This window comes from Lytechinus pictus, chromosome 3 (assembly GCF_037042905.1).
Source record: "Lytechinus pictus isolate F3 Inbred chromosome 3, Lp3.0, whole genome shotgun sequence".
Lineage (NCBI taxonomy): Eukaryota > Metazoa > Echinodermata > Echinoidea > Temnopleuroida > Toxopneustidae > Lytechinus > Lytechinus pictus.
The window spans coordinates 81,509,828-81,631,032 of record NC_087247.1 but is presented as its reverse complement, the minus strand read 5'-3'; the positions used below and the strand labels follow the sequence as shown (position 1 = coordinate 81,631,032).

The 121,205-nt window shown below is 36.3% G+C and overlaps 3 protein-coding genes across 4 annotated transcripts; all 3 read right to left on the bottom strand.

Moving 5' to 3' along the window:
* Positions 1 to 6,779: 6,779 nt before the first annotated feature.
* LOC135153479 (uncharacterized) lies at positions 6,780 to 8,216 on the bottom strand. The gene has a single exon (XM_064096116.1). It carries the CDS (start codon positions 8,214 to 8,216, stop codon positions 6,780 to 6,782), a length of 1,437 nt encoding a protein of 478 aa, XP_063952186.1.
* Positions 8,217 to 16,383: 8,167 nt separating this feature from the next.
* LOC129256612 (protein Wnt-7b-like) lies at positions 16,384 to 36,008 on the bottom strand. Its single transcript, XM_054894772.2, has 4 exons — positions 35,608 to 36,008; positions 25,883 to 26,030; positions 24,805 to 24,961; positions 16,384 to 16,846 (listed from the first exon to the last, which is right to left on the bottom strand). The coding sequence occupies exons 1-4, from the start codon at positions 35,736 to 35,738 to the stop codon at positions 16,416 to 16,418; spliced, it is 867 nt and encodes a 288-aa protein (XP_054750747.2). The 5' UTR covers positions 35,739 to 36,008; the 3' UTR covers positions 16,384 to 16,415.
* Positions 36,009 to 50,468: 14,460 nt separating this feature from the next.
* LOC129257319 (cadherin-like and PC-esterase domain-containing protein 1) lies at positions 50,469 to 103,722 on the bottom strand. Of its 2 annotated transcripts, XM_064097806.1 has the most exons (20): positions 103,199 to 103,722; positions 99,070 to 99,253; positions 91,698 to 91,819; positions 91,267 to 91,299; positions 85,802 to 85,886; positions 84,452 to 84,626; positions 82,998 to 83,175; positions 82,059 to 82,243; positions 81,029 to 81,101; positions 80,453 to 80,617; positions 78,990 to 79,091; positions 75,541 to 75,820; positions 72,094 to 72,277; positions 71,192 to 71,372; positions 61,474 to 61,597; positions 60,231 to 60,367; positions 59,485 to 59,807; positions 58,052 to 58,139; positions 54,989 to 55,135; positions 50,469 to 53,018 (listed from the first exon to the last, which is right to left on the bottom strand). In XM_064097806.1, the coding sequence occupies exons 1-20, from the start codon at positions 103,556 to 103,558 to the stop codon at positions 52,869 to 52,871; spliced, it is 3,276 nt and encodes a 1,091-aa protein (XP_063953876.1). In that variant the 5' UTR covers positions 103,559 to 103,722; the 3' UTR covers positions 50,469 to 52,868. The 2 variants fall into 2 exon arrangements, with proteins under 2 accessions (XP_063953876.1, XP_063953877.1); XM_064097807.1 differs by lacking the exon at positions 91,267 to 91,299.
* Positions 103,723 to 121,205: the final 17,483 nt, after the last annotated feature.

Below are 121,205 nucleotides of genomic sequence, written 5' to 3'. Positions count from 1 at the left end.
CCCCTCCTTTCCCTATTTCTATCTTTTTCTATATTCTTTCTTCCTTTTCCTTCCCTCCTTTCATTTTTCCCTTTCTTTCATTTCTTTTCTCTTTCCTTTTCACTTCGTTTTCTCTTTCTCTCCCTTTTCTCCTTTCCTTACTTTCCCCCTCTCTTGTCCTTCTTTCTTTTCTCCTTTTTTCCCTTTAACATTCCTTTTCCCCCTTTTCATTTTCTTTTTTCCCCTTCTTTTTCTTTCCCTCCCACTACCTTTCTTTTCCTCTACCTTTTTACTTCTTTTCCCTTTACCTTTCTTTCTTTCTTTCTTTCTTTCTTTCTTTCTTTCTTTCTTTCTTTCTTTCTTTCTTTCTTTCTTTCTTTCTTTCTTTCTTTCTTTCTTTCTTTCTTTCTTTCTTTCTTTCTTTCTTTCTTTCTTTCTTTCTTTCTCTCTTTCTTTCTTTCTTTCTTTCTTTCTTTCTTTCTTTCTTTCTTTCTTTTCTCTCTTTCTTTCTCTTTCCGATTTCCATTTCTTTTCTTCCACTTATCTTTCTTCCCCCCCCTCTCTCTCTCTTTGGGGGGCAAGACTCCTTCGGCCCCCATAGATCAACGCCTGGGGTGATCTTCCCCTATATCACTTTAACTCCATGATCGTACTCCCCCTTAACCCTAATAAAGCGAAAAGCTGGCGTTGCGTCTTCCAAGTGCATGTCTAACCAAAATTTGTTCAAAGAATTGTTTACAAAACTTTTAGCCTGAACTTTACTAATTCTACTTTTACTAATTATAGTCAATTATTTTGACTCTTTTTGTTAGAATAAAGTTGTCGACGATTTCCATGAAAAACAATAAAACAAAAGTTCGCCGAAGTTTTCTCTTTCTTAAGATTACTTATTAGAAATAAAATGCACAAGAATTTTCGAAAATGACAAAATAAGTAGGAAATAAATTGGGAGATCGATTACAAATAGTCTGTGAACAAAAAATAGCAGTTTAGGGGCCTTATTTATTTTCACGCATAAATTAGTTTATTTTTAGTTATGAGATTTTTCGGAGATTTCGATAATGCATGCCATAAGTAGCGTGCATGCCAATTCTCGTCTAGCCTCTTGTCGAGGCCCTGGCGGCTGCTCCCCGAGCGAAGCGAGGGATATCCTATTTCGCGAATAAGTTCGCACAGCGAATTATAGGATATCCCTCGCTTCGCTCGGGAAGCAGCCGCCAGGGCCTCGACAAGAGGCTAATTCTCGTCATGATAAAAGGCCAAGATTAGCCACCAACCTCTGTCTTCTTGTTCGTCAATAAAGCCCAATCTTGTCTGCAGGCAAAAATATATAGACCCCATCAGAGTAACCGGCTGATGCGGCACAGTTGCACATGCACCCAACGCGACACAGTGCAGATTTATGTACAGCGCCATCATTAATAATATATATATATATATATATATATATATATATATATATATATATATATATACCTGGGGAGTGTTTCATCAACATTTTCATCCGACAAGTTGTCAGATCTGACATCTTTCCCTGCATGTTGATTGGCTGAAAGGCACTGTTTCTATGGTAACTGTCGGATAAAATGGGACTTGTCGGATAAAACGTCCGACAAGTCCTTTCGTGAAACGCTCCCCTGTTCTTGATCTGTTCGCTGTTCGCAACCGGCGGGAGAGGAGCCTAAATGGCCCGAAAGAGTATCTGCTCCCAAATAATTTGATACCATATATAGGTCCTATAAATGTATGATAAGTCGTTAGGCTGGGATAATAAAGTAGGTATTCTATGCAGTTATGTAAATTTTGACTTGCGCCAAAGTAATAAGGCAAGACTCCAATGTATCCAGATATCAATGATGTAATAAATCCTATGAGAGTTCCACTAAATTCCATTGCAAAACACCGTTTCAATAGGCATAATAGTATCATTCTCGAATTAATTTCTTTGATAAGGGATTTGCAAATTCATGCAGGATTATGACACAATTGGCATCTGGATTCATTCACTGCAGCCATGCTTTACTTTGGTGCAAATCGAACTTAACATCACAATCATGACTTTGTCAAAAATACCTCCTGATTATCCAAGCGTTAACACATAACAATATTTTCATCAAATTATTTGTGGAAAGCTACTATTTCAGGCCATATAATAATAACTATGTGTTCATGAAATATTTTTCCTGAAATTAAGGATTTTTGAGGTGTCAATTTCACTTTAAATCTTTGTCATTTCCAGTAGTTCTTCTGTCGATAAATCAAAAGTTCTCACAGATGTGTCGCTATTATGCTCCCGACCCATGCAGATTCAGGTTATCAAAAAGTGTTTATGAGTGATTTGAACCTATTCTGAACAATACCACATTGTCATGATGGCCGTGTATAGGCTATATGTTATGCAGCGGAAGTATATATGCAGGGCGGTTAACCCTAGGTCTTGTTCCTATTCACGTTTTATTTTTCCCTTTCTTTCATTTCTTTTCTTTCCTTTTAACTTCGTTTTCTCTTTCTCTCCGTTTTCTTACTTTCCCCTCTCTTGCCCTTCTTTCTTTTCTCTTTTTTCCTTTAACCTTCCTTTCCCCTTTTCATTTTCTTTCTTTTCCCCTTCATTTTCTTTCCCGCACTACCTTTCTTTTCCTTTATCTTTTTTTTTTCTTCTTTTCCTTTATCTTTTTTTGCTTCTTTTCCCTTTATCTTTTTTTTTTTCTTTTCTCTCTTTCTCTTTCCAATTTCCATTCCTTTCTTTCTCTCCCCCCCCTCTCTCTCTCTCACTTTGGGGGGCAAGACTCCCCATAGATCAACGCCTGGGGTGATCTTCCCCTATATCACTTTAACTCCGTGATCGTACTCCCCCATAACCCTAATAAAGCGAAAAGCTGGCGTTGCGTCTTCCAAGTGTATGTCTAACCAAAATTTGTTCAAAGAATTGTTTACAAAACTTTTAGCCTGAATTTTACTAATTCTACTTTAACTAATTATAGTCAATTGTTTTGACTCTTTTTGTTAGAATAAAGTTGTCGACGATTTCCATGAAAAACAATAAAATATGATAAATATGATTTATTAAACAAACTATAACCTGTTTGTCACAATTTGTTGCCCTCCCGTCTAATCACCAACGCCATTACACAGTGCTTAAAATCAACACATGAAGACACAATGTTTGTTATAAAAAATTATTTACATTTAATCTACAATGTAAATATTATTTAAACTTTTTGTTCAAAGGAGATACAAGTCAGTTAAACAGATAACAATACCCACATGAGTTACAAATGAAATTGAATAAATATAAAAACTCATAGATATGTCTCTCCACGACAGCCGAAAGCGTTTTTTGATGAGATTTGTAAGTGATTTTAACGATAGATTTTATAAAATTGTTTTAAATTTTTTTCCTGTATGTCCCTTTTTTTTCTTCTTAGTAGTCAGAATTTTGTGGGTCCATATTGCCCAAGCCCCCACCATCAGTGATGCAAATCACCTACAAAACTCTTCATGAAATGCTTCGCTGGAAAATATATGCGACAAAAAGACAGAAGAAAGCCAACTCTGGAATAGTTAATTGACTGATAAGTTCTACGTATACAAAGTACATGTATTGAATACTTTCTTCCTACATTATTCGAGTACTAGTATTACTGGATTTTTTTAGTAATATAAATCTAATTCATTGTCCACTTTTACATACATTATATCATCTCCCAATGGATATATCGGAATATATGTTTCAAATATAATGAGTAACTTGTATCGTCAAGTCATGTAATCAATATAATACATATCAAATTTTATGACCAGGATACGAGGAAATTATAAAATGATGAACAAACTTCCATAATATCATGGTAGCCTGTTTCCCGTAACGTACTCCCAAATAAAATAAGATAATGCAGCAGATCCATATGAGGCAGTTTCGTCGGATATGTTCACCGGCTTGGGGGGGGGGGGGGGGAGGGGGGGGGGCGGAGGAGACGACGATCCTCTCCCATCATGCCCATAGGCTGCTGCAAAATTTCGAAATTCCAAGATTGGGTCGACGCGGAATGCGGCCCATGATTCTATGATATAGTAGAGATGTAATACAAGAGAACGAGTGGAACGCCTCAGGCAGACTCGACTCCATTACACGATTCAATATAGCAGTAGTGCTGACTTTGAAACAACTCAGATGAATAATTTTTCAAAAAAAGTGTTCATTTGATAATAAAATATGGTAAGTTCGTTGACCTCACTTGACCTTTGGCCATCGCCTGTTGACCTGAAATTGTATTCCTCTGTTTGCCGGTGCTTGGTAAATGTAAATTTGAAGAGACAGAGACTCAACATTATCTTGAAAATTTTAAATCATAAACTTGGCTTAATTTATACCACATGGTCAAAGTTCATTGGTCCTAAATGACCTTTAACCTTGATCATCATAATGTGACCTGAAACTCGTACCAATTGATCAGTGACACTTCATTACCCTTACGTCCATTTAAAAAAAAATAATTCCTTACACTGATATACATTCAAAGTTATGGTGATATTTCAAAAACTTTACATAGATCCCACTGTTGACGACGCAGCCGCCGCCGTCGGAAAAACGGTGACTATGTCCCGCTTCTGCTGCGCAGTGCGCAGGCGTATAGGAGAGAAAATCTATATGCAATTAACAGTTTATTAATTGATGTCTAACATAATTCACACAACATGCACAGTGTGTGAATTGTGTTAGACATCAATTAAACTGTTATCAGATGGTATGTCATCATCAGCGCTATGAAAGGTTTTTTTTATTTTTTTATATTTTCCAATCGACTGATAATTGTTTTTTCTATGAAAAAAGTCCCAAGCTGATAGTCTATCTGACTCTGAACAAGCCGAGGGCAAGTATTTGGAGAATAAAAAAAAAAAAAACCGTACACTTTCAAAATCTTGAACAAGGTGCTAATCGATCATCACTGGACAGAAATTGATTCAGAATATGACACTTTTCTAACTTACTGTTACACTCTTAAAGAGCATTGGTAACAATAACCAATTTGATGTGTCCGACCGATAAAAATGGTCAAGATCTATTCTAACCAATATATTGATTTATTTTAAACATTTTATTGATGAGATGCACGTTCATCAACACATTGGTTATTTCGACTAATCCTTTAAAAAAAGTGTATTTATGAGAATGGAAATTATCACATTTTCTCAGGAAGATATATATATTTTGATTCTTTATTTGTGTTGTGTATAATTTTTTTTAAAGATTTGATTGTTCATTAGTCAATAATAGTGATACTTTAGCATGGTTAGTAGCCTTACTAAAAGTCATTTTTGAATGACTTTCATCTAAGCAATACGCGCTTACAAGAAGTAATCATGACAGACTTCTAAGTTTCGTTTTTATTTCATTGTATGTCCATTTTCCAAGCAGATGGTGCTATATGGAATATTTCATGTTCCGTCCACCGATTCCATTTGGTTTTCTAACATGTCCTTTTCTCGAGATAGTCGATTCTAATGCAGAGTCTGTCATCTTCAGTGTACACGAGTCAGAACACAAACTGACTAAGCTAAGGATTTTGTGTTATTCATTTACAAGTGTAGACATCAGTGACAGTTTCACAGACTCGACACTTAACTTTGCAACACCAGATAAATTTACAATCGCACCTTTCGACTCTTCTGATAACTTGAGTGTTATAACCCCGTCCACAGCACAAAAGATCACAACTATCAGATCCAGTAGATGTTCGATTACATTCTCGTCCTGTTGTTCCTACGATACCAAGATCACGATTAGTACGACAGTAGTTTGGTGATCTCTGCATAAAGACTAGTTCATCTGATCCAATCTCTTCGCGTCTCATTCGTTTGTCTTTACGACGAAGTCGAGTATGCTTCTTTGTTCTGATGATGACTTCGACACCTTCACGATAACGACTCTTAGCGAGATCACCGATCTCCTTGAAGCTTGGCATCGCCCTCCAACATGTCTTTAATGAACAAGATGCTGAAACACCATGGCATCGACAAAGAGTCTTCATTCCTGACTTGATAAGCTGTAAGAAAAACAAATAAATATCAACTGTCTTTCTTTTTTCTTCATTTTACCCAAAGAGGAAAATCAAAGAGTTGATAAAATCATCTTTAATAAATTTACAGAATAACCCTTAAATACATATCAACAAACTATTTCTAATTGAAAATATAGCCGTATAAACATGAAATAACAGTAGTCAAAGTAGTAGGTTTGAAAAAAAGAAAATCCATGCTTTTTAATCCTACATAATTGCATAATAAGCTGGTATTCCCTCAATTATGGATTGGTGGATTAGTCTTCGGACTTTGAAACAGAGGGTCGTGGGTTCGAATCCCAGCCATGGCGTAATTTCCTTCAGCAAGAAACTGATCCACAATGTGCTGCACTCAACCCAGGTGATGTAAATGGGTACCGGTAGGAAGTAATTCCTCAAGAAGCTGTGTGCGCTGTGAACGCCTAGCTTATAGCCAGGTAATATAGGAGCGCCTTGAGCACCTAACAAGGTGGATATATGCGCAATATAAATACATGTACCCTATATTATTATTATTATAATTATAATTATAATTATTATTATTATTATTATTAATTATAATTATAATAATAATAATAATAATAATAATTATTATTATTATTATTATTATTATTATTTCCATCGTCCACAACTTGATGTTCTGTTGGTATATTAAACAGCAACCGGACTTCTTCCAGAAATCTAGGGTTATTGTTCTATATTCTATCAAATGGGTCCTCTTCTCATTGTTCACTTCTCTTTCTAATTCAAGACATTCCGTAAGATATGAGCTGTTCCAAGCAAGCTTGCCTTCTGTATCGTTTCAAAGGACACCTCGACTCTTAGAACAGCAAGAAAGCTTCTGTGTCTTGTTGTCACTGTTCCTAAGGCTCCGATGACTATTGGTACCACCTTCGTCTTCACCTTCCATATCCTTCTCAGCTCCCATGCCAGATCGTTATACTTCTGTATCTTTTCCTCCTCTTTACGCCAAGCTCTGCAGTCTCCCGGAATCGCAATATCTATGATGAGACATTCCTTTTCCTTCTTCTTTAAGAGAACGATGTCTGGTCGTCTAGCTTCAATGACCTTGTCTGTCTGGATATTAAAATCCCATAAAAGTTTTACATCGTCGTTCTCTACTACAGGCTCTGCCCGATGTTCGTATACCATTTTTCCGCATGGGGTAAATGGTACTTCTTGGCCAGACCCCAATGAACTGCAGCTGCTACTCTGTCGTGCCTTCCTTTGTACTCTGTCTGTGCTGCATTCACTCACCAGATGAGACACCGTTTCGTCTTTGTCATGACACATTCTACATGAGGGAGATGTATGCTCCTTTTCAACTTTGGCTCTTCGGTAATTTGTTCTAATTGCTTGGTCCTGAGCAGCAACTAGCATACTTTCCGTCTCCTTCTTTAAACGTCCTCGTTTCAGCCACTGCCAACTCTCTGGTCCAGCAAACTCCTCTGTCTGTCTTAAATGCTGCCCGTGCATCACCTTCTCTTTCCATTCTTCCAGTCTCATTTTCCTTTGATCAGCCTTCAGCTGTTTCGCTATCACATCCTTTCCTTTCCTCATCGACTCTTTGACTGCCGTCATGATGCTATCCATCTGGCCTTCAATATAGCAGTATAGGCTTTGTTCCTCATATCTTACAGTCTCCTCTATTCCAGCCAGACCACGTCCTCCCTTCTCTCTTGACACATAAAGTCTATCTACATCAGACTTTGGGTGAAACATCCCATGCATAGTTAGCAACTTCCTTGTCTTCCTGTCCAGGGTTTCGAGTTCAAGCTTGTTCCATTCAACTATGCCAGCAGCATATCTCACTAGGGCTACTGCCCAAGTGTTAACAGCCTTCACCATGTTTCCAGCATTTAGTTTGGATTTGAGCACCTTCCGAATTCTCCTGATATACTCTGCCTCAATCTTCTTCTTCATTTCTTGATGTTTCAACTGATCTGCCTCTAATATTCCGAGATATTTATAGCTACCACCGCTTTCGATTGATCTGATCTCTTCTCCGTTCGGCATCTGGAAGTTGTTGTCATTGGCTGGCTTACCTCTCATGAGAGTAATCATTGCACATTTATCCAACCCAAACTGCATACCGATGTCTTCGCTGAAGATCCACACAGTGTTGATGAGAGACTCCAAGTCACTTTGTGTCTTACCAAACAGCTTCAAATCGTCCATGTATAATAGATGGTTGATTTTTGCCTTGCTCTTGAACTCATATCCTAGCATGGATCTTCTGAGTACCTTAGTTAATGGTGTCATTGCCATCACAAACAGCAATGGAGATAGACTATCTCCCTGAAAGATTCCTCTCTTGATACGGAGATAGACTATCTCCCTGAAAGATTCCTCTCTTGATACCAACCTCTCCAAGCACTTCACCATTACTTTCCAACTTAGTTCTCCATCTCGTCATACTTGTAATGAGGAACCTTCTGATATTGTCTGCTACCCCTAACATTTCCATAGACTCGATGATCCAAGAGTGTGGAACCATGTCGTATGCTTTCTTGTAGTCAATCCATGCCATTGCGAGGTTCGTTTTTCTTTTCTTGCTGTCTTTCATAATTCCTTTGTCGATGCATAGTTGTTCTTTTGTTCCTCTACTTCCTTTTCTACATCCCTTCTGTTCCCATGGTAGTATGTCTTGATCGTCCAGGTGTTGATATATTTCTTCTGATATTATGCCAGTCAGTAACTTCCAGAGAATCGGCAAGCAGGTAATTGGACGGTAGTTTGACGGAATGTTGCCTTTGGTAGGATCCTTTGGGATGAGAACCGTTCTTCCTTTTGTCATCCAATCAGGGGGGTTACCATTCACGACAATCTCGTTCATTTGCATGCTCAGCCTTTCATGAAGATTTGTGAACCTTTTAACCCAGAAAGCTTGCACACCGTCTGGACCGGCAGCTTTCCATGGCGCCATTTTCCGAATGATCTTTTCTAGCTTGCTTTTGTTGATCGTCAGATCATCCTGTGCAACTATAGTTGCACATTCCTCTTTCGTTGTTTTCAACCACATAGCTTCGTGGTTGTGATTGTGTGGTTGGCTCCAAATGTTGCTCCAGAAGGCAATTGCTTCAGCTGGATCTGGTGGTGGAACTTCGTCTTTCCATTTATTTCTTGGTAGAACCTCTTCTGGTTGTTCTCAAACAAGGAATTCTGTCTATACTGTGACACTCGATCGGTGTACCTCTTTACTTTTGCTGTAGTGCTTGTTATTCTTTGTTTTAGTTCCTCCACGACGATCTTCCTTCCTTTCCTTCTAATACTGTACTTCTCCTCAAGGTACTTAAAATCATTGATATCTGCTTTGCCAAGGTTTATCTCTGTCAGTTTTGATAGGTCTGTCCTCCATCCCTTTATCTGATTATCAAGTCTCCTTTTCCATGGTGGTAGGCAGTGCTTCCTTGTGTTCTCTTGTTTTCTTACATTTAACCTCTCTGTTACCAGAACTGCTCCAGCATATATGAGATCATTGGTATCCTCAATACTGTCTGAGCTGATAAACTTCATAACATCGTTGACTTTCTGAATTTCTATCAGCAGTTTCTCTCTTGGTATTCTCTTCAGATTAGGAGAGGTGGGGCGCTCTCCTTGTGTTAACCCCTCTTTTATCTCCAATAATATAATCTTTATCTCTTCCTGCTCTTCATCCAATCTGTTAGTGGTTGGATCCAATTCTGTTTGAAATTGAGCTGTTGCTTCTGTCTGCTCTTCTCTTCCCGGTCTGAGTACTTCCTCCTGCTCATCTCTCACAGGTTCATACACATTTCGTCTGATCCCTTCCCTCTCAACTTCGGTCAGTAACTCATTCCTTTTGATCACACGTACCTGATCATGCTGATCTACAAGTCTTTGCTCTGATGTTGGGAAAAGACCCTTCTCTTCTCTTCTATTATTATTATTATTATTCCTCTAAACAGGATCAAGTCCGTATTTTTTTCTTGAATAACTTTGCTCTAACAAAAAGCACCAAGTAATTTCAAGTGCAACTAGGAACTTTACACTACTAATGTCCGAGAGTCTTTCTTATCAATCTGGTAGTACCCAAGATAGCTGCCTTCTGAATGTCGTACATCCGAAGGTGAGGAGAGATCTTGGTTATGCAGGCTTCCATTCCCTTCTTCACCATTCCTGAGTGACCAATGATGACTGGTGTGACCTCTGCTTTCACGTTCCACATCCTCTCGATCTCAATCCTTAGGTCTTGATACTTGAGCCGTTTGTCTCTTTCCTTTACAGCAATGTTGATATCATGGGGAACAGAGACCTCAATGATATTTACTACGTTGTTGTCTCTGACGATGATGTCCGGCTTGTTGCAGTTGATGGTTCTATCCGTTAGTATGCCACAGTTCCAATATATGGTGCTGTTATTGATCGTGGTGATCGTTTGTGGCTGATGTTCCCAAGCGTGATCACAAGTCATTTTACCGCGATCCTTCAGTAGTTGCCAATGGATAACTTTGGCAATATTGTCATGTCTTGTGATGTACTCAGTTCCAGCAAGAGTCGAACATGCTGATACCAAATGCATGATTGTTTCGGTCTCTTTTCCACACATCCTGCAAGTGTCGTCTGTGTCTCTTCTGAGGATAGATTTTTCGTAGGCACGGGTCCTCACCACCTGGTCCTGAATAGCATAGACGAACCCTTCAGTTTCACCTCTTAGTCCCGCCGACTTAAGCCATTGATGTGTGTCTTTCTGGTCTACGAACTCCCGATGCGTCTGTTTTTCATGGTGGCCATGAAGTCGCTTGGATTTAAGTTGCTCTTGAAGTTTCTTGTGAAAGGAGCATTTAAGTCTTGCCTTCTCTTTTTCACCGTAGGGTAGTGTCAGTCGATGTTGTGCCAATAAGATGGATGCTTGCTTGTTAATGGAGTATATTGCTTGACATTTATCATAATCGAGGGATATACTCGTCAGTATATCAGGTGGATTGGATAGGTAGTTGGCGAGGTTCGTTGCTTCCATATTCCAGACCATCTCAATTTGTTGTAGACCTCTTCCTCCAAGATCACGGGGAAGGTACAACCTTTCGATTGCGGCCTTTGGGTGATGTAATCTGTGCATCGTTAATTGCTTTCTGGTCATAACATCTAGGCCACATATATCAGCTAGTCTCCAGTTAACAATACCAAAACTGTATCTAAGCACAGGAATGGCTAGAGTGTTGATCGCTTCAATCTTATTTTTGGCATTCAGTTCGGATTTGAGGATCAGCCTGAGTCTTCTTTTGTATTCTGATGTTGCCTTCTCCTTCATTGTGTTATGGCTAATGACATCGTTCTCAGCTATGCCTAGATATTTATATGTCGAATCATTAGTCAGTTCCTTGATTGATGTTTCCTCATCTTGCACAAACATGTCGCCTGTATTTACCCTCCTTCCTCGTACAAGTGTAACTTTGGCACACTTGTCTATACCAAACGACATCTTGATGTCATCGCTGAAATGTTTAACTACTGCTATCATCTTGTGAAGTTCATCGTCATTTTTTGCAAAGAGTTTGATATCATCCATATATATCAGATGGTTTATTGTCGTAGATACATCTTGCCCTTTGTATCTGTAGCCATAACTCGTAGCGTGTAAGAGAGAGCATACTGGATTGAGAGCTAAGCAGAATAAAAGAGGAGATAAGGAATCTCCTTGAAATATTCCTCTCTTGATTCGGACCCCCTCCACTGTCATCGAACGGGTGCCTATTGTAAGCGAAAGAGTAGTGCTCCATTGTTTCATACCTGCTGATATGCACTTGACTATTTGTGGATTGATGTGATACATCTCTAGAACTTTGATGATCCAACTATGTGGTACGCTGTCAAATGCCTTCCTGTAGTCTATCCAAGCCATGGATAGATTGGTCTGTCTTTGGCGAGCATTACCGATTATTGCTTTGTTTGTCATTAGGTGATCTTTACAACCCTTCTTTCCTTTCCGACAACCTTTCTGAGTGACCTCCATTATGTCATGATCATCGATGTGTCGTTCGATGTGCATGGCAAGCGTTGATGTCAGCAGCTTATACATAGTATTAAGGCAAGTGATTGGACGATAGTTCTTAGGTTGTTTTGGGTCTTTGCCTTTGTACAGTAGATATGTCCTTCCAATTGGCAGCCATTTCTCAATAGTCCTGTTCCCTTTGATAATGTCATTGATGATTTTCAGTAGACTAGTATGGGTGCTACCAAACCTCTTTATCCAGAAGTTTTGTACACCATCTGGTCCAGGGCTTTTCCAGTTCTGAGTGTTCCTTATGATATTGTGTAGTTCAGGTAAGGTCAGGTCTACTAGCTGCTGCGCTGGCACATTGGACCATTTGTCTGCTTCCGACTGAATCCAGGGAGTTTCTTCGTGAGTGATATCATTATCCCAAAGTTCTTTCCAGTAGTTCTTCATATCATCTGCCGATGGAACATCTTTCGTCTCAGTCATCTTTGAATCCAGCTCACGAAAGAATTTCTTTCTGTTTCCATGGAAGAGTTTATTCTGCCGTTTGAAATTGTTACTCTTTGTGTATCTCTTAACACGGTGTTTGAGAGCATTTATCTTCATTTTGAGCGTTTCTATAACAGTTGTCCTAGTACGGGTCTTATCGTCAATGCGATATTTCTTCTGAAGTCTTTTGGTATTGCTCTTCATCCGATTGGATTTGATGTTTCCCTTATCTACTTCTCCGAGTTGAGCCACGTCTTTATGTAGTTCTGCTATCCTAGTTTGTAGCCTTTTCTTCCATTCAGGAGCCTTCTTCTTATGATTGGTAGAGTGGTTTGATGAATGAAGCTTGAGTCCCATATGTTCTGTTACAGTTTTTGCTCCTGCCCAGATAAGACAGTTTATCTCCAACAAACTGGAAGGACTAGATTGCACCTTTTCAAGCATTTTATCTACTTTGTCGATCACGCTCCTAGTAGTACAGCACCTTGTGTCGATCTTGGGAATTTGTGGTCTATCTGATATTGATATTCCCTTCACATATTCAAAGTTGCTCCTCAGTGCTGATAACAGCCGTTGATTATTATTATTATTATTATTATTATTATTATTATTATTATTATTATTATTATTATTATTATATTATTATTATTATTATTATTATTATTATTATTATTATTATTATAATAATAATAATAATAATAATAATAATAATAATAATAATAATTATTATTATTATTATTATTCCTCTAAACAGGATCAAGTCCGTATTTTTTTCTTGAATAACTTTGCTCTAACAAAAAGCACCAAGTAATTTCAAGTGCAACTAGGAACTTTACACTACTAATGTCCGAGAGTCTTTCTTATCAATCTGGTTGTACCCAAGATAGCTGCCTTCTGAATGTCGTACATCCGAAGGTGAGGAGAGATCTTGGTTATGCAGGCTTCCATTCCCTTCTTCACCATTCCTGAGTGACCAATGATGACTGGTGTGACCTCTGCTTTCACGTTCCACATCCTCTCGATCTCAATCCTTAGGTCTTGATACTTGAGCCGTTTGTCTCTTTCCTTTACAGCAATGTTGATATCATGGGGAACAGAGACCTCAATGATATTTACTACGTTGTTGTCTCTGACGATGATGTCCGGCTTGTTGCAGTTGATGGTTCTATCCGTTAGTATGCCACAGTTCCAATATATGGTGCTGTTATTGATCGTGGTGATCGTTTGTGGCTGATGTTCCCAAGCGTGATCACAAGTCATTTTACCGCGATCCTTCAGTAGTTGCCAATGGATAAGTTTGGCAATATTGTCATGTCTTGTGATGTACTCAGTTCCAGCAAGAGTCGAACATGCTGATACCAAATGCATGATTGTTTCGGTCTCTTTTCCACACATCCTGCAAGTGTCGTCTGTGTCTGTTCTGAGGATAGATTTTTCGTAGGCACGGGTCCTCACCACCTGGTCCTGAATAGCATAGACGAACCCTTCAGTTTCACCTCTTAGTCCCGCCGACTTAAGCTATTGATGTGTGTCTTTCTGGTCTACGAACTCCCGATGCATCTGTTTTTCATGGTGGCCATGAAGTCGCTTGGATTTAAGTTGCTCTTGAAGTTTCTTGTGAAAGGAGCATTTAAGTCTTGCCTTCTCTTTTTCACCGTAGGGTAGTGTCAGTCGATGTTGTGCCAATAAGATAGATGCTTGCTTGTTAATGGAGTATATTGCTTGACATTTATCATAATCGAGGGATATACTCGTCAGTATATCAGGTGGATTGGATAGGTAGTTGGCGAGGTTCGTTGCTTCCATATTCCAGACCATCTCAATTTGTTGTAGACCTCTTCCTCCAAGATCACGGGGAAGGTACAACCTTTCGATTGCGGCCTTTGGGTGATGTAATCTGTGCATCGTTAATTGCTTTCTGGTCATAATATCTAGGCCACATATATCAGCTAGTCTCCAGTTAACAATACCAAAACTGTATCTAAGCACAGGAATGGCTAGAGTGTTGATCGCTTCAATCTTATTTTTGGCATTCAGTTCGGATTTAAGGATCAGCCTGAGTCTTCTTTTGTATTCTGATGTTGCCTTCTCCTTCATTGTGTTATGGCTAATGACATCATTCTCAGCTATGCCTAGATATTTATATGTCGAATCATTAGTCAGTTCCTTTATTGATATTTCCTCATCTTGCACAAACATGTCGCCTGTATTTACCCTCCTTCCTCGTACAAGTGTAACTTTGGCACACTTGTCTATACCAAACGACATCTTGATGTCATCGCTGAAATGTTTAACTACTGCTATCATCTTGTGAAGTTCATCGTCATTTTTTGCAAAGAGTTTGATATCATCCATATATATCAGATGGTTTATTGTCGTAGATACATCTTGCCCTTTGTATCTGTAGCCATAACTCGTAGCGTGTAAGAGAGAGCATACTGGATTGAGAGCTAAGAGGAGATAAGGAATCTCCTTGAAATATTCCTCTCTTGATTCGGACCCCCTCCACTGTCATCGAACGGGTGCCTATCGTAAGCGAAAGAGTAGTGCTCCATTGTTTCATGCCTGCTGATATGCACTTGACTATTTGTGGATTGATGTGATACATCTCTAGAACTTTGATGATCCAACTATGTGGTACGCTGTCAAATGCCTTCCTGTAGTCTATCCAAGCCATGGATAGATTGGTCTGTCTTTGGCGAGCATTACCGATTATTGCTTTGTTTGTCATTAGGTGATCTTTACAACCCTTCTTTCCTTTCCGACAACCTTTCTGAGTGACCTCCATTATGTCATGATCATCGATGTGTCGTTCGATGTGCATGGCAAGCGTTGATGTCAGCAGCTTATACATAGTATTAAGGCAAGTGATTGGACGATAGTTCTTAGGTTGTTTTGGGTCTTTGCCTTTGTACAGTAGATATGTCCTTCCAATTGGCAGCCATTTCTCAATAGTCCTGTTCCCTTTGATAATGTCATTGATGATTTTCAGTAGACTAGTATGGGTGCTACCAAACCTCTTTATCCAGAAGTTTTGTACACCATCTGGTCCAGGGCTTTTCCAGTTCTGAGTGTTCCTTATGATATTGTGTAGTTCAGGTAAGGTCAGGTCTACTAGCTGCTGCGCTGGCACATTGGACCATTTGTCTGCTTCCGACTGAATCCAGGGAGTTTCTTCGTGAGTGATATCATTATCCCAAAGTTCTTTCCAGTAGTTCTTCATATCATCTGCCGATGGAACATCTTTCGTCTCAGTCAACTTTGAATCCAGCTCACGAAAGAATTTCTTTCTGTTTCTATGGAAGAGTTTATTCTGCCGTTTGAAATTGTTACTCTTTGTGTATTATTATTATTATTGTTACTCTTTGTGTATTATTATTATTATTATTATTATTATTATTATTATTATTATTATTATTATTATTATTATATTATTATTATTATTATTATTATTATTATTATTATTATTATTATTAATCATAGCTAGAGAGATAAATAACTGGCTGAATAAAACACACGTTTCTCAGTTTAAAAACGTCAAAACCCACAATGGCGATAGCAATGATGAAAACTCGTCGAAAATCAAGTATAACCTTTGTACATGAGGATATACTTGAGGATGATGTGATACCAAATAGCTTGGATAAAGTAGTACCTCGTTGGCGATACCAGGGAACTGTGTCCTTGGACAGTATTTTACAATCTTAAGGAGGCTTTCTAAGGAGTTGTCGGCATTCCTTTTGATCTTGAAACAAGACATCTCTTCTTACCAATCACAAAACGCACGGGTGGGCTACCAAGGACCATTGTGACCAGGGCGTTACTGTAACTTATTTCATTGTGACAAAGCAGTATGGTGTAAATTAGTTGTATATAAAGTTCTGTCCCCGGTTTTGTCATGAACTTGCGTTACGTCATCCACTCAACATTTGCTATTTTGAAAATAAAAATGTATGAATATAGTTCCTTTTTATTTTTATCAGTGCTATCACTGTTAATAATAAGAAATAATTTCTACTGACCTGTCTGCCTGCTTCGTTGTTATGTAGATTCATTTCATGTACACCAGGCTTGATAGTCAATGTACGACCCTTAGCTAAAGACGGCGGGGGCGAAGGCGACGATGATGAGTCTTCATCGGCAGCGTCAACAAACTTCCTGGCTAACTTTATTCCATAATCGACGTCATCTGTACATCCTCCCCATTTCCATTCCTCATCTTCACCCACGACACCATCACTCGGACGACCGTGAGGTGATGCACATCCACACTCTGTAAGATTACCAACACTACACGATCTTGTTACAGAGTATACCACTCCTGCTGATGTGATAGCGTAGATAAATGCAGTCTCTTTGTTGCCTGTCAAAAGATTTTGTTTTTAAAAGATATTAAACACTTCCATTAGAATGCGAACAAGTATAATTCCAATATTTTTTAGGCCTATATCAGTGACACGATTCATTGGTACCGTGGATTGCACACTCACATAAACAAAAGTTATACGAACCCATCAAATTTTGGTATTTAGATAAAAGGTATTGCTAAAAATGTATTCTGTTGTATTACTATTAGTAGGCATTTGTATTTTACAGGTTTGATACTGAATATTTAAAAATGTGTTGTTGGAGGTTCTTTTCACCTACAGTTCACAATTTTTTTTTATTTAAGGATGGAATGCTGTAGACCATTTTATCAAAGTGACAATGATCGATCATTTATCACTCTTACAGTACTGATAAACACCCCAGTTATTTCTTCTTAACAAACTTGAGATCTGTCACCGTATTCCTTTATTAGCCAAGAGATAAAGAAAGTTTCAATCCTTTAAATGTTGTGAAGCCCTTATTACCAGTCAAATAGTGAATGAAATAATTCACATTTCATATTGTCAATGTGGTGTCTATCATGATGAAAGTACATGTGAACTGTCAGTGAGATTTATGAAAACATGTCTAGTAATACCACTTCATCTTTGCTTTATCCTACACAGATTTCACGAGACGGGAGAGTGTTTAAAGGTACACTTCCATATTACTCGGTGTATCCACGCTGTATGACGAATATTCATAATCGAATTCATTATCGAGATTAAATAGGGCTCTCTAGTATTCAAGTATTTTAAAAGCAAAAAGTGATAAGATTACCACACAAGGTGTTATTGATATAATAACGATTATAGATGAAGCATAATTTTTTTTTAATGTCAGTCCAGTATGCTTCCTTATCTTGCCAAGTATATTTACGGCTTTTTGATGTTTTTTTTTCAATTTTTTCTCAATATTCCATTAGAAAAACATTATTAAAAACAAACCATTACAAATAAAAAACTAAGTCGGTGGAGAAATGGGAAATAGACACGAAAATAAAAGAAAGAGCCCTACGAGTCCTAAGAAGTAAGGCTATCTACACATTCTCACTCATCTAGAAAAAAAAGGGGAACGAAATATAGAGCAACAATACACCGATGTAAACTAAATTCATCATTACGTTCTGAGAAAAACGAAAGTAATAATTATCTTCAGTATAGAGTTTCCATTCAATAAAAGCATATAAATGCACGGATAGTGTAATTCATGTCTTCAATATGAATTTTATTATATGTACAAACATATTACTGTTTCATAAATTATGTTTTAGTTAGGTATGAATTTCATAGTTTTTACAAGCATAATACAGTTTCATAATAATGCTCCCAATAACGCGCTTCTAGAGCACTTGTCTTTCCGCGTGGTTTGGGTACAAAGAAAGAAAATTGGTCCTTCTAAGTTCAAGAAAGTTCTGCTTCACTTTCGGGTCCTCTTGCCGCCCAAACAATACTTACCACAAATTGTTCTCTTTATGCAAACATGATTATAATAGAATAGGGGTATGCAATCCCCTCACATTTAAATACAAACAACCGTATGAATAGAAATCCGATTTCTGATATCACAAACAAATCTCTTTTTAATCTGCAGCCCCAGGCCATTTTCTCTTTTCTCTTTTTTTTTTGTCATGGACTTGGCAACAACCTCCATGATAAGGTGTATCAAAAGTATAGTTCAATAGAATCAAACTTTATATCAACGTACATATCAAACATAGAGAGAGAGAGAGAGAGAGGGGGGGGATTCCTACCAATTCACATTTCATTCGGAGGGGGGGGGGGTCGTAAAAATTCTTTATGAGGTATCGAGATTTTTTAAATAGTAAATTAAACAAGTTAACTATCCTATATGGCAACAATTCTCAGAAATTGATATAAAAACGATGTAAGTGATCACACTCGGTTTGTGCCACTTTGAAGCTGAAATGAACTATCATGGTACTGCCATCTACCTACATGTATACCACTCAATATTGAAATTCCTATACTTTCATATTAATTAACATGAATAAATGAATCATAAATTTAAAGATTCGATGTTTGATTTGTTATTTTGTTAACATGACTGATGGTTATCGGTGAGGACTGAGAGTACCAATCGCCTCGAGTTGTTTTCTCTATTAAAGGAAATAAACCTAATAAATACCGTGTTTACACTTAATCGGCAATTGGTTCTGAACCAAATGCCGATTAAGTGTAAACACGGTAATTGAGCCAAGATATCTCCTTTGCTAAAAAAAAATTACATCGGTCCGAAAGGGGGATTCCAGAGGTGACGGCTGTTCATTGTGTAGGCCTAAGTTTGAATTAAGTAAATAAACATTGATGATCGAAATCTATAGAACCACTATAACTAAGTTATCATTAAATCGTTTTCAAAACTAACTAAGATTTATAACAGATATAATATTTATGATGTGAATATGAATTCCAATCAAATAATCCAGGGGATTTTTAATTTTCATAAAAAAAAAAGAAATCATCATAATGTTTCTATGAAGAAGAAAAATATGAAATACATAATTGGCATTGACTCATTTCTTATTTTAATTAAGAACGATAAATTTACAAAACAAAACAATGCCACACAGACCATTACATAACATTAAACTTATTACACATGTAATACATGTGAAATGGAATTGCTGCAACAAGTAAATGTAACAACACACAATCAGTGAGGGTAGGACCATACAATTTTTCACCACGAAGATGCTAATTTCATAATAGGCCTACATTCCTTCAACTAACAAAGAAATTTGTAACACAAAATAGGAATGAAAGTGGCTAAGATTAATTTTGTGAAAGTGTGTTATCCTTAAACAAAAAAGATTTATGAAGATGAAGATTTAAAGAAAGGGGTGAGGGACAATGGCGTGATGAACCCAAATTTTATGCACATCATGGCATCATAATAATAATAATTAGACTTATATCGCGCCAAATCCACTCTGTAGAGTGCTCAAGGTGCTTTTTGGGAAATTATAAAATAAACTAGATTTTAATTCGTCATGCGGACGAATTAGGTGGTCTGTCATGATTTTTCATTCAGTGTCGGCTAATGTTGTATGGAATGAATCATTTAGATATGATTGATAATCTTCATCATAGACATCATAGGAATAAATTTTGACCATTGCTAAATGTGATTATTAATGTGGTGATGACAATCGCGGATGATTATAATGATGGTGGTAATAATGCAAAACGGTAAATACGAAATGAAGTTTGGAGCACGTAAAACGCCTTAAAAACTCCTCACAATTTTCAGACGATTTTACCCAAATTAGTTTTTCAAAATAACGTATTGAAAGGCGCCTTAATTTTCACAGCAGCTAATTTTAATCGACAGTACTTTAATGTTTTTATGCAAAATCTTTTTTTTTAATTCTTTGTACTGTCAGCAATTTTTTTTAATGATTTCAAGCAAGAATTTTTACAACATCATTGGGAATGAATTTTACAGAAGTAAAAGAAGTTTAACAATGTAACAATTTTACAGCATTCACTTTAATACTCATCAGTGATGTATTTGATAAAAGAATTAAGTATATTTTTTGGGGGTAAATGTTTGCAAAATCTCTGCAAATTTCTAGACATTTCACATAATATTTTCCGTCAAGAATTTTCAATATCCATATATTAATTGTGTAAGACTTCGAAATTTACCTAAAAAATTCTTTCTTGATGGTTTTTGCTGAAAAACGTCAGGTAAAATATTCAAATACTCGCAATATTCCTGCAAAAGTTCGGGAAAATGTGTAATTAACTAAATTGCACAATTTTTCATTTGACAGAAGGTACCTGAAAACTTGTTATACGTTATTTAGTAAAAATGACCAAATAGAAGAAATCCAGGAATTTCCGCAAAAAGTCCAGAATGAAATTTTTCAACCCAATAGCGTCTCAATATTGAAGCGTTTCCTAAAAAAAATGTGTAAATGATGTTTTACAATGTTAAAATTACCCCTTATAAAGTTCCGGCAAAATTACAAAAAATGTCCTACATAAAAAATCGCAATGCAAGGGGGCTTGAAATTTTCAGCAAGACCGTACAATTGATTAATAAAAAATGTCCTTTAAAAATTTCTAAAAAATTAGGTCCAGAAAAAAATTGAAAAAACTTAAACAAGTCATAACACATTGATGCTGTGGTCAAAATTGAAAATTAGTCGCACGTTATTTGCAGAGAATTGTCTTAACTACATCGTATCAAAATTTGGGAGAAAACTGACCAGTAATAACAAAGATACGGTCAAATACGTTGATGTATGTTGCGAATATATGTAATTTTCACTAATAACTTAATCTTGACATAATTACGAAATCTCCAAATGAGATATTGACTATATCCAAGAGTGAGAAAAAATTTGGGGTCAACGGACTCCCTGAAGAGCTACAGTGAATTTTATATAGGCATATTTTTGCCCATTTATGACTTATTTTGCAAGTTTGCACGCGCGAGTAATGCAAATTTGAATGGACGCGCATTCCCGTATTATTGGTCGTAAGAGGCTGAATGAGGTATCAAATTAATCCGAAGATAATGGACAATGGAAAGACATGAAACAAATGATGACTCGAAGATGCATACCGATGTCAGGTGCAAGAACGCGCACGCATACCTGTGCGCGCGCAAATTCTTGACATGCTCAAAATGACCAGAAACGTACCCAAACTTGACCACGGTCGATTTGGGGAAATTTAAAATTTTGACGCGCGCGTACGTGCGCGTCGTGACCTTTGCATGACCTCTGATGATATGTCCTGATGACCTGTTACCTGAACTTGATATGATGCAAATATGGATGATTTTTTATGATTAGTTGCGATGATATGATCAATCATTTAATTTTACAAAATGGCGCCTAGATGACGTCATCATGATTTGATAACCTTGAAAAGTTTCGTTTCCCATGTCCATAATGATGTCCATACATGACATGAAAATCAAGGAAATTGACATGCCCGATTTTGAGATTAAGTGGGACAAAGATTTGGCAATAAAAATAAAGAAGATTCTGACGAATATAATAGGTGATCTGTCATTTTCATGACAGACCACCTAATAAAGAAGAATTGAAGAGAAATGTTTTAAGGTATTATTTGAAAGTGCAGAGGTCAAGCACTGTTTGATTCTTTCAGGGTGGCTATCCCATAACTTGGAGGATGAGTGAACAAATGATATTTCCCCCCAGGTTTTGGAAACTTTGGGGGTAAAGAGAGAATTGGAAGAGGAGAAATGTAAGGATCTTGAAGGGGTATAACTTTTGATCAGTGAAATGAGGTACTGGGGAGAAGAGCCATGGACACAGTGGAAAGTTATTATGTTGGCAAAATATCTTTTAAAAGGAGCGACCGAAAATTCAGACCTTTTTAAAATAAATTTGTTGTTTTGCGACAGGATTCGACATAATCATTCAGAAGATGATTTCATATTGCACTTTTTTTAATTCATTTTCTTTATTTTTTTCTCCTTTATTTGTTTTCCCCTGTCTTTCGGATGGTCTTATGCCCCCAAGTCCCATACACGCCAAAGGTGAGAGAAAGAGAGTGAGAAGAAAAAAAGACGAAGGCAGGAAAAAAAAATGTCGAAACCTGGATGTACGAGTATGATGAGAGGCCAATCACGTCCTATAGTCAAATAGTATCAGAGTTCAGTAGGTCACTTACATTATACAGAAGCCAATTGATTAAACTAAAATCTCATAAAAAGGTATCGACTTTATAGTCCACACCCAGTGCAATACGTGTAGGCCCTACTTGTGAAACAAGTCGGGTCGGCTCTACATGCAGGGACATTTCTTTTTAAAGTAGCGAAACAAAATTGAAGGGGGGGGGGTAAAGAAAAAGGCAGAAAGAAAAGAGATATAAGTTGTGCAACCTTATCACCCCAGTTATTCCATTGATAAAGAGAGAAATTGGCCGCGCCATTGGAACAAGTAACTGACAAGCAAGTATATTCTCGTCATATACTAACTAGCAGGTAAAATATTCTAGTCAAATCGAAGTAACCGACAAGCAGATATGTTGTTGTTCATAACAGATTTATTTCACTCGCAACCACCCCTACTGCCGCATCTCACTAGCGTACCTACGGGAGGGGCAGGGGGGGGGCACTCTGCCCCCCTGACGAGCCACAACCCATGCAAAGGACGTATACCTGCCCCCCCCCCCCCTGACGAGCTTGAAAGACCTTTTTTGCCCCCCCCCCTGACGAGCTTAAAGACCTTTTTTTTGGGGGGGGGCGGACGGTTTTGCCCCCCCTGTGGAAAATCCTAGGTACGCCACTGCCGCATCGATTATAAACTCTAAAACAATCTTCCTAATTCTTTGTAGGACCTGAATTTTTATATGCTTTTATTGTCTGCAAAGGTATGTTTAAACCCCGAAGAGTTCATGAAGTGTGTCCATTGTATTATTTACATTATTTCTCATTAGAAGTCTATCTCCTTAGACCTAATTAAATTAATGAGATGATACAATGATAACTTCAAGAGAACAAACGATCTACAATCTGGTCAAGTAAAGGTACCACATAGTAGACTGAACTAACATTTGTTCTTATATACCATGTGTGGGTTCCTACTATAGTTTTTATGGATTGATATATTTCATATCTGCTTTCATACTAAGCTTACAGCGTTTACATGTAGTATAACCTTCTTTTGAAATAATTATGCAAGAAGGATATTTTTTAAAGCAAACTCTCCGCATTCCTATTTCACATAGAGTTGTACAGTGCGTATCAAAAAAAAGTTTACACTTTGAAAAAGCCCTGGGAATTAAAAAATATAGAACATGTGGGTAATTTTTCACATATAATCTTGGGTTTGGGTCTCATCTATCTATTGACAGTAAAAGTTTTGACAGAATGTTACACTTGAGTGAGCACTGTCCATTTTTGTAAAGCTCGCAGAAATCTGTTTGCGCAGAAATGCTCGTTTTCACGCTGTGTAAAGGGGAAAGGGCAAAATCAAACTTACCCTGCAAAACATTTTTCATCCATTTCCCTTGCACTTTTAGTCAATTGAAATAAAATGGATACATTTAAGCATTTTGTAACAATTTTGCCACCCAAATTGATATTTCAACACTTAGTAATCACAACCTTTACCCTTTTTTGTGCCAACTGGATCTGAGGTCATAACTGAATCTGACCAAAAGTTTATATCAGACATCTCCAGCATTTTTCACTAAGTTTGTATAATTTAAAGTAGGTTTACATTTCATTTTTCATTTAATATAAAATGAAAATGAAGCCTAACTAAGCCCTTTCATGTAAATCACAGCTCAGTGTAAAGCAAATATCGTCACGATGGCCTCGGTGTGTGGGGGAGTGGGGTGGGGCGCAATGCACTCTTCGAAGTGTTTTGGGCAAGGAAACAACTTAAAAAAGGTAAAATATATCATCAAATCAATTTTACTAGCTAGATTCCATGTGTTCTTCATGATGAAGGTCTACTTTTATTCGCACAACTATTTCAAAGTTCTGCGCAAATCATTTTTCACTAACTTTTCAAAAGTAAATGGTGCTCACTCAAGCGGAAATATTTTTTGACAGTTATATCGTCATTTGCTTAAATGGATCTGTACCAATGTTAAAATGTGGAAAAATCTTCAGGATATTACAAATATATAATTTTACAGGATTTTTTCTAAGTGTAAACTTTGTTTTGATACGCACTGTATACACTGATGTCAGAAATAAAAGGTCGCACCCAACAAGTTGTGACCGTTCGATTGGTTGTTAAAACGTGTTTCAGCAACCAATATGACACAATATGCATAAAATCCGATTATGGTGAATTCAATGTTAAGATGTTATAGGTTGTCGTTGAAATTCACGAAGCATAGTATTCTGGCTTCATTCCTTCTTGTCAAGGGCCGAAACACATATAACATCAAGTACATTATCTAACTACATTATAAGCCTTTTAATTTTATTAACCTGTATTCATAATCTCTCCAAACGGATTGTTTACGTCACCAATAACGGAGCAGTTCCATCTCTCAGTGCTAAATTGACGTTGACATTCAATAATCCCAACTTTAGCTCCTTCACTAATCATGTTGATGATATCAGGTGTAGTAGAACATACTCTCCGCTAAAATACAAATCAAAGGAAATAAAATAATGATTAAAAACAACGAAAATGAATATTTTTAACAGAGATCACAACAAAGAAAATATTGAGTATACCTTCTGAAAATACAATTTTTCTTCATATTCATTCCAAATTTCATCGAACGTTTGAATTTTTAATTTCAACGTGATGAAAATCCCTTCCAATTTGCATAAAAAGGAAAAAAAAAGAAACAGAATCTATATATTAAGATAAAGGTTTGAGACGACCTAAAAGTGAGATTTTTTCTATCAATCCAATTCCCCTTGTTTACCACGTAAAAAAACAATAGGAGCGCCACTCTGATTACATTTGGCTATAATGTCAAGTCCGCCCAAGAATAATGTTAATTACTAAATCAATACAGGAAAATCACATAAGCATAACGCAAAATGAGAAAGTTATGACATTTTAAACTTTGCTATTTTTTCACATAACATTTTTATGCACAACGTAGAGATATATGCAAATGACGGAGTTGAAAATATCCAAGCTCATTTACTATTTATTTTATGTTTTATTGTTTGAATTATACAATATTTCAATTTTCACAGATTTGACAATAATGACCAACTTGACTGAATCACAAAATGTTAAAACAATCAAACAATGCATAATTCTACATGTATAGGCCAGAGGGAGGAATAAAATTGAGATATTTCATAACTCATGTATTGAAAAAAAAAGTGTGTAGGTCATGCCATCAGTCCCCTCATTTGCATACCGAAGAGGATGTGCATTCAACTGAAATTAAGAGAAAGTTAAATGTCATAACTTTCCCATTCTTCTTCCGATTTTGATGACATTTTCGATGTTATGCTTGTTGGATTTTCTTCTTTTTATTCGAGTCAACTTTTTGTTGGGGATGGACCTGTCGTGATAAAATGATGCATTGATACACACCTGTTCAACAGTGAGTCCAGGAAATCTTTGACAGAGTGTATGAGGATCGACTAAGATATTATTGATTGATGGAGGTTGAGTAACAGACTGGTCTGGAATGGTATCATGACCAACCATTGTAGCTCCTAAAGATGCTGCTCCTAACCACCTATGATACAAACATACAATACAAACATGATCAATTCAACTATCTGTTTCCAAATTCATTAAACAGAACAAAATGAGAACAGAATTATAGTTAAAGAAAATGAAAATAAAAAAAACAAATACTACTACCATGACTACTATACTACTACTACTACTACTACTACTACTACTACTACTACTACTACTACTACTACTACTACTACTACTACCACCACCACCACCACCACCACCACCACCACCACCACCACCACTACTACTACTACTACTACTACTACTACTACTACTACTACTACTACTACTACTACTACTACTACTACTATACTACTACTACTTCTACTATACTACTACTACTTTTACTAGTATTACTACTTCTACTACGACTGCTACTTCTTCTCCTTGAAGTGTTGTGGCTCAGTGCATAAGTCTCCGAATACTTATACACTGGGTCACAACACTGACAAGGTCTGGGGACCAAATCCCACAACATCATTAAAGGACAAAAATAATGTTTATCTTTGATCTGGTCACCAAGTGTCTAAATATTCATTGTATCATATGTTACCAAATCAAACACTTCTGTTTAAAGGACAAGTCGACCCCAACAAAAAAAAAATGATTTGAATACAAAGAGAAACATCAAACAAACATAACACTGAAAATTTCAACAAAGTCGAATGTAAAATAAGAAAGTTATGACGTTTCAAAGTTTCGCTTCATTTTACAAAACAGTTATATTCACATCCTTGTCAGTATGCAAATGAGGAGACTGACGCCATAACTCACTCACTATTTCTTTTATATTTTATTGTATGAAATATGAAATATTCCAAATTTCTCCCTGTTGTCCTGTGAAATAAAACGATTAATTCCTCCCTGAATATGTGGAATTAACATTATTTAATACTACATGGTTCAATCAAGTTGGTCCTTATTGTCAAATCTGTAAGAAATTAAATATTGTATAATTCAAACAATAAAAAACAACAGAAAAAGTGAGTGAGTGAGGGGCATCATCGGCGGTCTCATTTGTATGTCACTGAGTTGTGCATATCTCTGTTTTGTGAAAACTAAGCGAAACTTTAAAATGCCATAACTTTCTTATTTTACATCCAATTTTGATGAAATTTTCTGCGTTATGCTTCTTTGATTTTTTTCTATTTATTCATATCAACATTTTTCTGGGGTGGACTTGACCTTTAATAATACGCTTTAACTGCATTTGCCACTATTATCATCATCGTCGTCATTAGTACTACCGCCATTAATATACATGTACTTTATGTAGGCCTATACTACTAATACACAAAAAAAAACCAATAATGATAGATAATAATGATGGTGATTGCGGTGTTGTTTATGATGAATGACTTGAAAAGGAATTTGAAAATCGCCTTTATTAATAGAAGGCATAAATTTGAAACGTTTATCATAATAATGAAATTATAAATAGAAAAGGACACACTACAAAATAATAAAGATTGAGTATTGGAAGAGTATACATTTCAGAACGATGAGGCAGACAAAACTCCAAATATGTTTCGTTAAAGAAAACGGCAAAAAACATGTCTAGACATTCAATTGGGTTTTCATTTTTTTCGAATCCAGGAAAAGCACATCAATTTGCATAAGAGAATATCAAATAGTGGGAAATGAAGATAGCCAAAAAATCAATTACATCATGTACACGGGAAAGGAAATACACGTAGACAACCACGGAAGACATCCTCAAATTCTTCCGAGTCTTAGAGAGGGGGGGGGGGGGGGGGATGCCACGCAATATTTTGACATATTTTCATTTCGTACTATTAGTAAATTAACAATAGCTAATAGCGCCTATGATGATATTTTGCTCACCTCCACTGCTGCGCACCCATTTGATATACGGTATTCACACATTTTGTTGATCGTTTAAAAAATCAGAATAGTTTCTTTTGTGTAATAATCGTCAAGATTGCTGAGCGTTACGGCTCATTAACAGATATCAAATTAGCCCTAATGAGTTCCTAGTCATTCATAGAATCAATTCAACCCATATCGTTTTGAAATTTGTCATTGTAAATGATCTACAATAAACAGACTGGTGCCACCTGTACTACATGTCCGGAGGCGAGATTCCATTTCTCTAAAAGAAGTGGGTAGGAACCCCGAGTGGGATCCAGTCATTCAGGTTTTTATCTACCTCCATGAGGATATCAGATAAAGTTATCCACTCTCAAATTTTGTTTTAACTAACCTATAACTTGGTTAAAATATGACCATACCAACTGTTGGTTAAAACAAGATTGCACCTTAATAACTCCAACGGTTGGGATCGGGTCGTATACTCTACCAACTGACCAACTTGTTGTGTTCTTACGAGTAGGTAACACTGTTCTTTCGAGTAGGGGATGCTCTTTCAAGGAGGGGTGCTGTGCTCTTTTGAGTAGGGGAATACTGCGTTTTTTTCGAGTAGGGAATACAGTTGTTTTCTTTTTCTTTTTTTATGAGGGAACGCTGTGTTCTTTACAGTAGTGAATATTGTGTAGGTAGTTTACATACACTCCGAATTATTGTCATCTCTGTGGGCTTCAAAAGATTAAATAGGAAGTAGAACTATGCCATCATCATGATCTCTTTGTGTAAACCAACTGAATGAACAAAGTCATTCTGGGTACAAAAAGTGACTTGTAATAATTGCATGCCGATTAATATCTGAATAACGTTCTGCCCAATTACCTTAATGGGACTAAAAAGGATATTTTGATCACTGATGTGTGTGCCGCAGTAATGGTCTAATCAAAGTCATATGTCAAATAAAGAACTTTTTTTAATATTCTGCTTTACTGAAGAGTATTTTGATCAATTGCCACTTAGAACTTGAGAAGAGAAATAAATATCTGTGTTTTGTCAAAGGTAAACATGGTAAAGTTTTTTTTTTTGTTAAAAAAATTATTGTTGTCGAGTCTCATCGGCATGCCCCCTTCGGCTTGAAAATATACATCTAAAATTTGTTTAAAGACAATATGTTGTATGAATTTTGAATTACCATCATTGATATATTCTTGATATTCACAGCACAAAATCCTGGAATATGACTAGATTTCTGGGCAAATAATGTTATTTTTTTACTCCCTTTATTTATTGATTTCGCATACGAGATCGGCATCAGCATCTGAGATAGGCCTAGTAACACTGGATGTCATTCTCGTTGATTGCATCTGAGATAGTAACACCTTGATGTCAATCTCGTTGATTGCATCTGAGACATACCGTGTTTACACTTAATCGGCATTTGAATCGGCTCGCGGTTCTGAACCGCGAGCCGATTCAGCATCGGCTTTTTCATAGCGTGTAAACGCGAGCAACTTGAATCGGCTCGCGGTTCAGAACCGGCAATTTGCACCACCAAAGTAGTAGGTTTTGAACCGCGAGCCGATGCAGAATTAGCCTCTTGTCGAGGCCCTGGCAGCTGCTTCCCGAGCGAAGCGAGGGCTTTCCTAATTCGCGAAGCGAATTAGGCCTGGCGCGAGCCAGGGCCTCTTGACATCTGAACTGAATTATATATTCATGAGGAACGTCTTCCTAATGAATATACATGAGTCATGATATTACCGGTCACCGAGTAAACCAATGAAATGTCAGAGCTGTTTCGTCTTGGGTTCGGAATACTATATAGTAGTACACTATTCTGCAGGGGATTCATTTAATTGCGGGACACTAAAGGGGATATAACCAGCAAAATGCTACAAGTAGTGGTACTACTACTACTACTACTACTACTATTACTACTGGCCGTAACAGACCCATCACCGCCCCGAAACTTCCCGGGAGATACTGCTCAGCCGCTGGTCAGACTCGAGTCAACTCCCAGCAACTCCACTCCAGCTTCCCTCACTGCACTGCACAGCGGAGATCGATAATCGACGCCCCGGATCGACCGGTGGAATCGCATGAAATATTACTTTTTTTTCCATATCCTGTGGGTAGATTTACAAAGACATCTCGTCCTTTCAGTGCAGAGTTAATTTCATCGACTTGCAAATCCTTAAATCGGTCAATATTCAGCATTTTAGAGGCATATTCAGTGCTCTTTGATATTTCGTCGTCACTCTTCGCCAAGAATCCAAGGGTCGCCATTCAAGATGAGCTCATGAATATTTAATATGACGTCATAGCAGCTCGCGCTCTCATTGGATGATTTTCACCGACCAGTTTTTGGTCGGTGAATTGGTAAAAACAGTAAAAAACAAAAGAAAGTCGGTGAAATTCGGTACAGATGTCCAGAGGCCCTGTCTCGCGGCGCTCTGCTTCGCTCTCTCCCGTGCTTTGCCATGTTCGCTCGGAAAGCAGCCGACAGGGCCTCGACAAGAGGCTAATGCAGAATCGGCTTTTTTACTACGTGTAAACAGAAAGCCGATTCTGCACCGGCAATTTGTGCGCATTTCATTTACTTTACCATTGTGACGTAATTGTAAGCGCACTGATCCAGCGTTGTCTTTATTATGACGTATATTGTAGGTATGCGTATCATTTTTTTTGCATCGGCATCGGCTCGCGGTTCTGAACCGCGAGCTGTAACAACGTGTAAACGCAATCCAAATGCCGATTCTGCATCGGCAATTGGTTCAGAACCAAATGCCGATTAAGTGTAAATACGGTAATAGTAACACCATGATGTCAATCTCGTTGATTGCATCTGAGATAGTAACACCATGATGTCAATCTCGTTGATTGCATCTGAGATAGTAACACCATGATGTCAATCTCGTTGATTGCATCTGAGATAGTAACACCATGATGTCAATCTCGTTGATTGCATTCTCTACAACCACACCATGTTGAAATAGGTATGTTTAAGACTGGTTTGTTAAGTTTGAGTCACGAGGACCCCTCGGAAGACCAGCAGCACCGTGATTGATGCTGCTTAGTAGGGCCCGTTTTCATTTGCCAATTTTACATGTGTCATTTCATATGCATTGTTATTTGTTTTAACGGAAAAATCAATTCAATTAAATTCAAACTTTAACTATTCTTTTCGGGTTGAAACCATCTACTACCCAAATCAAATGAGCTTGAAGGAGAAGTCCACCCTAAGAGAAAACTCAAACAAGCATAACGCTTAACTTTAAATTTCATTACAATTGGATGTCAAATGAGAAAGTTGTGAAAATATCAAGTTATTGGAGGGAACCGATGTTACCACTGACACTAACTCATTAATTCTTTTGCATTTATATGTGAAATAATTTAATTTCTTCCTCATGTGAAACAAAGTTCGATTCGTCCCCGAACATGTTGGAAATGCCATCATCAAGCTATTGTGAGTTGATAGATAAAAGGCCCCCTCATTATCAAATCTGCAAAAAAATATGATTATTATATAACCCAAACAATAAAATTCAAAAAGAATAATGTGTGACATTATCAAATCTCTCATTTGCACATCACTGTGATGTGCATAATAGTGTTATGCGAGAAATAAGCAATATTTTCATAACTTTCTTGAAGTTTTTATAGTTTTATTATTAGATTTCCTCTTCCTGCTAATTCAATGGATAGCCTTTTCTCATTACATCTACAACAAAAGAATTTCTTATCTCCGATAACGAAAAATAATACGAAATTGAGATTTTGCCTCATTATGTAATAGTGCGGTGAAAACTGCAGAAAATAAAAAAAACTCTCTTACTTTATAACCGGTTTTGATCTGATTTTATTTTTGTATAGGTCTATTTATATTTTACTGAAAGTAAATTGATGCTAGGGCTAACGCAGCAGAACAAAGAAAAGGTCATACACAGACCTCCACAAGCACCCCAGTAGTAGTAATAATCCATTATGTTAGACCTCAGGCGGTACACTCAAATAAGGCCCTAAAATGTTAATAAGTATCCACGTGCAGGTAATAAATTGGTAACTATATAATACCGTCTGCTTAATGTGTCATTCACACTTAATATTTCAGATGTTACAGAAAGAATGGTGCTATTGTGGGACTTCCGCAATAAAATTGTACCATCGCTAAGACCAGGGTAGCGCTTCATGAAAGGACTGTCGAACATTTTATCCTAATGTTACCATAGAAACAGTGCTTCTCAACCAATTAAAATAAAATGAAGGAAACTTGTCAAATCTGACAATTTGTGAAACAAAAATGTTGATGAAACGTTTCCCAGAAAGCATATTAAACTTATTTGAAAATGATTGGACTAATAATGCATAACACAAACAATATATAGTAGTGGGTGAGAGAGAGAGAGAGTGAGAGGGAGAGAGAGAGAGAGAGAGAGAGTGAGAGGGGGAGAGAGAGAGGGGGAGAGAGAGAGAGAGAGAGAGAGAGAGAGAGAGATAGAGAAATTAGAAATGGGGGAGGGGCTTGTCTATCTTATTACTATAAAGAATTACTCCGGCTTTAGCTTGACCATGTTGACGGCTAACATCGCATATATACGCAATAAATTCCTGCCAGGTATACCCATTCACTTCTCTTGGGTTGAGTGCAGCGCAATTTAGATCACTTCTTGTGGCTGGGATTTGAACCCAAGGACTACTGTTTCAAAGTTAAAGTCAGTAAATCCTATAGAGCATAATCTGTGTAATCATTCGTGAAACCTTGATCAGCAGTAACTTGTCTTTTATCCGTTTTGTATTTGGTATCATTATTCTATTTGGATCAGTGGAGTAATGAGCCAACAAATAATTCTGAGAGGGCCATCTAGGCTTTATGGCGTATGTGGCAAAATACATATTTCGAAAAGTTGAGAAAGGGCGAAAATTTTGATTTTTTTTTCAAACAAAAATTTAGTTTTGTGATAGATTTTGACATAACATTCAAGAAATTATATCTATATCACCATTTTCCCTTTCCATTTCTTCCAGTTTCTCCTTTCATCATTATTGGTAGTTGAACTTTTTAAGAGAGGTGTCCCCCCCCCCTCTCTCTGATCGATTCGCCAGTGAATGCAATTCTGGATAAATTCAAATCAACATAGAGAAAGGCAATGCCAATGTTTCCTCTATGAAATGAAATTATAAATCACCCTCTAGAGAGGGGGAGAGAGAGGGGGGGGGGGGGGTAAAGATGTTGACACGACTGTAGACCTTGTAACTAGGCTTAGAGCTTGTTTCCCGTTGCCCACACGCGTTCTTCGTGTCATTGGCAAGAAATATTGATGGATTTAGAAATTGAGACGATGAATAATAGCATGAAAAAGGTTAAATTCAAGATGCAAAGTGTTCTGCTGATCTCTTTCGGTCCCAGTGTAGTGACCCAGGTATATCTACTACATGTATGTACAAATTACAATGTACATATAATCTTTCATTTTCTTCTGCCTTTTCGTCTGCCTATCGATGTTCTACTTTCTACATTAAGTTGATACAACAATTTATTTTACGAAAATGGCTGTTATGAAAAAAGTAAAGTTTACTTTAAACTGCCAAAGTTATAATAAACGCAATAATTAACGCAATTTTCTTAAGCAATATAAAAAAAATATAGATTGTAGGCCTACAATGTTCCTAAAATGGATAAATACCACTATTCAGTCTGAGAAAAATATGTTCAACTTTGCACATTTAAACATGCCACAATGCGTTTTGATCACCTTTAAAGATGTTCCTCGTTCTGGAAGATGCAAGAAGTTAATATTTCGTGTGTATAATCATGGACCTAATAGGTCCATGGTATAATACATACATATAGACCTAATCAACCGTTTCACATCATATTTTTTTAAAAACTTTAATCACATGTTTCTCCCGATGGGAACCAATAATTTTCTACAAGCTTTGCTTTCTGTTTATGCTCCACACATTAATTAAAACGCTCTGGTTTAACAACATGGTTTGGTTTGGTCTGGTTTTATTGATTATGAAAAATAAAAACAATATGCATTGTAAAAATATGTACACTCTAAAAAATGTTGGGCAACATACGGTCCACACAACAATTGGTTAAAACTTTATCCAATTCTGGGTAGTTTTCAACCAATACTGTGTAGTTTTCACCCAAAGCACACATTATTGGTGTAAAACTACCCAGAATTGGATAAAGTTTTAACCAATTGTTGTGTGGACCGTATGTTGCCCAACATTTTTTAGAGTGTATTACAAATATTATCACGATATAAACACTTAAAAATATACGAATGGATAATTCTATTCAGAGCTATTGATATATTGCTCTGTTCTTCATAGAGGTCCAGTCAAACTGCATAATTATATTCATACTGTTGTCTCGTTTTGTTGTAAAAGTGGAACAAATTAATTCCATTCCAATCAAAGTTGCATCTCTGAAGGAGCAAAATAGCGCCAGATTGAACCATTAAAGATACTCCAGCCCCATCAGAGCCCGCTTTTATCTTTCTATTTCCCGTCCTAATCTATTTCATTTGGTACAAGAGGAGGCATGGGATTTTAGGCTCATATAGATTTTTTTTGTGACAAAAATTTAACAACTGATATTTCAGTTTTAGTCCCGTATTCCTTTTTGCTGCTTGGAAGGGGGGGGGGGGGTAAGGCCCACTGGATACGCAGGCAAGATCCTTTCGCACTTCACTTTTTTCTTCTTTTTATCTTCCATTCCTTTGTGGAAAAAATAGAAAATAATTATTAAAGATTTTGTTTTAAGTATTTAAAAAAATAGCTGTGCCGACGAGCCCTTCCCTTTTTATTATCACTTTTATGTACGCATATATAAATGTATAAGGGTATAAATTATGTCATTTTTAAAGTTTTCTTTCCAAAAATTCTACCCCCTCTTTTGCTTCTCTTAATCTCTCCCTTCATTTATTTATTTTCTCACTTCCCACTCCTGTGCTTCGATTTCTTTTCACCTTCTTTTATTTTTATCCCATCTTCTTTCCTTATCTTTCCTCTTTCTCTCTCTTTCTTTTTTTTTCTCCTTCCTTTTCTTTTCCCTCTCCCTTTCCCCTTTTCTCTTTCTTTCTCTTTTTCCCTTCCTTTTATTTATGTCGTCCTCCTTTCCTTTTTGTTCTTGCTTTTATCTTTGGATGCAAGGGGGGGGGGGTGGCTGGCTTGGGCCGAATGCGCTCCCAGATCCGCCACTGGCAATGATCTTTTCAAAGTGAATTTTTTTTTTACGCATTACATAATTCACACGGGAGCGAGAGTTAAAATAAAAATTGATATATAAAGCAGAGCCATAAAGATGAAAGAATCGTGGTCTGAAATGTGAACTGATTCACACAATAGGTAAGGATTGGGGCTAACCGTAAATTTTAGCATTGGATATCACTAAATCTTAACTTTTCATTTTGACAAGTAAGTAAAGTTTACCAAGGTACTTCAAATCAATTCAATTTTTAGTTTTACTTACTTGCGAGGTAAAACATACAGGTCATTTAAACGAGAGCCATCAGTGTCATATAGTTACCTTACATTTCTAGTATCGTAAACCAGCTTCAGAAACAGGAACAGAAAAAACCTGCACTAGGTTTGTACAGAATTGAATATAAAATTATGAAACTGTTTTTACATTACATATGCCCAATATGTAAGCTAATTTTCTGAAGCTTCGATTTATGTATATTGTCAGTGTAGTTAAACAATTCAAATGAAATTGCAGAGGTACTTACATCCATGTAGCATCTGTCTTGTTCGGTATTGATATCAACAAAAACACGCTGAAGATCACAAAACATCGATAAGACATATTCATTCTGGTTTTGTAACATCCAGTCTCTCTTTCCTTTTGGTTACACTCCATTGTTATATCCTTTAAAGGTCTCAACAAACTAAAAATTTGCTCAGATAAATCGTTGTTTCTGAAGAAAATTAGTTGTCTTTCATTGCTACAGTTGGTACTCGTTATTTTGTTGACAAAAGTTTATTATAGTTGAAACGATTTGCAGTTCAGTATCTGCAGTGCATTCGAAGATTGGTATATATCCCCTGACGATTGCGGAAAGAATTCCTTTGATGCTTGCCGTTTCTACCTTACCACTCAGCAAATAACACCAAGCTCGTAATGTGCTATGACACAACGGCAAACACACCACTGCCAAAACTTTATCAAGTCAAGCCAATAAAACTGATAGGTCTCTGGTGATTGGTCGGCAAGGAACGTCACATCCGCCTGTTTCAACCAATCAGTGTTGACGTGTTACTCACTCATTTAGTGACTCGTAAAAAAAGGTAATCGTTTTCTTATTAAATCAATCTCCAACACAATATGAGTATGTTATTGCTTTTCGGTCCGATGTTTAGTTAAAATAAATTAGAAACATCAGAAAAGGTCATTGCATCTGATGCAAGCCGTGAGAACGTTGTGATCTCTGTGAGGGTTGCTCGGTCAATGAATACAACGACAATTTCGATGCGTTCATTATGCTTTCCATTCTTTCGTGACGAGGCAATACCTCCCTAAAATCGTTCTTTTGTGAAGCGAGGGCTCTATTTAGCCTATCCGTTCTGTTATCTCTATTGTTTATCTTTTTATGAATAGTGAATCAATGTTCTCCCCGGATTTTTTCCTCCTAATATAAGGATTAGGCATTTTAGAGAGATTATACTGGTATAAACACCTGTGTGTAAAAACTAAAATAAAACGACAAGTTGATAGGAAGATTCCATTCTCATGACACAGGTATGTAGAATCCTCAATAAACACTATAGACACGACTAGTGCAGACAAGCATACTCGGAATAAGGCCTATACTCAAATCACCAGATTAATAATTAGAATGACAATATAACGCTTGTAGTGACAGAAATGACTGTATCATAATTGAGCTATTTGATTTTATTACCGTTAGCAACAAGTAGTAGGATCAAGGCTGATGACAATTATTTTAGATACCCTGGTTGGTTTATAATGCAAGTTATAAGACCTAATGAATTATATTTTAGTCTCAAAATCATGAAAACATTTAACATTGGGGATTGTTTTGTATTTTGAATAATTATACAATTTTTTTTAATATTTCGGCGATGAGTTAAAAAAAATATTGCGGCATATATGCTCAACGATGAAAATAGCAGATCCCTTGAATGAGGACAAAAAAATCAATATCGTCCGCTATCAAAATAAACATATGGAACGATACAGGTTCACGGCGACCTGAGCGACACCACTCCACAATAATCATTGGAAAATATCTGAGTAACCACCCCCATCAGATACGACACAACTATAAGGCAAACACATACATACCTTATCATTATTATCATCACAAACATCATCATCATCATCATTGTCGTCGTAGTCGTCACCCAGTAGCAGATGTATTTATTTGGGGATTCCATCCTCCCCCAATATCTCACTCTTTGTCTCTCCCCTCATCATTGATCTATATATTTTATTATCTAGGCCTATTTCTAATCACAATGGATTATTCACAATTAATAGGTCAACACAATATTTGAGTTGTTAATCGTAAAGGTCTCTCATCATTATAAGTATGATTTGAATTTGAACAAAAATGTGTCAAATCAAATTTGAAAAGTGCCGAGCTATTAGAACTATTTGAATTTCGTTAAAAAATATGATAAGAATAAAATAAAAGTCGGACATCGTTAAAACCTGCAGTTATCATGGTTATGCCAGAAAACATACAGAGACTACCTAAAGACCTCCAGTATTGCAGGTGTGATCAACATGGGGTAGAATGGATGAGAAAGATCTGGGTGGCAAGGGGTTCATATCCATTTCATTAGAACACCAGGATATAGAATCGGAATAGCCTTTTTTCTATTATTGTTCCTTATTGTGTTACTTTAAAAAAGTTACTTTTATCAAGACCCGCTGGGATCGTTTCATTTGCTGATGAGAGAACTAGTTTCACTCCAGAAATTCGGCGTACACAACGCATTCTCAAACATTTTTTTTTTAATGAACTAGAACTATCACTGAAGGTGATTAATACCCCCATCAAACGCCGTTACCATGGCAATAGTTTCCAACACATGAAAAAATAGGTCTTGCCTAGTATTACAAGACCAATGTGTGAGCTAAATATGAAAATTGGTTAAAATGGATGAAGTAGTTCAAACTGCAAGTTTTTTGCCTATTTTTTTTACATATAATATGTTGTTACCATGGCAACACGATTTCCAACACTTGGTAAAATATGTCCTGCACATCTTTACCTCGAGACCGATGTGTGAGCCAAATTTAATGAGAATTGGTTGAAAATTGATAAAGTAGTACAAACCGCAAGATTTTTTACCTAATTTGGGGCATGTTATATGCCGTTACCATGGCAACCCAATTTCCGACCGCATACAAAATATGTGCCTTGTACATCTTTTCCCCAACACCAATATGTGTGCCAAGTTTCATGAGGATTGGTTAAAAACTGAGGAAGTAGTTCGATGCGCAAGATGGCAACGGACCGACCGTACACTTGATTCCTGTCCATGTTCCTATACGTATACCCCTCTTCAAACTTCTTTTGACGGGGTATAATTAAATGGTGTGGATTTCAACCCCGGGGGGGCCACTTCCATTGACGAGTGGATACCATGCGCGACCATGGGGTCTCGAAAAGCACCCTAAACACGTATTTTCCATATTCTGAAAATGCACCCCTTAACAAGTATTGGTGTCTGAAACCCTACCCTTAACAAGTATTGGAAATAAAACGATACTCTTGGCAAGTATTCCCTGAAATGAACCCCTAAACAAGTACAGCGATATTTATTTCACGGGTCCGTCGGTCATCGGTTTTACCTTTACACACCATTATTTTGGTTTAGTACGGCCTCACCTTCTACACCTCGCGCAAATTGGACTCTAAACACGTAGTGTTGGGGGGGGGGGGGGAAGGACATCCTTTACAAAACATTTTAATTTTGTTTTATCATTCCTGCAAATTTGACCCTAAACACGTAGCTTTCCTAGCGAAATAGATACCCTTTTTTCATTATTTTAGTGTTTTTGACACCCTTATCACGTTACGTACGTAACGTGCCCTATCTTGAAAAAGACATCCTTTTTACGTGTTTTTTTGGTCGCGCATGGTATCCACTCGTCAATGTAAGTGGCCCCCCCCGGGATTTCAACCACAGCTGCCATCCGTTATGTCAAAATATTGAAACACCGCACTGAACCCGTTTGCTTAACTACGCCCGGTATCTACTTCTTTAGCGATTGTACATTAAAACGTTAAATAAGACGATATGAAAAATGACAAAGAAATGCATTTGCAAATTTCAACAACTTGCACAGGAGAATCATTGATTATTACTATCGAGCTCATTCAAACCCATTGTTCCATAAGCTGAGAACCCTAACCATACATGACATTCATTACCTTCAAATTGCTCTTTTAATGTACAGATTTAAAATCCACGAACTCCCAGCATGTTCCGTTTCAATACATCCTGTTCAATTCAATTTCAATTCAATTTTAATTTATTTGCTCATAAAAATCCATACACTACATATACAAAGTACCGTATTAAAAAAATAAAAAATAGAGCAATTTTGTTTATAATTACCCAACCCGAAAAACTACAAATATTCATTTAGAAAAACCCAAGAACAGCTCTTGCCCATAGATGACCCAACGAAAAATTCCGTTAAGAGCCAAGTTGAAAATTCCCTTCTTTCAAAATAGGAAACACAAGGCTGATAATACTGTCATTATGTTGTATTACCATTGCATGGTTACATAATATACCATCACACATATATAATTTTTTGCTATTATTTGTGATTATTTATTATTATACAAAATATCTTACCAACGAGTCTTCGTTCTCAAAACATGATGTCTTGTATAATCGTGATAATTATACAGCGCGTACCAGAAAAAACGAAACCGAGATTTAGCGATGATTTATCATAACTTAATCATAAATAAAATAGACAAATGACCTATCAATGTAAAGCTTAGAATCTCCTCTTTCATCTGATATTACTTAGATTATTCCTAATTCACGCATGAGTGAGCTAAAACAATTCGAAGAAAGGATGCCAAAAACTCATTTGGCGGGGGGTATCTGAATTTCAAAAAGAAAATCACATGAATAAAAAGTTCAATATCTGCTCTTTTCTTTGATACCTTAATCACAGAAAATGGTCAAGAAGTAAAAAAGTTATGATCCCTCGAAACAATGCTTGTATTTCCATAATTTCCTTAAATAAACGTGTTTTCACCGGTTTCTCACAGAAGCTATCGCACAGTAACAAAAGACTTAATGCATGGCTGATCGTCAACAAAACGGAGAGTCGAGTGAGTTTGAACGCTAGCCTGTAAAACCTCTTCATTTTATGAAATTATTGAAATTCAAGCCTTATTTAAAATAACCAGAACTTTGTTATTTTTTTTACCATTTTCTGTAATTGAGGTATCAAATTAAAGAGCAGATATTGAACTTTTTAGAAATGTGGTTTTCATTTTAAAACCCAGATACGGCCCGCCAAGTGACTTTTTGGTATCCCCTTTTCAAATTGTTTTTGCTCACTGATGCGTGAATGAGAAATAATCTAAGTAATTTCAGATGAAAGAGGAGATTCTAAGCTTTAAAATGGTAGGTCATTTGTCTATTGTATTTGTGATTAAGTTATGATAAATCATCGATAAATCTCGGTTTCGTTTTTTGTGGGACGCACTGTATATATTGTTAGTACTGTCTTCATGTTTCGCCCTTTCTTTCATTTCTCTCTCCCCCACTCTGTTTCTCGATCACCCCTCACTCTATCTCTCTTGCTCATCTCTGACCTCTGTTCGCATCATTGAATGTATTCTTTTAGCCAATGTATAAATTATGTATCAACTATGAATGATATACATGTTATGTAATGTTGAAAATGATGTATATATGATTAAAAATCAATCAATCAATTATTTGAAAGAAATTCTCTGAAAACTTTCACATAAACGGGGGAAAGATTTAATAATATTTAGACCTGTATACAATGGTTCTTGGATTCAAATGGAGAAATTGCCAATGCTTTATGAGTCAACTATCACTCACACAAAATAATGTAGAATGCTCTTGATATAAAACCAATGAGTTGAAAGGTAGAATCTCCCTGATAAGACATTTCGATGTGTAATCTCATGAAAGCAGTATTATTGAATAATGAAAATTATCTTTCAACCATCGCCTACTTTTCTAAAAGTTTCTAAAAAAAAAAGGGGGAGAATAAGGACCTTTTCCTCTATTGTTTTCCAAATTGAAGAATATTTTGTCCGAAATCCGGGTTGGAATCTCGATCTGGGGAGCGTTTCATCAATATTTTCGTCCGACAGGTTGTCAGGTCTGACAACTTTCCTTGATTATGATTGGCTGAGGGGCACTGTTACCATAGTAACTGTTGGATAAAACGTCTGACAAGTCCTTTCATGAAACGCTCCCCTGGACTCCGTTTTATAAAGACCTAAAATATGGTAACTTTGCCGTTATGGTAACTACTATGATAACCTTGATTTTGATTGGTTCGTGCTCTGTTATAATCATTGTAAGTATTTTATGATACATATCCATGAACCTATCAGAGGCCCGGATCAGAGGAATTACTTTCAAACACAGCACCCAGTACAGGAGTGAATATCATGAGTATATAGGACTCCTACCCCTATACCCCCTTCCTGAAATATTTTTTCCATAATTTAACAGAAACCTATGAATTCCGTGATTATCTGTCTTTCTCATTTCGATTCTTCGGAGAATCGAGATCATAACCAGTATAACTCTAACACATCAAACATCACCATCCAAACTAAAAAGATCCATAAATCTTCAAACTAACATGCTGGTCTAAAACAAACCCAATTATACACACCTCCGAATGCAGTATTGTAATATTATAGGGAACAAAGCGAGAGAGCGAATCATCACTTTAGATTAGGAGCCTCAGCATTCACCATTAATGATTCGCATAATACACAGTAAAAAAAATATACAACGCTGTTTACTATATGAACCTTACAGTAATTGTTTAAACAGTTTAAACAAGTGTATAAATCTTAAGCAACAAAGTTTAATTTTCAATATCTAATCTTTAATAAATTAAACATGATTGTTTAAACGGTTAAACAAATAGTAAACAGCGTTGTATAAAATCTTAAACAGAGTTTTTACTGTGTACGAAGTCACAAGAGAGATTTAATAAGCTCAAGACTTACGCAAGAAATGATTTGACAATATCGTCAAACTAATTTAAACTAATTATCTGTCCCTTTTAGTTTTATTCATGCTGCAAGGAACGAATCCAGTAATTCTCATTCTTTCTGTAATATATTTATTTAAGTATGATTTATCCTTCAGTATAGTTTGTTTCAGCCACATTAAATAATCACTTCTCCCGTGTTTACATCTATCAATGTAGCAATGATAAAGTATTTCAACGTCTTACGATCACAAGGAGAATAACAACAGTTCAATTATTCAACCATCAATTTCCTTTCCTCTAACACGAGCCAATTCGAATACAAATTTATAAAAGTAGTGGAATTCATAAAAAAAGCCTGGGGCCATATTTTGCACTTGACAACCCGAAATACTCCCCTCTCAACAACCATGGACTTTACCGATTTAAGTCTTAACTTTCGTTTCGAATGGGTTCAAACACTAATCTCAAAGCCATAGGCTAGGCTATATCAAAGTACTAAAGTAATGAATACAATACCAACAGGAAGACCATGCATGCAAACCCCTATACCTCAAATACACCCGTCATAGACCCCTTTCAATCTGTTCGAAAATTTGAGCCCTATTCTCCTGCTGAGTAAGTGGTTTGATCAGAAAATTGAATAAAGACACCGGCTCAGTTTGGCCAGCGACATGTAACCATTTTCGGCAATCCTCCGACGCCGCGTGTGTTTGTTTTTCGACTCGATTTTTTGTCGGTAACATAATACGTTTTCTATCGAATGAAAAGAATTAGCTCTTTCTTACAAAAGACTTCTGGGGAACATTTTCGAGAAGATATTTGAAGGCCCCCCCCCCCCCCCGACAGGCCGGTCTCGTCATGTTTTCTGTACGAGCATGGTCCATGGTACCAGTATCCTATGTTTTAAAACTCTATTTACTCGATTAAAACCAGCTCAAACTTTTTAGTCTGAAAATTAGGAATTCATGTCCATTAAGTTAGTAGAGGTATATTGATTCATGTCTTATTAACATCTACCACAAATATAAAAAAAGGTTTAAAAATATTGTGGGGGAAAGGGAAAGGACAAACACCTCATGGATACAAGAAAGATTGATAATAGAATGTTTCGAGAGGACTTGATGCGCAGCATGATAATTATCTGAGCAGACGACAGGAGTTATGCCCACATGGCGGGAAAGATAGGGACATCACGCAGCAAGTATACCACGAAAGCAACGTGTTCCTCAACATCAAAGGAAATTACTTCTGATTGATGGCAAGTGGTATTAACGGTGCTAAAATGAAACAGTTACACATTTTGACTTGAATGATCATAAATCAAAGACTTTGACAAGGCTGTACAGCATATACTGGTCTTCTTGGTCTAGTGGCTCGTTTTTTTTTTTTTTTTTTTTTTTAATAACTTTTGATTGCTCTCCCAAGTACATCCATGGCCAACCCGGGCCAACATCAACATGATAATGAATGGTAACACATTTGTGACATTTCTCAGTTTTGTTTGAGTTCATAAGTCAGTCCAGTACTGGAACCTATGTGCAACAAAGGTGACATGCAATGTATGGAATAGAAGATGTTCACTATTTTTTTTTGTATGTCATTTCATGAAATATAAAATATAACGATTGAAGCTGATTGGATAAAACGAATCTCTTACATGATTGAATCATAGCAAAACAAATTAAAAGTGAGTAGTTTGCGACTCCCTGTGCATATCAACAAGTTGAAAAAATAAGCAAAATTATGAAATACTGTAAGGTTTCCTGTTTTACATCCTAATTTGATTTTTTGATTTTTTTTTCTGTTTCTATTCTAATCAACTAAATATTGAGGTGGATTGAATTATTAAACTTTGTTCGCCCACATCAAATTAAAACAACTTGAAAGTGTCGATAAGGCGAGCACATAGTACACCCGCCTGCCAACGCAGAAAATGGAGCTATTGGTCAAGCAAGATAAGTATAGAAGGTGGCGACTTCACCTTTTTTTTTAACCTTAAAATGAATAGAATTCCTGGGATTCATGCTAGTATCATACACACCACTTTATATGAGCCTAGGTTAAGTTAAACTAAAGTTATCGCGTTAACAAGGACTTCAGAAGGGTAAGATGAAAACATGTCACTGTGCTCTTGACTTTTGACCTCAAAATCAATAGGCTTCCTGGGATCCATGCTAGTATCATACACACCAGTGGCGTAACTAGGATTTTCCACAGGGGGGGGGGGGGCAAAACCGTCCACCAAAAAAATTGACAAGTAAAAAAAAAAAAAAAAAAAGCCTATGGCTGCGTTTATGCGACCTCAAGCCAGAATCATGATTTGAATCATGATTTGAATCATGATTCAAAACACAAACATGAATCACATTTTTCATTCCAATGCTGTTTCTCCTCAGATTTGGGCCAATCCAGTGCGCATCACTAGTGCGCAGTTTGACAGAGGAAGTTTTTCGCACGTGTTCGATCGGCTCTCGAAAAATCTTTTGCTTCCAGAATTCAGTTTATACCTCATTTTGTTTACTTCTATCATATAGGGTACATATGCTTCTATTCATCTTGTTAGTTTATCCAAAATGGTGTTCGGAAGAGAATTTCAGCGTAGATCCAATTTAATATTGATACTGTATACTCAACAACAACTGAGATCATTGTCTGTCCAGTTAATACATTTACTAGAACTTGAAGTTGAAGACATGACCAAAAAATGAAAAGCAGTGGACGATGCGATGACCAACAGAGAACTTGAACATGACAAGAAATGCATGGGTAGTACATAATCATGTACTGTACATACAATGAGCATATAGAGCGCCTTGAGCTTGGCAATAGTCAAACCGAAAGTAGCCCGGCACAACAGTGAGGTCATAGAATCATGATTGTAATCACGACATCGTTTATTCGAACATTTTCGTACGTGATTCTGCAGAAACGTCTTTCCAAACGCCCCTTTTTCGTGTTTCATGTTTGTGATTCTAATCATGATTATATTCAATTTCGACTAAACGCAATCGTGATTCTGCAGAATCATGATTTGAATCATGATTCAGATCATGATTCTAGGGTAAAAAAGTGGCGGATAAACGCACCCTATATTGTGATTTTGAACCTTGTTTTGAACCAAGTGATTGTGAACGCACAAAAAGGGATAAAATGGAGGAAATTATAATAATAATTACCCCGCGCGAAGCGCGGAAGCTTAAACGTTTTATCATTTTTTTTTTGCAAAGAAAAGGGTCCCGAGAAAAGGGTATTCTGTAAGTCATATTGAATGCTTCCCTTGGATAGATCAGATTTGATTACAAACAATTTAGACACAGTGCATATCTTTAACTCGCAAAACAGAGGAGAAGAAGGGTATATGCCGGGAGGAAGATATTCATCCCCGCGCAGAGCAATTCGAAACTCTGAAATTTCAAAGGGCAGACGTTTCATCAAATGCAGATATTTCTTTACCCATCGGCTCTAATTCAATTAATTTTCTAAGATTATTGAACTTTATTACAAGGAAAATACCGCTCAAAAAGTTGGAACTTCTGTGATTTATTGAAATTATACACACAAGGATGATGTATAATTTCTTTGACTAAATGAAGCGCTTCTTTTTTATTTCAAACTGAGGGCGCAAAATAGGACAGGATATGAATGTGCAGGAAAATGACATGAACTTCATTAGAATTTGATAAAACAAATATTGTACTTTTTTTACTTAATACGACACGAAATTTATACCTTCCTCTTTATAAATTAGAAACCTGTTTGTCCCCAAATTATGGTTGTTTAGTAATGAGCTGAAAAGCGGGAGAAGTTCCCTATATGGAGGTGACGGCAGAAATTGATATAAAGATTTGACCCGCCCGGGGCCGACCCGACCAGAAGTTGCGCGATCAATTTGAGAAAAAAAGATAACTTTATACACTTCGGCCTAACCTTACTCTAATTCCATGCCCTCATACATTTGAACTTGAACTGGCAAGAAACACGTATAGCTGAGGTGGAAAAAAGAGGGTTAGAGAAAGGGTGAGGGAAACAAAGGAGAACTGCGATATTCATATATATAAATTGAGAGGAGTTTCTCTTTTTAGAAAAAAAAGAAGAATAAAAAGAAAAACCCACAAAGCTACATTTCTTCCCTTTCCTCCCTTCGCTTTTCCTTTTCTACTCTTTTTTTTTTGGGGGGGGGGGTGGGCGACCGTCCCCCCTGGCTACGTGCCTGCCTCTCTCTCATTTTCTTTCATAAGGGTGATCATGCTTACTAACTATTTGTCATGAACACAACTTCCATCTTCATCAACCCCAATATCATTACCAGCATCATTAACACCATTATCATCATCATCATCATCATCATCATCCACCACCAACACCACCATCACCACTACCGACACCCCCATCATCACCCCCATCATCATTATCACCACCGCCATCATCCACCACCACAACCATCATCATCATCATCATCATCATCATCACCACCACCACCACCATCATCAAAATCGTCATCATCCACCACTACCATCACCAACACCAACACCACCACCACCACCATCATCATCATCATCATCATCATCATCATCATCACCACCACCACCACCACCACCATCATCAAAATCGTCATCATCCACCACTACCATCACCATCACCAACACCAACACCATCATCATCATCATCATCATCATCATCATCATCATCTTCATCATCACCACCATCATCATCATTACCACCATCATCGTCATGAGCATCACTGTCATCATGACCATTTTTATCAGCAACATCCAGTACATTTTCAACAAGATCATCATCTTGTTTAGAAGCATGTAGAGAGAGAGAGAGGTCTAGAGAGATGGGTGACAGATTGGACCAGAAGGGAGAGGGAGAAGCTGCTAGATAGGACACAGAGAGAGGAAGAAAGAGAGAGGGAGAGAGAGAGAGAGAGGGGGGGGGGTGATAGGAGATCTAAAGGGATATAGAGATTGCTAGGAGAGAACAGACAAAGATGCAATAATGATATGACAGATATGAAGATAAGTGAATAGGGGGGGGAGATGTGAGTACTAATTATTGTTGGAATACACTTAAAACTCAGGCTAATAAATATTTCATAATATAATTTAATATTGATGTAATTTACCTGTAGATTGTGCTATCACCTGAAGTAGTAAATAGCAACATCTCATAAAATACATTGATAGTTCTGTGATAACAGCTGAAATATCATGTCTAAATTTTAAAACTAGTATTGGTTTATCCATAAATATAATACTGAATACTGGTTTATATAAAGCTGCTAATATCTCAATATGCATACATGCATGATGCAGTTAGTACTGAGAACAGACTGCATCACTGTTACAAAATTCAGTATAAAATACCAAGGCACTAGGTTACTTTCATTGGAAACATGATAATAAAATGAATTAGAGGAAAGTGTATGAATGGAGCTACCACATTAGTGTTAGCCAAAATTTTAACTTATTTCTTCAAACTTTTTTTTAAAGGTTATCAAACAAAATTATAAACAAGAAGTTCCAAGTAAGGCCTTTATCAAGCGAAATACCAACACAAAATTACAACTTATTATGGCAACATCAGACATTATATTTCCTTTCTAAAAATGAAAATAAATTTACCAGCAGTATAAATCAACCACAAACAGAAACACAACAAAGAAACAGAAAAGATGTGAGGAAATTAAGATAAAAAACTAAAATAACAGCTGCTAATAATCTTTCTTCAATTATACAGACAAATAACCAATCAATCTGTGAACAATGAAGTACAGTAATGGAAATTATCAATATTTTATCAAAACGCAATTTGAATTCATAATCCTGTTTTTATTCCTAATGACGATGAAAAGTACATTCTTAAAATCTTACAGTAATGAGCTAATAATATAAGAATGCTGTAAAAAATTTTGAACAGTTTTTGACAATGGAAATATCTGATATAACCAACGTGGCCATACAGGGCATCCCACAAAAAAAACCCCAAGATTTATCATACCTTAATCGCAAATACAATAGACAAATGACCTATCATTGTAAAGATTAGAGTCTCCTCTTTCATTTGAAATAACTTAGATTATTCCTCATTCATGCATGAATGAGTAAAAACAACTTGAAGGAAACCAAAAAGTCACTTGGCAGGCGGTATCTGAGTTTCAAAAAGAAGATCAAATCTTTAAAAAGTTCAATATCTGCTCTTTGATTTGATACATCAATTACAGAAAACGGTCAAGAAATAACAAAGTTCTGTTTATTTGAAATAAGGCTTGAATTCCAATAATTTCATAAAATGAAAAGGTTTTACAGGATAGCTTTTAGACTTACTCGACACTCCGTTCTGATGATGATCAGCCATGCAGAAAGTATTTTTATCAACCGTTCGATAGCTTAGGTGGGAAAATGGTAAAAACATGTTTGTTTCATAAAATTATGGAAATACAAGCGTTGTTTTGAAGAAAAATAACTTTGTTATTTCTTGACCATTTTCTGCAATTTAGCTTTCAAATCAAAGAGCGGATATTGAACTTTTTAGGCATGTGATTTTCTTTTTGAAATTTTGATACCCCTCGGAAAATGACTTTTTGCTATCCTTTCTTCAAATTGTTTTTACTCACTTATGCGTGGATGAGAAATTTTTTATGTTATACCAGCTGAAAGAAGAGATTTTAAGCTTTACAATGAGGTCATTTGTCTATTGCATTTGTGATTAAGTTATGAGAAATCATCGCTAAACTTCGGTTTCGTATTTTGTGGGACGCACTGTATAACAACACGTCTGACTTCATGCATTGCACAGCAGATTAGCTGTATCGCTATCTGTTTGCAATCTTAAATTACATTCTTTTCTATTCTTTAGAAATCAAAATTGAAATGATGTTATCCACAGGCCTTAAAGCTACACCTTTTGAAATATCATGGGGGTGTTAATCCGTGTTTTGATGATAAGTTTTCTTTGATGATGGTGACTGCAATGGTAAAACACATAACTGATTATACATGTATTCATTTGGGCTAACTGTAAGTAGGTTATCACAATATATTCTTAATACATTGATAAAACCCATTTCAATACTTTCTATTAATAAAGATGGTGGTACAATAAAAATTTCAAACAGCAATTGCATGAAACTGGCAAGATAAAATCTTAATAAGGCATTGTTCAGCAACACTATGGTTTGGAAATATATACAATCAAAGTTAAGAGAAATAGTGCAGGTTAATTAAAAATTTTACTAATCTTTAAAGGAAAAATTCTAAGCCTTGGAATAGTCACAAGAAATGCAAGTTTTGAGCTCACACATTCATTTTGTGAAATAAACAAAGAATAGCGCCTATCACTGTAAACAATTGAAACAAATAAAAATCATTGCTCTTTGAATTCTCTCATATTGAAAGCATACAATACATTAGCAAAATGAATCATGTTAGTCATTAACAACAATTGAGATGTTTCTCTTTATTTTGGTACCTAAAATGCATGATTAGCAAGAATAGCTTCAACTTTCAATGTCATTTAATTGCGCAGAAAATGGGTCAAGATTTGTTAAGGATGCCATGACCTGGTAATGTATAAGAAATAGGTTCTTCATCATTGTTTAAGGGTTTTTTTTTTTTTTTTACTTTTGTTTAAATGAGTGTGGATTAAGTCTCAAAAGTAAGTTTATGTGCAAATTATTTCTGATCTGGCTTAGTGTTTATTGTCTGTAGTTTGTCATTCATGAATGATTTACTATGAATTTAGTCTCAAATAAAAGAAGAGATTTCCCACTCACTATCAGCATCTAATTTGTTATTAAAACTGTTTTTCAAGATTGGGGTTATCTATCTCGGGAAACCGGTTTCCTTTTTTTTCTGGAACATGATATATATTTAGCTAAACTTCCATACAAACTTTGTACACTGTCCCAAATGAGATGTGTAAATTTTGTGGAAGATGTGTCAACTTCTGATCAAGCTTTTCAATGTCTTTCACCTAGCATGCATGGGGTAAAAAAAATCTTACATAACAAAACTTCTTCAAATATTTTGGTGCATCAGGGGCAATTGTGAAAAAGTGTTGTGTTATTTCCTATGCAGATTATTTGTTAGGCTCACAGCAGAAACAATATAAAAGATGAGGTAAAAAATATCTAAGACTTTAAAATTCCTAAAATGTGTTCCAGATATGTTGCTTCAACAAATATAATAATAAATTTTATTGTTTTCATTCTGTTCCAATGAATACATCTACATGTATGTATATGATAATCAAGAATACTAAAAAAAATAACACAAAAAAGCAAAGGGATTGAGTAAACCCTGTACATTAAATATTACTAGAAATCTATGTTCTAGCTCCACATTCTATAAGGCCAGACATTAGGGTTAGCTGATTTACCTAATCAAAAATTAATATTATCCACCACATCATACATGTATCTGTTATTTTATAAATGCATAATGTCATCAGTGATATTACAGACTGGCACAAACTTCAGCTGGTCTCCAAAAACATGATTTTGAGATAATTGCAATCAAAGTTTGGGTGTTTTTTTGACGCTCTTAACTTTGCGCTTTGAAAAAAAACCAGAGCAGTTATTTATGCCCATTTTATCCTTTTATAATGCGCAAAATTTTCTTCACAATTCAAATTTATTCTTTTGATATTTATAATGAAGCGCAGGTATGCAGTTCAGAAACTGTTTACTTTTTGAGAATCAGGGGGTTTGTGCCACTTCATAAAATCACACGTATCCTACACATAGTTTTTTAGTGGCACAAACCATGGTTTTTGCCAGTTTGTTTTATCACTCAATGCATACTTGCTGCATACGCGCAATGTCTAGGTCAGGTTATTGAACTCCGCACGCAATTCCGGAGACTGATACAGTACAGAAAGAATAGGTTATGCCACTTCATAAATTCAAAGGAGAGGTATTTGCTGTTTTGTGTGATATTCAAATATGCTCTTATTCTTGAAATAAAAGGATTTTTTATTCTGAAAGAGTTAATGACAGGCACGGATGACAGGCTATTGAATATCACATATATGAAAAAAAAAAAAAAATCGAAAATTAGATCTGTGCCCTTTCCGGCTTTCGTAAAACCACTATGAGGGAAGAAAATGCATGAATCATAAAATCTATGTGACTATGCTAATAGTGTTTTAGTTCAGTAAACAAAAAAAATTCCCAATTTTCCATGCCATTGTATAATTCCATGAAAATAGTTCTGTAAACTTTCATCTAATGTCCAGCAAAATTTTAAAAGCGAAAGTGAATTTCTGTTGGATACTCTTGATTTAAAGAGCTGTAAAAAAATGATTTCTTTTATTTCTTTTTATCCTATTTTCAATCCTAAAATCCTATTTTTCTTTACAATTTTGAAAAACATACCAAAAAATAAGTGTTCTTAAAAGTTTGAAAAATCTAGGGTGAAAATCCTATTTACTGTCAATGACAGCTCTATGTTAATATAATTCCATATCAAACAGGAATAGATATTAATAATTAATGACTTTATAAAAAAATTGTACTGAAAAAGCTTATTTTTCAATAACAAGATTGTATTCATTCATGGGTAGCTTTATATCAAATGAAATCAAAGGTCAAATTGATTGGCAATAATATTCATACAGCGAAGTAAAGCACATACAGCAAAATAAAACAAAATGAGATAAAACTGAACAATAATGATTCTTATTTTTCTATTGATATTTTAAGTAACATTAATAATATACGTTAATAAGGAGATGTATCTGGTCTGGAGCACATGATATATTTCTATTTGATCAAAATTTGAGACATTTGGAGATGGCTTTCTATCACAATGTGGACGTGATCAGTTATGTTATAAATGATCTTGCATGCAATGATAAAATCCACTGGTAAATGGTTGTTCAATTATCTGGATTTCAAGCATACATGTATTAAGCCCTAAGCATCCAAATCATGTGAGCCAAAGATATGCAGAAAATAAGTTGATCTCAATACTACTTAGTCATTGCACTTTGCATTCCATCTCCTTCCTCCAGCTTCCCTCCCCATAGTCTCCCCCCTTTCAAATAAAAACATGTGCATATATGTGAGTGTCTCTTTCTCCGTTTCTATCTCCTCCTTCCCCCCCCCCCTCTCTCTCTCTCTCTTTATTCATCTATGCTCTCTCTCTATTTCATATCTTATTTATGATTTCTTCTTTTTTCATATACACATTTTTTTTTCTCTTAGCTGGTTACAGCTAATTCACTAGCTTTTGAAATACATGAGATACAACACATAATAAAATAAAAGGAACTGAGATGTAACTGTGCAATAAAATTGAAATTGATACTCAAATACAGCATCCATTTGAAACATTAGGCTAACTAAGACATGAATCTGTAAACAGTACAGGTTAAATTCATCTGCACATTTGGTGCTCAATTCACACAAAACTTTGTTTGGATAACTAAATTATATCTTCACCATTAATACACGGGGAAAGAAGATAGTATATATAAGAATAATCCAATATAAAATAAATAACACAAAGTTAAACCATGGCCTAAGCTGAACTGGGCTTCAGGATATGGGCCTAAATATTTGGAAACAAATCATTCTTGGAATCATATTTAAATGCCATTTACATTTGACAAAAAGGGAAAAAAATAAAAGATTAACGCATCTGTTGAACTTGGACATGTCACAAAGATAGTTCAATATGTCCTCTATGTCCAATAGTAGGTTATTGTCCTAACCTTGAAAAAGTTTATGAGACTCCTTCATGTGAACTTTGACCTCAATCTATCAGGTCATCCCACTTCACATATCTGTGCAAGTAAGATCTCAGAATATATTGCATTAATATGACCAGTCACATGATATCGCCCAGTCATGCCATGACCTTCAATCTTCTCTAGATCTGGATGACCTTGTGATTTCTGAATGTCAATCTCTTCAACCTGATATGAGTATGAACAAAAAACAAACAATCAATTACCTTCTTCATTGCTTGATTCTTCTTAAGAAAGAAATGCAAACAAATAACGAATAGCCCAACATTCTGGAAAAATAACTCACTGTTGCGATGCATGTTCCACCTTTGGGCAAGGGGATGCCCCTACAGTGTCTGATATTGTGCAGAATCAGTGTGCACTGGACTATATATGGCGAGCGAAATATGGCTTGGAATCTTTTGAATTGCCCAGTCCCACACATGTGACAAATTGAAGCGAATGCCTCCTTTCTTGTTGAGGGATGAGCTTTCCACTCTTTTCAAATAGCTTCTTCGATACTACATTCAAACCAACTGGATTCTTGTCTCATATACTCTCTTGGTGTTAAATGAGGGTTTCCTTCAGCTAATGTGAGTGTAAACTGCTGAATCGGAATGCTGTCAGAGGTCCTAGGTCTTTAATGCTGATTCATGCGAGCCTGCAGAGACTGCTGAAATTTACCCACATAGAAGTCACCACCATCTTCTTAAGAACATCTGATGTTATTTACTAAATTCCTCTGTTTCTCTTTGGGAACCCTGTCTTTTACATGCACAAATCTTTGTCTCAAGGTGTTACAAGATTTTGAACACAGTGGTAATGCCATGTTTCAGAAAGAGCCTCTTGATCTTCTCTCAGAGATCATACACATAGGGTATTGTGATAATTGTTTTGTCCACATTGTGTATCACATGCATTCTTCTTAGGTTGTTTTGGCATGTTCACTTTGGAATAAGCCCAGTTTGGGATAGCTACATCCAGCTAAGGCATCTTCAATGTCCGATTTCTTCCTCGTGATCTCCACAGGACATTGCACAATGGTGTCTGTACTGTGGAAAAGAGTCCTTATAACAGCCAATTGTGCATGAGGGAGTGATGTGATTGAAAGTTCAAGTACTGGTTTGTATGGGTTGGCTTTCTGTAAACCGAGGTTGAGAGGGGATCATCTATAGATATATAGATTAAAACATCCAAGAATGCTTGTTTCCTGTCTTTACACAGTGTATTCACAGAGTTGATTTGTATCCAAAGAGGTGATGTGAAGCAACACTCTCTTCCTCCTTAAGTATTACAAATGTGTCATCTGCGTCTCGAAACCAGGCCTGTGGTTTGAGTTGCAAGTATATGAAGACAGAGCAGTGGGCTCAAACTCTTGCATAAATATGATCACAACTTTAGAAGACACCGGTGACCCCATCGTATGTCCATGTTTTCGGATGTAGTATTTGCCTTTGAAGAAGTGAATGGTGTTCAGACATACCGATTGTGCCTCAATAATCTAATCTGAATAGATTCCAAGCCATGCTACCAAACTATAAGGCCATCCCTTCAACAGGATCGTCATTAATCCGAAGAAGCCAAATAATAATTGGTGAAATGTCACAACAATGAGTTGTATTTCCAATCATAAACATAAGGCTATCATATTATATCTGAAGTACCGACCTTACCAAAGCTAAGAAAAATCAATGATGGACATTGCTTTACGTCTCAACATCCAGGTAAATCCAAGCAAGTATATTAAGTAAAAAAAAAAATCAATTAAAAAATCAATAAAACTAGAAGAATCTTGAACTAAATTGATCATAATACATTTGTCATGTTTTCTCTAAAGCAAAGAGAGGGTGAAGTTACGTCCGTATATTACAAAATTTGGTATGTAACCCTGATCTCAAATAAAATACATATCTTGTGATGAATGACTTTTTTCTTTAAAAGGTGAAAACAAAAACTCATCCTTAATCATAAGCAGATATATCATCACTAGCAACATGTAAATCTGTACCAAGTTTTTTTTTAAATCATACTGCACAAAATTGACCTGCATTCCATTCAATCTTCATGACAAATTGAAGCACCTATCTAAATTGCATTTGCTTTTTTGTATGTTGAACTTAAGCCCACTTCAATTTCCTGGATGCTATTTATTTTCTTACCTTATGAAAATGGCAAGCACACTTTCCTTCTAAGAAATCCTTGTATCTTGACATGGTCATGTTGAATGTATCTATAAAACTGTATCCCATCCTAAATGCAGCTTGTTGTAGCCCTTGGTTATGAAGTAATACTTTCCTCTGCTCAGCCTACAATAAACCAATAATAAAGATTTTTATTATAATGGGAATTTATAGTTTGCCATGACAACGAGAAATATTCTATTCAAAGGCGCACAAGAAAATAAAAAAGAATAAAAGCATTTAGACGAGTTCCATAGTGCAAAGAAGAGATGTTTGAAAAGATGAGAATTCAGCTAATATTTGAAAGTCTCTAATGATATATTTTTAATGGTAAACTTTTCTACTGCAAAGGTGCTATGACTGTAAGGTATTTATGTTTTGGGGTTCTATCATTAAGAGCAATACTGAAGATATTTATAATCATATTTATAATCTAACATGAATTTCATTTGCATCTGTACAATAGAGATGAGTTATAAAGCAACACAATGATATTACAATGAAGGAAAGTGTATACCAGTAAATGAGAGAACATGAATTTTATCAGTGTTTTTTTTAAAGCAAAGCTCAGCAATGTTTTCTATAGTTTTCAAATATGATGAGACAAATGGCATCACTCATTCTAATAAATAAGCATTAGACATTTTAATCTAAGTCTAATAATTGGCCAAAAGTTAAAAAAAAAAATAATACCATAACAACTCCACTTTAGTCATTACTCCTGTCAGTAAATTGTGTTGTATTAAATGTGCTAAATTGTGTTAAATGTCACAAATGGTATCAGTAACTCTTTAACAGATTATTACTTTTTGTCACTTTGCAAAAAGAAAATATATTAACCCTAAAAGGACTGGTCTTGGCCGCTGTTTGTGCGATCGCGCCAAAATTTGGCACGCGCATTCTTTACCACATAAACTACAAGCCAGTATAAACAAATTTTTGAAAATCATTATATTTTGTTTATTATGAATAAAATATGCAAATTTATTCATGAGAGAACATTACTTGCATATTTAACACCCAATATCACTTCAAATTTTCTCTTTTTTCCAGATATCATCTCTGTAATCTAATTAAAAGGTTTCCACAAAGAAAAATTATGAAAGCAATTTTTTCCTTATGTATTTCTTTGTTTTTAGAATTTCTTACGTATTTCTTTGTGTTTACATCTTTTGTTTTTTTAAATGGAAATTATTACAAACCATTTGACAACTAAAATAAACCCTTAATTAATTAAGCAGACCAATTAGAACGAAAAATAATCAACCTGTTATGAATTTCATCTCCAATAGAATTTGTACACAAAGTATAAAAATGAGCCATTTTTGGCATGACATTGTCATATTAAAAGTAGCCTCTTGTCGAGGCCCTGTCGGCTGCTTTCCGAGCGAACATGGCAAAGCAAGGGGAGAGAGCGAAGCAGAGCGCCGCGAGACAGGGCCTCTTGACATCTGACCCGAATTTCACCGACTTTCTTTTGTTTTTTATTGTTTTTGCCAATTCACATCCAATGAGAGCGCGAGCTGCTATGACGTCATATTAAATATTCATGAGCTCATCTTGAATGGCAACCCTTGGATTCTTGAAAAAGAGTGACGACGAAATATCAAAGAGCGCTGAATATGACTCTAAAATGCTGAATATTGACAGATTTAAGGATTTGCAAGTCGATGAAATTAACTCTGCACTGAAAGGACGAGATGTCTTTGTAAATCTACCCACAGGATATGGAAAAAATGTAATATTTCATGCGATTCCACCGGTCGAACCGGGGCGTCGATTATCGATCTCCGCTGTGCAGTGCAGTGAGGGAAGCTGGGGTGGAGTTGCTGGGAGTTGACTCGAGTCTGACCAGCGGCTGAGCAGTATCTCCCGGGAAGTTTCGGGGCGGTGATGGGTCTGTTACGGCCAGTAGTAGTAGTAGTAGTCAGGTAGTAGTAGTACCACTACTTGTAGCATTTTGCTGGTTATATCCCCTTTAAGAGTCCCGCAATTAAATGAATCCCCTGCAGAATAATGGACTACTATAAGTACTATATAGTATTCCGAACCCAAAACGAAACTGCTCTGACATTTCATTGGTTTACTCGGTGACCGGTAATATCATGACTCATGTATATTCATTAGGAAGACGTTCATCATGAATATATAATTCAGTTCAGATGTCAAGAGGCCCTGGCTCGCGCCAGGCCTAATTCGCTTCGCGAATTAGGGAATCCCTCGCTTCGCTCGGGAAGCAGCCACCAGGGCCTCGACAAGAGGCTATATTAAAAGTCACATGGCGTCGCGATGCTATACCCTTATGTCGCTAATTTTGGTCTCATAAGTTGCGCGAGACTTCAAGAAAGAAGTCATAACATTTTGGAGTGCTAACTTTTTGTGTTTTGGAAATATCGCACGAGGCGTCAAGGGGGGGGGGACACCATCATGCTCCCCAAGTCCTTTTAGGGTTAACCCTAATAAGACGGGGGGGGGGCTGATTCAGCCCCCCTCAACATTTTTTGTGATAAATCCTCTGCGTAAATACTTATTACCAAGTTTTTACTTTCAAGTGTCACGCAGCTTTTGAGACCAAAATTGTGACCGCCGAGTACGCAGTTCCAAAATTACACAACATTTCTTAGTGCGTGCAGACCCAAAATTGCTCAAAAACGTGAATTTGTGTACAAATCCAATGCCCATAGTTTTTTCAGCCAAAATTCATAAATGTATCATTTTTACTTTTAATGAATAAAATCAATAAATTTCATCTTGTTTATGATCAAAACAAAGTCCCCGACAATTTTCATTGAAAAAAAAAATGTTGAAAAACAGAGAAATATATAAGAAATTTAGAAAACAATAGAATACATTAGAAAATAAAAGTGATGTCAAATTTTTTAAAGGTCCATTTGATCAGATTCCTATAAAGAGTCTGTGAACCAAAGTTTAGCATTTTAAGGGCATTTTATTTGGCTATTTAAAAAGTTTTTCGAAAGAAAGTCTTTCATATTAAAGCTTCGATATAAAGACTAAATAGGATTAGGACTACTGATTACTTACTAGAGTAAGACAATGAATCCCATCGACAGGTTGATGAAATCCAGCGCCTAAACTCTTCACTAACTTCTTGATACCAATCAATCCACTCCTATAATGATCATCAAATAAAATCAATCTTATTATCAAACTACTGGTAATCAAATCCATCTCATCATCATTCCTATCAATTTATTGGTAATCAAGTCAATCTCATCATCATTCTTATCAATCTACTGGTAATCAAATCAATCTTCTCATCCTTCCTACCAATCTACTTGTAATCAAATCAATCTTATCATCATTCCTATCAATCTACTGGTAATCAAATCAATCTTATCATCATTCCTATCAATCTACTGGTAATCAAATCAATCTTATCATCATTCCTACCAATCTACTTGTAATCAAATCAATCTTATCATCATTCCTATCAATCTACTGGTAATCAAATCAATCTTATCATCATTCCTATCAATCTACTGGTAATCAAATCAATCTTATCATCATTCCTACCAATCTACTTGTAATCAAATCAATCTCATCATCATTCCTATCAATCTACTGGTAATCAAATCAGTCTCATAATCATTCATACAAATCTTTGGTAATCACTTAACCCTAAATCTCCCGGGGTATTTTGATTCTTGTCATGGCCCCCCTTAAGATCTCAGCCGCGTATTGCGCGATCACAACGAAAATTTGCATGATGGTAGAGAATGACGTAATCTACGCAGTTGCATTTGTTAATTTCACTGAATTCATATATTTTTATTTTATATGAATTATGCTAATTTATTCATGAAATCATACTTTTTGCTCTGATTCACTAAATAAAGCTCCTACAATGCTATTTTTTGGTGAAAATATTCTTTATAGCATTTCTAACTTTTGTGAATGAAAAAAATTCTGGTACCAAGACCGATTTCTTATGTATTTTATTGTTTTTTAAATTTGTTATGTATTTCGTTGTTTTTTTACTTTTTCTTTTTTGTTTTTTTTTGGATGGAAATCGTTCCAGACTTAATTCTGATCATAAACAAGGCAAAATTAATTAAGTTTAATCAGTAAAAAGTAGAAATAATGATATATTTATGAATTTTGGCTAAATACACAATTTGCATTGGATTTGTACATGAAATCACGTTTATGAGCAATTTTTGGTCTGACATGCACTTACGTAATGTTGCGTAATGTTGTAACTGCGTACCCGGGCGTCACAAATTTGGTATCAAAATTGGTGCGAGACTTGAAAGTAAAAAGTCGGTGAGCGGCGAGGTAAAAAAAATTTGCGCAGCAGATATATCGCAAAATTGTCGAGGGGGGGCCATTATGCCCCCCCGGGAGAATTAGGGTTAAGTTCCTGAATATCCTATATTCAAAGAGTTTTCAACTAATACCAACACATTTGCTGTTCCATATGTCAAAGTACATAATAATTGTATGAGCCTCTTTACCTGTGTAATACATCCTGTATGACAGTAAGATGATGTATAGCCATCCAATGAACACCTCCCATTATTAGAACAGTATTAGAATCATTTGATAATGGACCTGCAATCCTTAGAAGATGATTAAAGGTCATCTCAAATACAGGTCTCTCATTCATAGGTAACCAGAATTGAGGATAGTAAGAAAAACTAGCTGATGTCTGCTTGTCATTGAGGTCTGTATAGAGCTTGGTGTCATGTGTTTTATCAGACTGATAGAGGGAGCTATTCATTCTCTCTATCAGATAATACATTATTCCTCGGTTAGTAGAGTCACCGATGAATAAAAGCTACAAAAAATAAAAGGAACAAGAAATGGTATATGCATAGGGTAAATCTGTTTATGTTTACAGAAGGTGGGATTAGCATTAAGACAATCATCTAAATTAGTAAGTGATATCTGATGCTTATAGTGATACTGGAAGCAATGTTTTTCATAGATTTCATCTAAGATTACACTCACAAAATTGTGTAACATTTGCTGACTTTTTATTACAAAAATAGGAAGCTACAAACCAACCTGTATTACATATTTTTATATACATATCTAACCTTAAAAAAATGAAAGTCCACATCCTTATAAAGTATTGAATACTATGATGAGAATGGTGGAATATCAGAGGTGAAGACTCATTTGTTACATGACCATATCAAGTACACAGCAATCATCATACCAATAAAAATGAAATTATGACCAGCTATATCTATCATACCTTCTTGCCAGCCAAGCATTGTTTGACTTCTGATTGGCTGAATTCTCTATGCTGACAATCATGTGGCTGCCATTTAGCTTTATCCCAGTCACAAGATCTTTCATCAGAACACTTCTCACATGGAACAAGCCACTGACCTAAAGAGGAATAGAAATTAATTCAATTTGATAAGGGATCATTGAACTCAAGTTTATAAGCCCAACTAGAACTCTTGGGGCTGCTTCATAAAGCAATTCATAATGCTACACACAACTCTATAAATGACTTGTTGGGTGATAGATCAAATTTTGCTGTCATTTTATTTCCATTAGTTAAAGTCGAAATATGATCTTGGATACTAATATTCATATTTTTATCAAGCATTTAAATAGAAAATTTATTATTTAGGATTTAATCATAGTAATAGGAAATTCAGTCCCACCTTCTAAAACAAAAAAATGATGTACTGTATCATATTTTGCATAAAAAACATATTGCAGTAGTTCATAAGGTCATATGTAACACAACCTAATGAAACATCCACAGAATTACATACACTGCACATAGAATAGACTGACAATGCAAACATTTTATGTTTCTCCATGTATGTGTTAAATATGTATCTATAAAACCATGTCAAATTATGTTTAAAAAATGTTCTTTTTCTTGATATGGTTTTCATAAGAGATGGTTGATAAAGGTTTTTAAATTACTGAAATTAGGATTCATATGGATTGGGGAAGGGGCACTCTTTTCAACCTAGTATCATTTAAAACCATTAGCCCTTAAAAATATTACCATTTATATCTTTCATATCTGAGTCATATAAATTGCTGTACATGCGTGACCAAAAAAACGTGTTTAAAAGGGTGTTTTTTCAGTTTTGGACTAGGGCCGCGCGTGCACTTGTTAAGGGTATCAAAAACACAGATTTTCAAGAAAGAGGGTGGTTTTGAAAGACTGGTCATTGGTCAATCACGGGGTAAAATATATATGGGGCATTTTTTTTTCCAAAGCTTTTTTTTTAAGATTAGCCAAACGTATATTTTTAGGGTATGGTATGTTTTTTCCCAAGCTTTTTCCTCAGGGTCATATTCTGGATATAAATTGTTTAGGGGCCAAAATGTGTAAATAAAGCCCGCGAAAAACTTGCTTAGGGAGTTATTTTACTCGTTAAGGGGGTGTTTGGGAATAATTTGGTCACGCATGTGTACAGCAATACATTTGACTGCCATCCCCCCCCCCCCCCCCCGGGTTTGTTTACCTGGTGCACTGCCACTGGTACAAAAAGGTAGACTGGTTGCCTTGGTTACAACCTCTGACCAGCTCACATCAACAAGAAGTCTCAGCCCACATGTATGATGGGAAAGATATGATAAATTACAGTCCTGCATTACAATTAGAAATTTGAATTAGAATTAGAAATGGTCACTCACTTAAGAAAAGAAAGAGAGGACTGAGATGAAACCCCCACACAATCAATTTAGTAACACTTACAAAATAAATTCTTAAAAAATTGTTGTACTTAAAAAATAAAACCTAGAAATATGCATTGTCACAAAATGAAAATCTATTCCATGACAAACTATATATCAACCAAACAATAAAGTGCATACTTGAATGTAACAATGAATGAAAAAATATTTCAAGATGACAAAAAAGAATATACCACAATATAAATTACAATCGTTATGAAATTATAAGATAGAGGAATGATTTTTTTTTTTTCAATTTGTTTCCCCTCCACAGGGATTTTATTATTATTCAAAACATAACAAGATATCTTTTCAATGACAAATCAAATTAATAACAACGAAATACAATACAACAGTAATTGTAACAAATATATAAATTGAACTGTCAGGTTTACATAATAGTAAACAATTTAAGGAACAAGTAAGGAGTAAATGAACAATAATATTCATATGTATCATTGTACATGGAAAGGGAACTGAACAGATCACTTCATGTAAACATGGCATGTAATTGAAACCATTTCTTTGTAAACTTTACCATTTTACAATTTGACTCTGCGATATATTTTTCATTCTTGAAATAATTCTGAAGTGCAAATTTGATATTATCAAAAACGGGTAATTGATGTTTTACTCTGGAAGTATAGATCATCTGTCGTATCACTATCAATAAACAATTTAATGCATAATTACTTGAACCTCTTAAACCAAATAATTTTTCTTTATTAGAGAAAACAATTCTATTTCCAGTTTTAAGAAATATCCATTGTTCAAACCTGTCCCATATATGTTTAATACATGTACATTCACAAAGTAGATGAGTAACTGTTTCACGGTGTACATTACAAAAAGTACATTCTTTTTGTTGAGCTAAATTAATTTTAAACAATATTTCATTTCAGATAGAGGAATGATGGTCATGTTTTAAGAAAGGCTTTTGAGTTTAAAGTTGAATTAAGAAGACGATTCCAAATATTGAGATATTTACATTAATAGCAACCTTACAACCCCCCAAACACTAAGAGGTGATTCGACCCCCCATTTTCTTTTTTCAAAATAGTGAATTTGAACGATTTATCCCTACCCATTTTCCCTGAGTTCGCTCATGCAATGCCTACCGAGACGGGTGTTCTTTGACTGTGACGTCACCGGGGGGTATTCGGTCCCGGTGTAGTAAACAAGGCAGTGCCGTTTTGTGTACTATACACGTACGCCTTCATATTTACTTTTGTGTCAAAACTTCATTTTATCGCTATTGATTTTATGTGAACGATACTGAAAGGAAGTAATACTTATTCAAAGACATATAGTCAATAATATAACCCTACATTGTTAAAACTGTTCTTCTTTGTAGCTATTTTAGACGATTTTAATGCCTTGTTTTCGTTCGTGGCGAAACAAGTCATAATGGAATAAACTGCAGTTGAAGTTGTATCTACGAGCCGGAGAACTTGCAAAGAGGAAATGATTAAAAGTATATTTATGGCCGTACTATTATTCCTAATATGTAAATTCCCTCAGAATGATACCATAGACCCTAAAGGAATAATTTCAAGGCGAATAATATTAAATTTGATCGAGATCTTCTCACCAGTCGATAACGTAGCAGACGTGTTATCATGACATATTTATCCGCGTGTGACGCGGCTCTTGCAAAAAACACAGTTGGTTGCGGAATTGCTTTGTGCCGACCGGCCGCCCGGGGATCGCTGCATGGTCATGAACTGGGGGTCGACATATACCGGTACCAGACCACTACTGTACAGTACACTCAATGCCTGGGTGTTGTGTGTATTGTATAGGCGTGCAGCGCGCGCAGAGCTGAGCTAGCCGCCGGAATTACTTTCCAGCTACTCACTTGATGGAACATCGTGATAAAATAAATGAGAAATAGTGAAAATATCATTCAATAACTCACTGTTTGCAATCTTTCATCATGATTTAAGAGTTCATGATAGTTATTCATACTGTTTTTTATACAGGGAAAGTAAAGATTTGTACATACGATTCCTATTTGTTTGATTTGAGTTGCTTTGAAAAAAAAAAGTAAAATCATCTTTCTCTCTCTGCATAGCATTTCTGTATTATATCCGGACACCTCTTATACTAAATTCCCCCCGGTGACGTCACACTCAGAGTGATTTTTCTGTACACTCGTCTCTCGGGCTCTGACAGGTGGCTAATTTCATAGACTTTCAAAGCAAAATATCGAGAAGGCAGAGTATTTTTGTGACATGCTATCTGTTTGAACAACTGATATATACTATATATTGTGTGTGGAACCCATATTTATGGAAACTCACCCCCTTCTTAATTCAACTTTAAGGTGGGTGGTTCAAGATGGATTGTATTGTAAAAGAAGATATCGAAGAAAAAGAGAGTAGGGTTGAGGATGCACTGCATCATGAGGAGTAGAGGAGGGGGGGTGGATAGAGGATGCACTGCATCATGACAAGTAGAGGAGGGGAAAGGGTGGATAGAGGATGCACTGCATCATGACAAGTAGAGGAGGGGGTGGATAGAGGATGCACTGCATCATGAGGAGTAGAGGAGGGGAAAGGGTGGATAGAGGATGCACTGCATCATGACAAGTAGAGGGGGGGGGGTTGGATAGAGGATGCACTGCATTATGACAAGTAGAGGAGGGGAAAGGGTGGATAGAGGATGCACTGCATCATGACAAGTAGAGGAGGGGGTGGATAGAGGATGCACTGCATCATGAGGAGTAGAGGAGGGGGGGGGGTGGATAGAGGATGCACTGCATCATGACAAGTAGAGGAGGGGAAAGGGTGGATAGAGGATGCACTGCATCATGACAAGTAGAGGAGGGGGTGGATAGAGGATGCACTGCATCATGAGGAGTAGAGGAGGGGAAAGGGTGGATAGAGGATGCACTGCATCATGACAAGTAGAGGGGGGGGGGGGTTGGATAGAGGATGCACTGCATTATGACAAGTAGAGGAGGGGAAAGGGTGGATAGAGGATGCACTGCATCATGACAAGTAGAGGAGGGGGTGGATAGAGGATGCACTGCATCATGAGGAGTAGAGGAGGGGGGGGGGTGGATAGAGGATGCACTGCATCATGACAAGTAGAGGAGGGGAAAGGGTGGATAGAGGATACACTGCATCATGACAAGTAGAGGAGGGGGTGGATAGAGGATGCACTGCATCATGAGGAGTAGAGGAGGGGAAAGGGTGGATAGAGGATGCACTGCATCATGAGGAGTAGAGGAGGGGAAAGGGTGGATAGAGGATGCACTGCATCATGACGAGTAGAGGAGGGGGGGTGGATAGAGGATGCACTGCATCATGACAAGTAGAGGAGGGGAAAGGGTGGATAGAGGATGCACTGCATCATGACAAGTAGAGGAGGGGGTGGATAGAGGATGCACTGCATCATGAGGAGTAGAGGAGGGGGGGGGGTGGATAGAGGATGCACTGCATCATGACAAGTAGAGGAGGGGAAAGGGTGGATAGAGGATACACTGCATCATGACAAGTAGAGGAGGGGGTGGATAGAGGATGCACTGCATCATGAGGAGTAGAGGAGGGGGGGGTGGATAGAGGATGCACTGCATCATGACAAGTAGAGGAGGGGAAAGGGTGGATAGAGGATGCACTGCATCATGACGAGTAGAGGAGGGGGGGGGTGGATAGAGGATGCACTGCATCATGACAAGTGGAGGAGGGGGGGGGGTGGATAGAGGATGCACTGCATCATGACAAGTAGAGGAGGGGGGGGGGGTGGATATAGGATGCACTGCATCATGACGAGTAGAGGAGGGGGGGGGTGGATAGAGGATGCACTGCATCATGACAAGTAGAGGAGGGGGTGGATAGAGGATGCACTGCATCATGAGGAGTAGAGGAGGGGGGGTGGATAGAGGATGCACTGCATCATGACAAGTAGAGGAGGGGAAAGGGTGGATAGAGGATGCACTGCATCATGACGAGTAGAGGAGGGGGGGGGGGGTGGATAGAGGATACACTGCATCATTACAAGTAGAGGGGGGGTGGATAGAGGATGCACTGCATCATGACAAGTAGAGGAGGGGGGGGGGTGGATAGAGGATGCACTGCATCATGACGAGTAGAGGAGGGGGGTGGATAGAGGATGCACTGCATCATGACAAGTAGAGGAGGGGGGGTGGATAGAGGATGCACTGCATCATGACGAGTAGAGGAGGGGGGTGTATAGAGGATGCACTGCATCATGACGAGTAGAGGAGGGGGGGGTGGATAGAGGATGCACTGCATCATGACAAGTAGAGGGGGGGGGGGTTGGATAGAGGATGTACTGCATTATGACAAGTGGAGAAGGGGGGTGGGTAGAGGATGCACAGCATCATGACAAGTAGAGGAGAGGGGGGGGGGTAGAGGATGCACTGCATCATGACGAGTAGAGGAGGGGGGGGTGGATAGAGGATGCACTGCATCATGACAAGTAGAGGGGGGGGGGTTGGATAGAGGATGCACTGCATTATGACAAGTGGAGAAGGGGGGTGGGTAGAGGATGCACAGCATCATGACAAGTAGAGGAGAGGGGGGGGGGTAGAGGATGCACTGCATCATGACAAGTAGAGGGGGGGGGGTGGATAGAGAATGCACTGCATCATGACAAGTAGAGGGGGGGTGGATAGAGGATGCACTGCATCATGACAAGTAGAAGGGGGGTGGATAGAGGATGCACTGCATCATGACAAGTGGAGGAGGAGGAGGGTGGATAGAGGATGCACTGCATCATGACAAGTGGAGGAGGAGGGGGGGGGGTGGATAGAGGATGCACTGCATCATGACGAGTAGAGGGGGGGGGGATGGATAGAGGATGCACTGCATCATGACAAGTAGAGGGGGGGTGGATAGAGGATGCACTGCATCATGACAAGTAGAAGGGGGGTGGATAGAGGATGCACTGCATCATGACAAGTGGAGGAGGAGGGGGGGTGGATAGAGGATGCACTGCATCATGACGAGTAGAGGGGGGGGGGTGGATAGAGGATGCACTGCATCATGACAAGTAGAGGAGGGGGGGTGGATAGAGGATGCACTGCATCATGACAAGTAGAGGAGGGGGGGGGGTGGATAGAGGATGCACTGCATCATGACAAGTAGAGGGGGGGGGGGTGGATAGAGGATGCACTGCATCATGACAAGTATAGGAGGGGTGGGGGGTGGATAGAGGATGTACTGCATCATGACAAGTAGAGGAGGGGGGTAGAGTATGCACTGCATCATGACATGTAGAAGAGGGGGGGGGGGTGGATAGAGGATGCACTGCATCATGACAAGTAGAGGAGGAGGGGGGGTGGATAGAGGATACACTGCATCATTACAAGTAGAGGGGGGGGGGTGGATAGAGGATGCATTGCATCATGACAAGTAGAGGAGAGGGGGGGGGGTAGAGGATGCACTGCATCATGACAAGTAGAGGGGGTGGATAGAGGATGCACTGCATCATGACAAGAAGAGGAGGGGGGGTGGATAGAGGATGCACTGCATCATAACATGTAGAGGAGGGGGTGGGGTGGATATAGGATGCACTGCATCATGACAAGTAGAGGAGGGGGGGGGGAGAGGATGCACTGCATCATGACAAGTAGAGGAGGGGGGGGGTGGATAGAGGATGCACTGCATCATGACAAGTAGAGGGGGGGGGGGGTTGGATAGAGGATGCACAGCATCATGACAAGTAGAGGGGGTGGATAGAGGATGCACTGCATCATGACAAGAAGAGGAGGGGGGGGGTGGATAGAGGATGCACTGCATCATAACATGTAGAGGAGGGGGTGGGGTGGATATAGGATGCACTGCATCATGACAAGTAGAGGAGGGGGGGGGGAGAGGATGCACTGCATCATGACAAGTAGAGGAGGGGGTGGGGTGGATAGAGGATGCACTGCATCATGACAAGTAGAGGAGGGGGTGGATAGAGGATGCACTGCATCATGACAAGTAGTGGAGGGGGGGGGGTGGATAGAGGATGCACTGCATCATGACGAGTAGAGGAGGGGGGTGGATAGAGGATGCACTGCATCATGACAAGTAGAGGAGGGGGGGGGTGGATAGAGGATGCACTGCATCATGACAAGTAGAGCAGGGGGGGTGGATAGAGGATGCACTGCATCATGACGAGTAGAGGGGGGGGGGGGTGGATAGAGGATGCACTGCATCATGACAAGTAGAGGAGGGGGTGGATAGAGGATGCACTGCATCATGACAAGTAGAGGAGGGGGGGGGGAATAGAGGATGCACTGCATCATGACAAGTAGAGGAGGGGGGGTAGAGGATGCACTGCATCATGACAAGTAGAAGAGGGGGGGGGGGTGTGGATAGAGGATGCACTGCATCATGACAAGTAGAGGAGGAGGGGGGGGTGGATAGAGGATGCACTGCATCATGACAAGTAGAGGAGGGGGGGGGTGGATAGAGGATGCACTACATCATAACATGTAGAGGAGGGGGTGGGGTGGATAGAGGATGCACTGCATCATGACAAGTAGAGGAGGGGGGTGGATAGAGGATGCACTGCATCATGACTAGTGGAGGAGGGGGGTGGATAGAGGATGCACTGCATCATGACAAGTAGAGGGGGGTGGATAGAGGATGCACTGCATCATGACAAGTAGAGGAGGGGGGGTAGAGGATGCACTGCATCATGACAAGTAGAGGAGGGGGGGTGGATAAAGGATGCACTGCATCATGACAAGTAGAAGAGGGGGGGGGTTGGATAGAGGATGCACTGCATCATGACAAGTAGAGGAGGAGGGGGGGTGGATAGAAGATACACTGCATCATTACAAGTAGAGGGGGGGGGGGTGGATAGAGGATGCACTGCATCATGACAAGTAGAGGAGAGGGGGGGTACAGGATGCACTGCATCATGACAAGTAGAGGGGGGTGGATAGAGGATGCACTGCATCATGACAAGTAGAGGAGGGGGGTGGATAGAGGATGCACTGCATCATGACAAGTAGAGGGGGGTGGATAGAGGATGCACTGCATCATGACAATTAGAGGAGGGGGCGGGGTGGATAGAGGATGTACTGCATCATGACGAGTAGAGGAGGGGGTGGATAGAGGATGCACTGCATCATGACAAGTAGAGGAGGGGGGGGGTGGATAGAGGATGCACTGCATCATAACATGTAGAGGAGGGGGTGGGGTGGATAGAGGATGCACTGCATCATGACAAGTAGAGGAGGGGGGATGGTAGAGGATGCACTGCATCATGAAAAGTAGAGGGGGGGGTGGATAGAGGATGCACTGCATCATGACAAGTAGAGGAGGGGGGTGGATAGAGGATGCACTGCATCATGACGAGTAGAGGGGGGGGGGGATGGATAGAGGATGCGCTGCATCATGACAAGTAGAGGAGGGGGGGTGGATAGAGGATGCACTGCATCATGACAATTAGAGGAGGGGGGGGGAATAGAGGATGCACTGCATCATGACAAGTAGAGGAGGGGGGGGTAGAGGATGCACTGCATCATGACAAGTAGAAGAGGGGGGGGGGTGGATAGAGGATGCACTGCATCATGACAAGTAGAGGAGGAGGGGGGTGGATAGAGGATGCACTGCATCATGACAAGTAGAGGAGGGGGGGTAGATAGAGGATGCACTGCATCATGACAAGTGGAGGAGGGGGGGTGGATAGAGGATGCACTGCATCATGACAAGTAGAGGGGTGGGGTGGATATAGGATGCACTGCATCATGACAAGTAGAGGAGGGGGGTGGATAGAGGATGCACTGCATCATGACAAGTATAGGAGGGGTGGGGGGTGGATAGAGGATGTACTGCATCATGACAAGTGGAGGAGGGGGGTGGATAGAGGATGCACTGCATCATGACAAGTAGAGGGGGGTGGATAGAGGATACACTGCATCATGACAAGTGGAGGAAGGGGGGTGGATAGAGGATGCACTGCATCATGACAAGTAGAGGAGGAGGGGGGGTGGGTAGAGGATGCACTGCATCATGACAAGTAGAGGAGGGGGGGGGTGGATAGAGGATGCATTGCATCATGACAAGTAGAGGAGGGGGGGGGGTGGATAGAGGATGCACTGCATCATGACATGTAGAGGAGGAGGGGGGGTGGAAAGAGGATGCACTGCATCATTACAAGTAGAGGAGGGGGGGGGTGGATAGAGGATGCACTGCAGAGCTGCCAACATTGGGAAGATAGAATCCAGTAGATTTCGCGGAGGTAATATCTTGTGAGGGAGCGGCGGAACGTTGTCCCACGGATGGGAGTTTTGGGTAGCAAAACACATTAAGAAACAACATTTGATAGTAAATGACAGCTGTCTAAACCATCAAAACTTTTTTAAATGCACAGTCAATAGAGATTTCATGAATTGTCATTGACTAAATATATACTTCAGGCAATGCAGTAGATTTTTTAAATAATTCATAAAAGAATGCATTCAACATGAAAATACCTTTAATTGTCCAGAGGGGGAAGGGGCTGCAGTAGCTGCTGTGGTAAACATGGTAAATGAGCTTGCCTGGCCTGGCCCTGTAAAGACTTATTATATGTGGCCTGTTTAAAGTCTCTGACTGAGGTATTCCTGTGAAAATTGTCACACAGTCCCATTCCGCTTTAAAATTATCTTTATACTTCGAAAAGTATTTTGTCTTCTAAGTTTTTTGGTCTTGGATGACTCTATCTCCATGGTCACTTCGCATGATCGCATAGCTCAGCCAGCCAGCGCCGCCAGGCCAGCTCACTCACGAAAGAGAAAATGTCCGAATCTGATCAACCCAAGTGAAAGTAGGCGGAAAAAATCTCCACTTTGCTTCTGTTCTTCAGGATTGTCAATAAAATTATTATAATAGTAATCCACTTGTAAATCCCACCGTTGATCCACAGTTTCAGCTCGAATAAAGCGCACACAAGCTTACGAAAAATGCCGTGATCGTGAACTTCCCTTGCACAGCCACCTGGCGCGGCCGGCTGGGGACCAGGCAGGGTAAAATTCGTTCAGTAAAATTATCTTCATTTACATTGGAAATCAATGTACGATTATACAAAAACTGGTAAAAGCTACTGGGTAAAATGAAAATGTGATACATGTAGTTCCACGTGGGTGAATAGGGAGTTGAACATGCTAGACTCGTAAGACAGTCGTTTGTATGAATTTTACAATTTAACACCTAAAAATCTGATTATCCGGGAGATTTTAGCATGGGGTCGGGAGAACGGGAGATTGGATCGCAATCCAGTATTCTCCCGCAGGATCCGGGAGACTTGGAAGCTCTGGCACTGCATCATGACAAGTAGAGGAGGGGGGGGGGGTGGATAGAGGATGCACTGCATCATGTAGAGGAGGGGGGGGGGTGGATAGAGGATGCACTGCATCATGACAAGTAGAGGAGAGGGGGTGGATAGGGCCACTGCCATTGATGTGGGAAGAATCTGTCCACCCCATTCAACAGGGAAAACTGAATTTTAAAAATTCAGACAATTTCTACATCTACTACATTATTACAAAATAGTTCAAACCTGGACTAGTGTACAGACAGCTTGTCTATCTTCAACATCAAGGGATATCAAATTGGTCCTGTAGTGATGTCTTTGTATATAAAGAGTATATTCACCAAGGACCCATGGTGTTGAATGGGTGATGTCTACTACAAAGATGCTGATACGATTCTTTCCAAGACCCACAGTAAAATTCACAGGCCTATGTGAGATAAAACATATATACACATTAATTTTTTATTTTCATACTGTAGAAGAATTATCAAAAGATGTTGAAAAAACAAGAGAGTTTCCTATTTGTCTAATAAGTTGTCAGATCTGAACTTTCCTTGGATTTGATTGGCTGATAAGCACAGGTATTTGACTGATACTGTGGTAACTTTCAGATATTGAAAATTTGTCAGTGCCAACAACTTTTTTGAAAAATTCCCAGAGAAGTAATAATTTAAACTTCAGAGTAAAGATTCAAAACAAAAGATTGAAAATTATTTTGAGTATTTGATATCTACCAAATTTTGCCAACTCCCAATGCAAGCCAGAAATGCACAGAATATCAGTAAATAATTATGAAGAGAGTTCTGAAGTAACTGACTACAAATAAATGAAAAGTAATGACAGAAGATCAATTTATGAGATTAAAATGATTTTTACTTGAAATTCTTCAATAATGCAATTCAAGGATTTTAAATTCAATTTGTACTAGTAACAACAAACAGATTGATAAAACCATAGTTTTTTTTTTTTAATAGGACTGATTGATATTCAAATATTGTCTTCACTCATTGACAATGATCAAGTACAAATGGTAATAATTCACTTAAATAAAAAAGAACTAATTCTCTATCTATTTCAAAGATAATATAGGAGAGACATGAACTTTGAATACAGTATATCCTTCTTGCAGTAAAGAACGTATTACAAACCTTGCTACTCCATACTTGTCTTCTAACCTAGCCTCACAATCACAGCTCATTGCATATGCTCCAATCTGTATTACTATCTGATCATAAGCAACCTCGATATAATATTCAGTCTGCTGAGGGTCAAAGGTCATGTTTAGAAATGGCCAGGTTCTGATGGAAGAGAGTAAGTGCATGGTACTGGGATCTGAAGAAGACACACATTATATTCATTAGACCATCATGGTACTGGGATCTGAAGAAGACACACATTACATGATATATTCATCTGAAGAAAACACACATTACATGATATATTCATCTGAAGAAGACACACATTACATGATATATTCATTAGACCATCACTGATTATTTTAAGAGACGCCACACTCCCCCCCCCCCCACCAAAAAAAAAAAAAAAAATGATAACGAAATATTGGATGTTCATTAGACATGGATAAATTAATATTGGACATTCACATAATTGAGTACAAGAAGCAAAATCTGAAGATGTTTTAAAAAAAAAATTAGCATAAATAAATCTGATACACATATTTATTATCATTATATACAGCACTAATATTACAGTATTTAATAGTAAGGTCCAGATTTTAAAAAATGTGTTCAGAAAAAGTTTTGTGTTAATGCTGATTTATCAATCGTTTTAAGGTAATTCAGGAGTGCTGAATACAAACAAGTGGAATGCCTCTAGCGGTCTCACCTGCATCACGCGATTCAATATAGCAGCAGTGCTGACTTTGAAAACTACTATAACTCGCACAAGATGTTCAGTGATACTTGGTTACTCTCATTTCCAAGTTTTATGAACTAGACCAATACACTTATAGAGATATGATGGCAATTCAACAAATACCCCCAACGTGGCCAACGTTCATTGACCTTACATGACCTTTGACCTTGATCATGTGACCTGAAACTCACACAGGATATTTAGTGATACTTGATTAGTCTTATGTCCAAGTTTCAAGAGTCAGATCCATCAACTTTCAAAGTTATGATGGTAATTCAACAGATACTCCCATTATGGCCAAAGTTCATTGACCTTTGACCTTGGTCATGTGACCTTAAATGTGCACAGGATGTTCAGTGATACTTGATTACTCTTATGTCCAGGTTTTATGAACTAGACCAACACACTTTCAAAGTTATGGCTGTAATTCAACAAATACCCCAATTTGGCCAAAGTTCATTGACCCTAAATGACCTTTGACCTTGATCATGTGACCTGAAACTTGCACAGGATGTTCAGTAATACTTGATTACTATTATGTCCAAGTTTCATGAATCAGATCCATAAACTTTCAAAGTTATGATGGTAATTCAAAAGATACCCCCAATTCGGCCAAAGTTCATTTACCCTAAATGACCTTTGACCTTGGTCATGTGACGTGAAACTCATGCAAGAATGTTCAGTGATACTTGATTAACCTTATGTATAAGTTTCATGAACTAGGTCCATATATTTTCTAAGTTATGATGACATTTCAAAAACTTAACCTTAGGTTGAGATTTTGATGTTGATTCCCCCAACATGGTCCAAGTTCATTGACCCTAAATGACCTTTGACCTTGGTCATGTGACATGAAACTCAGGCAGGATGTTCAGTAATACTTGATTAACCTTATGGCCAAGTTTCATGAACTAGGTCCATATACTTTCTAAGTTATGCTGTCATTTCAAAAACTTAACCTCAGGTTAAGATTTGGTGTTGATGCCGCCGCCGCCGTCGGAAAAGCGGCGCCTATAGTCTCACTTTGCTATGCAGGTGAGACAAAAATGCTGTTTGCCAAACTTGATTCCAACGTTTTCATCCTCAAATCGGCAAAAAACCACATGGCAGCATTTTGAATGCGGTTTCCCCTATTAAACAATATCTATAGGAGATTATATTTCAGAAATTAGGGTCTATGCTATATTTTTGATAGCTAGGGTTGCAAACATAAAGCATATGATTGATTCTTCAGCCATCTTTAATTCTAAGATGGATGCTACGATTTTTTAAAAATTGAAATTGAAATGGTTTATTAAGAAAACTTCATCGCAGCCGAAGGCTGAATTGCGAAATTCTGTACAAGGTAAAATACAAAATATATACAATAACAATGGCTATAACAAAATGACATGTAAAAGTAATAAAATAAATGTTATATGTTGAAATTTAAGAAAGGGGAAAAGTAGATTAATTTTCACAGCTGCTGATTAATAAATAATATGGCCAAATATTTGATAATTTTTGAGCGATGCTGCATGGCAAAATCACATCATAACTTCAACCTAATGTTCGCCATTTTTTCGTCATTTGCATAGCAGAAGCAAGACATGGATGTCGCCTTTCCAACATCAAATCTTAACCAAGGTTAAGTTTTTGAAATGTCATAAGTTTTAGGGTATAAGTATCTATTTCATGAAACTTAGGGTTAAACAAAATCTATTGAGAGAGGTTATAGTTTAAAAAACAAGGTCATCCAGGGTACCTGGAAATCCAAGATGGTGTCCAAAATGGCAGTCAACTCCAAAAATTAAAGTAAATAATCAAATAATATAAGTTAAGATGAATTGCAGGGATACGCTGTTGTAAATTTTGTCCAAAAATTGAAGTAGGCTCGCAAAATTGCATTCAAATTGGCCACCATTGATACAAAAACTTTAAAATGGGGTTCACTTTTACCTAAAAAGTACCATAAAAACTTACTTCAAGACATGTTATTTTAAGTGCTTAGGACTATTGAAAGGATTCTTGAGAAGAGAACAAGCTTACAGTCATTTTTGCGCAATCTTAGAAGTCACTTTGGATTTTTTAGACAAAAAGGAACACTGACCATCCTTGTTACTTGTCCCGATTTATTATTTGAGCCTTCAAACCACAATAGCATAGACACTAATTTTTTTTTTCTTCACATAACTATAACTATTTGAAGTGATGAGATTCATTTTAGAAGCAATCTTTGAGGATTTAGGGAAAATGGACAGCTTCATACCATTGAAACTAATCCAAAAGTATTATTCAACCCTTGAAAGCATAGAGTAGACACCAAAATCTTATCTCCCGGGGGGATTCTAAATGAACTATGTCCATTATTAAGTATAAGCAGCCATCTTTGACTCCTTTTTCTGAGGCCATATTGGAATTTTGGACACACAGGACCATTGACTGTCCCTGTAAATTTCCTAATGTATTGCTTGACCCTTTAAACATATTGAAGTAAGGATTTTTAACATAAAATTAAGGTTTGGCAAACAGCATATTTGGACTCAGAGCCCTCAAATTATGTTAAAACACTTCTTGATTCTTGATTCACTGTTATCATGATTTGCCTAAGGCAGTCTACTTTTCTCAAATCTGGATCCGACTATGATAGAACCATGGATAACAAGCCTAAAGAATGTGAATATCATATAAATGTAACTTATTTGACTCAATATAAAGTTACTCAAAATATATAGACTCACCTTCACTACACCTTGGTCCTTTCATTTCACTTCTTCTTTGATCAAGACCATGTATATTCTTGACTAGTATACCACCATCATCTCTTAATTCATCCAACACTTCCCTGTCTGCCTGATGATACATGGTTTCCATAGCAACAAGTATAGGATGAAGCTCTCTTGTAGAATGAGTAATAGGAGGAGGAGATAAGGTATCATCTTGTCTGATTTGAGATGATTTCAAATGTTCTATTTCTTGGATGAGATGGTTATACTTCCAAATGTCTGCTGACGGGTACAGCTATATATAAACAAATGAAATATAAACTTTATACAAACATCGTATTCAACAATGAGCCTTCACTGGACATCTTTCTTGAATGTATGTTTGGTCCTGAAAAAAAGACAGTTGTTCTTGTCACCATCACTAGAATGAGCAACATTTGGAAAACATGATATTGCATTGTGTCTGTTCTCATTAAACAAAATATTTATTCAATTTTCTTTACAATTTGTTACTAAAATTAAAACTATTTTGTTGGATGAATAATTGTAATAATGCACTGTCTGAAAGTGAGGTGAAACTTGTCACTCCATTTAAGGACGTTCCACAGTTAAAATGAAGTCCATTTAATTTTCACCAAATTTTGCAGAGAGTTACTTTGGTATCTATACATTATGAAAATGCAAAAAATAATATAGGTTCATGTGCTTATTTTTTTTCTACGGGTCTTCAAAGTCGCCGTATTTGAATGATATGAAATGTTGCGCAATCAAGAGAATTATGCCTCTCTTAGACCTCACGAATTCACCAAATGAGTTTAAGTCATCTTTACTCAGTGGATAACGCATCAAACTTCATCAAACTTTCAGAATATGTGACTTAGTAGATACCAAAGTAAGGGAAAGTCTTTTAATTGGTAAAACTATATCTATTTGGAGTCAGCAGCGCCCTCATTTGGCAAAAATGGTGCAAAAACTCGGAAAAAACAAATCTTCAAAGACGTAAATCTATTCAAAAATTTAAAAAAGTATTTTGTAAGCAGCACTTTTTTCAAAATCCATGTCATTTTCATCAAATTCTGCTAAATTGTAGAGGAATGCATATCGAAGGTGTAGGGAAGTTAAAAATATGGGGTCCATGTGCTCGTTTTTTAACTATGAGTGTCCAAAGTGATGCGAGTTGGCTTGAAAATCGCCTAAAATGCGCCGAAAACGTGCAAAAGTCTAATAATACCGTCTAAAATGCGAATGGTTCCGTAGTTCGCTCCCAAACATTCAAAATCCATGTCATTTTCATCATACTCTCTAGATTTGTAGAGGAATATATTTTGAAGCCGTTGAAATATTTAAAATATAGAGTCCATGAGTCCATGTGCTCGTTTTTTAATTATCAGGGTCCAAACTGTTGCGAGTTGGCTTGAAAATCGCCTAAATGCCCCGAAAACGTGCAAAAGTCTAGTAATACCGTCTAAAATGCGAATGGTCCCGTATTTCGCTCCCAAACATTCAAAATCCATGTCATTTTCATCATACTCTCTGAATTTGTAGAGGAATATATTCTGAAGACGTAGAAATATTAAAAATGTGAGGTCCATGTGCTCGTTTTTAAACTATCAGTGTCCAAAATGTTGCGAGTCGGCTTGAAACAGCCCAAAATGCGCCGAAAACAAGTAAAAGTCTGATGATACCGTCCAAAATGTCTAAAATAAGAATGGTTCCGTAGTTCTGCTCCCAAACATTCAAAATCCATGTCATTTTCATCATACTCTCTGAATTTGTAGAGGAATATATTCTGAAGACGTAGAAATATTAAAAATGTGAGGTCCATGTGCTCGTTTTTAAACTATCAGTGTCCAAAATGTTGCGAGTCGGCTTGAAACAGCCCAAAATGCGCCGAAAACAAGTAAAAGTCTGATGATACCGTCCAAAATGTCTAAAATACGAATGGTTCCGTAGTTCTGCCTAAAATTATCAGTGTCCAAAATATTGCGAGTCGGCTTGAAACAGCCCAAAATGCGCCGAAAACAAGTAAAAGTCTGATGATACCGTCCAAAATGTCTAAAATACGAATGGTTCCGTAGTTATGCCTAAAATTATCACTGTCCAAAATATTGCGAGTTGGCTTGAAACAGCCCAAAATGCGTTGAAAACAAGCAAAAGTCTGTTGATATACCGTCTAAAATGCGAGTAGTTCGGCAGTCTTGCTCCCAAACATTGAAAATCCATGTCATTTTCATCATACTTTGCACAAAGATACTTTAGCACCTGAATATTCCAAATATACAAAAATTAACATGGGTCCATGTGCTTGATTTTTTGCTATAGAGCTTCAAAGTTAACCCAAAATGGATGTTCTTAAGAATTGTGCATCCAAAAGTATTTGGCATATTTAGACCTCACGAGATCACAACAATGAGTTTAAAGCTATATTACTCAGTCAAAATCCATGAAGATTTCATCAAATTTTGTAATATGATTAACAATTGTATCCGTAAGATGGATAATTTATTCATATTGCTGTCAATTGTTTGCTCATTAAAGTCTAACAACACTCTTAGTTCTCAGAAATTGCGGGAATGATACTCAACGTCAAACATTTCAAATTTCAATAACAAACTTGAAAAGTAAAAGAAATGCTGCACTTTAGTCAAAACCCATGTCATTTTCACCAAACTTTGCAAAGTTGTAGAGGAAGGGATACCAAAGAGGTGCAAACATAAAAAAATATGGGTTCATGTGCTTGTTTTCAAACTATCAGCACTCTTATTAGAGCAAATTTGCTTCTTAAAACACCCGAAAACGCGCCAAAAGCTTTGTATCTATGTGAGGAAAAATTCCGAACCACTTTTCCATTATGAAACTCGGGGTCATATTCATCATACTTTGCAGCACTACAGAGAAACTATTTTGAAATTGTAGAGGAATAAAAAAAATGGTCCATGGAATAATTCTAGTTTATTAGCTTCATAAAATAGCACATCAGATCTGAAGTTAGAGCAGATAAGGAGAAAACTCAGCTCACATTACCTTCAGCTAGTGGGTTAAATCACCAGTTCATCCATTGTGACGTCAGCGCGCAGAGTGTAAAATATGCGCAGATCATGATGCGCACAAACATAACTGTGGAACGTCCTTAAGGGGGATAATACTGAGCAAAATAAACATCATACAGTACCAATTGGTGACAGAGTTAATGTCAAAAATCAATTCCATGATTATCACTTATCAGACAATGCACATTTATAAGGAACATACTTAGTAGTAATTTGCGAGTCTAAGAATTTGGCCTTTGATATTTTGATTTTAACAATAACATATGTATTTGTTACACCCCATCTTGCATTTGGTATAGATGATTAAGATAGCTTTGATATTGTACATTTTATGCCCTATTATCCTTTCATGAGAATAAATTTGTTCAAATTTTAAATAATTCCTGACATGATGAGGTGATAATAAGCACTCACTGGTTTAAAGCTCCCCATAGAAAGTTGCTCTCTTCTTGATATTAGTAAGAAGTCTAGATCTCCATCAGTCAAACAGAACTTGGTTTTATTGCATCCAAATCTCTGTCAATAAGATTCAAACATACCTCATTAAAAGTACTTTCAGGTTAGAATCATATATACTAAAGGAATGCAAAAAATGCCATAACATTATCTTTGATATTATCATACATACAAAAGAACTGACAAGATCCATACAAATGTAAAGCAAAAACACAAAATTAAACAAATGCATCAACATATGTACGAATGCAGTTACCAAGGAATAACAAATAGAATTCCTCTTGCAGTCTCACCTGCATTACACAATTCAATATAGAAGCAGCGCTGACTTTGAAAACAACTAATACTAAGATGAATAATTATTCATAAAAAATACCATTCATACAATAGAAAAATACTAAGTTCATCGATCCTTAAACCTAACTAGGCCGGGCTTTTTTGGCTGTTCTGTGGCCGGGGGGGGGGGGGGGGGTTGATTCTACCCCCCCCCTGAGATCTCGGCCGCCGATCACGCGAGCGCCGCAAAATTTTGCACGCTGGTAGTGTGCGATGTAATCTACAAGGCTGTATGGTAAAATTTTCCAAAATAATGAGATTTTATTTTATATGAATTAATTATGCTAATTTATGCATAAATCATACTTTTTGCTCTAATTCACTAAATAAAGCTCCTAGAATGCTAATTTTTGGTAAAAATATTCTTTGTAGCATTCTTAACAATCGCACTTGAAAAAAACTTCGGTTTGGAAATCAATTTCTTATGTATTTTATTGTTTTATGAATTTCTTATGTATTTCTCTGTTTTTCAACCTTTTGTTTTTCTGTATTTTTTTCACCAGATTTATTGCACAACCTTTTTGAAGCATAATTATGCTAAAATCAATTGATTTCAGCTGTTTAAAGTAAAAATAATCATATCTTTATGAATAAGATGAGAAAACTCAATTTGCATTGACTTTGTACACAAAATCACGTTTTGGAACAATTTTTGGTCTGACATGCACTTACAAAATGTTGCGTAATTTTGGAACCGCGTACGCGGGCGTCGTAAATTTGGTCTCAAAAGATGCGCGAGACTTAAAAGTATAAACTCTGCGAGTGGCGCGGTCAAAAAATTTCGCGCAGCGGAATGATCGCAGAAAATGTTGAGGGGGGGGTTGATTCAACCCCCCCCCCCCCGGCCATTTTAGGGTTAATGATCTTTGACATTGATCATGTAACCTGAAACTAGGGTTGAATGATCAGAGATATTTTATTAGCATTATATCCACTTTTCATGAAATGGATCCTAAAATACTTTCAAAATTATGATGACATTTCAAAAACTTAACCTTGGTTAAGATTTCAACTTCAGCATTGCTGCAGCCACTATGCAGACGAGACAAAATCTAAATCTTGGTTGTGGTTATGTTTATAATTACCTGAATTCCAATATGAAGCTTATCAAGTACATCTGAGACATGTCTTGCAACTCTCTTAGTAGAAAATAGTAATGATATAGACTCATCTACAGTTGTTTGTTTGATGATATTACTATTCCATTGTTGATCAGCATCACTAAACTGAAGATGAGGTTGCCCAGTCACCTGTTGCATAAGGTTAATATAATATCAATATTAAGCTTAAAAGAATCATAATACTGATTAAAAGTATCAGTATTGCAAAGGCATTTGACACTACATCAATTAATTATTCAAGGAAATTTCATGATGCCCCCCCCCCCTCCCTTCCCTTTCCTCCCATCCCCCTTCTAATCTGTTTATGTGATTGCACTGACTTGACATGTTCATTCTCTACAAGATAAACAACGACACAATATAAACAAGGCAAAGGAAAAAAAAAAATGCTACACAAGTTTTGTTTTATTTTTATATGAGAATACAAATGTTCCTTACCAAGTGATAAAGCTAAGTGTGGCATCTTTCTACATGTTATGTTATGATTATGTTTCAATGTAAATATGCAAAAAGTTTTAAGAATATCTTTTATACACTCACCTCTATAATAATGGGATGAAATGTAGAATTGAAAATGATGTCAAACCCAAGGAGTTGGAAACAATGTGAACATCTATAATGGATGGTAATGGAATATAATGTTTAAAACAGTGTGAAGATCTATAACAAATAGCAATGGAATGACTTCAAAAAGCACCACAATATCACTTCCCATTAAAATAAAGACCATATGCACATTAGTTTCATATGTACTGTCAATGAAATAAAACTACTGTGAACAACTGTTGCTACTACTACTACTACTACTACTATTACTTCTACATTGTACTACTACTACTATTACTTCTACATTGTACTACTTCTACTACTACTACTTCTACATTGTGCTGCTACTACTACTACTACTACTACTACTACTACTACTACTACTACTACTACTACTACTACTACTACTACTACTACTACTACTACTACTACTACTACTACTACTACTACTACTACTACTACTACTACTACTACTACTACTACTACTACTACTACTACTACTACTACTACTACTACTACTACTACTACTACTACTACTACTACTACTACTACTACTACTACTACTACTACTACTACTACTACTACTACTACTACTACTACTACTACTACTACTACTACTACTACTACTACTACTACTACTACTACTACTACTACTACTACTACTACTACTACTACTACTACTACTACTACTACTACTACTACTACTACTACTACTACTACTACTACTACTACTACTACTACTACTACTACTACTACTACTACTACTACTACTACTACTACTACTACTACTACTACTACTACTACTACTTCTACTACTACTTCTACTATTACAAAGTACTGCTACCATTACGAAGAATTTTGAATACTGATTCATTGTGATTTGATCAAATATTTAACTGATTGATATCAGTTCATTGTTGTTGATATGACTGATCTAAGATAATGGATGCTGTAAGGCATGAATTCTCACCTTATCTTTATTTTTCATTTAATGTTTATCTCAATGATAAGAAATACATCATACCTATATGGCTGTTCCCAAGGGTGGAAGAACTGTGAGAAATCAGTAACCAGTGATGGCTCTGATACAAGAAGTGTTTCTGTTATCACAGTATCAAGGTTCTGAAATGCTGTGTAAGCGACCTCAGATCCATAGCTTTGTAATAAATACTGTCGGAATTGAGATAAGGACCATGTTCTGCTTGGAATCTGAATAAAAAATGAGACAAAATTTTGCTTTATCAAACATACTGACTAAAATATTGAACATATTTATTTTGATGCATCTCGAATTAGCTTACAATTGCTAGTACACAATCACAATTAATCCTGGACACTTCAGATGTAGTTAATTAATGAGTAGGGAATCCACTTGACTCAAAACAATTAGTATTAAATGATTTTATGAAAAATGCAACGATTTGAGGGGTCATTAAAAATGTCCATTCTGAAAGAAATCATTATTCATGCCAGCTACTTCACCTAGGTCAAGTGCAGCACAATAAAAATTTCTTGCTTAAGAAAATGAAAGCTAATGTTGTAATTCGGTGGATTCACAATATGGTGCACCATTTATTGGTTGCAGCGAACAGGCCAATTGTCTCACTTCGTGATCGATATAGCGCACAGACAGCGCACAGAGCTAGTTTACTGTAATGTGACTGATGTTTCAAAAATGACAACCATATGGCTAGAATTGACCACAAACGGTCTAAATTTTGCACAGAAATATGCAGGAAAATTTCTTTCCCACATCTTGGACCTTGTAAACAGCATATCCGGTCGACCCGTGTTGGCCAGCGCTGAATAATCGCATGCATGCATGCACTCTAGCACTAGCGTATCCAACAGATGTCGACTCTTTCCAATGAGGCATTGGGAATTTCACCCTGTCCACTGCAACCGATAAATGGCGCACTCTATTGTGAATCCACTGATTAAAATAATTATCACTTTGACTTACCTTGCTAAATCCTTTCTGGTAATCATGTCTGAAGAATACTAATCCTTGAGAATGAATATAAGCTCTCAATGGATTGATTGATGTCACTAACACATATGCACGAATATTAATAGGTGAACCAAATATAAGAAGAGGATTGGGTATGTACTGCTGCACAACTGCTCTTTCACTACGATATCTGTCAATAAGATGGGTAAATAAATTAAAAAAAATATATATGATTCTGAAAGAAGAATGTTTTGATTTCTTTCGAGGATAGTCGTTACAGAGCCTTCCCAAAATCTCTCTTTACCTACCGAATGACATTAAAGGTCAAGTCCACCTCAGAAAAATGTTGATTTGAATCAATAGAGAAAAATCAGACAAGCACGATGCTGAAAATTTCATCAAAATCGGATGTAAAATAAGAAAGTTATGACATTTCAAAGTTTCGCTTATTTTAAACAAAATAGTTATATGAACGAGCCAGTTACATCCAAATGAGAGAGTCGATGACATCACTCACTCACTATTTCTTTTGTTTTTTATGGTTTGAATTTTACAATATTTCAATTTTTACGAATTTGACGATTAGGACCTCCTTGCCTGAAGCACAAAATGTTAAAATAATGGAATTCCACGTGTTCAGGGAGGAATGAAACTTCATTTCACATGACAATGACGAGAAAATTAAAATATTTCATATTTCATATAATAAAATACAAAAGAAATAGTGAGTGAGTGATGTCACCAGTTCCTCATTTGCATACCGACCGAGATGTGCATATAACTGTTTTGTGAAATGAAGCGAAACTTTAAAATGCCATAACTTTTTTATTTTACATCCGATTTTGATGAAATTTTCAGTGTTATGCTTGTTGAATTTTTCTCTTTTTATTCAAATCAAGTTTTTATTGGGGTGGACTTATCCTTTAACATTTTATTCATTGGATGAAATGCCACATCCTTGTCCAATCATACATCACTTCTATCATTTGTCTACATCTCTCATGCAAACTATTTAACATCAACCCCCCTCCCCCCCCCCAAAAAAAAAAACAAACATATATCTGTTCATGTTATTCCCTCTCTAAAGAATTGTGTTTATTCCATTTCAATATCATCAAGTTAATCATATTTTTTCATTCATTCCAGGGAATAATTTTGCTTTACAAATTTGCATAGCATATTTGGTCATAAGAGAAAAGCTCTCAACTAAGTAATGTACAGTCCTATGTAAAAATATGCTATACAAAAGACTTTATGCATAGCAGTCTTTCAAAAATGTGGGGCAAATTGCGATGCGATACCAGGAAAATTATTTTCTGTATTCCATATCATTGTTCAACCCTGTCTCTAATACCCACCATGCAAATGGATCTCTGACCTAGTGACAAATTTTATCGGCCCATATAAAAAAAAATACTCCTTACTATGAATGAAAAAATACACCATGTTATTAATTATAAACTCACTGCTTAATTCTTTCATAATCTTTATCTCTTGTTGGTTGAAGGACCTGTATCCCACCAACTGTTGGTTTAAAGACCCATCTTACATCACTACCCATAGCATCAGCTGTCATCATAAACTCATCAAACTGTGCTGGTAATACCCAACACATTGGAGCAACATCACTTCTTCTTACACCTAATATCAATGGAAAACAATTATAATATAAGAGGATAATTAAGTCATTGCATCAACTTATCATCAATTACAAGGCAAATATAAACGGTGATCATTTTGTTTTCCTATATCTCAAAATGCTATTTGCACAATACAAATACTGTTAGTCATTATCCTTATCATAATCATAATTTTTATTCATATCCTGCATGTTAAGCACTGGATTGATAAGAATTCTGGTTAAAAAATCTTCTGCTTTATCCAATAAAGAACACTTTCAAAGGTTATGGGTGGGCAAGAATAACTTTTCATATAAAATACCTAAAATAATACAAACATTTTCTTTTTATTGGCAAATGTATAGGTAGAGCTGAATACAAAAAAAATGTATGCTTTCCGATTTGGGTTTAACTGAAAAGGTTAAGCAGTGAATGAGTTAAAAGATTCAGCACATTATCATAACAATGAACTATGCCACTTAATCTATTAAAATACAGAGTATCTCTTTATGGTTCTTCCAGCAAAATAAAAGATAATAATTGCCCTATAGAACAATCAATATTGAAAGAACATTTATAGATAAATTAAGGGAGTACATTCAATCATATCAGTGATGTATAATCATTACTCATCACATTCCAATATTTACAATCAAACTTATTTTCTACTTTGTTTCACTTAACATTCATCAAGATGATGTTTAAAGGGAAAGTTCATCCTGATTTGTGACGTTATATGCAAGCAGCCTCCATGTTTACCATATATCCAAATTTTAATGCAACATGATGAATACAAATATTTTTCTTATGCTAGGAGGAGGAATACAATGATGTATTTGATGATATATCTTCTGTCCAAATCACTTTTGATTATTCATCAAACCTTCACCAATATTTTCCCAAAAATTTTTTTTTCCATTTTATTGAAACCAACTTGTTACCAGGGTGAACTTCTCCTAGAAGGACTTTCATTTCTTGGTAGATAGGAATACATATTAAATATGCAAAGAAGTGAAGCTTCACGTGTTCATTTTTTACTTCCACTGGGACTTTTAAGTCACAATAATTGAATGGTGGTTAAAATTATGTCATCAAGATATTAGGACCTCATGAATGTAACAGTGAATTTAACTCCATATCACTCTGTCAAAATCTGTTAAAGTTTGTAAAATTTTCCAGATTAGTATAAAAACTTACTTGGAATCTTACGAGCTTCATTTGTAGTATAACAGAAAGCATCCTTCCTCCAAAGAACATCTTTCATTCCTGGTATTCTATTAATCTAAAATAAAACAAAATAGTGATGATAAATGTTTAACAATAGCAGAATGATACGAAAACTGCAACGGTATTAAATGATAGCAGAAAGGAGTCATTGATGGCTGCCTATCAATTAATGTAGAAGTAACGAATAGAAATTACACACAACTATTGATCTAACAATGATATGCAAAGCCTTACTTAGTGCTTTATTTAGGGAGCTGAAGTAGGAAGTACATGTATGATTCCATATAGTAATCACACAAATTATCTTAATTAAGTAAAAGCAATTTTCATAAAATACCTCCAGTTTTGGAGATACATGTATAAGGTCGTGGGCGATCTGAGTGCTAATGTTTGGTGCAATCCCTTTAATACAGTTCCATGACATTTGCTCCAGCGACAATTGCTCCGCTGTAAATTCCCCACACTATAAATGGAATGACCAACTTCAACCCTGGATTAACACTATACCCTATAGTAGACCGGCCAAAACGATTTTTTATACTTTGGATGGCAAAATTTGTTAATGCTTGCTAATGCTTGGCATCCCAGCTAATAGTCTTGAAAAATACCCAGGAATAGCGTACAGCCGGATGCCAGGCGCAATTTTGCGTGAAACTGTCATTTTTAGCGTAAAATCTGAAAGAATGTCGAAAATCACGCATTTTGATATTTTGACGGATTATTTTAATATTTTTTATCATCTTTTGATATGAAATTATTTTTATTCAGAGTTTCAAATTATAAGTCTCATAAATATGCATTTCAAATTTGAATATTACACACACACATATGGCACAGGGAAACATAAAACCGCGATTTCCTCTAAATAAAAGGTTGTGAAAACTATCAATAGTTTAAAGTTTTTTACGCAACTTAAATTCTTCGATTTAAAAGCGTTTCTCAATCAAATGTATAGTAAATGTCCTTATGCCACAAAAATTAAAAGAATTTTCAAGTAAGATGGAATATATCTCATTTTATGTTATCCGAAAGGAGACAATTTGCATTTTACCAGGCGCGCATTTTGAAAGAAAAATTGAAAATACCGTACATTATGTACATAATTACATGTATAAGTACATACTAAAGCGAGTTTTTAATTGAATAGCACAATTTGTCAATTCTTTGCATCCCAGCTCAAATTCTTGCGGAAATACTGAGGAATAACGTACGGGCGGATGCCAAGTGCACTTTTGCGTGAAAGTATCATTTTTTGCGTGAAATCTGAAAGAATGTCGAAAATCACGCATTTTGATATTTTGACGGATTATCATCATATTTTTGATTATCTTTGATATGGAATTATTTTTATTCAGAGTTTGAAATTATAAGTCTAGTAAATATGCATTTCAATTTGGAATATTACACACACATATATAGCAATATGAAATATAAAATTGTGATTTATTAAAAATAATAGTTTGTGAAAACTATCAATAGTATAATGTTTGTGTTCTGCATCTCAATTTCGTCAATTTTAGCGCTAACCGAATAAATACATAATAATTGTTGTCATGGCACATATAGTGAAAACAAATATTGAAATAAGATGCAAGATATATCATTTTATGTTATATATGCGAAAGATAACAATGTACATTTATCGGATGCGCATTTCTGATAAAATACAAACAGCGCACAATATTACATCTATATTGCACATACTAATATTAATCAGTGCGATACTCGTCATGATAGTATATAGGATTATGTTTACTTTTGTAGAGTTCGATCTTCTTGCTATTTCCGCGAATTAATTGGTGCTGAACGTAAATCTACCTGTGGCGATATTCATAAATAGGTCTGATATTTAATTTGCCGTTACCATGGTAATATTAATTTTGTAGGAATATCTATATCCAAAATCATAGAAACAGTAGCGTACCTAGGATTTTCCACAGGGGGGGGGGCAAAACCGTCGGCCAAAAAATTTGACAAGCAAAAAAAAGTCTTCAAGCTCGTCAGGGGGGGGGGCATGGATACGTCTTTTGCATGGGTTGGGACTCGTCAGGGGGGCAAACTGCCCCCTCTGCCCCCCCCCCCCCCCGTAGGTATGCTAGTGCATAGAAAATAAACATGTATGAATAAAACGATCAAATTAGCATTTTTAAACTACTCTGTCAATCTACATTTTACTTTAATTATTGGATTATCAAAGTCTAAAAAAATATGGCCGTTGCCACGGCAATACCTATTTTTGTCTCGCCTGCATGCATAGCAGAGCAGGACTAAATAAGCCAGGGGGGGGGGGCAGGGGTACATCCCCTACATGAGTTGTGACTCGTCGGGGGGAAGAGGCAGTTGTGGCCAGAAATTTTGTAACTCGTTTTAAGTATGTACTTATTCATGTAATTATGTTAATAATTTACAGTATCTTCAATTTTACATTCAAAATGCCCCCTCCCCATTCCCGATAAATTTTGCATGTCCCCTTTCAGAAAATATATCTTCCATCTTACTTGAAAATTCATTTAATATTTGTGACATTAGAAACGATCGATATTCAATAGATGAAACAATTTAAATCGAAGAATTTAAATTGTAAAAAACTTAGAACTATTGATAGTGTTCACAAACTTTTATTTTTAGTAAAATCACTATTTTTTATGTCATATTGCCATATATGTGTGTGTAATAACTAATATTACAAATTGAAATGCATATTTAGTAGACTTATAATTTAAAAGTCCAAATATAAATGATCGCATATCAAAGGGAATCACAATTTCTTACAAATCCCGTCAAAAGGTCAAAATGCGTGATTTTCGACAGTGTTTCAGATTTTACGCTAAATATGATACTTTCACGCAAAAGTGCACTTGGCATCCGCCCATACGTTATTCCTCAGTATTTCCGCAAGACTTTTAGCTGGGATGCAAAGAATTGAAAAATTGTGCTATTCAATTAAAAACTCGCTTTAGTATGTACTTATACATGTAATTAAAAACTCGCTTTAGTATGTACTTATACATGTAATTATGTACATAATGTACGGTATTTTCAATTTTTCTTTCAAAATGCGCGCCTGGTAAAATGCACATTGTCTCCTTTCGGATAACATAAAATGAGATATATTCCATCTTACTTGAAAATTCTTTTAATTTTTGTGGCATTAGGACATTTACTATACATTCGATTGAGAAACGCAGTTAAATCAAAGAATTTAAGTTGCGTAAGAAACTTGAAACTATTGATAGTTTTCACAAACTTTTATTTGGAGGAAATCGCGGTTTTATGTTTCCCTGTGCCATATGTGTGTGTGTAATATTCAAATTTGATATACATATTTATGAGACTTACAATATGAAACTCTGAATAAAAATAATTGCATATCAAAGATAATCAAAAATATTAAAATAATCCGTCAAAATATCAAAATGCGTGATTTTCGACATTCTTTCAGATTTTACACTAAAAACGACAGTTTCATGCAAAATTGCGCTTGGCATCCGCCTGTACGTTATTCCTCTGAACTTCCGCAAGACTTTTAGCTGGGATGCAAAGAATTGACAAATTGTGCTATCCAATTAAAACCTCGCTTTAGAATGCACTTATACATGTAATTAAAAACTCGCTTTAGTATGTACTTATACATGTAATTATGTACATAATGTACGGTATTTTCAATTTTTCTTTCATAATGCGCACCTGGTAGAATGCACATTGTCTCCTTTCGGGTAACATAAAGTGAGATATCTTCCATCTTACTTGAAAATTCTTTTAATATTTGTGACATTAGGACATTTACTATACATTTGATGGATAAACGCAGTTAAATCGAAGAATTTAAGCTGCGTAAAAAAACTTCAAACTATTGATAGTTTTCACAAACTTTTATTTTGAGGAAATCGCGGTTTTATGTTTCCCTGTGCCATATGTGTGTGTGTAATATTCAAATTTAAAATGCATATTTATGAGACTTATAATTTGTAACTCTGAATAAAAATAATTTCATATCAAAGATAATTAAAAATATGATGATAATCCGTCAAAATATCAAAATGCGTGATTTTCGACATTCTTTCAGTTTTTATGCTAAAAATGACACTTTCACGCAAAATTGCGCTTGGCATCCGGCCGTACGCTATTCCTGGGTATTTTTTCAAGACTTTTAGCTGGGATGCCAAGCATTAACAAATTTTGCCGTCGAATCCTTATCTAGAGCACTTTTTTACTTTTGGCCGGTCTACTACTATCCTTAAGCCAACCCTAAACCTACTATAAAACTCTAACCTTAACCCTAAATCTTAGATGAAATAAAGCCAAAAGCAATTGTCGCTTGAGCAAATGTCGTGTCACCTTCCTGACAGATCTCAAGGGGCAGGGGCTAAAAGGCCTCACCCTAAAATTATGGCAAATCCCTATCCCCCACCACACCCTAAGATAAAATAAATATCAAAGAACATTGACATTAGATTATATAGCATACAAACCTGTCATTTAGAAGCAATAGCTAATTGAAATTTATTTGAAATCAAGCTGCACAAAAACCAATAATAAAAGCATTACAGCACACGTAAAGCAATTATGATATTTGTGAATGTAAATACTATTCTGGAGAAATAATGTGCAAAAAATAAAGAAGGAAAAATGAAAGTACCAAGATATTTCCACAAGAAAACAACAACAAAAAAGAGAAAAAAAAAATTATACAAAAAAAAAGTAAGACTTCCCAATATTTTTTGTTTCAAAAAATACATTCAATGCAACAAACAGATTATATGCCTCATTCATGAAAAACAAGAAAAAAAAAACTTACAGAACACAAACTAAACCAAACAAACAAACCAAAACAAGATACCATTACCAGACATCACATTATTATGATAGAGAGTACTACCATTTTGCAAGTAAAAACCTTACAGTGTAGAATCGTGTAGAATCGTGTAGAATCTATGTCCTATATAGCCATTAAATTTAGCACCATCAAATATCTGTATCGCATACAGTTTTAGTACGTGTTATCTGAAATATCACCTCGTCAATTGTATATCCTCTAACAAGTGGAAATTTCTTCTTACTTTTTTTGCATAAAAATTCACTTTAAATAAATGGTATGTTCATTATACCCTACTTCTATACCTTGATATAAAAAAAAATCCACTCATATTACTTGCAAAATAACCATAGGTATAAACAGCTTTATAATATTACCTAAATAATTTCTTAAATCAGCCAGGCAAACAATTTATTTTTTGTAAAGAGTGAAAAATTATATAAAACTTTCAAACTTACTTGAATTAAAGGAATGGTAAAAGAAAACTACAGATTTTCATGGTATAGCAAAGAAGCAAAAGCAAAGAAAATAATAACAGATCCACATTAGAAGAAAGGGTATGCATTGGAAATATTCTCACCACCACAAACAAAATGAGTGACTCTGTAAAAGAACTTACTAAAAACTCTCTTTTCTGAAGAATTACTGAAAGCTGAAATGTTGAAGTAAAAATACAATACAAGTAAAACAACATAAGACAATCATGAAGCTGATATTATGAGAACAAGAAGACAAAATGGATAACACAACGTAGAACAACAGTCTTTTAAATGATACTGAATTAAAATCGGCATGTAAAAATGTGGCTCATTTGTATTTATTTGATTTGTAGGATATTGTAATTATCAATATCATTTTCCATTTGACCTTCAAGGGTGACCTTTGACACAAAATAACACTGAGTTGCCTACTATACTTTTTAGTTTTTCTATTCATGATAAAGATTTTCTTGCTACCACACATTTTGATGTTTGTCTCACTACCTTTCAGGTGACCATACCATTTGATGTTTATCTAATGGTGATAAAGATAACTTTCTTGTTACCATACCTTTTGATGTTTGTCTAATTTAGATAAAGATGACCTCTGAAGGCACCCAGTCTCATCAGCCTCACCCAGAGATAAACACAGTAATATCATCCAGCCTTCCCAGTCTTTATCACCAGAGTTTGCTGCAACACATACAAGAAAGATACAATCATGTAATCAGAGTTTGCTGCAACACATATAAGAGAGATACAATCATGTAATCAGAGTTTGCTGCAACACATACAAGAAAGATACAATCATGTAATCAGAGTTTGCTGCAACACATACCAGAAAAATACAATCATGTCACCAGAGATTGCTGCAACACATACAAGAAAGATACAATCATGTAATCAGAGTTTGCTGCAACACATACAAGAAAGATAGAATCATATCACCAGAGTTTGCTGCAACACATACAAGAAAGATACAATCATGTAATCAGAGTTTGCTGCAACACATACAAGAAAGATACAATCATGTAATCAGAGTTTGCTGCAACACATACAAGAAAGATAGAATCATATCACCAGAGTTTGCTGCAACACATACAAGAAAGATAGAATCATGTAATCAGAGTTTGCTGCAACACATACCAGAAAAATACAATCATGTCACCAGAGATTGCTGCAACACATACAAGAAAGATACAATCATGTAATCAGAGTTTGCTGCAACACATACAAGAAAGATAGAATCATATCACCAGAGTTTGCTGCAACACATACAAGAAAGATACAATCATGTAATCAGAGTTTGCTGCAACACATACAAGAAAGATAGAATCATATCACCAGAGTTTGCTGCAACCCATACAAGAAAAATACAATCATATCACCAGAGTTTGCTGCAACACATACAAGAAAGATAGAATCATATCACCAGAGTTTGCTGCAACCCATACAAGAAAGATAGAATCATATCACCAGAGTTTGCTGCAACACATACAAGAAAGATAGAATCATATCACCAGAGTTTGCTGCAACCCATACCAGAAAAATACAATCATATCACCAGAGTTTGCTGCAACACATACAAGAAAGATACAATCATGTAATCAGAGTTTGCTGCAACACATACAAGAAAGATAAAGTCATGTAATCAGAGTTTGCTGCAACACATACAAGAAAGATAGAATCATATCACCAGAGTTTGCTGCAACCCATACAAGAAAGATAGAATCATATCACCAGAGTTTGCTGCAACACATACAAGAAAGATAGAATCATATCACCAGAGTTTGCTGCAACACATACAAGAAATATTAGTTATACCCTGCTTGTTCACGTAATACAGGAAATATGGAACCAGAACGTAGATATTTCCCGTATTTCGTAAGAAAAAGCAGAGTGTAACGATTTTATCTCTTTAAGTGTAGATCCTTATATATTATTGCAGAATAGGGGAAATCAATAGAATAGAACTAAAAGAAATTGCAAAATCCTGCATTTTGAGAGTGTTCTTTGAAAGAAAGTCATTCATGACATCACAATGATCACAGTAAAAAGATTGCCATTGTCGTTGAAATTGATGCGCAAATAGTAGTGCGCAGCGCGATGCTTGAATACGCACGTAATACAGCCTTATATTACGTGGTGGAAATCAGCACAGAGCATGCGCTTAATGAAAACAACATAACAACAACAGCAGCTAAACATCAAACAGGTAATGTGGGCTCATGTTACCTGTTTAATCTTTGTGACCGAGTAAAATAGGTAAATAAGGGTTTGTCTTACAAACTAATTGACCAATCAGATTACAGAATTCATGAGAAATATGGTCCACTATGAAATCGTACAAGAAATATTATACAATCATATCACCAGAGATTGCTGCAACACATACAAGAAAGATACAATCATAAACATATTATTAATCATTACAAACAAACATACATGTAACAAGATGAACAAGAAATAAAACACATTTCAGCCCTTCACAAATGATTTCACATTTATGAATTAGTTCAAATTTAAACAAACTCTACCTCACTAGACGATGAAGGATAATTTTGAGTCAAAATCTGGTTCATAATTGCAGTTTCAATACAATAAATAATAACACAAAAGTTTGAACAGTCTGTTTGTGAGTGTAATGCTATACATTATGCAATATGGAACATTTTAAAATTTCTTACAGAAATTTAAAATATCCAGACCGAGCTTTGAAAGGTTCCCCTCCTTACTCTGCTATGCCATTAACAATCATTACTATTAGGTCACAACAAGGTGACAGTATATTCAGGTTCAGAAACAACTTTCTCTCTCTGTGGGTCATTTACATTGTAAACCACAGTATGTCATAGTACCCATCCACCCCACCCCAAACCAGACATCCTGATTTCAGTTTCAGTCTCCACTAATTACATCTACTTTAGTAAACAATCAACAAAATTACTGATGCTTACACAGGCATGCATGAGATATATTGGAAAAAGTTGGAAATATGATTAATGTTAGTATTAATTTTTGCACATATAACTCTTTTGTAAATCAATAATATAACTGAAAAAAAATTATTGCCACTAATTGCAGTACTTCATGTATTAAATTTTCTTTTAAAATTATAGTGTCTCATGAGGGATTTACATACATACTCAGCTATATTTATTTATTCAGGTACATACAATACAACTAGATCTCCTTACTCTAAGTCTAATTAAAAAAAATCGAACATACTTTCTCTCCTTAGGAATTATAATTTATACCAATACAAAAACTAAACATTTGGTATTTCATTTAACAAGTAAAGAGTTTTTGCTGTTATACATTGTAGCTAAAAGTTGATTTGGGAATTGGTTCAAATTTTGACTAAAAAGATAAAACAAAATGAAGTAGCCAATAGAAGACTGTTCTTAGTCTATTACATTGCATTATTGGGCTCCTTTTTTTATTAATTTTTTGGTTTATGTACACAAAAGATGGACAATTTTCTATGATAATTTTGTTCCAGTAATTTGTTTGCTGAGTCTGGCCCAGAGGAGTAGTTGATGAGCTGATAAGTGATTAATTCATTAGAAGCTTTGATTGATGAACAGGCTGAAATTCATTTATCAGCTTCAATTGGAATGTTCCATGATAAGCTATCAGACAGCTGGAGCTAAAGTATTTTCTAGATCTAATTAGGTCCTTTCAGATCCACCAAAATTTACCAGAACTCTTATGTCCCAGAATATCAGATAGGACCTACTCTAATAATTTTCTACATTCATAGCCACCTCAACCACACCCTTTTGGGGATTCTCAAATTCTCAAATTCATAAATCATAGTAGTCTGAGTAGGAGACGAAGTACAATTCAAAATTTCTCTGGTGATCAACAAGCTATCATTTCATCCCACGATACCTATGCCCCCAAAACTTGCATAGAAAATTATTTGTAACTTGCTTTCACACTGCAAGTATATCTGCAAGCTTAGAAAATTCCCTATGAAGTACATATATATTAAAGTACAGATACAGTGTACCAACCATTCTAATGGGCACTTTCTGATCAAGATTGATCAGGGTAAATACCCCGTAAGTACAGGTTAATATTTTGCCACAGCTCATTATACAAATAATGCATGCAGCCGAGTGCGTTAGTGGAAATGCAGAGCACGCGAGGTTTCTTTAGATAGGAGTCGCACTGTGCACGAGCCGCTTGCGGCGAGTGCCCAGTGTGCTCCATCTGAAGAAACCGAGCTTTCTCTGCATTTACTTTTACGCACGACAGAGCAAGTGCATTATTTGTTTTATAAAATAGCAACACAGAAACAATTTTTTTAAAAGTTACAGTACAGTTTTGTTGGACTTCTACCGCACTGGTTTGCTCGAGCGTGCAATGTCAATTTTCGTTGCACACCTTTTGCACTACCGTGCAGTGCACAAAAAAAGTTGGATGTCATGTGACGCGTATTGACCAATCGCGATGCTTGAAATAATACAGCTATTTTATAATACCTGATATAATGATTGTACGTATGTGTTCAGACTCTAATTGTTTTAGTTTGTTCTGGATGATGTTACTTGTCACCTTTTTTTTTTTTTTTTTTTTTCTTTATCAATTTTGTTGTTTTATTTTTGTTTGTTTGTTTACGATCATGTCTAATTGTGTAAATATTGTGATTTCCTGTAATTGATTATTTATGAAAACAATAAAAACATAATTAAAAAAAAAAAAAAGATTGATCAGGGTAGGTTTCTTAACCAGAAAACATGAGGTATTTTCCATTTTGAGTTGGTCTGAAATCCTCTATTGATGGTTTGCAGAGCAGCTGAAACCCTTCTGGTATATCACTCTATTAGGCTACTAGTTCTTCAAGGAGAGTCTTACCATTCATAGTCCTACAGAGGTTTGAAATGTCACAGCAATGGGGAGAAGGTATCTGGTTTACAATGTTGTCCCGCAGATAGGAACCTGTATACTTGCATTCAAAATTGACTTCATAAAGTCCAATTAGATACTCCACTACATGAATTATTTTATATAAAAAAATATATCACCTACAATTTCTACTATATGCAATTTCAATTAATTCATTCAATGTATACAACTATTCATATTATAATTTTATCACAACATAGAAACATTTCTTCCCATTTTTTTAATAGTACCTACATATACTATATACTTTATTGAAATTTAAGCCTCAATAAGTTTCATTTTATATCTTATGTATTTATTTTTGTATATTAATGCTATTATATTTCATGTATTACACCCTGCCAATGGCACAGGCATATTGTTATGTGCCATACCTTGGTTGAATGTGAAACTTCTTTTGACTTATTAATTTTTAAAGATGACACAATTAAATCATTGCTCAGGGTAATAAAAGATTGTAAGATTACATTGTAATCAGCCCTAAGTGGGATTTCGTTTTAAATAAAAATGAGAAAAGTTATATCTAAATAAATATTCCTACCTCCAGGCATACATCCTTTTGAAATTATTTTCCACTATATTTTGCACATTCATGCAGTTTTGTATGGGATTAGGTCTGAAATTCCTCATAACATTTTCCTTTTTCTGTTAACCCTTATTAAATGGGGGGGGGGGGGTCAATTTGATCCCCCCCCCAACAAATTTTGCCACTGGGCCTCTGCAAAAAATTTTGTGACCACACCGCTCGCTGACTTCTTACTTCCAAGTCTTGTGCATTTTTTTAGACCAAATTTGCGATGCCCAGGTACGTGGTTCCGAAGTTACGAAATATTTTGTAAGCGCAAGTCGTTCCCAAAGAGCCTCAAAAACGTGATTACGTGCACGAAGTCAATGCAAATTGCATTTTTCAACCAAAAATCATAAATGTATGATTATTTTTACTTTTCTTGGTTGTAATGAATTTATTATATGTTATTTATGAACGTAAAGGGGTTCCTGACAAAGTTCATCCCCAAAAAAAGTTTGAAAAAACAAAGAAATACAAAAGAATTTTAAAAAACAATAAGATAACAGGAAATCATTTTATAGATTTTTGTTAGAAATGTAAAAATGTATATGTTCACCAAAAATTAGCATTCTACTAGCTATAGAAACTGAGTTAAAGGCAAAAACATACAAAAAAAATGTACGCTTATTTGCATAATCAATAAAAAAATATAAGCAATTAATTTTTTGAAAATTTTATTATACAATGTTGTAGTTTACATCTGGCTCTATGCGCGTGCAAATTTTTGCTGTGATCGCACAATCAACGGCGGAGATCTAGGGGGTCAAATCGACCCCCCCCCAGGATATGTTGGTCTAAAATAGCCCAATTAAGATAGGGTTAAGCAGCAGCAAACTCCCATTTTCAAATCCAGATATTAGGCCCCACATGGAGGAGTTCTTAGAAGTTGTTTGATTTCAGCATCTAGGAAGCCGGACTTCTTTGACTTGTACATCATTATGTATGTACACACTGTCACTATTGTTCACGCAGACAGCTGATAATATTTTTGGGTGCAACAGATTCAACAGTTTAAATTTGAAAATGAATACCATAAAGTGCATGAAGTCAATTGTCACTTCCTGAAGTGCAGAATTTAGTTATTCAATTTTTTTAGTGAACAAAATTCTACTGAAGAATAATTACGATTTTTCCTTCTTCTCATACCCCCTTCAGCTGGAAAGGTCAAAACAGCATGAATTTGGTTCATTATTGAGTGAGCATAGTAGTTGGTCCCTGATGGGGTCTTACCACAAGGCCGAGAGTGGAGAGTCCACAAGGCCAAGGGTTCACAAGTATGAGAGTCCACAGACCTATTTTTCCTCAAATCATATTTTCTTTTATCAGGATGTTTGTCTTAATCAATGTTAATCAACTAAAGTCGCATCTCATAACACGGGCAAGAGTGTGTTGTGGGCATTCTCTGAAGATTTCAGTTATTTCATTTAGTTTTTAATGACAAATCAAAACATTTGGACTGTCTTTAAATACTTTGGATTTCTTACTCTTATAAAAAAATTAACATTCAAATCTTAAAATTAATAATCTAAATCCAGAATTAGGCAGTTCAAATGTCAGTTTTATATTAAGCTCCTGATTGTTCTTCAAAATTGGTACATTTGACTTTGTCAAATTATGTTTGTCTATATCTTGCTATATCTATATCTAGTAGTAATAGTAGAAGTAGTAGTAGTAGTAGTAGTAGTAGTAGAAGTAGTAGTAGTAGTAGTAGTAGTAGTAGTAGTAGTAGTAGTAGTAGTAGTAGTAGTAGTAGTAGTAGTAGTAGTAGTAGTAACAATAATAATAATAGTAGTAATAGTAGTAGTAGTAGTAGTAGTAGTAACAATAATAATAATAGTAGTAGTAGTAGTAATAGTAGTAATAGTAGCAGTAGTAGTAGTAGTAGTAGTAGTAGTAGTAGTAGTAGTAGTAGTAGTAGTAGTAGTAGTAGTAGTAGTAGTAGTAGTACTATTAGTAACAGTAGAAACAGCAGTAGCAGTAAAAGTAGCCAAAGTAGATGAAGTGGTAGTGGTAATAGTAGTAGTAGTAGTAGTAGTAGTAGTAGTAGTAGTAGTAGTAGTAGTAGTAGTAGTAGTAGTAGTAGTAGTAGTACTAGTAGAAGTAGTAGTAGTAGTAATATTCATACATAAAAGGGAGTCTTCTCAGAGTAATTGTACATTATGTACAAAATACAATACTGTTTTGGGCTTTTGGCTGTGCAAAGATTAAGAAACTTGCATATCAAAGCAATTGGAAAAATGAAGCACCCATATCGTGCACTGCCTGAGCAGTTGCCACTTTGCAAATAATAACAGGCTTTAATAGATTTTCAACTGATGCATGGCTTTGTTTTATTACATATATATATTTTTTTGTGGGGGGGGGGCTTTAATTTGGTCTATAATTACTTTTGCCCCAAATTTGTGTTTTGCTGTATCATGAAAACTGTAAACTTTAAAATTTGTCATGTATTATACTTTACCATTTGTTTTCATCTCCTCAAGGACTTTGATGTCATCCTCATCTTCTTGAAGAATGATATTAAAACCCTCCTTCTCTAAAGCATCTTTGTAGAAAGGAAGATCTCGTTTAATAACATCATCTTCTCCTCTTACAACAGCTACCTTTGCTGCATCTTGAAACCTCAAATCTCTTGAATCTTCAATCTGAAAAAAAACCACAATCAAAACTCTTCAATTAAAGCACAAATCAAAACATGCAATCAAATGGGAAAAAAAAAAAAAATCCCCATGACAAGCAGTATGAAAATACCATTCCCCATCATAAGTCTCAAAGGTACAGTGTGAAATGTGAAAGTCTTGGCAAGTAACCACAAAAAAATCAAACCCCCTTCATCAATTATGTTTTTTTCCAAATTTACAGAATAATGAATGCGTTAAAAAATTTGATGATTTACACCAGAGACAAGTTTCCTCTTTGATTGAAATAATTGCTTCACAGTGACCTACTGGACCTATTGAAGATACCATAGAAACAATCAACAATAACCTTAAAAACAACATCTGACATGTGTACACTGAGTAAAGGATCATGGATTGAGCCTCAAGCAATTTCTTTCACCATGGTCCATCAGCAATAGGGCCGTCTGCACCATCCCGAGTTTTCAAATTAGCGCGCTATTTCTGATCCGGCAAATTATCCCGATCTGAAAAATCTCGAGATAGTTGGCGGTGCAGACGCAATTATCGCGCTAGTTCGTAGGATTAATCTCGAGATTGCAATCCCAAGTCAACTCGGGTTTATTTGCAAAATAGCGCGCTATTTTACAAATTATCCCGCTAATTCGTCGGTGCAGACGCACTCGAGATTGGACTCGGGGTAATTTATTCATGACGTCAGTCCATAATGCAATTCGCGTTCCACTTCCGCCTTGGTCAAAACATATAAACACGTGCGAAAGTCAACTTTATACATGCGAATAGCGTTCATAAGCAACGATGGTGTCCCAACCAGTGAATGGATTTGGGAGAGACCAGACCGAAGGGGGAGGCGCTCATCGACGATGGTCATATTCAATAACAACACTGACAGCAGTGTTGTCTTATTCCTTCGCAAAATGTGAGCAAATGGCATTTCTTTCCTCCTTCTCTCCCTCTCTCCCCCTCTGTCGTTGCCTCCTACTCCGCCATCACATTTAACGAAGAATACATCACTTCTTCACTCGCTGAGCTGAGAGGATTGTTGCATAACACCGGTTGAATTCGGCGAAAGTGCTAGTGAAAGGAGTACATTGCTTGCATATCGCGGGAAGTTATTCAAAAGCGCGGGCCGTTGAAACTCCAAGATCCGAAAGTGCGCATGCTCGTAATATCGGGCTTGTTGCCTCGCTCGAGCAGATATAGCTCTTCGTGGGATGGTGCAGACGGGGTTTCTTGAATCTCGAGATTAATCGCGAAGAGGGCTGATCGGGCTAAAATCTCGAGATTGAGCAAACTCGGGATGGTGCAGCACCGCCTAATGAGTCATTACTAAGGTCAATGTAAGGTCCTAAACATCTTGAAAGAATCCTTTTAAAGGACAGCTCTACCCCCAAAAAACAATTTCTCTCAATATTAAATGTTAAATGACACAAGAAAGTTTCAGTTTGAAGTAGGAATTTTAATTTATTTGCAAAATGAATATTTCAGATATTGGGTTACCCTTTGGCAAGCAGTACAAGGTACATCTCAGGTAAGTCTTGTGGGAGCATTGGTAAGAACATTTTGTTTTGAAAAGTCATAAGCTGTTTCTACTAAAATAGTTATTTATCTTTGTGGTTTTTGACACAAGTAACTCATTTTGCTAAATATAAATATATATTAGAAGGGCCTATTCTTTGTTTATTTCTAGTAAAGGTTTGTGTTCTCCTTTATATTCGACTCATATATATTTGTTCTCTGTTTATTCCAGTTTTGTCTTAATATATTTGTACTATGTATCGATGTATACTAAATTGTTTGTTGATATGCAACTGTGTCTGGAATAAAGTCTTGTAATGAACACAGGCAATGTCCAAATACATAGAGTTAATGTTGCAATCACACATTCACTATTTTGTAATCTGGCTGTCAAAAGGAATGTTCATACACATGTATATGCATACATGTCAATTCCCATTCCTGATGTCACGGCCACTCCATTAGAAGGGTGTTAAATATCATGCCACTGTAATGCATGCTGGAGCTATTGCCTGCATGCCAGCCCCATAGTATCATTGGAACTATCAGTTTATGTAGATTTGATATTAAACTCTTGATAAAATCATAATACATGACATAATTGTAATTTAATGCATTCTTGGAGCATTCAAACTATATATGTTTTAAATTGAAATATAAGGATTTTTATAATAATAAACTACAGCATGTACTTGTAAAGGAAGTAGTGTGAAGACATCATTTTCTGCATGAATATATGAAGGTCACTGGCCGAAAATCAGAATAGCGCATATATATGTTTTAATTTATATTTCACTGAGATGAGCAATATTATTCGTGTCACATCCAAATTTGATGCAATCTTTAATTATATGCTTATTATAATTTTTTTCATTTCTTTTGAATTAACTTGATATTGAGGTGGAATTGGCCTTTATGCTCTATGGTCACAATCAGGAAGGGTTCAACTAAGTGCACACGCTACAGTACAGACAAATTTCAGCCAAGGGCATTATAGAGAATAGAACCCTGTTCTCATTACAGTCCTAAAACTAGAAACTGGTTCAAGCAGTTGGATGATCACTTCCGCTTCCTTTCTGACTGCCTGAAAGTGCTTTTCAAATCCACTTTACGAAAGCGATCTTGTTGCTATAGGTACATTAATAATAATAATAATAATAGCGGTATATTTACCAAGGGTAGCCACTTCAGTTTCAAAAACTGTTCTCCCAGCAGGCCCTGCTATTATTATCCCTGCTTTAGCTGGGCTGCCTACATGTAGGTGCTCGTGAATTCAAGGAATTAATCCTGCCGGGTACCCATTCACATCACCTGGGTCAAGAGTAGCACAGTGTGGATAAATTTCTTGCTGAAGGAAAACAAGCCATGGCTAGGATTCGAACCCACAACCTTCTGTTTGAAAGGCAAAAGTCAGAACCACTAGACCACTACGCACCCACACTCTGAGTGAAGTCAAAAGAAACCACACATACACACACAGTAGCACACCCAATTACAGGCACTCACTCTTGTACTTCATGCAAAGATCACATTCTGAAAAATGGTTGTGTCCTCACCTACGCTTGAATAAACCAGTTTAATGAGGCAAAGCAATCTTGAAAACTACACTGCAGGGTGGTTTTCCGAACTGGTTTCGAAGACCACTAACATGTACATGTAAGATCACTTCCAAGACCACTTTGAGCATTCCCATTTATACACATTAAACTGTGAGTAAAAAAAAAATTGACACCTCACATATCCCAAATTTAAGAAAAAAAATATGTCATGAGCACATAATTATTATATGTTGCCTGAAAGAGTATGTTTTCCCAAATAATTTGATACCATTTTTAATAAGGCTGCATTAAGGCCCTTTCAAACATCTTTTCAATAATTGTAACTATTATTGTTTAACACATTTTTAGAAAATTCAATTCTCATGTTAATTTCATTGAAAAGGGATTTGCAAATATGTTTTACTAACTCATGTAGGATTATGACATCACTGGCATCTGGATTCATTCATTGCAGTCATGCCTTATTTGGGCGCAAATAAAAATTTACATCACTGCAAAGAATACCTACCAATTATCAAAGCATGAAGACATATCACATAAATATAGTATCAAATTATTTGGGAGAAGATACTCTTTCCAGCCATATATAATTATCATGCATTCATGACACATCTTTTTATTAAATTGGGGATTTGTGAAGTATCAAGTCTTTTAACTCACACAGTAGTTTCCACTAAACAGGTTTCCACTAAACTAGTATTAATTAGGACTATAATGAGAACAAGTCCAGTACTAAATACCAGTCTCATCAACTTTCACATTTCAAACATTCCATAAAGCAATAGATAAAAAGTTAAAGAGCACTTATTACTTGTAGAACCCAATTGCATCATGCATTGCTGTGTTGTAAAATATAATAAAACAACTTAAATACCTCATGTAGATGAAGTAGCAATGGGCTCCTTTCACTAACAATTTTATCTCCAGTGCCTTCTTCCAATGGTTTGTCTTCTTCTTTGCCCCACATAGCAACATCTTCATCTAGGAAATCTATCCCTTCTAAAATATTTCTGTATCCTTCCACTCTATCTCCATTTCTTTTTCCAATTCCTCCATGATCCTTAGCAGGGAAGCTCTTAACATCACTAATCATCAAACTATCTGATCCTTCTCTATTCTCAATGTTCGTATTTTGACAAGAGAGATAAAGAAACAAGACAAGGATTGCACTGATCAGGAAGACAAGATCCCGGAGACGTTGTCGAAGAAGACGCATTATATAATACCATGTCATATTGAGAATGGTTGGGAAAAGTTAATATTTGATGTTTTTAGTTGATTGCTTGAGGAGCTAACATCCTGATGCATGTTCAATTCTCAGTGTTGATAACATCCATGACAATCATATAGTGTCTCTTTTTTCTCTGCTATCTATGGGTATAGGCCTAAGGTGTTATCTGCAGAGAGAGAGAGAGAGAGAGAGAGAGAGAAGAAAATAGAGTAATAAAAATTCCTGGATAATGATATTGATTAGTGAGTGATGTTTTAGACCATAGTTGATAAATGTATTGATATGCTCTTTAGCAAAGAATAGCCAAACTCTTAAAGCTCATACATGTACATTATCTGAATTCAGTCCGTTGGCCAAATAGCATACACTCAAAGATTATTTCCTTTATATGAGAAGTGCTATAAAACTTGTTTGTAACAGAGCACTGAACACATAGGGGGGGGGGAGGGGGTGGCGGATGTAATATCACATTGACATTCAATAATGAAAACTTTATCCTGTGATTTTACTGGTACCTTGATGCATTTGAAGTTCTTTGTCGTTCATGATTGAATTACGTCATGATAATTGTAAATGTTGATATCATCGTAAGAATCAATTAAAAGATCTTTTCATAACAAAACAAAACTAAGGGGCACCCTATAAAATTATGAATGAAATATAAAATAATCAACAGCAATTACTAATAATGATAATACTATTACTAGCTACTACTTTGACTACTAGTAACAAAAACAACAACAATAATAATAATATCAATATACAGTAATAACAATAATAAGTACAAGTATTCATTTATTGTTCATACTGTACATGTACATGTACCGGGGTAAATGGAAATTTGTTGTTTACAAGCCGTGCAAAAACATCAGACAACAAATTATGTAACATGAACAAGGCAATCTATAGACTTTGAAACATGAAAATAAACTGTACTAAATCATAGCTCAGTGTTTTAATAATAATAATGATAATAATAACAATAACAATAATAACACCTGAGCAATATCACCAGGGACATCAGCATTGATATCCCTGATGAATGGTTTCCATCCGACGACATACAGCATTCCCCGTTCACAGCACGCGGCGCCCGCACCAGCCGGTGCCTGACACCAGCGCGGACCCCGATTGGCCGGCAGCCAATCACAGCGTGCCAAGCACCGGTGCGAGCACTGATTGGCCGGCTGCTTAGCCGATGTCAATAACCTTTCTCTCGTTGTCGATAATACCCGCTACTATGTAGAGACACAGGGATTTTCTGCAATTTCACAGAATTCACAGAAACAGCCTTTTGAAAGCGGCTTTTGAAGCGGAAAATCATCAGTATTTTTCCTCAAACCGCAGGGAACAGTTACTCCAAAATCTCAAAAATATGAATACTTACTAGTTACTAGCCACAAAACACGATCTCACCCCCACCTCGCTATAATCATGACAATCCAAACATCATGACTGCACTTGACTCCATTCTTGGTACTTGGTATGACATTCCTCCGAAATACTCCAAGAAGAGTTTTAACTGGAGGTCGATCGAATAAAAAACATCACTATCTAGAGCAAGCTCAATTTAAGCGAAGTACCAACTAACGTAGAAGGCAGTACACGGCCATGTGTTGCTGCCCTCTACGTTCGAAGATTTACAGCATGATATCAAATGGTGGATAGGCGAAAGATGTTGACTGCTCAGAATGATGTCCAAATAGCCCTAACTTATCGATAAAACTTCATCCAACCCTAACATAATGCACATAGTGTGAAAGGTGCGGATGTATTTATGCTAAATATGTTTGTGTAAAGATGTTATGTAACCATCTACATTTCATTTCATTTCATTTATTGGTTTCTGCAACACTTTTTCATAAACACATTAACAAAGAAAATACAATAATATACATATAACTCACAAACAAAACATAGAAAAAAATTGCATTTTCTATTTTTTTTTAGAAGGTTGCAGGGGTTGCCACTATAAGCTAAGCGTGACTGCGTGGCAACCCCAGATGAACGCATATTTTAAAGCGTTCTTGGTACAGTGGCTTTTTTCCTAACGATAACAGCCCAAAATAATAATAGTAATTTTTAGTCATAATAATTAAAATAAACTGGAACAACATTGGTCCTTTTTTAACATCATCCATGAATTGACATAATTTACACTGTAGTGAGTGAAAAGCATGTACATATATTTTTGATACTGAGGAAGTGCAAATCATTATTTCTATTATGATTATAACTAAGCTTGTTGTCAGACATTCATTCAATGCAGATTTGGCAAATTGCATTGAATGGATGTCTGACAACAAGCTTAGTTTAAATGTTGGGAAAACAAAAAGCATTTTATTTTGTTCGAAACGAAAGTTAAGATATACACACGATTTCAAGGTTTCATATAATAATCAGGTAATTGACAGTAAACAGGGTGCTACATAAGCACTTGCCCGATTGCCCAGGGCAAGTAAAAGTTAGAGTCGGGCAAGTGTTTTGAAGTAAAGACCAAAACTACTTGCCCGAATCGGGCCAGCAAATTCTCACAGTACAATGACCAAAATTAGGGTCAATATGATATAATATTGACCCTAATTTTGGTCATGGTAGGCAACATAAAATCACTTTGGAAAAAGAAATGCAATAAAAGGGTAGATCAGTTCATGTCAAAAGAGATAAAGAGGTCAACATTTGGTTTAAATAACCGCAAACTTTCCTTTGAAGAGGTTAAACTTTTTTTTCAAGGATTTTTTTTCGGGCAAGTGAACAATATTTTTGGGCAAGTATATTCCAACTATTTAAAAATTTACTTGCCCGACTGGGCAAGTACTTCTAAAAAGTTATGTAGCACCCAGCAGTAAAGATTCAAAATATTTGGGAATTAATTTAACAAGTAACCTATCATGGACGGGTGTGGTAGACTCAATCGTCAAAAAGGCAAATTCACGCTTAAAATTTTTGTATAGATATCAAACCTGTTTGAATATGAAGTCTAGACGTATTTTATGCTTTGCTTTAATACAATGTCTATTCGACTATGCTAATGCGGCTTGGTACGGTAGTCTGGGTGTTACGGATAAGAAAAAGCTAAGAATAATTCAAAATAAAATTGTGAGATACATAAATGTTTTAGGACCAAGAGCACATGTCGGATGTAATGAACTTGAAAAGGCAGGATTACTTCATGTAGATCACAGATCACAACAATTAGTATTACACCACGTGCATAAAATATTCTATTCGGATACATTAGATCATTATACAGTGCGCATCAAAAAAAAGTTTACACTTAGAAAAAATCCATAAATGATAAAAACTTAGCGAAAAAAATGCTGGAGATGTATGATAAACTTTTGTTCAGATTCAGTTATGTCCTCAGATCCAGCTGGCACAAAAAGGGTAAAGGTTGTGCTTACTAAGTGTTAAAATTTCAATTTGGGCGGCAAAATTGTTACAAAATGCTTGAATGTATCCGTTTTATATCAACTGACTAAAAGTGCAAGGGAATTTTTGATACGCACTGTATAGCAAATAATTTCACCCGTGTATCAAATATCCATAGGTACGATACTCAATATAGTAATTTTAATTTTGTATTACCAAAACGTGAAGGACATATTTAGGGAATACTTTTTATTTTAATGGCATCCAATCTTGGAATTCTCTTCCTAATCAAGTAAAAGCAGTTCAAATATTTTCTCAATTTGAGAGCTGTGCATTAAAGAAGCACCTAAAACTGGAAGCTACTCGAGAGCAGTATTACCAGTAACAGGGCAAACGCCAAGCGTTGTCTCGCCTATTGCAGTCATGAAGAGACTGCATGTCAAATCTGAAGGGTAACATTTAAGAAACTTTGACAGCTTTTCTATTGTACCATTGGCAAATTTGTGTGAATATTATAAATGGTGCCAAGAACTATAGCTCATTAAATAAATAAAAACAACAGTTTTTAAAGAATAAACAAGTAAAATACAAAATCTGGTTCAGGTATAGAGAGTACTGAGTTCTGAAGGAAAATGTTAGCTAGTCTAAGTGTTAAAAAGTATAAAATTATAAAGTTCATGTCATTAGAGAAACAAAGTAGTGTGAAAGTTCATTGACCTTTGACCTATATCAAATTCAACTCACATTCGAACCTGACCTGCACCTTCAAGAGATGGACCTCTGTTACGAGTTTGGCGATCCCACCTCGAAGATATAGAAAGTTATTGTTTGTACAACACAGCATAGTGCCAGTCATGGAAAGTTCATTGACCTTTGACCTTAATCAAATTCAACTCACATTTGAACTTGACCTGCACCTTCAAGAGATGCACCTCTGTTATGAATTTGGCGATCTCAACTCGAAGCTATAGAAAGTTATTGTGTGTATGTACAACACAGCACAGTGCCAGTCATGGAAAGTTCATTGACCTTTGACCTTATTCAAATTTGACTCATATTCGAACTTGACCTGTGCCTTCAGGAGATGGACCTCTGGTATGAATTTGGTGATCCCACCTCGAAGATATAGAAAGTTATTATGTGTACAACATAGCACAGTGCCAGTCATGGAACGTTCATTGACCTTTGACCTTTGACCTTATTCAAATTCGACTCATATTCGAACTTGACCTGTACCTTCAGGAGATGGACCTCTGGTATGAATTTGGTGATCCCACCTCGAAGCTATAGAAAGTTATTGGGTGTACAACACAATTGTTGACGACAACGACGCCGCCGCCGGAAATAGTGATACCTACATGTATGTCTCGCTCCGCTACGCAGGCGAGACAAAAATCTGGTGATCCCACCTCGAAGCTATAGAAAGTTAATATTGGGTGCACAACACAATTGTTGACGACGACGACGCCGGAAATAGTGATACCTATGTCTCGCTCCGCTACGCAGGCGAGACAAAAATCACATATTTTGTACAGTTGGTTTCTAGTATTGTAGATAATGTAGGGTATGTTAAAATATAATCCTGTTTCATTAGGAAGATTGTTGTTTGCTTCAGATACTTGCATATTATTTGACTGATCAATGGATATGTATGTATGTATTTTATTATTTTTTTTTACCATACTTCAGTACTTGTCGTAGTTTATACTATTTGTTACAATATGTTAATGTTTTATACTCACTATAGGACCCTCTTGGAAATAAGCCTTTCGGCTTTCATGGGCTATCCTGTCAAGGTATTCTTCAATTTCATTGTAATCTCCTGTGATATTCTTGACGAATAAAATCAATCAATCAATCAATCAATCAATCAATCAATCAATCAATCAAGGATATTCTGGCCATATTCCCAAAAAAGCAGGGTAAAAGTAGATAGAGCTTTAGAATTTCTGTAGAGTGTACATGACACACGTATAATCTTCAATAAATTGCTCCAAAAAAAAAAAAAAAAAAAAAAAAAAGAATGAAGAGGAGGTAGAATTCTATACAGAGCAGAAGTACATTATAAAGCCTTAACAGTACATGATGTACATGAACATGCCATTAATTGCTCATGGTTGAGTGAAAAAAGCATCAGAGTTTTCTGTCTAGATACCCTACCATTTGGCATGGGTTCTGCAGCAAATAATGCTTTGAATTAAGAATTGATAGCACACATCACGAGCGCGAAGTACCTTGCGGCCGGGGTCCAGGTCTCGCTAAAAGGGCCAGGAAGCTCTAGGGTTCTAGATGCTCTCTCATGCTATCTCAGGCTAGTTTTTCAATATATGATGGCACCAGTGGCGTAATGAGCCAAAAATTTTGAGGGGGTTAGATATATGGCGTATCCAAAAAATTAATAAAAAGTTGTTAGCGAAGCGAGCAAGTAATAATTTTGACATTTTTATTCTAAAAATCCCACTTTGTGATAGACTTTGACAATCATCATACATTGTATAAAAAAATTATTTTCACTTTTCTCTTTTGTTCTTCGTTATTTTTTTATTTATTCTTTTTTTTTTTTTGGGGGGGGAGTGTACGTCTTAGGATGGTTCTAAGTAATTAACAATTCAATTAATCAAATCATACACGACGGCCATAGGAGGGCCTAAGGAGGGATGATGTTAACTAGCTCACATGCGCCCGCTAAATTTATGAGTACGAGATAGCGCCGAGCGTTGACGCTCTATAGTTTTATCTTGAATATGAAAATTTGAGCTAGTTTAATAAAAAGAACGGGGGATCTAGCAAAAATGGGCTTTAGCTTTGGCATCGGCGGGTGATCTTTCGCCGAAAGCAGGAGAGTTGGACTCTCTGACAGACACCCCCGTTCAAACCAAATCTAAGTACCCCCCCCCCCCCCGGAAAATGCGTCCATCGCAACACAACCCCACAAGCACAACCAAAAGTATGGTGGCCCTGAAGGGACATTGCATATAGACCAAATCGCGAATATTCACGACGAAATTGGAGACGAAATTCACGACGTCGCCAATTTCGTCGTGAATTTCGTCGTCAATTTGAATATTCACGACGAAATTGGCGACAAAATTCATGCCATCGTGAATTTCGTCGCGTATTATTCACGACGTCACGAATTTAAATATTGACGACGAAATTTACGACGAAATTCGAGACATCGTGAATTTCGTCGCAAATTATTCACGACGTCGTGAATTTCGTCGCCAATTTCGTCGTGAATTTGTTTTGCTTGCCTGGGCGGTATGCGGGTTGAAACCAATTCGTCTGCTGCTAATTCCTCCACTCACAACAGGGTCTACATTCATTTAGTCTAATGCAATTCTGTCCATTAACTTTTCCCCTAACAACCATGGTCCAATAACCATTTGGTCCAGTCGATCATCACTTCGTCTATCACCAGTTTGTCTATGACCATTTCGTCTCATAACTAGTTGGTCTAATATCAATTTTATTATCCTTAATTTCGCCCAATTAACACTTAGTTCAATTAGACCAAATGGCATATGGAATAAATGACAATTGGACCAACTTGGTTATTAGACGAAATGGCAGTTAGACCATGTGGATAGTGGAAGAACTGATGGTAGACCAAATGATAGCAGACGAGTACGCGAGTTGGCATTAGACCAATTGAAAATAAACTATTGAAACGACAGAACGATGTCCACTGCTATCCATATGCATAGGCGGATCCAGGGGGAGGGGGCCGAGAGGGCCCGCCCCCTTTCACAAGTGTTAGTATATGCCGTAAGATTTATTTTAAAGATGGGAGGTAAATTTATAAATGCCATTTTCGGCCATTGCCATCGCAACGGATTATTTTCTCCAAAATAACATACATTTCTATGTAAATGGTAAATAAACATGATATAGATGACCAAAATGATAATTTTCAGGATCCCAATTGAATATATATGAAATTTAGAAATATTTAAGATCACCAAGACAGTTCCAATTGGTCCGTTGCCATGGCAACGGCTTGTTTTTCCCCATAAATATAATGATTTTGTTTAAAATAACGTTGTAGAATATGATTTATCTTTAATTTCCCCTAATTTTACAGTGCTAAACAAATATATTTTGAGATGTTGTTTGAAGGTTTGCATGGTGGTATGTACAATCGCTGATGTGGTTTACGGTACACCATGTGAAGTGTTGTAGAAACAGTGGATAGGAGAAGAGAAGAAATGGATAGGCGAGAAAGTGGAGATTTGACGTTTCGAGACTCGACGTTTCGGGCAGGTTGACTGTCCGTCTTCACCTGAAGACGGACAGTCAACCTGCCCGAAACGTCGAGTCTCTCTACTACTCATCATCTCTACTCGCCGACTCAAGCCAGCATCTCCTCACTAGCTCTACTACTCAAGCTGTTCTCAACTCATCAATCTTTCCTGGTTTACAGTCCTTTTCAGGACTACTTTCAAGAAAGAATACTCTACTCTCAAATCTCCACTTTCTCGCCTATCCATTTCTTCTCTTCTCCTATCCACTGTTTCTACAACACTTCACATGGTGTACCGTAAACCACATCAGCGAAATATATTTTGGTTGCTAAATGTGCAAATTACATCTCAAGCCATTGCCATGGCAACCAAATAACTTCTAATTTACAAAAATAGCATGGTTGATAAGACAATGGACAGGTGGAAAATACATTTGGAATTGACTTAATCTGTATGCTTAAGTTTTGACACCCTCATTTGAACAAAAATACAGAAAGTGTTCTTCAGGAGTTCTTTGTAAAGATAAAAATAATGTTGCCTTGGTAATGCTTGAATTAAATTTAAAAAGAAACAATGTTGCAAAGGGCCCGTTGCCATGGCAACAGCTTATTTCCCTCTAGAAAGGTAAAAAATATTGATAAAAATGTAAAATACATGTATGATCATCATTCCATTTTCCCTAATTTTAAGGTACTAATCAAGACATGTTTGTGACTACATTTATAAATATAACATCTTAAGCCATTGCCATGACAACCAGATGACATCTAATTAAAAAACAACAACAACATGGATGACAAGGTTATGGACAGGTGAAAAATACAATGAAAATTAACTGAATATACATGCATAAGGTTTGACCCGTCATTTAATTTTGAACAAAGATTACAGTGTTTCGCATTAGTTTATGAGAATGATGAAGTTTGAGGTTGCCTTGGTAATGCTTGAATTTAATGATAAATATCAATGTAGCATATGGCCCGTTGCCATGACAACGACCCCTTTTTATTCCCAAGAACAACAAGTGGAATGCCTCTGGCCGTCTCACCTGCATCACGCGATTCAATATAGCAGCAGTGCTGATTTTGAAAACTACTATAACTCGCACAAGATGTTCAGTGATACTTGGTTACTCTTATTTCCACGTTTTATGAACTAGACCAATACACTTATAGAGATATGATGGCAATTCAACAAATACCCCCAACGTGGCCAAAGTTCTTTGACCTTACATGACCTTTGACCTTGATCATGTGACCTGAAACTCGCACAGGATGTTCAGTGATACTTGATTACTATTATATCCAAGTTTTATGAACTAGACCAACACACTTTCAAATTTATGGCTGTAATTCAACAAATACCCCAATTTGGCCAAAGTTCATTGACCCTAAATGACCTTTGACCTTGATCATATGACCTGAAACTTGCACAGGATGTTTAGTAATACTTGATTACTATTATGTCCAAGTTTCATGAATCAGATCCATAAACTTTCAAAGTTATGATGGTAATTCAACAGATACCCCCAATTCGGCCAAAGTTCATTGACCCTAAATGACCTTTGACCTTGGTCATGTGATGTGAAACTCATGCAGGATGTTCAGTGATACTTGATTAACCTTATGTATAAGTTTCATGAACTAGGTCCATATATTTTCTAAGTTATGATGACATTTCAAAAACTTAACCTTAGGTTAAGATTTTGATGTTGATTCCCCCAACATGGTCTAAGTTCATTGACCCTAAATGACCTTTGACCTTGGTCATGTGACATGAAACTCAGGCAGGATGTTCAGTAATACTTGATTAACCTTATGGCCAAGTTTCATGAACTAGGTCCATATACTTTCTAAGTTATGCTGTCATTTCAAAAACTTAACCTCAGGTTAAGATTTGGTGTTGACGCCGCCGTCGCCGCCGTCGGAAAAGCGGCGCCTAAAGTCTCACTCTGCTATGCAGGTGAGACAAAAATTACAACATTACAAAAAGTACAAAATTTGATAATAAAAAAAACATTTTAGAATCTGCATTTTGTCATAAATTTCCCCTAATTTTAGGATGCAAAACATAGATATGTTTGCTGTTGATACACAAATAACTTAAGCCATTGCCATGACAACCAAATAACATCTAATTTCAGTGGCTTAATTTGGTTTCTATGCAGTGGTTTTAAGGGTGAAGTAGTACATTGGGACTAGTTACAAGGACAGCCAATGGTCTGATGTGTCCAAAACCCTAAGACTGCTTCCAAAAAATGGAGTTTGAAATGGCTGTTGATATATAATTGACAAAGTTCATTTCATATCCGTCTGGGAAATATGATTTTGGTGTCTAGACCATGGTTTCAATGGTCAAATAATACACTATGACACGTTAAACGGACAGTCAGTTGTCCAGTATATCAAACAAATCCAAGATGGCTTCCAAAAATGGAGTAAAAAATTGCTGTTACTGCATTAAAAAAACGTAGTTTGTTTAATATCCTGGAATATCTGATCTTTATGCCATGGTTAAATGGGTCAAGTAATACATTAGGACAAGTTACAAGGGCAGTCAGTGGTCAAGTATGTCCAAAAATCCAAGGTGGCTTCCAACAATGGAATATAAAATGGCCCCTGTTACTAACAAATGGACATATTTCGTAAATATATCTGCCAAGGGCAAAATTATTTTGATATCTAAACCATGGTTTTAAAAGTCAGTAAATACATCATGTACATTGGAACAAGTTACAAGGACAGTCAGTAATCCAGTATGTCGAAACATCCAAGATGGCTTCCAACAATTGGAGTCTAATCGGAGTCTGTTACTTTAAAAAATGACATAATTCATTTAAGTCCACCAAGGAAAAATGATTTTGGTGTTCACACTTTGGTTTCAAGGTTTGAAAAATACGTTTAGACTGGTTATAATGATATCCAGTTGTTCATTTTGCCTAAAAATCCAAGAGGGTTTTCAAAATGACATGTAAAATTACTTCTCTCACTAAAAAAAAATCAGAGTTCATACATCCACCTGTGAGAAACACTGTGGTATGAAGGTTCCACTATTACATTAGGACAAGTAAGAAGGATGGTTAGTTTTCAATTTTGTCCAAAATCCAAGGTAGGTTTTAAAATTACATCAAAATGGGTGCCGTTACAAACTCTTATCTGCTTGCATTTTGAAAGTAGGCACCAAAATTATTTCTTACGAGTGGTTATTATATCCACTTCAAAGTAATAGTCGTCATTTTTATAACCCATTTATGGAAGCCAACTTGGATTTTCAGGCAAAATGGACAATTGTAACCAGTCCCAAAGTATAATTTGATCCTTGAAACCCTAGTGTAGACACCAAAATAACATCCCCAGGTTTATTTTTAATGTACTATGTCCGCTTTTAAGTAACATTAAAACCCCCATTTTTCAAGCCATCTTTGAATTTTTCGACACAATTGACACCTGACTGTCCTTTCAACTTAACCAAATGTACAGTATTACTTGACCCTTTAAATATTAGTGTAGACACCAAAATCATATCCCAATGTATATTATTAATGAACTATACGTCCATATTGAAGTAACAACAGTCAGTTTAGACCCCATTTTGGAAGCCATGCATCTTGGATTTTTTAACATACTAGTCCACTGACTGTCCTTGTAACTTGTTCTTATGCATTAAACCATGGTTTTACGATTATGGTGTAGACATCAAAATCATATTTCCCAGACAGATATTGAACATACTATGTCCTAATATATTATTTGACTCTTGAAACTATGGTTTAGACACCAGAATCACATCTCACAGGTGGATAAAGAATGAGCTATGTCAATTTTTAAGTAACAACAGTCAATTTTAGACCCCATTTTTGTAAGCCATCTTGCGTTTCTTAACATACCAGACCACTGACTGTCTTTGTAACTTGTCCTATTACTTGACCCTTTAAACTATGGTTTAGACACCAAAATCATATTCCCTAGACAAATATGGAACAAATTATGTTTATTTGTAAGCAACATTAGACATTGATTTACACCTTTTTGGAAGCCATCTTGGAATTTTGGACATACTAGACCACTGACTGTCCGTGTAGCTTGTCCTAATGTATTAATGGTCTTTGAAATCGTAGATTAGACACCAAAATCATATCTCACAGGTGAATATGATATGAGCTATTCTACTTTTAAGTATCAGCACCCATTTTAGAATCATTTTTGGAAGCCATATTGGATTTTCAGACATACCTGACTGTCGTTGTAACTTGTCCTAATATTATTAGACTCTTGAAACCAATGACTTAGACACCAAAATCACATCCACAGGCCAATATGAAATGAGCTACGGCCGCTTTAGGTATCAGCAACCATTTTAGATTCATTTTTTTAAAGCCATCATGAATTTTCTGACATTCCAGACCACTGGCTGTCCCTGTAACTTGGCCCAATGTACTATTTGATCCTTAAAAACCAATGAATAGAAACCAAATTAAAGCCATTTTATCATTATGGATGAATTGTGGATTTTTAGCCCACGGCAGCCAGTGAGGGCACCATCTTGGATTTTCCTGTTACCCTGGAGTGCTTAAATTCTTTTTCAACCTTTCGAAATCAGTAGTGTAATTTTGAGGGGGCCAAATATGACGTATCGAGCAAAATTCATTTTAAAAAGCTGTCAGCGAGCCTAGCGAGAGAGCAAAACTTTCGAAATTTTTTATTACAAAAATAAAATTTTGTGAAAGATTTTGGGTATAGTATTCGTACAATAATCATATTTCATCCATCTCTGTTTCACTTTCTCTTTATTGGTTCTGATTTTTTGTCTCACCTGCATAGCAGAGTGAGTCTATAGGCGCCGCTTTTCCGACGGCGGCGTCAACACCAAATCTTAACTGAATATTAAGTTTTTGAAATGACAGCATATACTTAGAAAGTATATGGACCTAGTTCATGAAACTTGGCCATAAGGTTAATCAATTATTACTGAACATCCTACCTGAGTTTCAGGTCACATGACTGAGGTAAAAGGTCATTTAGGGTCAATGAACTTTGGCCATTTTAGTGGTAATTAGATTGCTGTCATAACTTTCAAAGTATATAGTGTATAAAATGTGGATATAACTAGGGTAATCAAGTATCACTGACAAGTTTAAGGTCACATCAGGGTGCGACATAAGCGCTTGCCCGATTGCCCGGGGCAAGTAAAAGTTAGAGTCGGGCAAGTGTTTTGAAGTAAAGACAAAAACTACTTGCCCGAATCGGGCAAGCAAAATTCTCACTGTGAAATGACATTTTACAAAGTTTCCCTATACTACACACTCAAAAATACAGAAGAGAAAGAGAGAAAAACAAAGTTAACAACTTCCCTCAATTCAAATTGCAAGCCAGTTTGCGACATTTTTTGGGATCTACACACACACAGAGTCAGCGTACATACATGTGGCTGGTGCGCCAAGCCTCCAGCCTGTGTGGCAGGCATGCATGGATCTCCATGCTGCTGTGCACACCGGTACTATTCCCGATCAAACTCCGATTCAAAGTGAACAAGCTCACATGATAAATAGTTTTTCCAACAAAATAATCACAAAATCGGCGGGAAATTGTTATACTTATATGGACTCTCAGATTACTGATTTGGTGATCGGAGGAGCAAGTTCTTGAGTTTTCATAACTAGTTTCAGCCGTTGTTTTGAGTGTTGTGATCGGTGTAGTGGGAAGAAAGATGCGTGCAAGTCCACGATGCCGCGATGATTCATTTGATTCTTAAGTTTGTCAATGTTTCTCTGTGAAATTTATTTATTTCTAAAACGTTTATTTTTCCAACAATTTTTAAAATATATTTTAAACAAATAGCAAGATTTTTGTTAAATGATTGCATTTTTTGTTCTGTTTCAAATTTGAGCTTTTTTCCTCTTTCTTTCTTTGTCTTCCTTCCTTCTTCCTTAATCCTTACTTAATTGCTACCTTCCTTTTTTTTCTATCCTTTCTTCTATCTTTCCCGCTTGCCTTTTTTGTTCCATCTATCTTTTCAAATTTTCCTAGCTTTCTTTCCTGATCTTTTTTTCTCTCTCTCTGTTCATTTTTCTTTGTTTCCTTTGTTTTCTTACATGTACTCTCCTTCTTTCTTTAAATTTCTTCATTTTTTCTTCCTCTAATATTTCTTTGCTTCCTTCTCCCTTCCTCTCCTTTTTCTTTTTGTTCTTTCTTTCTTTCTTTCTTTCTTTCTTTCTTTCTTTTCCTTCTTCCATTATTTTCTTTTTTCTAATTCTCTCTTCACTTCATTCTTTCCTTCCACTAAAGTTTCATCCTTTCTTTCATTCTTTGTTTTTTTTCTTTCCTTCTCTTTTTCCTTATTCTTTCTTTCCTTTTTTTGCTATTTCCTTCCTTCCTTCCTGTTTTTCCCCTTTCTTTCTTTGTTTTCTTTTCTTTCTTTCTTTAAAAAAATGCAGGAAATCTTTTTTCTTCATTCTTTCTTCCCTTTTACTTTCTTTTCCCCCTTTTTGAAAATTTCTTTCCATTCTTTCTTTCACCCATTAATTCATTTTTCCTTCCTTTCATGTTCTTTTCTTTCCCTTTTTCTTTATTAATTTCAAAGAATGAAGGAAACCTGTTTTCTTTCCTTTATTCTTTTCTTTCTTCTCCATTCATCTCTTTTCTTTCCTTTTTTCTTTCTCTCCTTCATCCTTTCTTTCACCCGTTCATTCACCTTCCCTCTTTCTTTCTTTCTTTTTTTCTTTCTTTCTTTCTTTCTTTCTTTGTCTCTTTCTATCTTTTTTTCTTTCTTCCTTCCTTTCCTTCTTTCTTCTTTAGTTTTTTTCAGGGATTCCCTTTTTTATTTTGTGTCACGGTCATATATACAAAAGCACATAAAAATATATATGAGAGAGAAAATTAATCAAATGGTGTATTGACGCCAATTTCGGTCATAGGAGGTAAAATAACTTTGAAACAAAAAAAATATTACAAGGTACAATAATAGTTCACGTTAAAAAGAGAGGAAAGGGGCAATGGTATATAAAATCGTAGTACTTTTTTTGAAGCGGTAAAACATTATTTTGAAGGATTTTTTCGGGCAAGTGAAATGTATTTTCGGGCAAGTATTTTCCAACTATTTAGAAATTCACTTGCCTGACTGGGCAAGTGCTTCTAAAAAGTTATGTAGCACCCTGGGTCACATGATCAAGGTCAAATGTCAATGAACGTAGTATTGTATCACTATGTGAATGGTGTTTTTTGTGAATAATTATTTTGTAGTAGTTTTCAAAGTCAGCTCTGCTGCTATATTAAATCGTGTGATGCAGGTGAGACCGCCAGAGGCATTCCACTTGTTTTTTGTTTTTTTTGGGGGGGAGGGGTAGGGTTGCAAAATTCCAGGGAATTTTCTGGATGAAAACTTTCCATGGGAATAAACGGGAATTTTTTGAATTTTTAGGAATTTTCAAGAAATGATGGGAATTTTCAAAAAGTAATACTTTTCTGATATTTATATGCAGGAATTGAAAGGCGTACCCTGGCAAATGATGCTTGATAAAACTTTGCCAGCAAATTTCAAGCCAAGAATTATGCTAAAACAGTCAGACAAGGCATAATTTTAATGATTTCCATGCAAAAGTTGATTCACTGTATTTACTTTGATTAGGAGTTCAAGACCATGTCAACTCCTCAAACAGACTTAAGATTTTGATTTATCAATCCCTATAATCCCCCTATATATTAATATGATGAACGGCTTTAAAGCACAAGTCACCCCAAGACGCTTTCTTCATAATGGCCGCCTGCGAATACTTTGAACGAAATTGTCCAGCATCGAAATTAGTGTTTCTGGAATTTATTTGAGCCCTAAAAAGTCTGATATGATTTTGTAGGTCTTATTTCGATGCCATGTATAATTAAATAAGATGGTGCTTATCATTCAGCATATTTTTGTTCAGCACCCTCAAATAAGGGATACATTTAACAACAAACATGTACGTGTATGTTTGGCACCCTAAATTTAGTGGAAATGAATGAAAAGTAAGATTCTACAAGGTATTTTTTTCATCAAAGATGGTATTTTCTGGGGAATAAAATGATCCGTTGCCATGGCAACAGAACACACATTTGCAACATTGATATTAGATTCAAGCATTACAAAGGCAACATCAGTTTTTATCATGCTAATGATCCCATGCGGAACACTTACTGTAATTTTTGTTCAAAACTTAATGACTGGTCAAACCTTATGTAGATTAAGTAATTATTTACTTTACATTCCACTCGTCCATTATCATTTCAACTGTGTTTCTTTTTTTAAAAGAAATATCTCTTAATTGGTTGCCATGGCGTTGGCTGAAGATGTTTTTTATTTATTAACAGCAAGCATATATATGCTTGGCACCCTAAAATTAGGGGAAATGAAAGAAAAATCAGATATTACAATGTTTTTGTTTATCAAAGCCGATAAAGGGGGGGATGAGCTGTTGCCATGGCATCAGGACATTTGAAACACTAAAATTTATAAATGAATTCAATTATTACCAAGGCAACATCATTTTATTATTCTAATGAACTCATGCAGAACACTTACTGAAATTATTTGTTCAAAATTAAATGACTGGCCAAACGTTTCGCATATTGAGTTATTTGTAATTGTATTTTCCACCTGTCCATAATCTTGTCATCCAAATCATTGGGTTATTTTTTGTAAATTAGATATTATTTAGTCACCATGGCAATAGCTTCTGATGTTCTTTATACATTTTGCATCAAACATTTCTATGTTTAGCACACTAAGATTAGGGAAAATGCAAGAAAAATCATATTCTACCTTCCTTTTTTTTAATCAAAACTAGTATTAAATGATTCGTTTCTATGGCAACAGGCCATTGGAACATTAATATTTATTGTTGAATTCAAGTATTACCTAGGCAACATCATTTTATTATTCTAATGAACTCATGCAGAACACTTCCTGAAATTTTTGTTCAAAATTTACTGACTGGCCAAACCTTTTGCATATTGAGTTATTTGTAATTGTATTTTCCACCTGTCCATAATCTTGTCATCCATTTTTTTTGTGGGTGTAAATTAGATATAATTTGGTTGCCATGGCAATAGCTTCAGATGTTCTTTATACATTTTGCATCAAACATATCTATGTTTAGCACACTAAGATTATGGGAAATGCAAGAAAAATCAGATTCTACGGGCCTTTATATAATCAAAATTTTATTATATGATCCGTTGCTATGGCAACAGGCCATTTGGAACATTGAAATTTATCGTTGAATTCAAGTAATACCAAGGCAACATCATTCTATTATTCTAATGAACTCATGCTGAACACTTACAGAATGTTTGTTCAAAATTAAATGACTTGCCAAATATTTCGCATATTGAGTTATTTGTATTGTATTTTCCACCTTTCCATAATCTTGTCATCGAAAATAACATTTTTTTTTGTAAATTAGATATTATTTGGTTGCCATGGCAATAGCTTTAGATGTTATTTATACATTTTGCATCAAACATATCTATGTTTAGCACACTAAGATTATGAGAAATGCAAGAAAAATCAGTTTCTACAGTCTTTTTTTAATAAAAACTGGTACTTTTCTTGGATAAATGAGCCGTTGCTATGGCAACAGGCCATTTGGAACATTGATATTTACCGTTGAATTCAAGTATTACCTAGGCACATCAATGTTTATCATTCTAATTAGTTCATGCAGAACACTGATTGTATTATTTTCCCCTAAATCAATATTGAGTAGGTCAAACCTTATGCATGTACATTAAGTTAATTTTAATTGTATTTTTCATTTGTCCATAACCTTGTAATCCATGTTGTTGTTGTTTTTAAATTAGATGTTATCTGGTTACCATGACAATGGCTTAAGATATTATATTTATAAATTTAGTCACAAACATATCTCGATTAGTACCTTAAAATTAGCGAAAATGGAACGATGATCATACATGTATTCTACATTTTTAATAATACTTTTACCTTTCTAGAGAGAAATAAGCTGTTGCTATGGCAACGGGCCCTTTGCAACATTGTTTCTTTTT

Coding starts and splice junctions, on each gene's coding strand:
- LOC135153479 (XM_064096116.1), bottom strand. CDS start 8,216: ATGGACGATTTGAAGCTGTTTGGTAAGACACAAAGTGACTTGGAGTCT.
- LOC129256612 (XM_054894772.2), bottom strand. CDS start 35,738: ATGGAGTGTAACCAAAAGGAAAGAGAGACTGGATGTTACAAAACCAGA. Junction 24,962..25,882: donor CTGGACTCACTGTTGAACAG/GTGTGTATCAAT, acceptor TTTGTATTTTAG/CGGAGAGTATGTTCTACTAC. Junction 16,847..24,804: donor TGGAGAGATTATGAATACAG/GTTAATAAAATT, acceptor ATCTTTTGACAG/GCAACAAAGAGACTGCATTT.
- LOC129257319 (XM_064097806.1), bottom strand. CDS start 103,558: ATGACATGGTATTATATAATGCGTCTTCTTCGACAACGTCTCCGGGAT. Junction 60,368..61,473: donor TACCAGTGGCAGTGCACCAG/GTAAACAAACCC, acceptor ATTCCTCTTTAG/GTCAGTGGCTTGTTCCATGT. Junction 53,019..54,988: donor GTGCTTGCCATTTTCATAAG/GTAAGAAAATAA, acceptor TACTCATATCAG/GTTGAAGAGATTGACATTCA.